The 144179-nt window shown below is 41.0% G+C and overlaps 1 protein-coding gene across 1 annotated transcript; it reads right to left on the bottom strand.

The window, feature by feature from the left end:
• Positions 1-26891: 26891 nt before the first annotated feature.
• Positions 26892-115888, bottom strand: LOC126481606 (uncharacterized). Its single transcript, XM_050105478.1, has 4 exons — positions 115656-115888; positions 78741-78890; positions 64131-64277; positions 26892-27378 (listed from the first exon to the last, which is right to left on the bottom strand). The coding sequence occupies exons 1-4, from the start codon at positions 115828-115830 to the stop codon at positions 27299-27301; spliced, it is 552 nt and encodes a 183-aa protein (XP_049961435.1). The 5' UTR covers positions 115831-115888; the 3' UTR covers positions 26892-27298.
• Positions 115889-144179: the final 28291 nt, after the last annotated feature.

Genomic DNA, 144179 nt, shown 5'->3' on the forward strand with positions numbered 1-144179 from the left:
TAAAGAAACAACGAAAAAAAGTCCCCTTCTCCGGTAACGAGCCTCAGCCATTAAGGGGAGTAATTAACACGATGGAATCTCTTACGGAGGATCAGGCGGTAACTACCTCCTCGGGCGGCAACTGTAGCGCTTACGGACGAGAGAGGAAACAGCATCAACGATCCGAAGCCTCAGGCACCACACATCCTAGGAGCAGACACAATACAGAACTCCAGACGGGGGCCACTACCACGAGAGATTGCTGTGGCGTTCACGGACAGAGTATGCAATTCCCACAGCAGCCTGATTCGGCAGGCAGCGCGCCTTATAGGGGCGCACCGAACCCACGAGGTCAGGAGAGCGACAATGGTAGGATACAACGCAAGAGCGATCGCCAACAGCATGAGAAACGTCTTGTGTGTTGATAGTGCTGGGAACGCGCCTGGCGGGCGTGTACCTAGTACCGGACGCCTTGGCACGGCCGCACCCGGGGAAACAGCGGAAACGGATGCGGTCGGAACACGGAACGCCAAGAGACGAATGGCACCAGCGCCAGAAACGGTCGCAGCGGGCGCGGACGGCGCAGGGAACAGCAGACACCGCCCAGGCATAAATATGGGGAACGGTCAGCTTGCGACCAGTCGTAGGAAACACCTGACGAAGACGCCCAGTTACGACATCTAAATGTTGTGTTGGGAAGACGCAGAACATCGGAGTACACCCGATTCCACGAAATGACACCGAATCTCTGGGAAAGGCTAAGAAATTACCATACTGTATCTGTCCCATGAATTCCATAAAACCTTAGTTTATTTAGGGGGATATTGTGTCTCAGACAATCAAACGTCATAGATAGGTCACAGAAAATTCCAAACGGTGCTGTGTTGTCATTTAACGCTCGTAAAATTTAGTGAGTAAATGTGCAAACAGCAATTTCAGTTAAGTAACTCTTCTGAAATCGAAACTGTGGTTTGCTGAGGATACTGTTATTGCTCAGATGGGATATTATTCTAGAATCCATTACCTGCTCAATAAATTTGGAATATGATGTCAGTAACGAAACATGTCGATAGTTATTGTCTTCTCTTCTATCACCTTTCTTATAGAAACTAAGGTTTTATGAAATTAATGGGACAGATACAGTCTGGTCATTTCTTAGACTTTCCTGGCGATTCGGTGTTATTTCGTGGAATCGGGTGTACTCCGGTGTTCTGCGTCTTCCCATTCCCCCTTTCAATGATCGAACAGACGAAAGGATGACTGACATAGTGTTTTGTATATTTGGGATTGTAAAACAGTTAAGGTCCTTAGACACCAGGAAGGCGTCTGGCCCAGACGGTATCCCCGTAAGATTTTATGTTGTCTATGCTACTAATGTAGCACCATTCTTATCCGTCATCTATCAGAGATCATTGGAAAGGCGGAACGTTCCACGGGACTGGAAGAAGGCCCAGCTCATAGCAATCTATAAAAAAGGTAGAAAATCGGCTGCACATCATTACAGGCCAATTTCACTGACATAGATTTGTTGTAGAATCATGGAACATATTTTGTGTTCAGACATAATGACCTTCCTAGACTCTGAGAAGCTCATCTGCAGAAACCAGCACGATTTTAGGAAACAGCGGTCATGCGAGACACAGCTGGCCCTCTTTGGGCATGATATACAACATATACAACAGGCTCTAGATACCGGCTCCCAGGTTGATGCCGTATTTCTCGACTTTCGAAAGACATTCGACTCAGTTCCGCACTGTCGCTTGCTACAAAAAGTGCGCGCTTACGGTCTACCCGATGACATATGCGGTTAGATAGAAAGTTTTTTAACAGACAGGGAGCAGTATGTCATCCTGAACGGGGTGACTTCAACAGAAACAAGTATAACTTCAGGTGTGCCCCAGGGCAGCGTAATAGGACCTCTGCTTTTTACGATTTACATAAACCATCTGGTTGATGGTATTGACAGCGGCCTTAGACTGTTTGCCCATGATGCTGTAGTCTACAGGAAAGTAGTATCACACGAAAGTTGTGAACAAATAAATGAGGATTTGCAGAAAATAAATGCGTGGTGTAGTGACTTACAGTTATCTCTCAATATTAGTAAGTGTAACCTACTGCGTATAACAACGCGAAAATGCCGATTAATGTACGAGTACAAAATAAATGCCCGGTCTTTGGAAGCGGTATCGTCCGTCAAGTATCCGGGTGTGACTATTCGAAATGATCTCAAATGGAATGATCAGATTACACTAGTAACGGGTAAGGCGAACTCCAGATTGCGGTTTATTGGTAGAATCCTCAAGCAATGCAGTCCTTCAACAAAGGAAATGGCTTACAATACGTTAGTTCGTCCAGTCTTGGAGTATTGTTCGTCTGTGTGGGACCCTTACCAGTTTGGTCTGATTCAAGAGATTGAGAAGGTCCAGAGAAGAGCGGCAAGATTCGAGACTGGTACATTTAGCCATCGCGAGAGCGTTACAAATCTAAACAGAAGGGGCTGCTCACTAAATTCCGAAATCCGATCTGCACCGAGGATGTAGAGCATATATTATTACCACCAACTTCCAAATCGCGCAATGATCACGATTCAAAGATAATGGAAATAAGATGTGCTGAGGCGTTCAGGTAGTCGTTTTTCCTCGCTCGATCCGCGAGTGGAACAGAGGGGAGGGAAATACGACTTTGGCGCGAGTTGTGCCCTCCACCACACACCGCTTGGTGGCTAGCGGAGTATATATGTAGATGTAGATGTAGATAGAGAGGTTTAACAATGGCATATTTGGATCTTTCTGGAAGAATGCCATGAGTTAGTGAGGCATTACGTATTTTAGATGAATTTGTGCTGAAAAGATGTATTGCATAGGCGAAGGACAGTGAATGTGGCCTACTGTCGAAAACTGTTGGATGAGCCAAGTCTGCTTATCACAACAAACAACGCTAGTAACTAATTTACGATATATTGAAGCACGACAATGCACTCTCGCATACGGCACTCTGACTCGTGAAAGTATCACAAACCTACGCTGACAACTTCTTGAACATCAACTTTACAGACCAGAGTTGTGTGAATAGCACACGTTTGGTTCGCAGTAAACGGCAGGAGAATGTTTTGAAGATAATGCAACAGTCGAACAGTGCATGCGAAATTGGCTACTGGGGCATCCAATGTCTTTCTCCATAAAGTGACCAAGAGGTTCCCTATACGATGGGGACAATGTCTTTGTTTTTGTGGAAACTATAGAGAAAAATAAGGCACTCCATTATGTTGTTATGTATCACTAATAAAGCCCTGTTACGGTCGTCCTATTCACATTTGAGTGACCGTCGTAAGATTTTTTGTCCTACTGGATTTATGATCTTCTCTTTGAATTTAACCAACGTGTAACATGCAGTATCTCAAAATGACGCTCATGTGGGCTAGCATTTTCTGTCGCCGACTCTTTCAATTGATATACGTATTAGTCTTATCGTATTTGTCTAGGTGCTAATCTGGCGTGTTTCTGCGTATGGTAGTTCATAATTAACGATCTATTTATTGCATCCTGAACCAACTCTCGATGGTGAGCCTGCCAGGCCGACTTAGATAGTTTGTTCACACCAGCGAAGGGGGCGTTGTCAGCAGCCAACACCCGGGAGAGGGTCGTGCCAAGAAATACCGCGGGCCTCGCTGTCACACTCCGAGAGAAAACGACTGAATCGTGTACATGCTGCTGGTTCGTAATAAATGCAATATACAGTGCTCTGACCTGTTGTTATGTTTCCCGTCAATCTCCTGGCGTTGTTTATACTACCTCTGCTATTGTTATTGTCAGTACTTGGACCTGTTGCCTCTGGTACAGTATTCCGCTTAATTTACAACCACAATCTGTGTTATTGATTCTGTGTATCCGAATTTTTATCTCTTTCTAACGTGAAAAAGCTTCGTCGATCTCCTTCTGAACACCCATGGTAAATTTTATCCTGTTCACGTATTTTGGTATAGATAAAATCAGTTCTCTACCAGCGTTTCTTTTAAGTTACTGCCAGACTAATTTTTTACCTTCTGAAAGTTAAATAAGTAGTTACCTTCCTGAAAATTTCGCTATCACTTGTCATATTTCAGCGCCAAGTTAATTCTTTAACAAAAAAGAGCCCAGAATCACTGTTCACAGTCATCGCTGTTGGCATAGTTTACAGTTGAAATTTCTGCTACCACGAGAACTTACTTGAATATGTTTAGTGGAGACTAACGACATGGTTGATCGTGAACCTTGTTCAGGCAATGAAGATACCGTAATACAAGTTCTTATTGACCAATAATAGCAACTCACCCTTCCCTCTATAGGACTGAGAAACTTCTCCGTGTCAAAGAAAATGTTGCTCTTATACAGCACTAGAGATCACCTTCCTTCGTAATAAACAGTAAACTGGGGTTCCGCATAACTTAATTTACGAACTTGCGCCTTTATGGAGGGCCTCCACACCAGTTACTTATACAGAGGTGTACTCTCGTGTCAATACATTTCCACTACCTGTTATATAGTAGGCGCTGGGCTGAGAAGTAACTGGTCCAAATCTGATGGCAAAATAAATATTCATCTTCATGATTTGGTCACCAAGTTGTAAGCGTATTGTCATATCGTGGCTTAGTTGTGGAGTATTTTTGCGGGCAGCCGCGTCTGCAGAGTCGAGCGCGGGACACGGAACTGTTTTGTTGTGTTGTGGGTAGTTCTGCATGTGAGAGGCATTGTTAGTATGAAAGTTGAAGTTTGCTACAAGTGCTATTACACAAAGTGATAAAATATGCAAATGATTCAGAGGAAAGTGCATCAAGAAGTAATTTAAAAATAAGCAGTGCCGCTGATAAAGTATTTGTGTATCCTCTCGTTGCGTGTCGTACCGTATAATATCAATCATCCGCGCCGTGTTCGGTCTCCCAGAAGGAACTAATGTGAATTAGCAATAATTAGTTACCACAAAAGAGTGCAAACAAGTGCCAGTGTCTTGTTGCGAGCGTGAGGACGTGCGTTCGATCATCACGTTACCGCATTATCAACAATCAGCCACCCCCCCCCCCCCCCCCCCCCCCCTGTTCGGTTACGCGTACGCTCGTCCAAGTGATTTGGTGGACAGACAGTCACTTAGAAGTTCGCATCAAAACCTGTAACTTAGAATGTAAGCAGTGCAACCTCTGATTTCTTATCGTCTCAGAATACAGATGTTCATACCAGACGTAGGACAGTGTTGTGATTGAGGTTGAGTGGCTCCCCTAAACCCGCTTGCATATTTAGATAGATAATTTAAGGCAAGCCAGCAGGAGTGTGGAGCAGAACAGTACGACCGCCGCGGGATTATCAAGTACGTGGTGTGGGATAAGGCGCACGGTAGAAACGACAAACAGTTCAAAGGTACCACACCAACCAATTGTACACCCAGGCGTGTTACAAAGTAAAGGGAATAGTGTTTGCCTGAATTAAATTACAAATTTAACGGGACATGGGATGCTGTTGGTGGAGATTCGTACTTCAGATGGAGTAAAAAGGGTCAGCGATATCAAAGGATAGGGATTAAGATTCTCGTCCGGTCGTCCTGATATAGGTTTGTTGTGGTTTTACAATATCACTCAATGTAAATTCTTCTATGGTTCCTTCGAAAAGGCCACAGTCGATGTTCTTCCTCAGCCTTGTTCCGATTCGAGCGTTTGATCACTCTGTAACGACATCAGCAGGTAGTTAATCTTCCTTTGCTGTTTCTCTTCGTCGACTGCGGATGGCTACGACGTGGAGTCACGTTTCCCTTTATTTTTCTCTCTTTTCGGGAACGAAAGGTCCCAAACTGCGTGCAGAAACAATAGTTTTCCCAGTAGGCAGCTAAGCTTACTGGTAGTGCTCTCCCATCCAGTAACATTAGACGACTTCTCTTACTTACCTATTTAAATAACAAAGTGGCAATAACAGCAGTTCCATTTGACACTGGACGGGGATTCCGCCATATGTGAGACACTGTTTCGTCGCTTTGTTTTCACCAATACATGTTTCAGTACTTTTTATGCTGTCTTCGAAGGATTTATTATTTTATTTTCTTTCTCTAAAATGGCTGTTACCCATTTACCTCCAAGGAAACTTTTGGTACAAGATATTTACTTGTGTGTATATTAAGTAATATTTTTTGAAGTTTGATGGTGTGTTCTGGAATTGGTTGAAGAGCTGCAAAGAAAATTCCTGGCTTGGCGTGGAAATAATCATCTTATGAATATTGCAGTTCATCTAATTTTCGTGCTTGCTAAGAAAAATTGAAGAGGAATTCCAATATTATGACAAAGAAAGTTGCTACTCACCATATAGCAGAGATGCTGAGTCACAGATAGGCACAACAAAAAGGCACTCACAATTAGAGCTTTTGGCCATTAAGGCCTGCGTCAACAATACACACACACACACACACACACACACACACACACACTCACGCAAACGCAGCTCACACACATGACTGCAATCTCGGGCAACTGAAACCACAATGCGAGCAGCAGCACCAGTGCATGATGGGAGTGGCGACGGTGGGGGTAAGGAGAGGGTTGGGGCAGGGAGGGGGGAGGGATAGAATGGTGGGGATGGTGGAGAGCAGGGGTGAGGTGTGGATGGGGGGGGGGAGAAGTAGCAGGAAAGGACAGAAATAAAAAGACTGGGTGTGGTAGTGGAATGACGGCTGTGTATTTCTCCCCTTTTCTGCTACTTCCCCCCCGCCCCTCCTCACCTCTCCTCTGCCCTCTGTCTAACCTGCAGCACTTCACTGGGCGCCATCCCCATCACACTATTCCTCCCACACCCCAACCCAGCCTCCTCCTTACTCCCACCCAGTCACCACTCCCAACATGGACTGGTGCTGCTGCTCGCACTGTGGTTTCAGTTGCCTGAGACTGCAGTTGTGTGTGTGAGTTGCGTTTGCGTGAGTGTGTGTGTGTGTGTGTGTGTGTGTGTCTGTGTGTCTGTGTGTGTGTGTGTGTGTGTGTGTGTGTGTGTGTGTCTATTGTTGATGAAGGCCTTAATGGAAGAAAGGTTTAATTGTAATAGTCTTTTTGTTGCGCCTATCTGCGACTCAGCATCTCTGTTATATTGTGAGTAGCAACTTTCCTTCTCATATATTGTTACATTCCATCCTGGATTTTCCATTGAAGAGGAATTCCACCTGATGCAAGACACGCTTAAGATGGTACTCCTCTATGGTTTTACAGAGAAAGCATGGAAATAAGGGCTGTATTATTCACACTTGACGTTGTTTGCCAAACTTGTAAATGCACTTGGTGATAACTTGGAATGGTCTTGCTTGAGATCGAAACTGGTTGTGTTTTCAGTAAAAAGTGTTATCTGTTGCAGTCTTCAGTCCGAAGAATGATTTGATGCAGCTCTCAATGGTAGTTTATCCTGTGCAAGTCCTCCCACATGGAAGAGTTCTCTTTATATGTGCTGTATAACTACTGCTATTGACATGCAGTGAAATGAGGTTACCGTTTTCAAGCCCTGATCTACCTCTACAGCTTGTACCCCCCAAAATTCGCTGCATTTTCACATTAAAAATTGCTTGATGCCTCAGGATGTGTCCTAACAATATTCTTTCTTTTAGTGAATTCATTCCACAAAAGTCTTTTCTCCCCCATTCGATTCAGTATCTGCTTATTGGTTACACTATCCATCCTCATATCCTCAGTATTCTTCTTTAAATACTACGTTTAGAAAGCTTAAGTGCCTTTCTTTTCTGTACTGTTTATCAACAGCGTTTCACTCCCATATGAAGCTAAATTTCAGACAAACACTTTCAGGGAATACTTCCTACTTTCAGCATCTCATTTCCTACTCTTAATACCCCCACCACTGCTGCACTCCAGTACTGTGGTTTTAGCAATGACCTCATTTTTAGGACACTACCCATTCCAATGTTATGTCATCAGCAAACTGTACCGTTTTTTTGAATGACGATAATCTCAGAAAATCTGTGGCAGCTGTAGATCCTATTGCAATATTGCAATCTTTTCATCTTCATGAACTTTAATCCCTTTTCCAAACTTCTGCTAGGTTTCCTTTAATGCTTGCTCAAAGTGCAGATTGCGTAACATCAGTGATAGGCTACAACCCTGTCTCACACGCTTCTCAACTACTGCTTTAAGTCTTTTGACTCTTTTTATTGAAGCCTAGTTTCTGCACTGGCTGTATGTAACTTTTCTCTTGTTGTATCTTATCCCTGACAAATTCAGAGTTTCAAAGAACGTATTTCATCAACATTGTCAAACGCATTATTCTAAATTTACATGTGATAGAAATGTGGGTTTGTCTTTCTTTAACTTTGAGATAAATCGTAGGGCTACTGGCCACATTTCTCCAAATGCCAAACCAGTCTTTCCTCACGTCACTTTCTGCCGGTCATTCAGTCATTCTGTACATGATTCATGTTAGCTTTTTACACCCATGATGTACATAATTTTTATTTGTCTCAATCGCAAAGTTTTTTGAACAGAATTACCAGTGTGACCGATACACTACCCGTTTACAGAATCTACAATACAAGCAAAAGAAAAAACCATTATTACCTACTAGAATACGAGATTAAAAACAAAGGACAGATAATATGATATAAACATGATATACCTCTCATTCTGATGCACTGTAACAAGTCATAACCATATAAAAATATTATGAATAATAACTGCCACACATGCTTCAACCGGGTATACTGAAGAGGCAAAGCAATTTTGAAGGTCTTTGATGCATACATAACATACAGACACAAAGCAATAAAAAGATACTTCATTTAAGAGCCAGTTCTTTAAATTATTGTCAGTTTAAAGAATTGTAATTTTAAATGAACGCTATTTCAATCTCTTTGTGTGCAAGTGTCGTAATTATCTGTATGTTATGCATGTGTTAACGGCCTTTAGGATCGTTTTCATCCTACATATCACCAGTTGAAACATGCATGGTTGTTTTTATTCATATTATTGTTACATGGTTAATCTACCTGAAATTTTCAATCTCATCTGTCCTGTTCCATGTATAGAACCGCCTTGCATGATTCTTAAACTAAGTGTTAGCTGCTGTTCAACTGTGTTCTGAGCAAAACTCTATCAGGCGGCTTCCCCTTACAGTCCTTTTTCATAGTCCATTTTCTATTATTTTGCCTTATGTTTTCCTGCATAAAAAGTTGTTTTCCCCAACACATTGAAATTTTACTTTCCTTGAATGTAATGAATAATTTCTTGTCACTCACACCACATTTTTTTCAATCTATTCTTCATCTGCAAGGCAAGCAGGCGTAGTTGTATTACTCTGGTATTTCCAGGCTTTGTGTCTATGCTGGGTATAATAATGCGTTTACTATGCTGTAGAAGTAGTTCTGATGGATTCCTATTTTCTTGTTCATTATTAGGCTTCCCTTTCCATTAACCCATATCTGATTTTGTGTTGATAACACTGCTCTCACTTGATTAGAAATCTTGTTCTTACAATTATCTGGAACTCGCCGCCCTTCCCTACGTACAATTTCATGAGCGGTACAAGTGTTACACGGAAGCTATGAAATCGTTGTGCCTTACCCATGTGGTGTTTTAGATGAAGAAAAATATCAGGACGCCTCATTGTTATGGGGACGATATAAAATTCATTGTTAAGTGCTGTTTCATCCTTTCTTTTCTTCCCTCTTGCACAATAATTTGCGTATAGTACCATCTGAATCAAGGGTAGACGTAGTTCTGCGGAGTTCTCTATATGCATAGTTATGTACCAGGGAACGTCATACACTTTTTAGCATTCTAGAAGCTTGGCTTGAGGTGGTACTGTCAAATCTTTCCAACTGTTAATAAGTTCATAGCTGTTCTTTACGGAATATGATTTTTCAAATGTGTATTTTTCTACAAGTATGTCATTTAGTTCTCTCTTGATGCATCCGGCATTTACAAAATTACCTGCAGCCAATGTAATAAATATTATATTGGCCAAACAGGCAGAAATTTCAGGACCCGATTCAAAGAACATTTAGACTGCTACAGGCATGATAAATGTAACAAATTAGCAGTAGCAACTCACATTAAAGACACAGAACACCCTTTGAAAATCGAAGACAACCTCGAAATTTTACACAAAATAGGAAAAAGTAAAAGAATGGATATCATGGAAGAAATGGAAATTTTCGTACATAACACAAAGCATGGAGATAACATTCTTAATGAAATAACCGAATTCAAAAACTCAGAATTCTTCAACAGTCTTAAGCTAGTTCTAACTCAAGAGATTCAAGATATGTCAATGTAAATAAGTGACTACAAATCTGTGAGTACCAAGAATATCGATGCAAAACCTCCATAATCGATGCAGACTCACATGCTACAGTCCGCCATCTTGTGTTGTTTGCATAACATCGAAGCAATTTGTGCAGTGAATTACGTTGGCAATCAGTGACAAAATATAATGTGTAATGTCAATCAACAGCTCCGCCATTACACCAGTGATGCAAGTGAAGCAGCAAGATGATGAAATCGTAAGTGATCAACTGTTATATAAAAGCGTTTCACATTATTTTCGTAACACATAACTGATTCAAATCTATCTGCATCCTATACAGGCTGTAGTATCATACTGTCCCCCCCCCCCCCCCCTCCACAAATGCCGTACCAGCCGCTACAGTAACAAACAATGGACAAAGAGTTCTGTTTATTTTTAAGTAACATTTCTCTGTACGTATGTATGTATGTATAAACGCCTGAAGATGAACAGAACATGTTCGAAACGCGTTGCATTATGTTAGATTAAACATAAAATAAAAATGTGACTGGTAGCAGAAACTAGAAATAAATAATTATCTCACACAGTCACGGTTCACAAACATAGCCATTATGGCTGGAAATAATTATTAGCATTTGCCTTAAATGATTTACAGAAACCACCAGGTAAACCAAAATTGAGAGCTGTGCTTCCCTCATCGAGGATGAGAGTTCACATCAACTGAGGCATCACCGAGCTCAGTAACACAGTAAGTAATCATTGGATTTATTTGTAATGTTTTTCTGTGCGATGTGACCAAATTACAGCCCCATCGTTATCGAACAAATAATATAGCGTATTCAAACACGTCATCAACAATTTCTCGCTGGTAAGCTATTCGCAGATATAGGTTTTGCTTTATTAAAACACCCAGCTCTTTTTTCTGAAATTTTTAGTGTCGAACGGGTTCGAATCTATTGCACGTAATGACTAAAGCTCATTATTTGTCACGTGCAGATGTTAAAGTATGACAAATTACTTAACAAGTTTGCTACCAAAAAACATAAAACAAAATAAAAATAATCTGCAACACCCTACGATGTTCTTCTCTCGCCTTGGTTTCATCTGCCCGAGCGCTGAAGTTTGGCGAGGAGCGCTGGGATGGTTGGCTGCGGCTTAAAGAGAGGGCGTAACGGGGCGCAGGTAGTGAGTTGGCATAGCGGAAGAGCAGTGGCGGCGCGAGGTTTTCCTTGTAACGAAAATGGAGTTCGGCGTAGGTCACGAAGCAGACACAGTCGCTGTTCGCGGGCTGTTTGTGCCCACCTGCGCCCGCCGTAACCTGTACTGGAGATAGTGCGGTGCTTGCTGCCTTCCTGTGTCTCTGCTGTTGCCGACTGGAGACTGAGTTAAATGGTGAGCTGCCTTGCTACTGCATCTGGCCCCCAAGCAGGTTCGTGCTTGGCAGTGTTCATGGCGCTGAAATCATTTTGCCCGGTAGTAGTTGAGTTGCTGGTCTAGTGCGTCGCCTGGGCTCGTTAAATGGCTCTGGCTCGCCGCGGTTGATACACTACTGTCCAAAAGCAACAAACAGCTTCTTCCCCGTTCTGTGTCTAATTCACGATATAATCGTAAAGACTGTCAGAATATGTCTGCACGATCGTGTTCTGCACGGAAGGTGGCATTCCGGTCAACGGACAACCGTGCCAACGATGACGTCAGGGCGCCTATCAAATGTGGTAGCCGCGCGGGATTAGCCGAGCGGTCTAGGGCGCTGCAGTCATGGACTGTGCGGCTGGTCCCGGCGGAGGTTCGAGTCCTCCCTTGGGCTTGGGTGTGTGTGTGTGTGTGTGTGTTTGTCCTTAGGATAATTTAGGTTAAGTAGTGTGTAAGCTTAGGGACTGATGACCTTAGCAGTTAAGTCCCATAAGATTTCACACACATTTGATCAAATGTGGTAGTGTTTGCCGGGTAGTCCCTCATCCGCAGTGCTGTGTACACAGTCACAGATGGTGCAGTATGGCACAGAGAAGACGCCTATCGGACTCTCTGCGGTGTGAAGAATCGAAGTAGGACAGTCGCAGACTCATGTGCCCCGATGACTTAATGTGAATCGGCCTATTGTTTCTCGGATGTGACGACAGTTTACAGAGACCGAAACTGTATCCCGAAGACCAGGGCAGAGCCGACCATTTATGACACCAGAAACAGAGGAACGTTATATTGCCGTAAGGGTACGACTGTACCGCTTTAGTACTGCACGGCAGCTGGCAACTGACCCAGTAGCATCAGCTGGACGTGTTGTATCGAGACAAACGGTGTACAGAAGGCTTCGGTAGAGTGGTCTTTATTGTCGGAGACCTGCTGTATGTATACCTCTGACGGGTCTTCACAAAAGGGAACATCTAGTGTGAAGTCGTCAGCATGCCACCTGGGCGCTCGAACAGTGGGCCAAAGTTATTTTCACAGATGAGCCCAAATATCGTCTGGAGAATGATTATCGACGGATTCACATCTGGAGGGAACATGGTACTCGGTTTCTGGACCCAAACACCGTGGAAAGAGACCGATGTAGAGGAGGATTCCTAATAGTATAGTCAGGGATTATGTTAACCACACGAACACCCCTTCACGAAATTATACAGGTGAACAGACGAGGTTTAACTGCTGTCAGGTATCGTGACGAGATCTTGGGACCTCATGTGCGATTTTTGCGAGGTGCTGTGGGTCAAGAGTTTGTATTGATGGACGATAAGGCTCGATCGACTTCATAGAGCGCGGGTGGGTGATGCTTTCTTGGAAACGGAAGATATTGCACCCATGCCGGGGCCTCTTCGCTGTCCCGATTTGAATCGTACAGATCATGTCTGGCGGCACGCATGGGGGGGGGGGGGGAGGGGGGAGGGGGGGCGGGTTGCATCACGTTAGCATCCGCCAACTACTCTACAAACTTGCGAGCAGCTGTGCAGGAGGAACGGGCGTTATCGCCTCAGCATGAGATTCATGCCATCATTCACAGCATGTCACGTCGTTGTCATGCCTGTATTGCTGCCAAAGATGGTCATACCTCATACTGAGCACATTAACCCGTAGTCAGAATGTGTGTGCAAATCCGTTAAGTTAGTAGTTATATATGTTCCAGTTGTTTACGTTCTGTTTTTTTTTTTACATCGTATTTTACTATCACCTGTGTGTACTGCTTTGTGGCAATATAAACACAACCTTGCAAAATTTCCGTTTGTTGCTTTAACTTTGGATACCAGTGTATTTGAATGCTGTGCTTCTATGGTTCAAATATTTTGATTGTGTTACGATTTGTGGAGACATCAAAGATTTGGTGGAGATCTTATGAACACAGACCGAAGCGACGAATGAAAATTTGTACCAAGTCCAGGAATCGAACCCAGCTCTCCTGCTTGTCAGGCAGGTGTGTTAGCCACTAAGCCACCTTGGTTCACACAACTGCACGAATTAATCTGGCACAACTCCCTCCTCAGTCCAAATTCTAACTGCCGCCCCAGTCTACTTTAAATTCTCCCTTACCCACGAACAAAATTGTACAACTACTTGCATCTGGATTTCAGATTGGATCCCCAATTTACATCTGACGCTGAGGTGCAATTCCAGAACATGGAGATCCTTGGTAATTCTATTTGTGTGTAAGGGGGAATTTAAAGTAGACTGGCGTGGTAGTGACAATTTTGGAGAGAGATATACCAGGGTAATCCGTTCAGTTGCGTGAAGCGCTGTGCCAAAGTGGCTTAATCGCTAATGCATCTGTCTAGTAAGCAGGAGCCCTGGATTCGAATCCTGGCCTTCGTACAGATATTCATTCGCCGCTTAAGTCTATATACATAAAATCATATCTGTGTGAGACCAGTAAAATCTCGGAAACTGTCATTTCATTGAATAGAAATGTCATTCATGTTAAGATCTTTTGATAACGTATAAAGGTACATAGTCCTTTGGCTGTGAGATCTCCATGAAGTTAGTTGAGTCCTTTCCTTACAAGAAGGAAAAAAGGTTGTGATATTAAATAAAGATTCCAGTTTTTTTAACATTACTATTACTAGTGGTTGTTTGAAGTGAGCTCTATCGTGAGAATACAGTACTATACATAAAATACACTGTGTAAGTTTGTGCAGAGTGAACATTAATAAAACTGACAAACTGCAGAGGTTGGTTTCCTGACTGGAAGTGGAGGATAAAAGATACTACAAACATATGTCCGGAAATGGATTGAGTGCGTGCAACGTCATCAAATCGTCCCGGAACACACCACAGAGCTCCATCGCATCCACGTCACAACAGATGTTCAAAGTGGCCTCAATAGGGATAATAGCCGTTGTCATGCAGGACACACATAATCGTACCTTGGCTGATACTATGTTGGCGGGCCACTTGTCTGGAGCTTGTACTAGAGTGCTGCAACGCTCAATGTTTGACCGGTCACGGCTCGCCCGTTGACGGGGGGACCGAGCCGCTCGTGTCCGGCCCCACACGACTCGGCCCGGTCACGTACTCACCCCATGTCTGTTGTCCGGATTCCGGACATGCGCATAACCGAGCATGACCGGTCACCGCTGACGTCTCACCTCGCTGCGCCTCGGCTCGCTGCACTGTACTCTACAAATCCAACGCCTCTCTCTCTCTCTCTCTCTCTCTCACACACACACAGACACACACACGCACACACACATATACAATGTATTTATCTCTGTCTCTCTCTCTTTTAATACAAAAGTAATGTTTCCAAGAACGAGTACGTGACACAGCTAAATTCATAAAGCACTTTGAAAGTAAAATGATATTTCAATACAATCGCGGATAGGAGACGTAGCAATTTTATGTCTGGAAGTGGTCACAGTCTTCTCACAAACGAAAGTCAAGGCTCGATTTTTAGTCCTTTGTACCTCCTCTTAAAAAATACATTTCTGTTAGTATGCATCAATTACGCTAGTTAATTATAAATCTATCGCGTATCATAATGAAACAGTGCTTTTAACTGCAATAATTACTCATCTCACAATCAGTGTGATTGACACTGCAAATTTGTTGCAGTTTGTGAAACCAAAGAAGAACTAACTGGATTGTCGGTTCTTTTTCGCCTTCTAATTCATCTGAGGCCTCTTTAAGTAGTCTCAGAAAATGCGCAATTTTTCCTGCATGCTCATTATCGTATCCTTGCAATCTGTAAGCTGAGTCCTTTTCCGTCAGCAAAGCGGCAACTTCATTATACTGAGTGTGTAAGGATTCCAGCATAGCGTACAAGCTGTTCCAGCGTCAGCACACCTCTTGTTTCAACGATGATTTCAAAGACGAGCAGAGGCCACTTTCTTAATGAACCTTACAATGCATTTTGCAGTATTTATTGTTGATGCGATGTTCGGGGCATGTTTTAACAAGAAGTTATCTTAATCGAAACTATGGCTAAGTGCTGTATTTATACAATGAGCAGCACAAGGAATCCTTTCGTGATATTCCAAAGGCTTTATTACATTAGCAACCTGGTCGGAGACAAAAACAAAACTGTGCAACGTGTGCGGGGAAAGGTCCCAATCAGCCATCCTCTCTTCAATTTCTTTCATAATATTTACTCCCGTCTTCTTAACGTCAGGGAATTTTGTTGTAAATAAAACATTGTCCACAGGAGACCAATCTGTGTTAATGTAATGTGTTGTAAGTGTCAAACAGTGCACGTGATTATGCGAATCAGTCCACATACTAACTGTCGCAGCACTTGTTTTATTAATAACTTCTGCAATAACAGAAGGCATTATGCTGCTTCGCTTTGCATCAGCTTGTTCTGTGACATGTCTGCTTATAGTAGAGGGATGTGACATGACTTCTGCCACGTTAACTTCTCCATAATACGCACCTAGATGTATTAATTGTTATAGTTCTCTGAAACCTTTACCAGAAACAGCATTAAAAGGTCTCATATCTTTAGCACACATTGCAACACATTTTGCTGTAATACTATTTTTATTACTGGCGGTATCCCTGAAGGAGCTGTATCTTCGTGAGGTTTCCTGCAATTGCGTTCCTTTAATTGAGGGGTTCCCGACTGGAAACACAATAATGTGGAGCAATTTATGCACGATACGTACCCAGTAGACGCACTGTTTTCGTCTACAACCAACAGAAATGTACTACACACGTGGCTTTTTAGACCTTCCCGTTCCTTCAATGTGTAAGCATTGGGTTCAATCTTAGGTCTTACTGCACTGGCGTGGTCGCGCTGCATGATTACAGAGAGAGACACACCACAAATGAGTAGCCCGTACTGGCTGCAGTCTCACACGGATAATGACACGTGTAATGTGTTTGAAGTTCCGTGATACGTATTCGGTCACGGCTTCTATGTTCGGTCACAAGGACTAGTGCGGGCAGCCTAACCAGTTAGGGTGTGCTCGCCCCATCTCGTATTTTGTGCTCGCGTACTCGGTCATGCAGGACTCTAGCTTGTACTGGGGTTAGTCTCAATATCCTGTAGAACCATGTTCTCTAAATCTGATGTACGCACAATCCGCCGCTGCACGTTCGTCTGTCTGAGTGAAGACATGACCAACAAATGCCCAAAAAGAGCAAATGTTGGTTGGTGTCTGTGAGGGTACTCGTTTTGGTATAGTGGTGCTGCAGCTTGACCGTTTCCATCTGCTTGGCCGTACACAGACCCCATCTCGGCTTGTTTCCGACATGACTACTGGACATTACTGCTGTTTATAGTGCGCTGTGTCAATCAGAGAGACTGCAACACACGAGGAACATCGCACATGGTCAAGGGAACCGTCATTCGTTAGCGCCATCTACCGTGGCAACGATGCATTTCCGGACACATGTTCGTAGGATTTCCCTTGATCCATTTCCAGTTAGGAATCCGTCTCTACTGTCTGTCAGTTTTATTGATGTTCATCTTGTATATTTTTGGTAATCAGAATTTTCAAATCATGTCTAAAGTTAGGGGTTCTCTGTTCAAGTAAGGAGGAGTCTGAAAGACTTATTGGTGATTATATTTGTGTGGATAAGTTAACCAGTGGAATTTCTTTAGAGACACTCTGTTCATAACAGTTTGTAAAGCTTGTGTTCAAACGTCAGTTACTTGTCTTATGCGGTAAAGCAAGGCTGCCTTGTGCTAATATCATTTCCCTGTGCTTTAGATCAAGCTGTTATTTAACTAGCTGTATTGCCCATGGCGTGGCGTCGGGTCGGGTGAAAATGGTTCAAATGGCTCTGAGCACTATGCGACTTAACTTCTGAGGTCATCAGTCGCCTAGAACTTAGAACTAATTAAACCTAACTAACCTAAGGACATCACACACATCCATGCCCAAGGCAGGAGTCGAACCTGCGACCGAAGCGGTCACGCGGCTCCAGACTGAAGCGCCTAGAACCGCACGGCCACACTGGCCGGCCGGGTCGGGTGACCGAGTTAACTAAACGGCCTATGCTGTTTGCGGCTTACCAAACTCACCATCCCTGTAACTCATTTTGATTGTTTGTAAATTCTTTAACTACTATGTTACCGGTAAATCTGGGTGATAGCAGTAAATTTGAAGGAAGGTTTAAGTGTTTTTATCTAACATGTTAAATAAATTAAAACTAAATATTTGAAGTTAAATTTTCATTATACTGAAATTTCATTTCTGTCAATTTTTTCAACGGTTTTAGTAACAAAATTTAAATTAAACTTGCTGCTTTTGTTGTGAGGTTATTTGTTTGGCTGCATTTGGCTGTTGGCTGTATCTTAAATTTACTTTCAATAGCAGTGAGGTCGGAACATTTTAAGCCTATAATACTGCAGTTGAAAATCAGAGAGTGTCTATGCTGTTACCAGTGGTGGAATGTTTCATTTTTTATAAGTAAATAAAAATTAATTCTGTGTATCCTCAAACTGGATTCAGGGCTTCCACACTAGCAGCCCTGTTTCCTGACATCCTTCTTTCAAAAAAGGAAAACAGGAATGCTTCAAGTGATGGAATAATCAATTGGTGCACCAGCCTTTTGATATTTTCAAAATAAAGTTGTCTTTTGGGCGCCTGTCATTCATGAAACAAATTATTTTCATCCTTTTCGTCAATCAAATTAATCGTGACAGCTCTGTGTCATGTTCTTTGCGTATCTGTTTACTTCTTTCCGGAGGTATATTAATCATTGAGTATAATTTCGATCATTATTCTTCTTTGGCCGAAACTAGTAGAACTACTCATATTGACAAAAAGTTTCGTAATGTTCCACAGTATGAACTATATGTTTTCGAAAGCAAAAGTTGGTACCAACAGAGGAAGGCACATATGTTTCGATCTAGCCATAGGTCGTTCTCTGATGCAGTCAAAACTTCATAGGGTGAATTTTCACATAGACGCCAACATTAATGACGATCGAAGTTTCGGCACCATTACATCAGCCTGCTTGCGGAGTGTGTAATCAAGTGCTTTGGCAGCGTATTGGCAAAGAGCATACGAGGTGCATTCAAGTTCTAAGGCCTCCGATATTTTTTTCTAATTAACTACTCACCCGAAATCGGTGAAACTGGCGTTACTTCTCGACGTAATCACCCTGCAGACGTACACATTTTTCACAACGCTGACGCCATGATTCCATGGCTGCGGCGAAGGCTTCTTTAGGAGTCTGTTTTGACCACTGGAAAATCGCTGAGGCAATAGCAGCACGGCTGGTGAATGTGCGGCCACAGAGAGTGTCTTTCATTGTTGGAAAAAGCCAAAAGTCACTAGGAGCCAGGTCAGGTGAGTAGGGAGCATGAGGAATCACTTCAAAGTTGTAATCACGAAGAAAGTGTTGCATAACGTTAGCCCGAAGTGCGGGTGCGTTGTCTTGGTGAAATAGCACACGCGCAGCCCTTCCCGGACGTTTTTAACGCAGTGCAGGAAGGAATTTGTTCTTCAAAACATTTTCATAGGATACACCTGTTACCGTAGTGCCCTTTGGAGCGCAATTGGTAAGGATTACGCCCTCGCTGTCCCAGAACATGGACACCATCATTTTTTCAGCACTGGCGGTTACCCGAAATTTTTTTGGTGGTGGTGAATCTGTGTGCTTCCATTGAGCTGACTGGCGCTTTGTTTCTGGATTGAAAAATGGCATCCACGTCTCACCCATTGTCACAACCGACGAAAAGAAAGTCCCATTCATGCTGTCGTTGAGCGTCAACATTGCTTGGCAACATGCCACACAGGCAGCAATGTGGTCGTCTGTCAGCATTCGTGGCACCCACCTGGATGACACTTTTCGCATTTTCAGGTCGTCATGCAGGATTGTGTGCACAGAACCCACAGAAATGCCAACTCTGGAGGCGATCTGTTCAACAGTCATTTGGCGATCCCCCAAAACAATTCTCTCCACTTTCTCGATCATGTCGTCAGACCGGCTTGTGCGAGCCCGAGGTTGTTTTGGTTTGTTGTCACATGATGTTCTGCCTTCATTAAACTGTCGCACCCACGAACGCACTTTCGACACATCCATAACTCCATCACCACATGTCTCCTTCAACTGTCGATGAATTTCAATTGGTTTCACACCACGCAAATTCAGAAAACGAATGATTGCACGCTGTTCAAGTAAGGAAAACGTCGCCATTTTAAGTATTTAAAACAGTTCTCATTCTCACCGCTGGTGGTAAAATTCCATCTGCCATACGGTGCTGCCATCTCTGGGACATATTGACAATGAATGCGGCCTCATTTTAAAACAATGCGCATGTTTCTATCTCTTTCCAGTGCGGAGAAAAAAAATCGGAGGCTTTAGAACTTAAATGCACCTCGTAGATTTGAATTTTTGTGCCCCGTGTTCAAATGCAATATTATGTTTTTTTTTCCTTTTGTTGCCGCGTAATTATGTGGAATCAACACTTTTTGTGACATCGTAAAATACAATAGAATTATTTACAAAAGAAATGAGCATTCAGGTCTTATTAGAACAGTTTTTATCATCTTAAATCTTATGTAATGCACAGTAATTGAAAAATAAAAACGTAAATTGTAGTATTCCATTTTTTCTTTGATTTTAACTTTAAATCTTCGTGAGAACTAGTGCTTTCCCTACGGTGATATCTATCACAAAAACTTCCAAAGCGTAAGAATTCACTGTATCACTAGCAACGTGCGAAGGCAAGTATGCCACAGTCGCATTTTCTAGAGCGAATAGATTTAGGAAAATATCCACATTAACGTTCAAAACACCCCGCGATCTGTCAATAATTTCGCTCCAAACTACGCATATCGAAGCATTTTCTCAGTAGCTCGATATTGATTGCGGATCAAGACGTGTATTGTAATTGCATCGCTTTTTGCTATACGATGAGAATAGGACACTTCTGTAATCAGAAGATGTCTTCTTCACCCGTCAACAAAAGTATACCTTACAGGGTTAACATAAAGGCACACTGGTGTGGAATTACTTTTAACGAACACATCACTATTCCGATTTCATCAACAAACAGCCCACTGTATCAGGAAGGATCATTACGTTCAACCTAATGAGTCAGTAACGTAGAGAAACGTCATTTTTACGGAAGGTCGCAAAACGTGGTCCAAAATCTGATGATAGGTTGCATTTGTGAGCTTTACAAAATTTTGTGACTGTTGCGTATACATTCTGTAGCCTTTCTATTAATTGGTTGACGTCTTGTTGGACTCGAGCACTTAGATTGCCACTGTCCTCTTAGAGACAAAGGAAACTGTTTGTAGGCTTTGCTGGAAAGTGTTATTGGGTGTTAACTGTGATAATAGCTAGTTCTAATCATATTTGACGTGCTTACTTCTTTTGTCAATAATTCCATCGTATTTCATGATTCCTCAAGAAAATATTGAAGCCAATACATCCGCGACGAGGAAAGAGGGGAAAAAAAATGCAAGACTGAATTTAATGAAGTGGTGTCGCAACATTTACCGTAATTTTCTCGGAGACTATTGAGGGTTGGCACGTAAGCCAAATAGGTATCCATTTATTTTCACCCTTCATTCACCCTGCCAATTTTAGATTGTATCAGAGTGCGACCAATGGCGGATTCTCGTTGTGAGTAATAATAAAAAGGAAAATATGAAGTGATAACGTAGTTTTCCGTGGCGATATTCTCGTGAATAAAATCTCGGAAATGGAAAAATAAAACCTAAGTCGTGCATCCATCACAACACCATTTACAGAGAGAAGCCATCGAGAGTAACGAAACATTAATAATGCCGTAAGATGTTTCTTGATCTCGTAAAATATATGTGCCTTTGAGGTTTGTGTGTATGTATGCGTATGTGTATGTATGTGTGTGTGTGTGTGTGTGTGTGTGTGTGTGTGTGTATGTGTATGTGTGTGTCGTAGTTCACAGCTGTAATCTGTAATCCACTCATTGGCTATCCCATCACCACCAGGATATATTTTTTCACGAATTCAGCAGAAGGATACACGTTAAAAATATCTGTTGCATACAGATAAGGAAACTGCAGTCGATGACACACTATTCGAATAGTGGATTAGAGAAAATAATTGTGAGTCGTACACTGGGCAATATTTCACAACTGATACATTTGATTAATATGTAATCTACGGTGAATAGATTTTCTTTTCGTATTTGTCGCCACTTGGTGTAACCTAAGAATTGTAGGACAAGAAACTGATTCGACTCTGTGGAAGGGTGCATCATTTCGGCAGTATGACGATGTTTTATCATCAGAATCTTACCTGAAATGTTACTAAAAGAAGAAATTTTCAGTAAATAAACACTGTTGTTATCAGGCTATTCTCGTCGTGCCTCAGCGCAGCTGTTTCATTCTTATATCGTGGAGAGCAGAAAATGGACGGGACGGACAAAACAAGTTATTATTCAAGAATAAAGCGAATTTCGTGACATATGGTCTTTATTTATTACAAACTCTTTGAGATGCCCATTTACAAAGTACATTTACTTTCAGACATAGCCTCTAGAAAGATTTTAGGTAAAAGTACGAACGGTAAATATAACATTTACATTATGTAGCTCTGATATGTAATAATAAAGAAGCATTTCACGAAAAGTGCGTGTTGCTAAACGCTTGCAAAAATAGTCCAACGGTAGCAGAGGCCAGTTAAGGCAAACGCAACTTTGTATTCTAATTAGCTCGTTATACATTGCAGATTGCTTCCAATTTACATACCATAATTTAGTACACACAGTGACTCACTCTCCAACTCGTCGAGAAACGCATATACAGTCTTCCAGCGTACCCTTATAAGGCTATTTAGCGAACTACCTATTTTTGAACATACTATCTCAAATAGCACTTGCCACTACTTAAAGTAAGGATTGTGTTACATATTGTCACCGCAAAGATCATGCTGGATTTAACTTTGTGAAGAACTATTCCTTTTACCAAGAGCAGGGGGAGCGACAGTTAAAACTAAGTGTTTGAAAGCAGCCACAAGTCGCACTTTCTATTTCTTTGACTGGTTTCGCTCTTCCAATGAACGAGAGCATCATCAGAATACACACTGTAAAAGATACAAATTGAGATAATACGGAAAACTTACATTGACATTACTTGAAATAAACATTTTACTTACAGTAGGGTGACTTACGTTTAAAGTTGGCTGACAGAATTAAAGAATTTCTATAGTTGTAAATTGTCTTTGGACAGACTATACCATGGACATTACAAGCACAGTTGTACAATCAATTTCGTCTTTGGTGCTGTCAGTGTCAGCATTTACTACTGCACTTTAAACGTACTTTAAACATAATACAGCCACATTGATCTTTAAAGCTGTCAGCCAACTTTAAAGGCAATCTTTAATGCTGCCAGCCAATTTTAAACGTAAGTCACGGTACTGGAAACAGAATATGTCAATGTAAATTTTTCATTTGATCTCAATTTGTACTTTTGCAGTGCATATTCTGATGCTGCTGCTGTTCGTTTGAAGAGTGAAACCGACCAACAAAAAATACAAAGCGCGACGTGTGGCTGTTTTCAAAAACTTAACTCTCCCTTTCTTGACTATGCTGTTTGATTCTGCGTCCACGAAAAGCTGTCGTGAAAACGGCAGTCTCAGACCTTAGGGAATTTAGAGAAATAAAACGTTATCTGAAGATTTATCTACTTCACGATAACTACAATTTGATAACAGCTCAATTCTGAAATGTGGTAAGAGACATCGATAAGCCGTCATATGATACGACGACATTAAGTGTGCAAAAATTCGTTTAATATAAAAAATATAGTGTTTCAAAGCTATATCGCTACAAGATTTATTGTAGTCTCAATAAAATATTTCTCAATGATATGAAGTGTTTCGTAACTATTATAAAATTTTCAATAGGAACAAAGAGTTTGCCTTTCTTTATATTTACGTTATTTTCCTTGTAAACACCTGTTACATAGTTTCATCATTTATAGTTTGCCAATGTCACACTACTCTAGACCACCAGCAAATAGCTCTGGCCTCGTAAATAAGGAAACTCGATTTATGTCCTCCAGTGTATTCTCTTTCACAGCCACCTGTTAAAAGTACTGCAAAAATACGGTAAAGAGATGATATGTATTTTTAAATCTTGTTAAAGACGTTCAGGATGCATGAATAATTATCTTATCAGCAAGAATGGTGCTCAGAATAATCTTCGATATTTACTGAATTCTTCTTTGGTGATTACCAAACATGTAAATAACAACAAATGATGAACATTCTCTTGATGTTCTGCAACATTTTTATTTATTGTCTAATCAGTCTTCGGCTAAGTTATAGACTTGCAGCTTTCCATGCACTGTTGTAGTGTGCCATATCTGATCCATTAACCGATCACCCTTTCAAATAGAACTGTAGGAGACCAAAGACAATACCTCACCGAAGTCGCTCTGTCCTGATTGATAACAATTACACATAATTTACAGAAAACGTGTATAGTTGTTATCATTTTGTTTGCAAATACACATTAGCATTTTATAATAGCGATAAAATAAGTAGAAAGTTACTCACCCATGAAGATGCTGTCATAAAGTGTGAGGTCAACCAGATCATCTGCAAGCACTGTAGAACATCATTTGTGGGTCAGTCAAACAAAATTGTGGCAATTGAGTTGTCTAGAGCAATTGAGTTGTCTGGACATGAGGGAAACTAGAGACGCAGTAAACACCTGGCAAGTATCATCCAGCGGCAAACTACCCACATGATGTATATTTTGGCATTCTTCACACCGTTAAGAAAAGTAGGTTGTATCGTCTCTAGAAATATTGAAAATCAATAAGCAGTTGACGAAGGGTGTAAGCTTAGATTTAAATGAACAGTCGTATCTCCTCCTAACCATCTGCTAAATTATGTTTCAGTTATGAAAATACGTATGGAACTAGATAAGTACAACACTAAAATAATTTTTGTATTGTAAGACCCTCTTTTGAACGACATATATGCTGAAGATCAAGCTGAAGATCAATTTTACAGTATTTAAAGTCGATATGTCTGTATCACCTACTATCTCTGTGTAATTCATGTTACTTTTTCTGCTGACAATTAGGTGATATCTGATGATTGCCTAAAAGTCCAGAATAGATTAGTGAATGAATAAAAAAATGTTGCATAACATCAAGGAAGTGTTCTGTATTTGATATCTTTGACGTGTTGATAGAAATGAGTAACAATCTTCGGGATAGCATAACAATAAATTTCATATCACATAAGGACTGAACGTACATGCAATTCATTATTGTAGTTATAAGGGATTGCGAGAATAATTTAGCACCCATACAAAAAATGTTAATTATGTGCTTGTAAATTTACTTACACAGCAGCAGCGAACTGGCATTCTTTTAAACTCTTTTGTTTTGAAATACACATGCAACTAAAAAAACTAGTTCGCAATTTTTGGGAAGTTTCTGTTACAGCAAAATATTTCAGAGGTGCAAAAAGGATATTACGTCTCATTTATCCTCTTCAGATAGATAAGTACAGTACTTCAGACTTTTTTTACAATTTCATTTGTTACAGGAATTTCTATGGTCATGATGTTGTGGGAAGATTGCTATTTTCCATGCAGACGTGAAGTGTTATGACAAGAATATGAAACGTAGTACACAAAAGATCATTTCGTTTCTGTGTTCGACGATATTAACATGAAAAAATTTGGCTATAGTGTTTTGAATGTTGCGCAGATATGCAATGTAGGAACTGTGAGCATTTTGTGAACTCTTTTGTCACAGTTTTTATTTTCAAAAATAGAATATTTTATGTTCATTAATGTATTTACTCTCATTATGTTCATTAGACAAATCTTTGCATTGTTATATAAAGGTGACCCATTTTCAGCCAACAAAGGGCAAAGTATGGAGATCTGTCAGCATTGTAGAAAGAACACTTGATTCCTGAATTTCAACTTTAAACAAGGACATATGCAAAGTTTTGTTCCATTATCATTCCCAGACAGTCTTAAATAAGCGACTCCTAAATGGCTGTAATACTTACATGTTCTTGTTTCTTAGTTATTCAGATCTTTTGCGCTATGCTTCCCCTTGTCAAATGATCGCTTTAATACTTTTCCATGGTTTTCAGTTTCCATCAATTTGATGTCTCCATAGCGAAGTGCCAACCATGTATGCCTGCTGTGGCTTATAGCAGAAAATGTTGGTGTTGGAAGATTGAACAGCTTACACTTCTGCCTGAGTAACCTGCTATTTCAGACGATGTAGCTATGCTTACTTTCATTTCATTGGCGTCCAATGAATAATGAAAGAAACTCCGAACCACTGCTAAATATTTCTCTGTATGTCTCTTTTTGCAGTCAGGGAGAACAAAAAATTACAGAACTACTCATTTCTATCTATTCTTCGAGTTGTTAACATGTTATGTAAATTAGCATAAATATTTAAGATAGATCGGCTAATCTAACTGAACTGGCATCCACTAACAACAAAAACTGAATTAGCAAAGACACATTATTTTCTTTTATGAATATAAAAGAGGTAATGCTCTTTGGGTCTTATTGTGTGCAGTATGGCACATTGCGTCTATAACATTTAAAAGAAACTAGGTTTAAGACATATGTATGTCACGAAACGCAATTCTTTTAGGTCCTGAATGATGATCACTTCGTATCTGTTTTAGGTGAGTGATAGTTTTGTGCATGTCAGAAGATATTCGCCTAGTGCTCTAAAGTTTGAAATAAGGTAAATCTGAGAACAGACAAACAGAGAAATAATCCACGCACAATGCATGCGAATTTAATTCCGAAACAGAGATCATATTTTCTTTGGCAATGGACAGTGCACATTGAATTTTTTTAAAAATAAGTGTAGTGGAATCGATGTTTCGAATGTGCCCCTCTTTTCCAAGTACAAACATACTTAACCCAGAATTATCCATAAGAGAGACGATTAAAACCTAGAACGGAAGTTGTAATACAGTAGGCAATGCTATTAATACTAAAATTAGCAATGAGAATCTCTGTAATAACGTCTAATAGGGTTGCAATGAATAAATTAGTGGCGTTTCATGTAGACGCCTTGAGCTGATTTAAATTTTATAAATAAATTTATTAATCAAAACTACTACTAAGACAATGAATAAATATGTTTAGGACAGCTGTTTCCAAACCTTAAGCCTTCATACACCGCATGAACCATTTCTGGAATATGAGTAAATATGTGAAATCAAACTGAAAAGAATTCGGAGAATCAGTTCAAGGCAATTAAACATAATAAAACCGATAAAGGACCCAGAGAAATTTTACCTTTTTTATAAGATTTTAACGATAATACAATAAAAGTGAGCTAGCGAGTCATGAGTTCACAACATTATCACAATATTGTTTAGCCACAAACGTATGATTTCTTAAAAGCTTCATGCCATAAAGTTTACAAACGATTATTCTAAAATACTGTACCTTATAAATATTGAATATTTTGAGGCAATAAATAATATTGAACTGGTGGTAACCGTGAAGACGCTCTCTAGCATTAGACACCTTGTAATTTTTTATACATAATCATTGATACGGTGTATGAAGATTGATGTTGCTTCAGTGTGTACTTCAGTCACGTAGGAGGCAGGAGCGAGTACGCTGTCCCATGCAGTACTGAGGATGCGACGAAAATGTTGGCGGCTCTGGGCGGCGTCGGAGCTACCATTTAGAAGGCGGCAGCTAGGGTGAATGCAGCAATGCCCGCCAGTGCTACCAACTGCAGCGACCCGCCTGTCAGATCAGAGCCTGTGTAACAGGAAACCCATGTCATAACCAACTGAAATTAAGTTAAATACATTGGTCATTGACTGATGGTTCCCCTGCAGGGAGCCGACTTGTAAAAAATAATTTTGTGTGTGGGGGGGGGGGGGGGATACTGGGAGTTCTGCCACGGAAAATTTTCTAAATTTTAAATGAAAAATAGTGAGTTTTAAAGCTTTTTAGCATTTTAAGGTCATATGATCAACATTAGAACCCTGAAAACTGGACTCTCGATAACTCGACACTCTGGGATACTCGACAAGCCTGACACATTTTTTGACTTTGAAAAAAGAAACAAAACATAAACACTCCTGGTATTACCGTGAAAAGGTAATTTAATTAACAGTAATAATCATACTTATAGACTATTACACAGCAGTGACTATATAGCTCTGAAAAGTCTGAAATTATATTTAAATAAATCCTAAACTATCATTAAAAGAATAAAACGTAAAATATTGCTGTCGCAAAGTAATAGCGCTTTGATTAATAAGTGAAATAGCTTACTTTGAATAAGGTTCAGGGTTCATTAAATAAAAACAATATCTCGAAGTTAATGCTTCAATACAATTGTTGTTGTTGTTGTTGTTGTGGTCTTCAGTCCTGAAACTGGTTTGATGCAGCTCTCCATGCTACTCTATCCTGTGCAACCTTCTCCATCTCCCAGTACCTACTACAACCTACATCCTTCTGAATGTGCTTAGTGTATTCATCTCTTGGTCTCCCTCTACGATTTTTACCCTCCACGCTGCCCTCCAATACTCACCTGGTGATCCCTTGATGCCTCAGAACAGGTCCTACCAACCGATCCCTTCTTCTGGTCAAGTTGTGCCACAAACTTCTCTTCTCCTCAATCCTATTCAATACATCCTCATTAGTTATGTGATCTACCCATCTAATCTTCAGCATTCTTCTGTAGCACCACATTTCGAAAGCTTCTATTCTCTTCTTGTCCAAACTATTTATCGTCCATCTTTCACTTCCATATATGGCTACACTCCATACAAATACTTTCAGAAATGACTTCCTGACACTTAAATCTATACTCGATGTTAACAAATTTCTCTTCTTCAGAAACGCTTTCCTTGCCATTGCCAGTCTACATTTTATATCCTATCTACTTCGACCATCGTCAGTTACTTTGTTCCCTAAATAGCAAAACTCCTTTCTACTTTAAGAGTCTCATTTCCTAATCTAATTCCCTCAGCATCACCCGACTTAATTCGACTACATTCCATTATCCTCGTTTTGCTTTTGTTGATGTTCATCTTATATCCTCCTTTCAAACCGCTATCCATTCCATTCAACTGCTCTTCCAAGTGCTTTGCTGTCTCTGACAGAATTACAATGTCATCGGTGAACCTCAAAGTTTTTATTTCTTCTCCATGGATTTTAATACCTACTCCGAATCATTCTTTTGTTTCCGTTACTGCTTGCTCAATATACAGATTGAATAACATCGGGGAGAGGCTACAACCCTGACTTACTCCCATCCCAACAACTGCTTCCCTTTCGTGTCCCTCGACTCTTATAACTGCCATCTGGTTTCTATACAAGAAACTGCAAAAAGGTGGAAATTTAAGGGGATGGGACCTGGATAAACTGACTAAACCAGAGGTTGTACAGAGTTTCAGGGAGAGTATAAGGGAACAATTGACAGGAATGGGGGAAAGAAATACAGTAGAAGAAGAATGGGTAGCTCTGAGGGATGAAGTAGTGAGGGCAGCAGAGGATCAAGTAGGTAAAAAGACAAGGGCTATAGAAATCCTTGGGTAACAGAAGAAATATTGAATTTAATTGATGAAAGGAGAAAATATAAACATGCAGTAAATGAAGCAGGCAAAAAGGAATACAAACGTCTCAAAAATGGGATCGACAGGAAGTGCAAAATGGCTAAGCAGGGGTGGCTAGAGGACAAATGTAAGGATGTAGATGCTTATCTCACTAGGGGTAAGATAGATACTGCCAACAGGAAAATTAGAGAGACCTTTGGAGAAAAGAGAGCCACTTGTGTGAATAGCAAGAGCTCAGATGGAAACCCCGTTCTAAGCAAAGAAGGGCAAGTAGAAAGGTGGAAGGAGTAGGACAATATTATGGAAATGGAAGAGGATGCAGATGAAGATGAAATGGGAGATACGATACTGCGTGAAGAGTTTGACAGAGCAGTGAAAGACCTGAGTCGAAACAAGGCCCCGGGAGTAGACAACATTCCATTGGAACTACTGACGGCCTTGGGAGAGCCAGTCCTGACAAAAGTCTACCATCTGGTTAGCAAGATGTATGAGACAGGTGAAATACCCTCAGACTTCAAGAAGAATGTAATAATTCCAATCCCAAAGAAAGCAGGTGTTGACATGTGAAAATTATCGAACTATCAGTTTAATAAGCCACGGCTGCAAAATACTAACGCGTATTCTTTACACACGAATGGAATAACTGGTAGAAGCCGACCTCGGCGAAGATCAGTTTGGATTCCGCAGAAATGTTGGAACACGTGAGGCAATACTGACCCAACGACGTGTCTTAGAAAATAGATTAAGGAAAGGCAAACCTACATTTCTAGCATTTGCAGACTTAGAGAAAGCTTTTGACAATGTTGACTGGAATACTCTCTCTCAAATTCTGAAGGTGACAGAGGTAAAATACAGGGAGCGAAAGGCTATTTACAATTTGTACAGAAACCAGGTGGCAGTTATAAGAGTCGAGGGACATGAAAGGGAAGCAGCGGTTGGGATGTGAGTGAGACAGGGTTGTAGCCTATCCCCGATGTTATTCAACCTGTATATTGAGCAAGCAGTGAAGGAATCAAAAGAAAAATTCGGAGTATGTATTTAAGTCCATGGAGAAGAAATGAAAACATTGAGGTTCGCCGATGACGTTGTAATTCTGTCAGAGACAGCAAAGGACTTGGAAGAGCAGTTGTGCGGAATGGACAGTGTCTTGAAAGGAGGATATATAATGAACATCAACAAAAGCAAAACGAGGATAATGGAATGTAGTCGAATTAAGTCGGGAGATGCTGAGGGAATTAGATTAAGAAATGAAACACTTAAAGTAGTTAAGGAGTTTTGATATTTGGGGAGCAAAATAACTGATGATGGTCGACGTTGAGAGGATATAAAATGTAGACTGGCTACGGCAAGGAAAGCATTTCTGAAGAAGAGAAATTTGTTAATATCGAGTATAGATTTAAGTGTCAGGAAGTCGTTTCTGAATGTATTTGTATGGAGTGTAGCCATGTATGGAAGTGAAACATGGACGATAAATAGTTTAGTCAAGAAAAGAATAGAAGCTCTCGAAATGTGGTGCTACAGAAGAATGCTGAAGATTAGATGGGTAGATCACGTAACTAATGAGGAGGTATTGAATAGGACTGGGGAGAAGAAAAATTTGTGGCACAACTTGACTAGAAGAAGGGATCGGTTGGTAGGACATGTTCTGAGGCATCAAGGGATCACCAATTTAGTATTGGAGGGCTGCGTGGAGGGCAAAAATCGTAGAGGGAGACCAAGAGATGAATAAACCAAGCAGATTCAGAAGGATGTAGGTTGCCGTAAGTACTGGGAGATGAAGAAGCTTGCACAGGATAGAGTAGCATGGAGAGCTGCATCAAACCAGTCTCAGGACTGAAGACAACAACAACAACAACATCACACATGTTTTCATAAGGCCAGTTTTTGTTTATTAGCGATATCGGCTAACATATTCAAGTGTAAGCGTAGTCTGTCAATGTCTAGGTCATTTTTGAAAAACTCAACTGATTTTTCCAAATTTGTTTCACCGCTGTTTTCTAAAAGCATCACTCCTGTTCAACTGCAATGACCTGTGTGAGTCCAGTTGAAGCAAACCGCTCAGTAATGCAGGACTGAACTGTTTCACAGACTTCAATGTAAATAGCTTTGTGGTTTTCCTTTGGGGTTTTGAAACTGTGTGGTGAACTGGCTTCATTGTTTTCATACTTCTTTGATATACTTCGATTCCAAGGAAGCGAAGGATCATCAACTTGTGAAGGTTTTTCTTTTAAACAGAATTCGCAAAAGTGTTAAAAACTATCACGCCTTCGATTCAGTATACAAATCAAGCCCTCATATATGTTTTCCAGATCGGCAAAACTTAGATGAGGGCAATGAATTTTTTCATTGACATCTTCTACTGGGTTCATCGCATGGCAATAAAGACGGAAAATGAAATGTGTTGAATTGTAATGTTGACTCATTGATAGCCTGCACATTTGTAACTTGTCTCTGTTTTGTCCACTGCAGAAAATGTTTCAAAAAACTCTAGAAGTGTTTCAAAGTTTTTGAATATTCTCAAGATACTAGAAGCTCGCATAGTCCATCGAGTTGGGCAAAGGGGTCGTAAACCAGCTTGGTCGTTGGCGCTCTCACAGCGTATGCTTCTGAAAAGTCCCATCCTTTTGTTGTATTCCCTTACGGTGTTTATTAAGTCCTTGGCTAAAGCCATAATATCGCTCATAGACGTAAGACGGCGGAGACTGTCTACAACTGCCAAGTCTAAACTTTTGGGTAGTGCAGAGAACATAACGTCCTTTTGGTTGTATATCCAAAAATAACATTTTTAGTCCTTTGAACTTACCTCTCATATTCGAGGCACCATCATAGCACTGTCCTCATAAGTTGTCCATTGCCAAATGAAGATGAGAAAAAAGGTCATTTTAAATATTAAACAGTGTTTGTGATTCAGTGTTGGGTGTCAGGTATAAGCCAATAAAGTCTTCGTTGATGATTAAGGAACCATCGACAGTACGAATACAAAATGCCACTTGTTCGTGAATCGATGAATCACTTGTTTCGTCAACCATAATAGAAAAATGTTCAGTCTTCTTGATTGATGCCAATACCTTCCTCAACACAGACATTCCTAGTAGATCAATCATCTCGTTTTGGGACGCCCACTTACACCCCGAACGCCATAACCATTCTTTAAACTAAGGTACGTCATTCTTTCGGAGTTGCAACGACTGAAAGAAATTGAGTTTACGTCTTCGTGCCCTCTAATTGCTAGTCTTTGTCGGCACAGAAATTTCAAGGTAGTATAAATTGTCTCAAGAGCTAAACGGCCTTTCTGCATATCACCATCTAACTGTTCATTCAGCTGGGAGGCCACACTTCGGTTAGTGATAGAATTTAGTTTCAGAACACCTTCTTTATGCGTAAACATATTTTCATTAAGACAGAATTTTTCCAAAGCCTTTTTCCAGTTAGAAAACACTATGGAAGTAAATGCATCTTCTTTTTTTGAAGAAAATTATAATAGATTTTTAACATCTGCCTCTTTGCAGGTTTCGAAGAAACCTTTTTCGGTAGATGCTTCATATTCTGGCCATATATATTTGATCAACCATGGCTTCTGAAATGATCTTCCCTTACCGGATTGACCAGGTCACGGCTGTGAACCGTTCTCGCCTGAAGACAAAGAAGCAGTGGACGACACAATAATTGCCGGAGACTGACTTGCATTATCATCAACTTCCAAGCGCGCCTTTTTGGTAACAGATTTATCCATTGCAAACTTAACTTACAATACACTAAGAGACTAAAGTAAACGAATAAATCATAGTCATATAAAATAGTCCACTAGACACTAAAATCGGAACACTAAACACGGCTGCATCATGCACTGAACGAAACTACCCACACTGAATGACTGCGACAGCAGGGTTGACTTTGTACAGCCGCGGCGTCATAGTGTCTCGAAGCGTCAAGGCGACGTGAGGGAGAGGATTCCAGGCGCTTCTGTTCCAGTCCTTGATGTCGCTGCGGCCGCAGCGCTAGCTCGCCGGCGCCAGACTTTACCTGAAGGTTCGCTCACCGGGACAAATTCTAAGTGTTCCCACAGCACCATAACACTACCATGATTCACACCACTCGTTTTCAGTTAACCTCCTTACTAGCGCAATAATTATTTGCTTTAACTGTTTACTGAATGTATTTTAAAAGGTAACTATCGTCAAAGAAGAAAAATAAAAAAAAATCCAATATAATTTTGTGATTTTACGAAGCATAATATAACTAATAATTTTCTTAAATTTTGAATTTTTGAGGGGGCTCCGGCCCCCTCAGGCCCCATGAAGTCGGCGCCTGTGTTGCCCTGTGCTACATATTTATTGCTGAGTATTCCACGAAACTTGAAGTACAAATTAGTTCCTCTTAATACATTTCGTTTCTCATGTGTTTTCTTTCCTGCATCCAAACATCACCTAGAAAGGAAGGCTGTACAACTGCGAGAAGCAATGATAGTTGTGCTGTATCAATGACACATATAAATAGCTCTTTGTGACGGTGTTAGTAGTTGTATGCTTCGTGCATATGTCTTTTCACAGACGCGCGAATCTCTATTAACCTTTGATCGATATGATAATTCTGATTTAGACTGTGATTGGAAAACAAATTTGAAATATCCAACTGAGACGCCATTGGATTTAGTGACATAATCTGAGACCGTTTTAAAGAAAATTTTGAAACTTGAAAATGAGAATTTTCTGAATTTAAATAACAGTCAACAATATGTCACTTAGTTTGCTCTTAAAGTTGTAGTGATAACAGAAAATCATGTGCAGACCACCGACTGCAATGTACATGCCTCGAGGTCTATGTCTAACAATATTAACTGGAAATGAGTGACTGCTTTACTATACAACTACTGTACATTTAAAAATATTCCAGATATTCTTAATTGTTCACGTCCATGAAAATTACGCAGTTCTCAAAGATATAAGCAGCTTTATTTACAAATATGGTTTTCGCATTGTGTATGATGCGTACAAAATAAATCGCGCAGCAGTTCGCATTCTTAATTTTTTTATCTCATTTCCTCTTGTTTTGGTGTTTGCTGCTTTATATTACAGTCGCCACTTGGTTATAACATTGGGTTACGGTTGTCTGTCTGCTCCTCTAGGCTGGTGTTAATTCAGTTCGTGACTGAAAATGCTTCAGTTGTTAGTTTTTGTATGCTATACACGGTCTGCCTAATTAGTTATAGTCAGAATGCATAGCTTTCGAGAACAAATATGAATAGAATAGACATTGAAAAACAAGATATTTAGCAATCTGAGGCGGAAGAATGGATGCGTTCCTAGATAATGGTATTTCTAATAGTAGCCTGATACGTTATTACAGTCGTCCTCTGTAAATAAATCTGGAAGTTTGCTGCTTAATCTTTAAAAAATATGAGAGAAGTGTGACAAAAACAATGAATTAACCCAGACTGTTGTACTGAAATTTGAGTATTATTCTGAAATTTCGAGAAATTCATGAGAATGCCTTTGCAATGTTTTGGGATAGCATTTCCATGTAACAATCAAGAGCCATAAACAGTAGCTGAACAAAACATGTGCAGAGTACAGACAAAAGCACTTAGTGACAAAAATTTTTAACTCTAGGCCTTCACTGTTCAGACAGTGTGGGTTGTCATTCTTTTGTGATAGTTGATTCATAGATATAAGGGTATGAATGTGATCAATTATAGCTGAAGCAGCCATTGTTAGCTATTTTTTAGTTAAGCCCAGTACACACTAGCTGCTGTGTATTGTGAAACCACATGCTTACTGAGATGAAATTGTATCGCAACAAATAACTTATTTTTGTGAACCAAAGATGATATCGTATGTACAGAGAGCATGTGGTACGTCTTTTGGCTGCCCTAAGTATTTCTAGGTTAGTTTTAGAATTAGAAACAGAGCCAAAATTTGTATCTAATACGCAGGAGAACCAAACGAAATATATTTTTTGGGAAGATTTTTGAAGTAAGATTTTTAATTGCGCCCCTACTCTTCTCCTCACATGTTTGACTACCCTACCTTCCCCCTCCCTCCCACTCTCACCGCTATCTGTGTGCAGTTGAGTTTATTACGTTTATTGCAGTCTGGTATGTTTTTAATGGAGGCAAATAATGTAGCCAGCCGCGCCAATTGTCAAGGGTCGAACATTGGGGAAATTAAGTGGCTTGCTATATAGCATTTGATATTCGTGTCCCCAGTACAATGTGTACTGTATTTTTTTCCTTCAGATAAGAAAAAAACGTGATGTCTCTAAGAAAACCTGCTCTAGTGCTGCAAAATCAGAGCAGAAATCTTTTGTGGAGAATAGAAACAGACATTTTGTTAAAATTAGTTGATGAGACGAACAGTAAAAGTTCTATAAATGCGTAGTGTTCCGCGGCCGATGTCAGTCTCATTACAATCCTACTGGGTGCACTGCCGCGTCGTCCTATAAATTACTTAAAGTACAAAATTTCTAAAATAAACCGATATTTCGGCCGTGTGCGTGGCCGCTACAACACAGCTGAAATGCAGGTTTATTTTGATATCTTATCATTTTATAAAATAACGTGGTAATACACCCAGAATGACTGTAATAAGACTAATATTATCTTGATTAAAAAAATTAATTTTTGTATCAGAAGGCATAGTCAGGGGAGAACTATAAGCACTACATTCTCAACAATCTTAATCTCATTGTACCTAAGTCTGATATGCGATGGTGGCTGCTTAATGGTCACACTATCTTCGAATATGGGTTGTCTAAATTTACCCACGAGCGTTTCGCGAGAACTACATTCTCTTTCTTCCAACGATTCTCATTCAAAAGGAAGGAGCAAAGGATGGTTGGGCTTAAAGTCCCGTCGACATCTAGGTCATTAGAGACGGAGCACAAACTCGTATCGTGTCAGGAGCGATTTAGGGAAATCACGGAAAACCTATATCTGTGTACCCTTGATGACTGCACGAGACAAAGCTTTACTGCCATTGGACCGTTGATGACTGGAAACATGTTGCCTGGTCGAATGAGTCTCGTTTCAAATTGTATCGAGCGGATGGACGTGTGCAATTATGGAGACAACCTCATGAATCCATGGACCCTGCATGTCAACCGGAGGCTGTTCAAGCTGGTGGAGACTCTTGTAATGGTGTGGGGTGTGTGCCGTTGGAGTGATACGGGACCCCTGAGACGTCTAGATACTACTCCGTCTGATCATCTGCATCATTTCATGTGCACTGTGTATTCCGACAGACTTGGGCAATTCCATCAGGACGATATGACGCCTCAGACGTCCAGAATTGCTACAGATTGGCTCCAGGAACTCTCTTCCGAGTTTAAAGACTTCCGCTGGCCACCAAATTCCCCAAAGATTTACTTTATTGAGTATTTCTGGGATACATTGCAACATGCTAGTAGTCTTACGGATTTATGGACAGCCCTGCAGGATTCTTGGTGTCAATTCCCTCCAGCACTACAGACATTAGTGGAGTCCGTGCTACGCCGTGCTGTGACACTTGTGCGTGCTCGCGGCGGCCATATACGATATTAGGCAAGGTGCTGCAACACTTCTGCGTGCTCGCTAGGGCCCTATACGACATTAGGCAAATGTACCAGTTTCTTTGGCTCTTCAGTGTGTGTTGTGTGTTATGTACGTATATTGGTCAGTAAATCTAGGAAGATGGAATCTTGATAAAAGTTTGATAAGAACTGTTGTCGACTTGCTTTAAATATAGAAAAAGTCACAAAATGAAAAAAAAAAAAAAAACGAGTCATGATTGGAATCAGTTAACTCGCACAAATATTGAGTGTAACACTTCGTAGAGATATAAAAGGTAATGATCACATTGCATTAGTCATAGGTAAAGCAGGTGACAGACTTCGGTTTATTGGTGTAATACTACGTAAATCCAATTAGTCTCAAGTGTGTGGGACGCGTACCAATTAGTACTAACACGGCTAATTGAACGTACATAGAAAAGGGCAGCAAGAATGGTCACAGATTTGTTTGATCCGTGGCAGAGCGTCACAAAGATGCTGAAGAAACTTATCTGGCATATACCGGAGCATACGCGAACTATCGCGGGAAAGCCTACTTACAATGTTCCAAGAGCAGGCGGTGAATGAGGACTCTATGAATTTACTGCAACCCCCCAGGGGTCGTGAGGACAAGACCAGATTTATTACAGCGCTCCACAAAGGCATTTACACTGTCATTCTTCCATACGTGAATGGAAAGGAGCCCTAATATCTGGGACAATGGGATGTACCCTCTGCCAGACCACTTCACAGTGGTTTGCAGACTATGGATGTAGATGTTGATCTACTTGTTCATCTGCATCTAGTGTCTGAAACACTTCCTCCGTGAATAAAGGAAGAAGCGTTTGGAAAAGTTTGTTTCCCTGCAAGATTGTCATAACGTTTGAGCTCATAGTATGCCCTATGACCCTGCAAGAAACGGATGTCGGCGAGACTGGTCTGTAGTTCTGTGCATTTAAAGTTTTATCTTGTATTTGTAAACAGGTATGACCTGCCCTCTTTCCTAGTCATGTGAGATACTCTTGAAGAATACGATCTAGGAAAGGAACTAATTCCGCAACCTGTACAGTGTTAAAGAAAACTTGAATATCTTCTGGGTCTGGTGCCTTATTTGCTTTGTCAAATTATACGTTTAAATGTATGTACACCTTTATATATGTATAATATTTTGTTTATGTTTTCTGTAAAACCGTTACATGTCCGATATCCTTGCAAATGTGGTCTATACTACATCTACATGGATACCGCGCAAATCACCCTTAATGCCTGGCAGAGAGTTCATCGAACCACCTTCACACAAATTCTCTATTATTCCACTCTCGAAGAGTGAGTGGAGAAAACGAACATGTATATCTTTCCGTGTGAGCTCTGATTTCCCTTATTTCTTTATGATGATCGTTTGTCCCTCTGTAGCTTGGAGTCAACAAAATATTTTCGCATTTGGAGGAGAAAGTAGGTGATTGAAATTTTGCGAGGATGTCCACCCCAAACCCTGTATCATGTTCGTGCCACTCTCTTGCCTGTTTCTCGACTGTACAAAGCGAGCTGCCCTTCTTTGAAGTTTCTCGATGTTCTCCGTCAATTCTATCTCATGCGGATCCCACACAGTGCAGCAGTACTCCGAAAGAGGACGGACAACTGTAGTGTTGGCGGTCTCTTTAGTAGATCTGTTGCACCTTCTAAATGGTCTGCCAATAAAACGCAGTCTTTGGTTCGCCTCCCCCACAACATTTTCTATGTGTTCTTTCCAATTCAAGTTGTTTGTAATTGTAATTCTTGAGATTTAGTTGAATTTGAAGCCACTGGATTTGATTGATATATCGTGTAACCGAAATTTAACGGATTCCTTTTAGCACTCATGTGGATGACCTCATACTTTTCATTATTTGGGGTCAATTGCCGATTTTCGAACCATATAGATATCTTTTCTAAATTGTTTTTCAATTTCTTTTGATCTTCTAGTGACTTTACTACACGATAAACGACATTATCGTCTCAAACAGCGCAAGACGGCTGCTCAGATTGTTTCCCAAATCGTTTGTATAGTTAAGGAACAGCAGAGAGCCTGTAACACTACCTTTGGGAACCCAGAAATCACTTCTGTTTTGCTCTGTTTACTAGTACTTCTTTTGCTAAGTGTTTTCCTACACGTTGGATACCTAATATCGATATGCCTCAATTATGAATCTGTGCGGCGGTCAAATATTAGTATGGTGATACCTCAATGCACAAATTTCTGCTTTTCTGCCTGTTGTCTTGTTTCCAACTCAAAGCAGATGCGTGCACCCATTCATTGACTAAATATGATCTGAACTTCCTAGGACCTATTTGATAACGCTTTCACCAGGATCCACCTGTGAAAATTATTGTAGGCTTCACGCATGTTCCTGGTAGCGTTATCCTCAGCCGTTTTGCAGCGAGTGTATAGTAGACTCTTTTGGAACATTCACCGAGTGGCACCATTAAACCAAGATTTAATGATTTGTTTGGTACACATTTATGTAGACCGCAGTTTACCATGACTTTCAGCTTTAACCACAACTGTTCTTCATTTGCTGGATAAATTAAATATATTCTCTGTTCGTCCTTTAAGTAAGTTGACAGTGACTACAAGTTCGACCAAACACAATTACTTTCCTAGTTTTCATCATAACATTTGCTTTCTTTTGGTCATTACAGTAACAGCATTATTGTCGTTTATCCCTCTCACATTGGTGACACTCTAGAAAACATCGGGTATGTTTATAATTAGGAGGTGCGAGTTGTTCGAAACAGTTGTTAATGTATTCAGTGGTATTTCGCAAGCTTATTTGTCCTTGTCACCGACGTCCGTAGCTCTACCAGTCGATGCTGGTCAGATTAGAGTCACCACCTACTATTACCGTATATTCAAGGAAATTTAAGCTATATTTGAGTCATCTGCGACCGATGTGTCTGAATCTGGCAGTCGCTAGAAACAACCAATTATTAATCTAAATCCACTGACCATGGATGCTATATTTTATTAGTGCCCATTTGGATCCAATTTAAACCTTTTCTGGACTAACGTTTCTGTTTCTCGCTACAAACACTCCTCCTCATGGGGAGTCTAAGTTGGCATTCCGATATACATTCCATGAACAGTCGAAAATCTCCCTACTGTCTGCTTTGGGTTTCAACCAACATTCTGTTCCTAGTATTATTTGAGGGTGATGGTTTCTTAAGAGAAACATGGCTTCAGACACTTCGCTGTTAATATTCTGGCAGTCAACGACTAATATCTTACATTTCGCACTCTGCAAATTTGCTATCCAGTCTGTTAAAATAATTGCTTTGTGTGATGCTGGCTTTTCTACTAGGGGTTAAGAGTTTTTCTCTTACCCTAAAATCTCCCAGGTCGATTCCACGCGTACTCTGCCACCCGAGTGGCCGTTTCCCGTGAGTAGCGCACACCTGACCTATCTAAGGCTTTGCAGCCTCAAACGTCTACAGTAAGGCAAGGGATATACAGCTGACCTCGTCATAGATCCGACTAAGGCTCTGGTTTTTGACCCTCGGCTCCAGAGCAGAGGGCCCCAAACAGTCTTCGGAACGATGCCGAAAAAAAAATGTATGTTCACCAAGAGAGCCGCGCACTTTAATACCTCGTTTGTGGGATTCGAAGAGACGCGTCGGTCCCGGATCAAATCCGCCCGGCGGATAAACGACGAGGGCTCGTGTGCCGACCAGCCTGGATGTGGTTTTTAGGCGTTTTCCCACATCCGACTAGGTGAATACTGGGGTTTTATCCACGTCCCGCCTCATTTATACAATTTGCAACGTTCACACACTTTCACACGGAATAACTCTAGATTTAGTAGACAAGGTGTAGAAAGCCTTCCCCTGGGGGAGGAGGGGTGGTGATGGAAAGAAAGACGGGGAGGGGGGTGGACATCCTCGATCACAACACTGACAGATCCAACGAACCTGTGAAGGCATGGCATAACGCCAGGAGATTATATATATTTGGGGGTTGGAACTTCAATAGTGGCAACTATATATTTAGAACTCGTACAAAATAGATATGTGTCTCATAGTATTACTAACTTTCAATGTAGTCACCAGCATTGTGTATAACCCGTTGCCAGCGATGTGGAAGTCCTAGAAAAGTCTTAGCAGTGCCAGTTGTGTTGACAGTTCGAGCGGCGCGGTCTATTGCCCGACGCATTCGTAGCAGTTCTGAAGCGAATGCCGTGAAGTGTTTCCTTCAATTTAGAAATAGAGTTGAACTCACGAGGGCTTAAGTCAGGGGAGTGCAGTAGGTGGTATAGCACTTCGCAGCCCCATTAGTCAAACAAATCAGAAACAGCTTGCACTGTACGTGCTTGAGCATTGTCCTGAAAAATCATGGTCAAATCCTGCAGAAAGTGTCATTACATCTGTCTCTAAGCTGGTCGTAGGTTGTGTTTCGAACATGAACACCATAGAGACATAAGTGATGACACTTTCTGCAGGACCTGACCATGATTTTGCAGGACAACGCTCAAGTACGTACAGTGCAAGCTGTAACTCATTTGTTTGACTGATGGGGCTGCAATGTGCTATACCACGTACGGCACTGCCCTGACTTAAGCCCTCATAATGAACTTATGATTTGAAAACTGAAGGAAACACTTCACGGCATTCGCTTCAGAACTGCTACAGATTCGTCGAGCAACAGATCGCGCAGCTTGAACTGGCAACACAACTGGCACTGCTAGGAGTATCCTACGACTTCCACATCGCTGCAAAGGGTTATATACAATGCTGGTGACTACTTTGAAGGTCAGTAAAACTTTGAAACACGTATCTATAAATAAATAGTTGCCACTATTAAAGTTTCAACTCTCGTATATACAGGGTGGTTCACTGATCGTGAGCGGGCCAAATATCTCACGAAATAAGCGTCAAACGAAAAAACTACCAAGAACGAAACTTGTCTAACTTGAAGGGGGAAACCAGATGGCGCTACTGTTGGCTCAAAAATGGTTCGAATGGCTCTGAGCACTATGGGACTTAACTTCTAAGGTCATCAGTTCCCTAGAACTTAGAACTACTTAAACCTAACTAACCTAAGGACATCACACACATCCATGCCCGAGGCAGGATTCGAACCTGCGACCGTAGCGGTCATACGGTTCCAGACCGTAACGCCTAGAACCGCACGGCCACCACAGCCGGCGCTACGGTTGGCCCGCTAGATGGTGCTGCCATAGGTCAAACGGATATCAACTGCGTTTTTTAAAAATAGGAACCTCCCAATTTTTATTACATATTCGTGTAGTACGTAAAGAAATATGAATGTTTTAAACGGACCAGTTTTTTCGCTTTGTGATAGATGGCGCTGTAATAGTCACAAACATATGGCTCACAATTTTAGTCGAACAGATGGTAACACGCAGGTTTTTTAAATTAAAATACATAACGTAGGTACGTTTGAACATTTTATTTCGGTTGTTCCAATGTGATACATGTACCTTTGTGAACTTATCATTTCTGAGAACGCATGTTGTTACAGCGTGATTGCCTGTAAATGCCACATTAATGCAATAAATGCTCAAAATAATGTCCGTCAACTTCAATGCATTTGCCAATGGGGGCCAATTATCCTTCCTCCCATAATGCCGCACCATACATTAACCCACCAAGGTTGCTGATGTTCCACTTGTCGCAGTCATCGAGGATTTTCCGTTGCCCAGTAAGGCATACTATGACGGTTTACGTTACTGATGTTGGTGGATGACGCTTCGTCGCTAAATAGAACGCGTGCAAAAAATCTGTCCCGTAATTTCTCTTGTGCCCAGTGGCAGAACTGTATACGACGTTCAAAGTCGTCGCCATGCAATTCTTAGTGCATAGAAATATGGTACGGGTGCAATCGATGTTGATGTAGGATTCTCAACACCGACGTTTTTGAGATTCCCGATTCTCGCGCAGTTTGTCTGCTACTGATGTGCGGATTAGCCGCGACAGCAGCTAAAACACCTACTTGGGCATCATCATTTGTTGCAGGTCGAGGTTGACGTTTCACATGTGGCTGAACACTTCCTGTTTCCTTAAATAACGTAACTATCTGGCGAACGGTCCGCACACTTGGATGATGTCGTCCAGGATACCGAGCAGCATACATAGCACACGCCCGTTTGGCATTTTGATCACAATAGTCATACATCAACACGATATCGACCTTTTCCGCAATTGGTAAACGGTCCATTTTAACACGAGTAATGTATCACGAAGCAAATACCGTCCGCACTGGCGGAATGTTACGTGCTACCACGTACTTGCACGTTTGTGACTATTACAGCGCCATCTATGACAAAGCGAAAAAAGTGGTCCATTTAAAACATTCACATTTCTTTACGAACTACACGAATATATAATAAAAATGGGGGTTCCTATTTAAAAAGTGCAGTTGATATCCGTTTGACCTATGGCAACGCCATCTAATGAGCCAACCATAGCGCCATCTGGTTTCTCCCTTCAAGCTAGACGAGTTTCGTTGTTTGTAGTTTTTTCGTTTGATGCTTATTTCGTGATATATTTGGCCCGGTCACTTTCAATGGACCACTGTATAAAAGGTGTGATTCAGAAGTTTCAAGACTGATTCATTTCTGAGTAAAGGAGTGATTCACAAGGAGTGTGTGGACAGACTGTCACGTGTGACTTTTACACTGGAGTACTCCGCTGCTTGAGAAATCGAGTTCGCCGCGTCCGCCAGGCGATATAGGGCGATTGAATTCTCCACCCAACCAATTTGGGAAGCAAAATAACTGATGATGGTCGAAGTAGAGAGAATATAAAATCTAGACTGGCAATGGCAAGAAAAGCTTTTCTGAAGAAGAGAAATTTGTTAACTACGAGTACAGATTTAGGCGCCAGGAAGTCTTTTCTGAAAGTGTCTGTATGGAGTGTAGCCATGTGTGGAAGTGAAACATGAACGATAAATAGTTTTGACAAGAAGAGAATAGAAGCTTTCGAAATGTGGTACTACAGAAGAATGCTGAAGATTAGATGGGTAGATCACGTAACTAATGAGAAGGTACGGAACAGAACTGGAGAGAAGAGGAATTTGTAGCACAGCTTGACTAGAAGAAGGGATCGGTTGGTAGGACATGTTCTGAGGCATCAAGGGATCACCAATTTAGTATTGGAGGGCAGTGTGGAGGGTAAAAATCGTAGAAGGAACCAAAGGGATGAATACACTACGCAGATTCAGAAGGATGTGGGTTGCAGTAGTTATTTGGAGGCCGGCCGCGGTGGTCTCGCGGTTCTAGGCGCGCAGTCCGGAACCGCGCGACTGCTACGGTCGCAGGTTCGAATCCTGCCTCGGGCATGGATGTGTGTGATGTCCTTAGGTTAGTTAGGTTTAACTAGTTCTAAGTTCTAGGGGACTGATGACCTAAGATGTTAAGTCCCATAGTGCTCAGAGCCATTTTTTGAGTTATTTGGAGATGAAGAAGCTTGCACAGGATAGAGTAGCATGGAGAGCTGCAACAAATCAGCTTCTGGACTGAAGACTGAAGACCACACACACACACACACACACACACACACACATATATATATATATATATATATATATATATATATATACGTGATGGAAAAGTAAAAGACTTTTTTGTTGATTTTTATTTGCAGTGAATTAATTATATGGAAATGCAGAAAAGTAAAACGGATTTCTGAGAACTTAATTTTGAATTATACTCAAATCACAAGTTCAATATTTTCGTTAGAATCTATTTTAGAAATATCCTCTTCTTATAATGAGTTTTTTAAGTTACTTCAATTTGTGCCAAAAGTTGTTGCTAGTTCATGCTAATATTGAGTATTCATGAATTAACTGCTTCTTAAATTACTCTTTTGTGTGGAACGATGTGTTTTGTAAAACAAGTGAAAGCTGATATAATTGCATAGGCTTCTGCGGCCAGAGTCAGTCGACATAAAAGTTTTCTGGGTATAGTACTGCGTCATAATTTAAAAAAAACTACTGTTGCTGGAGAAAAACCAACGTTTCGGCCACGATTGCAGCGGCCTTCTTCTGGGTCTGGGTCTAGACCCAGAAGAAGGCCGCTGAAATCGTGGCCGAAACGTTGGTTTTTCTCTAGGAATTCTCATATTGATTTTGTGCTGCCGACACGAGGTGATCCACAGTGGAGAATGGAAGGTTTTGATCTTGTCAGTGGTACTCGAACGTTTGACATCGGTTCTCGAGAATACGCTGGAATCGAGAACTTATCTATTTCACCATTGTCCATCACTATGGCAAATACTTTTCATTACTCCCTTGAATTATTTCTTTCTACGTGATGACTAGTTACTGAAAAATTAAAGACCGTATCTGATATTTAATTATAAGGGTTATTGACAAGTAATGAATTGGTAATAATGAGCTGCATCCCCGTTTTCCCGTAATACGGCTGCGATTCTTCTTGGAATACTGCCATATAATGATTCCAGTGAAATGTTGTGCCACTCTTTGTTCAGAACCTCTTCTAATTCCTGTAGTGACGAGGGAGGCGGAAATCTGCTACAGAGTCTGAGCTGCAATAACGCCCACAAGGATTCGATAATGTTCAAGTTCAGGGACTGTGCAGGCCAGGGAAACGCTGCAGTTCAGTTGTACGCTCCTCATAACAGGATTGTACTGTCCTGGTTGTGTGAATGGGTGCATTATCGTCCTGAAATGTGGCGTCATTGTTGGGGAACAACATTTGAATCATAGGGTGCAGCTGATCACCTAAAATGTTCAAATAAACGTTGGCTGTAACACTGCCTTTGAGAGTAATGACGGGACCAGCGGAATTCCAGATATGGCTGCCCACACCATCGCACTTCCACCTCTTATGCTTAACCATTGGAATCAAGCAGTCAGGATTTTAGGCTTCTTTTGGCTTTCTCCAGACGTAATCACGGGTCGATGTTGGAAATAACGTAAACGTTGACTCGTCAGAGTGTATGACGTATTTCTACTCATCAACCGTTCAGCATTTGTGCACCTGACATCATGTATTACCCTTCTTTGCATTGTTTGTCGTCATTAATGGTTTCGGTATAGCAGCTCGTCTTTGAATATTCACTTTATGGAGTTCTCGGTGGACGATGTCGATAGATACAGGGTCTCGAAGATGGCTATTGAGCTCAGCAGTCACTTTAGCAGCTGTAATGTTAGCGTACGACGACCTCTGGTACTTAGTTTTGATTTGCGCCCACTATTACGTTTACACGATTATGTCTTTCCATGTTTTGTGTAGGCTGGCACGACTGTTGAAACAGCTGCTCTTGAAAATTCAGTAAGTTGGCTGTGTTGGTTACTGATGCTCCAGCTAATCGGGTCCATACAATGTGCCCTCTTTGGAATTCTGTTAGGTCTCTCATTGCACTTCAACCTCGGCCTCTGAATGCAGATACGAAGGATGCACTACTAGTAAACAACCTGCACTGACGTCTAGTCCGTACTGAACACGTAGAGTCCAGCGCGACACGTGCCTTACCTGCGTTGCTGACCGTCAAACACAACCATCCCATGGAAAATAGAAGTGTCGTGTGGCTAGGGCCTCCCGTCGGGTAGACCGTTCGCCTGGTGCAGGTCTTTCGATTTGACGCCACTTCGGCGACCTGCGCGTCGATGGGGATGAAATGATGATGATTAGGACAACACAACACCCAGTCCCTGAGCGGAGAAAATCTCCGACCCAGCCGGGAATCGAACCCGGGCCCTTAGGATTGACAGTCTGTCACGCTGACCACTGTTCACATTATTGTGCCTATCCCCTTTATATACTGATAGTTCAGACAGTGACAACATTTTGAAGCGGTTATCCGGCTGACATCACCTATCGCACAAAATATTTGCAAACAAATGCATCTTTGTTATGAAACACCTACTACAGCGGTAACGGCAAGGCAAGTGCGTTGTTTACTTTTACGATCTGAAACAAAAGTAATTAGGAGCGTATACTACGCAAAATCTTAGATGATTCGAAAGTAAAGAACACAGTCTGTTGAAAATTTAGCCGTTTCTTTTACAACTATAATATGAGTAGCCCTATGAATTCGTCTAACGCGCGCTTTCAGTGACATAAATTGAATGGGAGCACTTTTTTTCCATCTAGGTAGGATACTACATAAAATTATTTTGTCAATGTACGACATACGGAGGGTTTTGGGGCAGAATGGCAAGGACAGGTGTGAAAGAGCTGTCATACACTAAAGTGGGCAATTGTAACAGCACTTTATTGTTGGTTCCCATTTTTGGTTTCGAATGGAATAATAATCAGTAAATTCGTCAAGCGAATTACAGGTAAACTACTGCATATTTTTGAGTGCGATAGTGTTAGTGGAAGTGATAGCACAAAATAAGGCGTTGAGTCGCTTTTCATCGAACGATATGCTTTTAGCATTTAATCCTGAGATGTTTGAATCTAATGCGACAATGGATGTATCTGTTCGTTCTATCAAATGTTCGGTATAAATTCACTTGTCGAGTTTTGCCATTGTTTCTCATTCGATTTTAATCGGTTTCTATGTAACCTGATTGATAAGTTGATAGTGCTATCGTTACTGTTTTATGCATTCAGGCCTGAAGATGACGCATTGAAGCGTTGAAACTGGTTGCAACAAAATAAAATCGTAAGGACGGCTGTAGGTGTTTTATTTTGTTTCAAATGTATGATATGGTTGCGCGTAAATGGCAATATTTTTTGAAATGCACACACAACGATAGTTAAACACACTACCGATTTAATTATCATTTGAACTTTCAATTTCTACGTTGCACAGTGAAAATACTGAAATGAAAGCGCTTTTTCGAAGACGTCGGTCCCGTGGATGGACTGTGCAATAGCCGACTATCTGCAATGAGACGGCGACCTTCAAAAAAATTATCTTTGATGTTAACAGTGAAGCGACACTACTGCAAACGACGTTCACAGCAAATGAGGAATATGAAAGGGATGTTCCAATCGAGCTGCTATAGGCAGTGATGGAACGTGGCAGTCGAAGCCAGAAGAATATTCTGTGCACTAATACCACACTACGGGGTCCATAGATAAGGTGACCACATGAATGTCGTTGCCCGTTGGACACTGTAGACCGGCAGTACATCCGTGGATATTTTTGATTGTCGTTTTTCTTGACTTCTGGAAGGCATTCGACACCGTTCCACACTGACATTTAGTGCACAAAGTATGAGCATACCGAGCATGGGATTAGATTTGTGGTTGGATTCAGGACTTCCTAGTGGACCGGTTTCAACACGGTCGTGACAGACGAAATTGTAAGACGTGAGAGAAGCTTTGGAAGTATGGTAAGGAAGTGTCGTTGGCTCGTTACCACTCACAATGTATCTGATAGAATTGATCACCTCAGAAGGTACCTGAGGTATGTTTTGGACTATGCTGATATCTATAGGTAAGCTGAAACAACAGAAATTGTAGAGAAATGCAAAAACACGTGCAGAGAAAGAATTGTAGGTGTAGGGACTGACGTTTGAACAAGGTAAATAAATATGACATACTGAGTATAAATAGAGGGTAAAGCTAATTACTATTCGATTACACTATTGGCAGTAAATTATCAGAAACAGTAACAAATGTATAATATCTAAAAGTATGAGTCCGGAGTTATCTAAAGTCGAACGATCACGCAAACGTAATTATAGGAAATGCAGATGTCACGGTGACTCATCGAAAAAATCCTAAGGATATTCAGATCATCCGACTTTCTCCCACACCATCTTTTTTTGTCCGATTGGTGAGGATTATTCGTCAGTTTGTAGGGTTAATACGTGAGATGAAGAATATCGGAAGAACATGGAAAGCTTCGTCACGGTTTGTTTGGTAAACGCGACGGCGTTACAAGGACGCTTATCACATTCCATTGGCAAACGCTACCAGAGGGGCCTCGTGCATCAAGCGTAGCCTTAATGTTAGAAGTTCCGACAGCGTACGTTCCAAGAAGACACATGCAACATATTACTTTCCCCCACACACATCTTGCGAAATGACTGTGACGGAAAAAAACTAATGTACGTAAGGAGGCTTACCAACAATCGTTGTGTCCGCGCACTGTTATGATTATTGTAGTGGAAATAGTTCTCTATGCTGTGAACACCACCAGAACATAATCAAACCGTATTCGTCTAATTGAAGATTTCCTAGAGGATAAGGTTTGATAACTTGCTCATCTGATATGTTGTAATGAAACTTAGCAGAGGTGCTCTTACAAGTAGAGTTCACAAGACTCAACGAAGCGCGCTGGTGTAGCTCACAGACGTTATACTGGGCTCATGCATCGCAGTGCACGCTTAAAATTGACCAAGATTGTACAACAAAGAATGCTGAGCAGTGCACACGTGATCTGATTTTCTCTTCAGAATTCTTTGTGCTTGGGTGTAATAGGTTCCTTGTCAACTGGGTACCCGGTGGAGTCTAGCCCGCAGGCGCTGTGTAAATAATGCCGGGGGAGTTTAGGTATGGGCTAAACTGTTGATTATTAACATAGGGAACAGCTTTCCACTTTAACCAGATAGTAGATTCCAGAAACCTGCTAATTATTTAATGGGTTCTGGCCATGAAATACTCCGATAACAATGAAAATTTTTGTGTTACATTTGCAACTTTACTTAAGTTTTTATGTGGTTAAATTCGTTCTGAAGTCTCGAACGGTGGAATAAGCTACTAATATTTTTAAACAATATATGTATGTTTCTTTCAACAGATAAGAGTGAAATTAAAAAGGAAGCAAAACAGAATCGTTTCTATGTGTTCTAAAGTTTTCTGTAGTTTGTTGCTTAGGCACAAAACACAGGAGCATGGCTGCTCAAAAGAATACACAACTCAATACACCATAAGCTGTAAACTTGTCAAGGTTTAGGCGCCGGAACTCTGCCAGAGCTCGTGCATGTCTGTCTATCTTACGTGAATGGTCTTTTTAGGGATACCCATTACTCATCAACGAAACTACCTAATGTAGCATTTATTATAGCAGTGTATACGACCTCTGAAAATACATTATTATTCCTCAAAACTTCATATTCCACTTCTTTATACACTGATTATTCTGAACGATTCTCTTAAGCTTCATCCTTCTCTTCATCATTAATAAATTGTAATATGAGACTATATTTGTTCCTGAGTTCACCTTACGATCCAATATCTATGTTCGAAATTTCTGTATAATTATAACGTAGTGCAGCTGGAATATTCGCATGTATCGCAGACTTTTCGAAGTGTACTTCCTCCTCCTTTGACTTTTAACGATGTATTCGTTATTACTATCTGAAATTTAGTACAGAACTCAATTATCTTTCCTCCTCTCTCATTCCTACTGCCAAGCCTTAACCAGTAACTCTGCTACTGCTTCCCCTACAACATTTTCCAGTCACCAGTGATAACATATCGAGTAGACAGAGCAAGGATACGAGGATACCACTAGCAGAGTGAAGGTGAATACTCATGCTCGACGTTTATCGTCCACCATTGTTGATCATTTTTTCTCAGAAACTAGGAAGTGATTGGATTCAAATCCGAGACCCAGGAAGTTTTGATAAGTTGTAAAATACGCTACATCGTGACCACGGTGACTGGTGAAAATGTAGAATTGTGCCTGCCTGAATACATTCGAATGACAGCAGTCTTTAAAACTACGTGTCTTTACGCCATTGAAGGTACCAAACTAGGCTCGCTTCAGTTTTTCTGCACACACAGAACGAATGTGACGATTGGGTTTGAAGTTCATGACCTAATGATAGACACAAGTAGGTGGAACTTAGTTACTTCTATGAACACTGTTAAGCTGCTGCCTGAGGAAGTCCTTCAGATTTAAATATTGGATGGTAAAGAAGATGTTGGCGTGGGGGGATAAGCTTCTGCATGCGTATTACATTACATCATAATGAAAAAATACGCAATATTATTTCTTCAATGGCTTGTGACTCTTAGTCTTTACAGTAGTTAAATTTCAAATTTCTACTCAGCGCAAATACAGAATTTTAAAAGTAGGTGATCTTTATGGGTAGTGTAACAAACACATCTCCGCATTTTAAACTCATTTTTGCTCGACTTTAGCAGTTCTAGCCGTGATACTTCAATTGTTAGTTTTAATTTCTTGTTCCTCTTTCTGTATCTAACGTATTTATTCCCCGGTTTTTAACTTTAGATTATGTTAATAATAAATCTGTAAAACCGCCATATCTGTGTTTGAAAACAATAAACTCCAAAACTACTAGACGAATTTTCATGGGGTTTTCACAGATAAATTGAGTTTAGCTTGGGGGACATGTAGGCATTATTTTTTCAAAATCGGGTCACAGAAAAAGATGTAATTTAATGTTTTATCCATACTTATATTATAAATGCAAAAGTAAGTCTAAGGAGCTGAATCGATCGATTTGGATGAAGTTTGGTGTGGAGACTGGCCCCTGAGGAAAAACATAGGCTACTTTAGTAAAAAAAAAAAAAGTACATCGACCCCTAAGAGGGTGAAGTAGGGAAATGAACATCTTTCTTTACATAAGAGTACGTAAATCGTGTTAATAATTATTAAGTTTGTTGCAAAATATACACATTTTATAATTTACAGCTAATTCAGTAGCACGTTGCATATATGGGTGCTTCTATCTATGCCTCTCTATATACACTGCTCAGCAGTGAGGTTGCGCATGTTGCCACATCCTGTGTTGGGACAGCTTGGAAGGGCTGAGGGCGGGCCGCACATCTTGAGCTATGTTTACAGTCAGGCACGTGAGGGCAGCTGACATTATTGCATGTGCAAAAGCTTACTTACCACCTCTCACCACAATAAAATTACTGTTAAAAACATTCAGAAGTCAAGATCACGTAAATATATATTTGCTGTCATCTTTGGGTCTTAAGAAGTCTTTTTGTTATGAAACGTTTTCATTTTAAGTTGGACATCATTCCAAGTTGTCATGTACACAAAAACAGCGCGATATAAAAGGTTTGCCACAGCTAAAATATTTAAAACCATAATTCACTTCATGCAAATGGCCGTGTCAATGAGCAGTATATATCTTTACCTACAGGACAACTTGGTGTGAGGTCCGACTTAAAACCAACATGTTTCATAACAAACAGATTTAATGCGATCTTGGCTTTTGAATTTTTTTTAACAAGTAAACCAGATCGCACCTTCTGTGTTCTCAAAATGAGAAAATTGAATCAAAACTACTAAATGAAAGTGCAGCTGCAGATAACAGCTTGTAGATATTCCAAACACGTGAGTCAAGTTATCCAAGAAAAGTATGGAAAGACAAAAGTTATTTTAGATGGGGTGTAAGTTGAAGGAATAAATTCTAATTAATCAAATTGTATGCTAAGATTGCAGCCTCTCTCCATCGCTCTTTAGTATACATATGGACAAAATTATTAGGTACTGAAACGAATATCTGCGCCTTGAAATGAAACTGAAGAACAATATGTACATAAATACTATACTTTTTGCAGATTACCAGTTCATCCTACCGGACGATGATGATAATTTTCTGAAATATTGTATATGGTGAATATCATCTGTAAAAGTTATAATTTTCGGATATCTAGCACAAAAACAATAGTTACTGCAATGCAAGGAAAAAAAAACCGATTAGAGCTAAAGAGATAATAGGCGATCAAATAATACAAGAAGTTTCAAGTTTCACTTATCTTGGTTGTGATTTATCCTTTAACTATGACGACGAAGGGAAGAAAAAGCTTCATCGATTTCGATATGTGTGTGGAACAATTCGAACAACACTGAAGGTGAGAGAAGTTCAAATGGTTCAAATGGCTGTGAGCACTATGGGACTCAACATCTTAGGTCATAAGTCCCCTAGAACTTAGAACTACTTAAACCTAACTAACCTAAGGAGATCACACACACCCATGCCCGAAGCAGGATTCGAACCTGCGACCGTAGCAGCCCCGCGGTTCCGGACTGCAGCGCCAGAACCGCTAGACCACCGCGGCCGGCGTGAGAGAAGTGATTTAACTGAAATTTTATGACCATGTCTGTGCCAAAGTTGTCGTATGGAAGCGAGTCGTGGGTGAATAAAACAAATTAGAGACAAAAATTCAGGCGGTTCAGTGAAAGGAAATAATTCACTCATTTTATTTAATTATTTATTGCTTATGTAGCCCGATCAAATTAGTACCCTAAGGCCCTCTCTTACATGTTAACTGGAACAACACGTATAAAATAATTAACATAAATGTCCCAATAATAATTTGCATGATTAATAAAAATAATAATTAGCTATAATAATAATAATAATAATAATAATAATAATAATAATAATAGTAACAGTAAGAATAATGGAGGCAATAATAATGATATTCATTAGTTATTGGTAACAACCTAAATTCTCTTTAGAAGAGAAAAAATGCAATGAAGAGGTAAGGCAGCAATTAAATCCATTTTAATTGAGTGACAGAATTTCCCGAAACAGATGAATTGGCAAAACTACATTTTTAGAATGGTAAACAGCAGAATTCCGAGGCTTACCCTTGGGGATTATCCCATCGGAAGAAGAGATCCTGGTCGCCCTGTGAAGAGATGTCAGAAAAACCGAGATGGGAGCACGCTAAAAGCCCAGTTCTGAAAGTGGAAATAACTAAGTAGCAGAAAATGTGCTCTAATTTATTGACTCGATTCGTATATTGAAGAACAATTGTGATCTGACATCAAACCCAAGTATTCCAAATCCAGGGATAAATTTTCTAGCAGATTAAGGCTGTGTCCCAGACTGGGATCCGAAACCGGGACCTTGTCTTTTGCTGGCAAAACTTCAACCGTCTTTGCTATTCAGGAACTACATACAATAAGTACAGGTAGTGTGAGACGTGTCTGAATAGTGTCAGTGCCTGCGAAAGGCGATATCTCGTGTTCATGTCCAGCTCCTATACACACTTTCGATCTGCTAGATTCATTGTAGAATTAATATGTAAACAAGTATTATTTATTTCGGTTTTTGTGACATATTCCACAGCCAGAAGAATCTGCTATCAGTGGCTTCATGGAACAAAAAACGTATCTAACGTAATCTAATTAATCGATTTTCTTGCACTTAGGAAGTGGGTGAATATTCTGAAATACGTCTCAGCTCTCGGCCCTTAAATGGAATATAGTCGACAATGTACATACTGGGACTTGTGCAAAAAAAAGAAGAATTGAGTTAGAACAATGGAGTATTTAAAATATTTCTAGCAGGGAAGATGAAATAACGACACAGAACGGTAGCTGTCTTAATTAACAGATCGGTCGTTGTGGTACATCATATGCCCACCGAGATCAAAGATAAGGAAGTTAGACGCCCATATACAGGTACGCACAGTGACAGAAGTGTACTGAACAAATGTGGATCTGTGAGATGAAACTCAACGTTGGATCATACATCCCTCCGCTCACACACGTGAACGCGCCATCGCCAAACAAGCATTAGATCAAAAATGTATTGACAAAAATGCTGAAACTCCTGAAAAATTACTGTGTACTAAACAAATTAATCGAAACGTCTCTCAAAGACTGATGCAGGCACTGAAGTTATCTGGATGGAAAATATTCATGCAAACAATTACGAAAACTTCTAGCAGGAGTCTGCTTCCTTTACCACTATTCTGTGGTATTCACAATCAACGTGAATGTTGATTAACATTTACGACTGAGAAAAATGCAAATTACAAAAATATTCCTTTAAAGACGACGAGAAGAATAAATAAAATAGAAAAGGAAATATTGATATTTGTAGAGCACTTCAGCGCTAGTGCTGGATTTTTTTATTCTTTGACCTTTAGCTTCAGTAAAATACGAGCACGCCACCGTAAGACCTGTTATTTGGGTAGCATAGTCATGTTAAAGAAAAACCTGAGCCGGATCTTCGTGTGAGTAAGTGCAGCCTTACATCACGAGACAGCCATGTTGGAAAGGTAGACGCCACTAACCTTTCTCTTTATGCGTGAAAAAAGAAAAAAAACAAGCACGTAATCCACAGTCACGTGCATTCGGATTAAAAATATAGTGTAAGGCTGCAACAGCACCCGAATCGTAGAAATGCAATTCTACGTTTATATCTTAAACTGACATAAAGAAAGAAAACAATACAAAAGAAGTTCATCTCTGATTAAAGACTTCGTAATTTACCTTGGGGTGAAAAGATCACTGTTTTGTCACATCATACAGCAAAACATAGTTACACAACAGATACGAGTCGAGTAATTTAGTCAGGCACTTGAACTTATATTTTGAATGTAGACGCTATTGTAAACAGATATAGTGGAAAGCTTTCATCTTTCCCTTTGGAAACGCATACAGAGTAGACATCGCAAAATTATAACGTTTTTCTGTGTTTTATTCTGCAACAAAATCCAGGAAAGTTCTTTTCTTTATTGAGCTAAACGTTAAAGAAACCTCGGCGAAACTACAGTATACTCTTGCCGAAACAACTAGTATCGATTTACAGCTTAACATTAACTCGCTCCAGTAGAATAGATAAAAACTACCAGAAACTATTCTAAAAAATAACAGATGATGCGACAAACCGCAGTGCTTGGATGTGCTACCGTATCGCCTTTGAGAATCGTGTTTTCTACTGCAAAATTCGTCGCTAAAGCTATTATATATACTCATGTCTCGGTCAGTAGATGCCAAATACAGGGTGAAATTGGCGTTATAGAAATAATTCGAGAATAACCTCCGGAATAAACTTGAAACCACAGAAGGCCATATCGAATTATTCCCTGACTGCGTATATCTGAAATGATTGCCGTGCAAGTTGACGTTGAAATGAACGAAATCATATTCAGCTAAAATAGTTCGACTTTCATTTGAGGAAGGTGGTGAGACGGCGTTCACGTACACCTAGCAAGTGCCTAAGGGCGATAGGCAGCACGCTATTATGGTAAGCGTTCAGTCTACACCTGGTTGGCTTCGTATCATGTTGTCGTACCATTCAGGTGTTACAATTCGCCATAACATGTCACTCTATGTAAATAGAAGGCTTGTGTTAAGTCAGGAGCTGGATGAAAGTACAGCGAATGCAGTTTGTGTTGTACTAAATATGAAGGGACGTCAAAAATTAAGTTTCATAGTCAACAGATCTCTGTTAATAACGATCGAAACATTCTACCAATAGTTTAGTTCTTCGGTGATAGAAATCCGCTCCTTGGTCACGGAACCATTTGAGAACCGCTATGTGAACGTCCTCATCGTTGGAAAATCTCTTACACCTGAATGTTCTTTCAGCTTACAGCGAAGACGGTGGCTGTGGTGGTGGAGATAAGGACCTATGGGACCAAAGTGCTGAGGTAATCAGTCCCTAGGATTACACACTAGTTAAGCTAACTTAAACTAACTTACCCTAAGGACAACACACACACCCATGCCAGAGGGAAGCTCGAACCTCCGACGGGGGAAGCCGCGTGAACTGTGGCATGACGCCTCGGAGCACGCGGTTACCCCGCGCGGCGAGAAGACGGAAATAGCATATTGTGAGATCTGGAATTCCCGGTCAACAACATCCATCTCTGTGCTATCTTGGTCAAGTCTGGCAGCATTTCACCAGGACCTGTCACCATGTTGCATTTGGTCCATATATTGCCAGAATTTCACAAGTAATCTGTGCGCAATTTAGACGTTTTGCCCTCAAGAGTCGTACTGTCCCGCCTTCTTCAGCTTTGCAGAACGTTTCCAATTGCCACGCCATTTCAGCCACACATTGCGATGCATTGTTGTCCATACCGCAGCAGAACTGACTCTGCCGGAAATGCGGAATAGGTACAGTATTTTCTTCAGACAGTGTGCACTCTTGTTGCTTACTGGTTCAAATGGCTCTGAGCACTATGCGACTTAACTTCTGAGGTCATCAGTTGCCTAGAACTTAGAACTAATTAAACCTAATTAACCTAAGGACATCACACACAGCCATGCCCGAGGCAGGATTCGAACCTGCGACCCTAGCGGTCGCCCGGCTCCAGACTGTAGCGCCTAGAACCGCACGGCCACTCCGGCCGGCGTTGCTTACTGGTCTTAGCGTGTGAAGACATATGAAGTCTCCAAGTACTATTTGCGTAATGATTGACGAAATAAATAAAACTGAATTAGTTGCTCGAGGATATACAATTTCTTTTCATGATGGTGATTCATAATGCAACACGAAAGACAGATGGAAATACTCCAGCTTTAAGGAAAGAACTACGAACAAAAATTTTTACTTATTGGTGAAGCTTCAAACGGCAGTAGTTTGAGGTTTCGAATTTAGACTTTTTCGGCGAATCTCGATGATGAAGTCTTCTCGGGTTATCAGCCAGGTCAAGGCGTCGTTCTGCTGCAGCAGGATCGGCTGATAAGCCGTGAAGACTTCACATAATCTGAATTTTTCATTGTGTTATTTAGGGGCTATAATTGATTGGATTCTATTCATAACAATATCTGTTTTAAGTTGAAAATCCCTAGGGCTATAACGTCTACCGATCTATATACATGGTATCCCATATTATTTAGAAGGAAGAGAGTTCTTAATTATTTTGAACTAAAGAACCAACGGCCGGAGATGAATCACATGGTATGAGGTTTTGAATGAGCAGTAGATGTGAGGAACGGGTATGTTAACTACTTATGGTTCGTAACACACAAGTAGCCTCCACATCAACAGACGTTCAAATGTGTTCAAATGTGTGTGAAATCTTGTGGGACTTAAATGCTAAGTTCATCAGTCCTTAACCTTACACACCGCTTAACCTAAATTATCCTAAGGACAAACACACACACCCATGCCCGAGGGAGGGCTCGAACCTCCGCCGGGACCATCAACATTCGTGACACTATCAAACAGTACAGTCATCTGTAATATGTTCACGATGATCACGAATATTTGCAGTTAGTGATTGATTATCTGTTTCTGTAACAACAGCCTATGTGCTTTATTTTTCTTTTGTATAGCTTCTTCTATCGCTTCATTGCAAATCTTAAGTCCCTTTTTTCGATGTGTTTTGGGTTTTTCGCCCAGTACCTCTTTAATAACATGTAGTACAATTTCTAAGTAGAATGCTTTTTCCCGACGACCATGTAATCGTACAGGACAGTGAAGACAAATTACAGATAGCGGTTCATGGATTAAGCAGTATAAGACTAAATTACCATCTACAGATATCAATAACAAAACAATAGTATTTTTACGGAAGTGTCCTATAAGGACTGAGATAGTCATCAAGAACATAACAGAACAGGTGTTCCATTATCAGTATCTAGAATGTGACATAACTTTTGAAGAAGAAAAAGATAATAAGAACATCAACACTTATCGACATGATGAGAATATTTAAGGATAAAACTAGAAAAGACACCCAAACGAATTTCTAGAGTCATGGCACAGCCCACAGTACTAAATGGAGCAAAAAAGTAGACATTGTGCCCGTCACTTTGTGCTGTTACTGTAAGTTCTTTTTATCAATAAAGAGCTGAGTAAACTGACGCACAAAAGTTAAGGACGAAAGGGTCACTGCACAGTGAGAAGGCTCCATGGAACTCGTACAATACATAGAAAGAACTGTTACAGTATAGTACAGAAAGTAACAGAAGGGAATATGCGATGAGACAAACAGAACTCACATATTTATTCAAAGAAAATATTTGCATTGAAGCCATTGCGATTCATGAGGGTCTCCCGGACATTACAAAAGATGGGACATGGATTCTAATAGGGCGCTTGAGGACCACGGATGGGAACACACACAACGTTCTCCTATGCTGGCCACAAGGTTCCTGAGGTGTTCTCGTGATCGGGAGTCCGCTCCTGCACCCGTGAGGTTTACAAATACTGGATGGTCGCTGGCGCGTGTGGACGTACTACAACGTACTCCCCAACGCATCCAAGTCGCGAGAGCGGGTAGGCCATTCCATTCGCTGAATATACTATCGTTCCAAGAGCTCTTCCACCTGCACAGTTCGATGCGGTCGCACATAGTCAACCACAAAAATGAAGTAAGGGCCGAACGCACCCCTGAAAAGACGCAAATGTCGAAGGAGAACAGATGACCGGTGAGCGTACCGTGTTCAAAGACTTGGAGTTCAGTACGCCCATGCAACATGCTACCTCCCCACACCATAACACCTGGACCTCCAAAACGACTATGTTCGACAACATTCCCGTGTGCACTGTGTGTTCCCACCTATCGCCACATAAGGGTACCTAATTGCGTTGGGGAGACGTATTGCAAAACGTCCACGTGCACCAACAATAATCCAGCAGTTGTCTATGACGTTGATGGAGGAATGGACTACCCTCCCACAAGTACTCCTTATCAACTTTATGGCCAGCATCAGCACGTTGCAGAGTGTGACGTCCCCTCTCCCCTTTTTGTTGTCGCTGTTGATGTTGAGCCGCTACTGCTACAGCTCGGTCGGTGGAATGGAGACGCGACGCGCAGTGATGTTTGTCTCCGTCGAATCACGTGATCAGCACCTGAAAGTCTCTAAAGAAAATTGTTCCTCGCGTAATGTATGAAAGTCCGTTTGCGAGTCCGCACAGTCTTATCAGCGATGCGAACTGCTGGTTGTAATCGTCTGTTATGATTTTATGATGATTTGCTATGCCCGGATAGTTAGTTATTGCAGTATTCATCACCGGCGTCGTTTCACACCACTGAAGCGAGGAAAAATTAATTTGCGGTTCAGTATCAGTAGTTGTTACGTTGCTAGGCAGAATTGTTCACTACGGCACGACGCAAATCCAGAGAAAATCCATAATGCTATCTTGCTTTCGTGCGTCGTGATATGTTTTCGGCAAGACGCTCCTTTCAATGCTCAGTGTTCATCAGTCACTCTTTCAACTGAAATGTTCACAGTTAATTGATTTTGATCATCAACTATCACACAGTTCAATTAATGATCGAGCCAACACGTGAGATTTCCATTACTGACGAACAATTTTATTGTTCCTTCTTAGCAATTAGTTTATAATCATCACGCCACGCGCACACCGATGGATCAGATCAATTACGATTCTTTTCAGTTCGGTTATCGTGACAATTACGACAACTTTTACAATCGACGAATTTGTACTATCTTCGTGTGGTCGAATTAATGTTTCCTACTCCAGGTAACCAGGTATTGCAGTCTTCGATACTACGTCCATTTTCTGTTGTAAGTGTTCACTTTGATGAAGGTTGAGTCCAACAATAATATCTCCAATAATTAAAGTTCATTAACTCGTCGTACACTATCAGAATATCATTTCAGGTCAAGTTCTCAAGTCAGAATAACTGAGAAAAAGGTCCGCGCATCTCTGTCACACAATATAACTTTTATTTAAAAAAGAAACAATCTCGTAGCGTTCCGTTTGTAGTACTATAACAAACGGTGCTCTCTCTGGACTTGATGGTAAGCAAGCTAGCAAGAGACTGACTTTTCCATGATCGAGCATTGTAGACGCATTGAATTTCCTTTTCGCCGCGTTTACATCTCTCTTTCACAATAAATGTTATCTCTGACCGACATATTACTTTGGACTTAACTTTCGTCGTACTGATTTGCAGTTCTTACTGAGATGTTTGATAGCTAATTAAAAGTAACCTTTCTTTCTTTCTAGCTTTATATCATGACATACTCAGTAATTATTGAAATCGATGTTCATCAAAACTTTAAGGTGTTATATTATTGTGAAAGTTGTCTTACCTGTCAGGATAACACTATTCCCTACTTTAAATTATCATGACATTCTTATTTGGGTTTTCGGGTTTCTTGGGGTGTTACAAGAGATGGCAATGCCACCCGTGGTGATCACACACCTTACTAAGAGTCAGGTACCGCCTCTTGTTATGTTCAGGGGAATTAATCTCGGCGACTTCAGTGTAATTATTGTATTTGAAGAAACGTCTAAATATGAATGACACACACGTAACAATATTTACACACACATAACAATATTTACTTAATGATACATCGCCTAATAACTGTTCCCATGAGTGAAGACAACTTCCAAATGGAATTAAATGCAATCAAACAAACAGCGTCAAACGATGGCTATGCTGCTGCCTGAGTCGACTCCATAACGCACAAAAAGCACAAAAATGCCTGTACTCTCTTCTTTACCCTCTCCTTGATCCAGTACCTCAAGACTGCAATTAATGGCGCAGGGAAAATCTTACTGCAAGTAGGCAGAAAGCTTAAATGCAGGAACATAAAAACACCATTTTATGTTCCAGCCTAACGACAAGCGTCGGCACGAAGATGAAGAGCGCAAGAGCAGAGAGGGCTGTGCGACGGCGTCAGCCAGTAGCACGCAGACTAGGAACTCACCACGACAGGAGCGGCCTCTACAAGAGGAGACTAGAAGCGCCGCTCCATCCAGCCTCGGCGGCACATTACAATAATGACACTAGCCGAGGTACTAGCAGAGAGGCCTAAAGGAGCAGTGACATTAACGATAGCAGTGACTTTTGACCGAGTGTGAATGACTTGCATGGACATTGCATATACTATATAGTAAAGGACACTGACTGTTTTAATGGCGCCAATCGCTTGCGACACGTTCTTATAAACCAAAGTTAAGTATTGTCCATCTACTTTATTGTAATAAAAACCATTTAATGTGATTTGCTTGAATTGTTGTATAGCTGTCCGAGAAAGTAGCATCCTTAGGCACCCTATAAGAGACGAGTGGGCAGGATCCCACATTTTATGTGCGTAGTACTGTTGGTACTGTTTGCCTGATAATAAAGACAGGACTCCAGCTTCGGAAAAGCATGGATTATATAAATTACTTATAAATGTGGCAGATTTTATGTAGATCAATTACTCATTTTAGGTACATGCCCCATTTTCCTTTATTTCAGTTACTATGATTTCTCTCATTGCGGTAAAAAAAAGTATAATCACAGCTGCTTCACTCAAATGCTTAATATCACTATTATCTCTTATCTGTTTGTAATTTAGGAACTATTAAAGACAAGTTGTATTGTTTAGGCACATCTTTGGACTATGTCACCGAAATTTATTGTTAAATTATTTTCTTCTATGTACAACTGTTTTAATTTCTCTACAGTTCGCTGGTTGATGTGTCACATATTTTATCTTTGTCAAATAATCTTACATCATATTTAGATTGAAATAATCCCTCTTGTTTTATTCCTAATTCTAGCATTAACATTTTTCATCTCTGTAAATAGATTCTCTAATTTAAAGTCTTTGCTACAGCAAAATTTCACTGCACCACATCGTTATCATCGTACCCGAAAATGGCGTAACAACCGAAAACCTGTTTGTGCAACAAATAATAAATATTGTAGAATATTACACCAGTGATGTGTGTGTTCGCCGGCCGTGGTGACCGAGCTGATCTAGGCGCTACAGTGTGGAACCGCGCGACCGCTACGGTCGCAGGTTCGAATCCTGCCGCGGGCATGGATGTGTGTGATGTCCTTAGGTTAGTTAGGTTTAAGTAGTTCTAAGTTCTAGGGGACTGATGACCTCAGAAGTTAAGTCCCATAGTGCTCAGAGCCATTTGAACATTTTTTTGTGTGTGTTCCATTCATAATGTATTAAATTTTCAACCAGCAACGACAGAACAGTAAGTCAATGCAAATGTGTGATTCCTATTCGTCTCCTTGCTTATTTCTTCCTGTTACATTTTGTACCCCACTGCAGCAGTGTCTTCCAGGAGTATTGCAAGGCATACGCATTTTCCGGGTCTTACAAGAGCTTCATAATTACGATACAGAATAAAATCCCCCCCAAAAATAACTCTATATTGTTAACAGGAAGCAGCTTTAATAATCTCATGTACCGAATAAAAAAACAGCACCTACCCTTATAACGACAGGGGGATGCATAAATGAGATAAAGTGAACGCCGTTTGGAGGCGGACTTTGAATGTGGTTAATGGCATTGGGAAACCACAATTAACAATTACAAAAGAAGGTCCAGTTGCAGTGCAGAAAGAAATAAGGCGAGAACATTATAATACCTTTTTAAATAAACACAGCCGAGACTATGGGTAAGTGGCTAGACAGCATTAAGATGGCTAGCAACGACCCGGTAAGAAAAATAAAATTTCACCTATAACGTGGAAGCGGTTGGCTGGATCCATACTGTATGACATACAAGAGACATGGTGGGGAGAGTCACGTCATATAAAAGCATTTTTGAGAACTAAATGAACAGAGCTCTCTTGTCTCGCAGCGGGCCACACCTGTGTGTGGAAAAATAGCGAAGACGTTGAGACCTTTACCTCTGCGAAGTGAGGGCGGTAAGCTTCACGTATCGTGGCGACAGATGTAAAGTGGTAGTTCATATTCCTGCGCAAATATTCGTTGGCAGAGCATTGTGCACGTCGCTCCATCCCTTAGCGAGTGTGCAATAGCCATTATTTTGACTAGAGAAAATTTAACATTCTACTGAACACAGGAAAGTTGAGACTGAGTGATTCAGTCAAGGCCAGAGTAGGGAATTAGCGTTTCAGATCCAGTATGGAGACAACGCCGCCACAGTTCCCGATTGGTAATATACCAAAGTGCATTAGGCGACATTAAATGTTGAGTCGAGAGTCTGCTCACTCCAACCTGCATATGCTTTCAATATATAATTTCAAGAGTTGAATACCAACATACCCTCTATTGAGTACATGAGAGTTTGATTAGTTTTAAAGTAAAAATTTCATTCTCTCCCAACTTAGTCCATTGAACAGCTATGACAATGTAGATGCAAATTTTGCTGATGAAGATTTAATTGTTTTGCTAGTTATAAAATTCTCATATATACAGATAAAGATTTAATAATCACATATTCGATCTCTAAATGTTAATTATTTTGTTGAGAGTTGAAAGTAATTGAACTTGCTTGTTATGTATCACTTGAACACTGGAAGCAGTGATAAATTAAATGTAGAATGAAAAAGGGAGAGGTTGTGTTGTCATTTTACAAAAAAATCACAAACTCTCATTAATATCAATTTGCGCGTTCTTGTTATGTCACAGCAGAATTTCTAATTAATTTGAGACGATCCGCACCTAACATTAGCGGTATTACAGGGCCAAAATTAATAGCTATGTAAAATGTCTGTTTACCAACCTGGGCTTGTGAAGGCATTAAGATACGTTATCCACTCGTGCGCGATCACGAAATAGCTTTACCCTCCAGCACTTTACACAAAAATGAATACACATTACAGTATGGTCCAAGTTTCATCGAGTGTTACTTGGCAGTGACACACCATGCAGAAGTTACTTTCCTTCGTAAGTTGTGTTCATCACTGAATTTAGTTTCGAGCATTAGGATCCCGACTCAAAGCGCTAAGTATATGAACTTTAGCCAAATGTATAATTTTGACCGTAAAGGTTCGAGACACCCTGTACGCTGAAGTTCAGACAGGTGAGAATAATTCTTTTTCGTCGTCTGCTAAGCGCACAGTAAGCAGCCTGTAGGAATACTCACCGCTGCATTCTTCATCGTCCGTCTCGGGGTGTCCCGGCTTACAGAGACACACGCGGCCCGTCGAGCTGTTGCTCTCTGTGTTGTTGGGTGTCGTGCACTCCCCGAAAGGGAGGCACTCCCTGTCCTCAGAACACGCCCAGCGCAGGCCTGCAAAAGGAGGCAGCGGTCTCAAGTGTAGGTCAGCGCTACAGCGAAGACGTCCTCGTGTTAATGTTCTTTTTGGTTGATTGCTGCTGCTTTACTTTTGATTACTCCGTTTATACAAACCACATAGGCAAACACATAGGTGATTCAAATGTTTATCATTCTAATTTGTATCAGTTCGTCGCTCCTAAACCATCTCTACGATCATGAACGAAAAGATACCCAGGTTAACTAAATCGAGCAAGTGGTATCTTGAATAGGGAAATCAATACGTCTCTGGATGCGCTCTTAGAACAATGCTTTTCCACCCGCCGATAAGCAACGATAGCGTCCAGAGAACAGGCAAGATGGACCCAACAACCTATGCTTATATATCATTCCTAGGACAAGAAGAGAATAGAAGCTTTCGAAATGTGGTGCTACAGAAGAATGCTGAAGATTAGATGGGTAGATCACATAACTAATGAGGAAGTACTGACTAGAATTGGGGAGAAGAGGAGTTTGTGGCACAACTTGACTAGAAGAAGGGATCGGTTGGTAGGACATGTTCTGAGGCATCAAGGGATCACCAGCTTAGTATTGGAGGGCAGCGTGGAGGGTAAAAATCGTAGAGGGAGACCAAGAGATGAATACACTAAGCGGAGTCAGAAGGATGTAGGTTGGAGTAGGTATTGGGAGATGAAGAAGCTTGCACAGGATAGAGTAGCATGGAGAGCTGCATCAAACCAGTCTCAGGACTGAAGACCACACAACACAACAACAAGAATAAAATCAAATAACATAGCTGAATATTAAAATCAAGGAATAGCAAACAGGAAACAGAGAATCATCAACGTCACAAAGACAGAAATCCCACACAAATAAAAGTACAAGACGAGAGAAAGACGGAAAAGTAAACAAAAGCTGGTACACATAGATATACAATCATAAATAATAAACGATTCAATTCAAAAATATTTCCTAAAGGAAGTGGAAAAACCATATTCTATTATCAGGCATATGTGAATTAAAATGCAACACACGTGATGAAGGATATACAGGGAGAGGTTTCAATGCGTCCAGAACATCAAATGACTTGCTGATAATGCTGAAAGAAATCGAAAATTTACGTACTATTTTTCACGCAAACAAATTTTATCGAGGCATTCTACTTACATGTAGCTCACAAATCGTAAGTCAGAAGAACATAAAACAACTAATTCGTCCGAAAAGTGATCACATTTAGAAATATTTCATGCTACTGTCTCGTGCCAAAGGAACATGTAGGAAAATGCACGAAAAGTTTCTAGCGAACGAGGGTCGTAATTTCGAAACACCGTAGCTCTTATGGTTTGGAATGGAACAGTTATTGCTAGACTACAACATTAAGGCACCTGGGAGTGAATGCGCTTCTGTGGGCTTGTCGTGAGCCAGTGTGTAATCGGGGCAGATAGCACTTGCACGACTAGAGTTGCGCTCTAGGTGGTTTCGGTACACTACATAAATAACGTAGTAAATGGTAAGATTACTGATAGCATTGCTAGAATTGGTAGTGACAGAAACAGGAATGACGTAAGAGAGTAAAGGGGAGCTGATGACTTCCCTTTGTTTTTTGTTTGTTGAGCTGTTTGTTTTGCACAAAAATAAAATCACATATCATTCAGTGTTAGTCTATTGTTTATAGGTTACAGACTATAAACTGTATTTTATAAGTAATAAAAATTAGTTGATCGAGTTATGTTTGCGCTTTTATGAAAGCAAAGCAATTACTTTTGATGCAAGTATGGTCTACACGCACAAACATAAGAAAATATATAATTATTCTCGTTACCTTGTATTCAATAGAACGTTCTTCATCACGATCAAAGTTGTTATGATAAATACAGAAGTTTTTTCTGAATAACAGGAAAAAAGTTTTCCATAAATTCCACGAAGTATTATAGCGATGTTTGATATATTTTTGTTTTGCGTTTTTTTATTTCACATTTTTGTTGAAGAAATTGCGCTTTCTGGCGCTACGTGATAAAACTGTATTGTTTTCTTTATTTTTACAAAAGCATCGCTCTGTTTCACGTTACAGATCAACAGTTTTCGAATAAAACATAAATTAAACACTGACGATTTCAGTTTTTCTATAAATATTGTTTATTCTTAAGTAAGAGACAGAGGGATAACTACGCAGAACAAAAATGTTCCGTAGCTTACCCGGCCCTTTAAATATTCACACTCGGTTTGTAGGCGGTTCATCGCTTCCAGTATTTAGGTCTAGTTGGCTCCAGAGAGACAGTCTACAGACGACTGAACAGTCATGGTTTATTCGCCCGGAGACCTGAAAGGTACATTCCACTGACCCCAGTGTGACACTGATCGCATGCGTAACGAAAGCGAACGTTATGAAGTATGCAACACATCTAACGTTTAGGTATCACGGATACGAAATTAACTGACCGAAGCTACTAGGAAAAGTTCCGTAGTCTACGTTTGCTTATGGTAGTCTACGTAACCTACGGTAGCTTTACAACTCTCTGCACAACTAATCTGAAAGCACTGACGGTGCAATGTGTTCTTTTTTAGTCACTGCTGTACGCCTTTACTGCAAACGTCACCACGTGTTTCCAATAACGGCCAAGTGCAGTAGTATCATGGAGTAAAACTTGGCGCGTGTCGTGTACTGAATACTGCGTACTTATCCCTGCACATATCCCACACTTGCCGACGTGATCCAAAAAGTTTCTCCAATGGCAAGGTGTTCCAGCCCACGCAGTTGACTGTTTTCCGAAGTCCGTTCCTCTAAAAAAACAACTTATACATTAGTTATTGACTAAATCGTAATGCAAACAAAAAAAAAAGAAGCGTACATTTTGTCCTCAAATTATTTGTACCACATGTCTGCGGGTGTCTTTTCCTATACATCGAAAAGTCACCTGCACAGTACAAACTACACTCATGCTCATAAATTAAGGATTGTGCTGATACATGGTGAAACAACGCTCTGGTGGGCGGTTTGCGGGTTTAAATCACCTCGGTGTATGACCATGCGTTGCATTTGACCTGCGGTCGTCGCACGGTGGCGCTCGCAGCAGTCCTCATACGCAGAGGTGTGTTGGTGCATGTCAAAGTACGGTGCAGCGAGTAAGTGTGCAGACGTTTCCAGAAATGCTAATGGTGACTATGTGTTGAAAATGGCTCAAAGAACACATATTGATGACGTAATGAGAGGGCGACTGGAGGCTAGTCAAACACAGCAGGTCGTAGCACGGGCCCTCCGTGTGCCACAAAGTGTGATCTTACAGTTATGACAACGATTCCAGCAGACAGGAAAAGTGTACAGGAGCTACAGTATGGGAAGTCCACAGTGTACAACACCACAAGAAGACGGCCACGGAGTACTGCAGGTAGCCTTGCTCGGAACTTTACCGCAGCCCCTGGAATTGTTGGCTCCAGAGAGACAGTCTACAGACGACTGAACAGTCATGGTTTATTCGCCCGGAGACCTGAAAGGTGCATTCCACTGACCCCTCGTCACAGGAGAGCCCGCAAAGCCTGGTGTCAAGAACACAGTACATGGTTCTAGGCACTATAGTCTGGAACCGCGCGACCGCTACGGTCGCAGGTTCGAATCCTGCCTCGGGCATGGATGTGTGTGATGTCTTTAGGTTAGTTAGGTTTAAATAGTTCTAAGTTCTAGGGGACTGCTGACCTCAGAAGTTAAGTCCCATAGTGCTCAGAGCCATTTGAACCACAGTACATGGTCATTGGAACAGTGGTCCCAGGTTATGTTTACGGACGAGTCCAGGTATAGTCTGAACAGTGATTCTCGCCGGGGTTTTATCTGGCTAGATACCAGCCGCTTAATGTCCTTGAAAGGGACCTGTATGGAGGTCATGGTTTGATGGTGTGGGATGGGATTATGATTGGTGCGCGGACACCCTTGCATGTCTTTGACAGAGGTCAGGTGTATCGGGATGTCATTTTGCACCAATATGTCCGCTTTTTCAGGGGTGCACTGGGTCCCACCTTCCTCCTGATGGATGATAACGCACGGCCCCACCGACCTGCCATCCTGGAGGAGTACCTTGAAACAGAAGATAAAGCGAATGGAGTGGCCTGCCTGTTCCCCAGACCTGAACCCCATCGAGCACGTCTGGGATGCTCTCGGTCGACGTATCGCTGCACATCTTCAAACACCCACGACACTTCAGGATCTCCGACAGGCACTGGTGCAAGAATGGGAGGATATACCCCAGCATCTGCTCGACCACCTGATCCAGAGTATGCGAACCCGTTGTGCGGCCTTTGTAATTGTGCATGCTGATCATATACCATACTGATGTCGGGGTACATGCGCAGGAAACAGTAGCGTTTTGCAGAACATGTGTTTCGGGACGGTTTTCTCAACTCATCACCAACACTGTGGACTTGCAGATCTGTGCCTATGCTATTAGCGCCAGTTTTCTGTAGTGCCACGTTGTGTGGCACCACATTCTGCAATTATCCTTAATTTATGAGCATGTGAATAAAAGAACATTTCACGCCAGATAGAAATACCATGTAAGTGTATAGAAGTAAAGAACAAATCACTCTTATTTCGTAAGATATTTAGACCAACAGAATCATAAAATTACTGCAAGGCACCCAGACGTGGAAATCGCAAGGGTACGAAATAGGAAACATTTCCATTGTCCTACAATAAAACTACCATAATCATAAAATAGTTATATAAAACAAATAGTTCCTAGCGATCACACTAGCCTGGCAAACCAGATAATTTTTAAATTAACAGAAGATATTTTCAGTATAATATTACAGCCAAATGAGCCTATATTTCCTCACCGACATTCTTCCATCCTCTTCCCCTTTCCCGTGACAGGTCAAATGCATCCACTCACCTATCCTACAACCCCAACCATCCACATTCTGGTATCTTAGTTTCACCTCACAATACACACACACACACACACACACACACACACACACACACACAATAATACAACAGCGAACAGTACTAACTGTAAAACGAGTATAGCTACAGAAGAAATCGCATTTAAAGGATACGTAGGCTTCTAAAAAGCCTATAAAACTGAATGTGAAAGCGACATCAAAGTTTTGGCGACAGCTGACCTCTGCTTCTAACGAGAGTAAAAACCAGATGCTTCCCAAACTTGCACAAAGGTGCAATAAACACCGTAAGCAACGCATACAGAACATAACATTATTAACCAAGACTATTTTGATTCTATGAAATTCAAAACGCAGAAAACATATTTAGTCTACAAAATGATAGAATAAACATAACTGATGTTTTACAAATAAAATAAACTTGACTGGTTAAAAACTTTGCAAAACTGGGACATAATGCTTCGAATCATTATAACTTCTGCGGGGTGTTTCAGATTAGATATTTTTCTCTGTAACTTAAAAGTAGTAAGGGAGATGAATACTAATTAGATAGGTAACACTAAGAAACGTTTTTCTGTCTCTGGAATAATTAACATAGATTATTTAGTTATTTTCCAGGAATTTATAGCAAACACACAACGTTATTTTTTCTGTCATGTACTTGATGTATTTAAACCAACTGTGTACAAATGAGTTTAAATCAAATTTCCATTCATTTTAGTTCTGGAGCTAAAAACGATCTAACATTAAGGGCAAGATACAACATAATGGACATACCTGTTTGTGTTCGGATGTATATTATAATGGTAGAATGTTCATTTAAGTGAGGTTTCCAGATTAATTCTCTTTTTGCTGCATGCACAACTCAATGCACCAACTACCTCACTTGTGAACGAGAGGTAATGTCGCTGGTGTTACAGAGCGACAGGCTTCATCGATGCAGTGTTTGAAGTTATGTACGCTTAGATTGTAGAATGTACCGGTAACCTTACGATGGGGTACAGATCTACATCGAAGTCTACCTATAGTACGTGACTACTCTGCAATTCAGCCCTAAGTGCAGGCAGAGGGTTATCAAACTACTTTCTCACAAGACCGTTCCACTCTTGAAAAGCGCGCGGAAAAAACGAACGCTTCAAACTTTTTCTCATTTTATAACGATTATCATTTCTCCCTATGTAGGAGGGCATCAACAGAAGAATTTCGCATTCGGGAGAGAAAGCCAGAGATAGAAATTTCGCGAAAAGATCTCGCCGCAACGAGAAATGCCTTTGTTGCAATGATTGCCACCCCAGCTCGCGCATCATATCCGTGGTACTCTCTTCCCTGATCCACTATAATACAAAATGAGCTGCCCTTCTTTGAACTTCTTCGATGACCTTCGTCACTTCTCTCTGGTAAGGATCCCATATCGCACAGCTACACTCTAGCAGAGGACGGACAAGAGTAATGCAGGCAGTCTCTTTAGTCGATTTGTTTCACCTTCTAAGTGCTCTGCCAATAATGTAGATCCTTTGGTTCGCCTTTCCCATAAAATTAGCTACGTGGTTGTTATAATTTCAGTTGTTAGGAATTATTATATCCACGCGTTTAGTTGAATTGTCAGCCTTTAGATTTGTGTGATTTATCGTGTAACCGAAATTGAACAGATTCGTTTTAGTAATCATGTGGATAATCTCGCATTTTCCCCTTATTTAGGTTCAATTGCCATTTTTTGCATCATTCAGATATTTTGTCAAAATTATTTAGCAGTTGGTTTTGATCTTCTGATAACTTTACTAGACGGTAAACGACAGTATCAACTGCAAACAATCGAGAACGGTTGCTTAGATCGTCTCCTAAACCGTTAATACAGATTAAAAACAGCAGATGGCCTGTAAAACTTCATTGGGGAACACCTTTTGTTTTAGTCGAAAACTTTCCGTCAATTATTATGAACTGTGATCTTTCTGAATCCAGTCGCTCAATTGAGGATATGCTCCACAGGCACGCAATTTGATTAGAAGCCACTTGTGAGGAATAGTATCAAAAGCCTTCTGGAAATCTAGAAATATGGAATCAATATGAGATCTCCTCTCGTACCGAGCGAGGTGGCGCAGTGGTTAGACACTGGACTCGCATTCGGGAGGACGACGGTTCAATCCCGCGTCCGGCCATCCTGATTTAGGTTTTCCGTGATTTCTCTAAATCGCTCCAGGCAAGTGCCGGGATGGTTCCTTTCAAAGGGCACGGCCGACTTCCTTCCCCGTCCTTCCCTAATCCGATGAGACCGATGACCTCGCTGTCTGGTCTCCTTCCCCGAAACAACCAACCAACCAACCAATCTCCTCTCGTAGCAGTCGTTACTTGAGGAGAATAAAGATCTAGTTCTGATGCACAAGACCGATATTTTCTGAATCCCTGTGAACTATATGCCAATAGATCATTTTCCTGGAAGTAATTCATAGTGTTCGAATACAGTATGTGTTCCAAATTCGACTGCAAGTCAACATTAGTGTTATGGGTCTGTAATTCAGCGGACTACTCGTATATTATTTCTCGAGTATTGTTGTGCCCAGTGCAACTTTCCAGTCTTTCGACGAACGAGCAGTGGTTTATGATCGCTAAGTATGGAGCTGTTATCTGAACATATTCTGAAACGTATCTGGTTGATATACAGTCTGGATCGGAAAACCTGCCTTTATTAAGTGATTTAAGGTCCTTCGCCGCATGGTGAATATCTATTTCTAAGTTATTCACGTTTGCAGCAGTTATTAATTCCATTTCTGGAAAATATATTTGCCTCCTTTGGTGAAGGAATTTCGGGAAGCCGTATTTAGTAACTCCGCTTTGGTGACTCAGTCATCACTAACATTACCATCGCTATCGTGCAGTGAAGGTATAGATTGTGTCTTGTCACTGGTATACTTCATATACGAGCAGAATCTATTTGGATTTTATGTCAGATTTCGAGACAGTCTCGTTGTGGATACTGTTATAGGCATCTCGCACTGATGTCTGCTCTAAATATCGGGCTTCTGAAAGCTCTGCCAATCTCGGGGACTTTTTTCATCTTTTAAATCTTGCACCCTTTTTTGATGCTGCTGAAATTGTGTTCTGGCCTATTTGGTGTGCCGTGGGCGACCAGCTCCGTCTCTTATTAATTTAATTGGTATACATCTCTCAGTTACTGTCGATACTATTTCTCTGAAGTTAAGCCACATCTGGTCTTCGCTTACATAGTCCGGAAGCAAGGCGTCAAGCGAATTTTTATCTGCTCTTTTAAACACATGCATTTGAAATTTAGTTGCAGTGGGTTTGGAAGTTGTGGTATTCAGCCTTGCTACAACGACCTTTTGATCACTAATCCCTGTATTCGTCTTGATGCTCCCACTCTCATCAGTGTTACTTATAGCTAAGAGGTGAAGAGTGTTTTCACAACTATTTACACTTCTAGTGGGCCCCTGAACTAAGGCAGTGCGGAAAACACAAACAAACGAGGTTAGATCTGCCATGGATATGGCATAAGCAACCAACTAATAGGTTGACGTGTTGCTAATGCTCGACAGACGCGATGCCAACGAAACAGCCATGCCTTATACTGTGAGATATTATAGTTGAAAGCTCAATAAATGCTAAACAAAGACTTCGAGGAACAAGTAGTCTGGGAAGTCACGGCGGTAGTAGACGAAGACTTGTAGAAAGTAAGGACACGGAAGTGTTTGTTTTGCCTGCGATGTACCAAGGTGCTGACGTCAACTTAAGAGAAGTTGCTGGAGTCACTAGTCTAAGCCTTACATATGTGTGAGGAACTGTACACGGTAACAAGTTTACCCATACCACTTGTATCTGACACAGAAGCTGAATGGGGACGACTTCAGTTGGGTAGCTACTTTCTGCAAATGTACACTGAATAATTTCATTCTGGACACTTTACAGAATATTATGTTCTATGGTGAATCCATGTTCACAAATTGTGTTGCAATGAACCGTCATGATGCCCACTACTGGGACACAGAAAATGCTAGGAGAAAACATAATGTCGATCGTCAAATCAGGTGGTCCGTTAATGTGTGATGTGCAATGCTTGGAGATTAAATCATAGCTTCCCACTACTTCGTGGGTACTCTGACAGGCGAGGCATATCGAGCTTTTACTGTCGGAAATCTAGTTGCTCTCCGTCAAAATCAGTTTAGACGTTAGCGGCCGTATGTCGATGTAGCATGACGGCCACGCAGCTCAATCTGTTCGTGACGTTGTGCAAGAAGTGAGCTGTATCATTCCGGGAAGATGGTCAGGACGCGTGGTCCTCAATTCGTCCGATTTAACCTCAACAGATTTATTTTTGTGGGGATATCTGAAAAAGCTGTTTATGTCTTCTAACCCAAAACCCAGACTACTTACAAAAAGCGTATCGAGCAAGCTTGACGCTCCATAACACCAGCAACTTTACGTCTACTCCGCAGGTAATTTAGAAGGTGCACTGAATGGCTCATTTACGAAAATGTGAATGAATTTGAATATTTCCTTTAAACTAACGCTCCACCATCAGTGAACTGAAAAAAAAACCAGCAATTATGTTGCATACAACCAAAAGTATTGGAAAGTTTCTAAGTTCCTAACTAAAACTGTTGCAAATTTGATTTAAACTGATTTATACACACTTTTTTAAATCATCACGTACATGATAGGAAAGCGTAATGTTAAATTTAAAAAAATGGCAACTCTTTTTCTAACTCTTTGGAATACTGCGAAATAATCTATGTTAATAATTTTGCAAAAAGATCAGTATTACAAGACTGGTCCAGGTCATGTTACAGGATGCTACAGCAGACTGGAATAAATTTCTGCAAAAACAGTAACCTTTCTTACATTTACCAAGGTAAATAGAAATTGCTTTCACTTATTCTGTAAGTTATGGAGAACACATTGTCTGAAATACCGTATACGTCAAAACAATAACGGGTAGAAACAAAGCTAAATACTAGTATTGGTATTTCATTAGAGGTGTAAGAGGTTTTGCAAACAATGGTATTGCTTGTCGCTATTCATTTCCTTTCTAGATTTGTTTATGTTTGGTATGACTGTGTTTAGTCCATGTATCGTGTATCTGGGTTCAGCTTGTTTGAGTCTGGGTGATTTGATGTTCAGTATATTACTGTATGAGTTGTAGGATTCCTGTATATGTCAAATAAGATTTGGTTGTCTTGAGTATAATATTGTCAAGGAAATTTAATTCTCTCTCTTGCCTTTTTTACTTTGTAAATTTAATCTTATAAGGTATCTTTCTGATTTATGATCAAGCAACGAATATCATGTACTAGTATATATATGCAGCCAAATGGAGGATAGTGTACCTATATGTGAGTAATTTGTGAGATGTAACACATATGTGATTCATAAATGTATTTCGTAAGGGGTCAGATAATGGTGATTACATTGGTAATCTTTCAGATTGTAAACAGAATCTATTTTTTAACTGGAAATCGTTGTATTCTGTTATTAGTTCTAGTAATTTGACTGCTTCTTCGATATGTTCAAGTGAGAGTGTACTGTACGTTTTCACATTTTCTTTTTTAGTGTTTATTGTTTGTGTGACAGGATTATTAGAGTATATGTTCTTGTATAAAACTGGACAAGGGTCGATGTACTTGGAATCTGTCTGTCTTTTATATATTCAGTTTTGTATTGTTTGTTATATTTCTATCCTCTTGTAGTTTGTAATTATGTACCAACATTTTCAACATGTGTATTTCAAGTGGATAGCTGGGAGCAATCCTGTAAGTTATAATAGCTCTGACTGGACGGTCAACGTTGGCTGGCATACGAGGGAGGGTACACTGGGGATTTTTCACCTTTTTCGTTGTGTCTTCTAGTTTGTGTTCTATATTTTCAGTGTGTGGGAACAGCAAAATGAACAAACCAAACTTAAAGATGGTTGAGAAGAAATTAAGAATTGAGTATTATATATCAGTCACGAAACAGAGCCTAAGTCCAGCAGGGGCAAAGTTTTTGTGTGTTTATGAGGGAGCTTCAAATAAACCAGTAGGTGTTTCGAAATGCGAATTCTGTAAAAAGTTACTAAACACTTATTCGAGAACCTCGAGTATGTTACGACATAAATATTCTGAAAGACGACACAGACTTAGTGACTGACAACTGTGTGGAAATGTATGCTACAATCCACCTAACAATTTATAGGCTTTCTAAATTTAGGATAAAAAAGGGTTGAAACAGAAAGATTAGTATGAAAGAAAAGCTTCTTCTTTCAGATATGTACTTTTAGATTAATATAAAATGAAAAACGAACTTCGCGTTTGCTAAAATTCATTTGGGAAATTTAGAATGAACTATTTGGGCCACTTAGTATGAGTACAGCGACCCGCAACACATATCCTTGAAAAAGTAACTGAAGTTGGTACAACTGGGGTCATATTTGCCTGAAACACACTAAGATTACAGAAACTAGACTTCCAAAACTTCATTTCAGTTGACTGTACAGTGTAATAGGGATTTTCACGTTCTTAGGTGCAAAGGACCTCGACTTTCAGAGATGGTTCTGCTGACTACAGAAAACATGTAGTAGAGGTGGCGTAAGGATGCTAAGAACTGAGGATAGTATGTAGTACTTGAAAGAGGGCGAAGCTGCTGAGGAAACCATTCATTTCGAAATAAATAAATAAGCCCGAAATACGCCGAAAAGGAAAAAGAGCACAAATTAAATCCACGATTTTCTGGCTTACAATGACCCGAGATGAATATATATTTCATTGAGCTTTATCTTGTAGTTCCCGGTTAAAGAAAGACTTTTCATCATATTCCGAACCCTACTCAAGATACTACAATGAAAGCGTACAGAATAAACTGTTACGTAGCGTAGTACAGTGGGAAGACGTGCAGGAAAGCAAAATTCCTTTAGCCTGCTTGGGTTGGGCGTAGCTTGACTTGAGAGTTCGGTTGGTAACGCGCGCAGTTGCCTACCCGGGTAAAAATCAACCATGGGTAGGTTAAAAGGGAAATATGTATACCTTTGGCAAACTGTTATCTGTGGTATGATGTTAGTGATAAGCGAAGCATAGCAACTCCAGATCTCAACCTAACTTCCACACTGTTGTGCTGATTCGATTGAAAAGTTTCTGTAACGTTATACGTGCCCGGTAGTCGTCTTTAACTCATATCGTTCTTCATATGTAGGGACGGCTATTTTCTGTTGTGAAAATAAGTTTCTGTAACGTTATACGTGCCCAGTAGTCGTCTTTAACTCACATCATTCTTCATACGTAGGGACGGCTATTTTCTGTTGTGAAAATAAGATTTGACAAGGTTGAAATTTTAATCACCAATTCGACAGGCATGGAAATACTAGAGCATCATTTTGGTAGCTTCCATTCAAAGTTATCATCATGTAATCATTCCATTTCTGTTAGTGTATATGTCCGCCTGCTTAGCTGGGTGGTAACGTGCTCGTCTCCCATGCAAGCGGGCCTGGGTTCGATTCCCGGACGGGTTGGAGATTTTCTCCGCTCGGGGACTGGGTGTTGTGTCGTCCCCATCACCACTTCATCCTCATCACCGGCGCGCAAGTCGCGCAGTGTGCCGTTGAATGAAATAAGACTTGCACTTGGCGGTCGAACTTCTCCGAATAGGGGCCTCCCGGCCATCGATGCCATGTGCTCATTTTTCAAGAGAATGAGCCAGAAGTTATCCATACTGTGATTACATTTAAAATTCCACGCGTCACGCGTTACTATAGCGCTTTTCAGCAAAAGAAGCTTTCCCTTGTATCACTGCTGTGCATGTTGGAACATCCAGTGCACAAAGTTATTGACCGCTGGACCAAATGCAAATAAAGAAACTGAGCAGGAAAATGACGTACTTACCCAAGAGTTTTGTTAAATTAGTTAGTTGGATATTTTATAGGTCATTTGAACGATTCTTTTATCGAAATGAGTCACTTTACAGGATACTAATACATGATTAGTATTAACATTAATGAAGAATTGTTATTTTTAGTTCTACTCGCGTAACTACACTTTTTATTTTGGTTTTATTTATTTATTAATTTTTACTGGCTACCAGTTTTTAAGAAGAAATTCGTCAACGGAATAATTTTGCTTCCATATCTTTCCGTTATTTTCTGTTATTGAGCCTATGATCAAAAATTTTTGTTGCTGCTTGTTAAACTCCTCTCTGAGCTACTGACAACTTTAACAGAAGGTCATTTTTCTCTCTGGTGCTGAAGGTATGTACATCACTTTTCTTCTCAAACTGTGGTGGATTATTAGTGTCGAATGTCACTAACGAATGTACATATTCTGGAGGCGCAGTTAAAATACCTAGCTTCTTGTATAGATATCTAGATGTTGTCTGTGATTTAAAACCACATATTATTGTAAACTGCTCACTTTTTTGCAGTCATTCTAAGCTATGAGGTACCTAAGAAAATTATTTCGGACGACATTATTGAGTGGAAGTATGGAAAATATGTCAGGAGGCTGATAAGTTTGTTTTCAAGATTAACAATTGTACTAAGAGGAAAAGTACCAGAACTTAATCGTTGGAGAAGCTCAGTAATTTACTCCTTCCAGTTCAAGTTTCGTCAATATATACACCTAAAAATTTGGAGAATTATACTCGACTTACTGACTGCTGAGTCCCACTCATGTGCTACATCATTTGTTGGTGTGACTATTTGTTGTAGAGAACTGATGTTAGGTGTTTCTCCAAAATTTAAGGAGAGTCCGTGTTTAGAGAACCACTTAATAATTATTTGCAAAAATACGATTTACCAACTCATCTATTACTTTCTCTCTATGATAACACTAGTAGTGTCTGCAAAAAGAACCACTTTTTCTTGTTAAATGCTAAATGGAAGGTCATTCACCCACATAAAAAATAGAACTGGACCCAAAATTGAACCCTGTGGGACTCCTTTTCTGATTTTTTTTTTTTCTGAGCTACTAAAATTTTCTATCTTTCCGACATTGTCTGAATCATTCATCGCTACTTTTGAACTCTCTTTGTCAAGCCATGATTCAAATCAGCTGTGCGTACAGCCATCAGTGCCACACAACTCAATTTTTCTAAGAGATTGTCGTGATCTAAGCAGTCAAACGGCTTGCAAAAATCATAAAAAATACCTACTGCCGATATATTATTATCCTCGAGGGAATATATTATTATTTAAGTTTTGTACTATTTGCTGAGTATAAATATCGTTGTCATTCGAGCGTCCTTTCTAGAGTCCAAACGTTGATAAGTTAATTAAATTGTTTCTATGTGAGAGTGTGACTACTCTTGAGTACATTATCTTTTTGGATATTTTGGTAGAAAAAACATGTCAGTAAGGAAATCGGACGATAACTATTTATATCGCTCTTGTCATCTTTATTATGAAGTGGTTTAGTGGTTGCATATTTTAATAAGTCTGTAAGAATTCCCTGCACCACTAATTGAAATTTCATCAACTCCGCAAGATATTCAGAGTTGTACTAATTTCACAACAACAAAAATTTTAGAATGGAATGTGAACTGTTTTTGGCTCATTGTCGTATCTAGGAGCGCAGTTCCAGAGACTAGCTGAGCAGCAGGTTAGCGGCGTGGCGTTACCAAAGTATCGCGGCTTGGGGCAGCGGCCGTTGTCTGGCGGGGCCTTGTCGACGCACAGGCAGCGGCGGTGGCCGTCGCTGTCGACGCGGCACGTCGTGTTGCGGATCGTCTCGCAGTCGCTGTCCTTGGAGCACGGCTTGCTCTTCGGCTCTGGAACACAAAATGACCACCTCAGGCTCTGCTATCTCTGCTTTCCTTACTAGGCACTAAAATAATTATCTTACTTAACAGAATCAGAGCGTGGAGCAAGCCGTCCTTCTACAACTTGTGATACAACCAATCCTATTACACATTAGGAACATTTCGATACTGGTGGATATTGATCACTCCATTTATAAAAGTGTTATTGGTATGTAAACGGTATACTTTGTGAACTGCTGTTTTCACTGACTGTGAGTAGATACGAATGGCGTTCAATAAGTAATGCAACACATTCATTTTCTCGGTCAATTTCGATTGAAAAATATGCGTAATTCGCTGAAGGACATCGTGAAATATTTCCGTTTCAGCACTTATAGTTTCATGAAATTCCGCCAGATGGCGCCGCTGTACGTAACCCTCAAAATGGCATCTGTAACGGACGTGAATCCAAAGTAGAGAGCTGTCATTGAATTCCATCTCGAGAAAAACAAGACCGTCATATATATTCATAGACGCTTGCAGAATGTCTAACTGAGTAAAGAAAGCACGGTAAGTCGTTGGTGAGGCAACAAGGTCATTCAAACCCGCGTACCGGCCGGTCGCACACAGCTGTGACTCCCTCAATGTTGGAACGTATGGACACTCTCATTCGAGTTGATCGACGAATCGCAATCAAACATCTCGCTGGAGAACTGGACGTCTCTGTTGGTAGTGCAGGCACCCAAGAGAGGCTCAGAAAACTTTACTTGAGCAATCTTCCTCATCCACCGTCCAACCCGAATCTTGCATCTTCCGACTTCCACCTTTTTGGCCCAATGAAGAATGCACTCCGCAGGAAGTAGTACGTGGATGACGGGGTGGTTTTTTGATAGATCAAGACGTTGGCTCCGATGTCGACTAGTAGAGTGGTAACATGCGGAGATACAGGCCCTCACAGTAAGGTGGCTTAAGGCCGTTGCATTAAACGGAAATTATGTTGAAAAATCGGGTTTTGTGCGGAATAGTATGGCGAATAAAACCAACCAGTTTTCAAAAAAAGAAAGTGCTGCATTACTTACTGAAGGCCCCTCGTATTCTTGAAGTAACAAGAAACATAACTATATAAATTTGATAACGTTATTTACGACAATATTTTACTAATATTGGTTATGAACAATATTATGATTAGATTCTTTGCCTACAATTATGATCTATTTAATCTCCCTCGCTTGGAGGGAAGAGACTATGAGAAGACAGGTATGTTTTTGCAGTCATAGGAATTTTTTGTAGCTAGTTTGAACAGATGGAAATTATATTATGTGAAAACTGAATGATTGCAGTGAACCAGTCTCTGAGAGTTTAAAGAAAATACAGAACCTAAAATAGTTGAAATTTTACTACCCAGTACCTAGTCATTTATCGAATTATTGATATTTTGGAAAGTTCCAAATTTCCTTGCATATGAAATACTCTAAAAGACAAGAAAGCCAACTTACAAAAAGCTAAGTGCCAGATTTATAATTAATCAATGTGGAAATTACGTTTTTCAAGTTTAACCAAAATGACAAACACCGATAACAACTGACGTGTCACTGGCCGTGTGATTATTTAGGGAAGAATCATGTCACACCCTGCACTTATCGGCCGGAACTTGTCAGACTGATTGCAAGAGGATCAGTAGCACCTGTCCACTTCTGGTATTTGGGTTGCAGACTTCTAATTCGTTATAGAAATCTTACGAATTTCTAGAAATTATTTTCCGTCATGCTGCTAAATCGCAGGCTTGACATTGCCAAGTGCAAGCTCTACATTGCTGACGCCTGTGTGTTTGTGGATGCTAGAATATATTGTAAGTGCAAATATTTTGATGTCGTTGGAGGAAAACAAAACTTCCCTCGAAGTTTCAGCACTGATTCAGGAAATACCGCTCGTGTGAATTTCTGTTTACTTTGTTTATACACGATAGATGTAGGTGAGCAGGCAAATACCTTCTTTGGGGATTTCTTTGCTGATTTATTATACAAATGTTGCGCCTTGAAATGTTTTGTTGTGACGTGACATCCAAATAATATATTTTGGGTATACACATAGATATTCAGTAATGTAATGGCCTGGCATTTCAGTAATCAGAAATGAATCGGCGAATCCCATTCTTTCTTTCATCGCTGCTTCCGTACACATAGTATACTGTGACTTTCTCTGTGAGATTCTTTATCTAATGCAGTTAATAAATCGTCAAAAATACGACTTGAATGGTTTCGTTTAATGTGCATAAGAGGAAGAGTTTCACTTTCGATGGAAGATAAGTTCTTTACGTTAATGAGTTAATGCCACGTTCCATGGGCCATTCGCACGATAGGTCGTAATGATGTGAATCGAACTTCATGTTTAAATATGGCTACACGCTGAACGTTTATAGTTTTTTTTAATATCTACAAATGTAAGATATGAGTTAGTAATTTCTACCGATCATCTTTTACGCATTACACAACAAAAATAAATATTCTTATGCAGAATAGAAGAAGTTGTTAAGGAGAAACTTTTTCAGTTTGTTTTCAAATTTTACTTTATTATCTGTCAGGTATTTTATATCATTGAGTAATTTATCAAAATCTTTTGTTGCAGCATTATGCAACCCTTACTGTGTTAAAGACAATGAAAAATTGTACAGTATTTAGTTTTCTCTAATGCGATGACAGAAAATTCAGTTAATGATAGAATTAAAACTTTATACTCGTGTTTTTAATATTTGTGGTCAGTCTTACTTAGTTGCTAGCTCAATGATGTTTATCTGATAGACAGGAATATCTGCCGTTTAACTACAAATCTAAGCCCAAATGAAACCAAAGAAAATATTTATCTGATTTCGTTATCCTACTCGGCCAGTTGAAGTGATATAAAGCACTTGGGTATCCAGCCGCGTCAGTTTGGGGAAAAGGCATCAATCTTTGACGATTATCACTCCCATCATCTTCATATATTTATATTTGAACAGATATCAGTTATAATGATCGTTTAGTTTGCAGAAAACTGAAGATGCCTACAAGAATTTGCGGAAAACATAAAAACCTAATACATTTACAAAAGTAATACTTTCTACTATCTACGAGATTAAAGATGTGAAACTTGAATTATGTGCTGACAGCTCAGTAGAGGGTCTTTCGGCATTTGATGACAGTCTTTTTAGTCAGTCTTTTTAGTCTATTACAACCATGTCCCCGGAGCAAACCTTCATTTCCGTCGTAGCTCTCCTTTTTCTCCTCGACCCGAAAGTTGGTGGGCTCACTCATACTTCCTCCCATCCTGATGCTAATGTCTCGCTACTCTTATCAGCCAGTTTGTTTCATTCATGAACGCCTATCTCGATCGTCTCCTTTGCCTTCCTTGCTTCATCAATCTCTCGAGCAGAAAAGTCAACTCGAATTAATGCCAGAATAGATCTCTAACCATGCTGTTCCTCCCAGCAGAGACAATTTAAGATAGGGTCCTCGTTTGTCCTGCTTTTGTCAACACTTCTTCGTTTGAGACTGTCAGTCCATGGTACCTTTAATATTTTCCTCCAGCACATCTCGAAATCTTGCAGTCTTTTCTTTCCCTCCTTCCTCAGTGTATAAGTTTATGGCCCACTCAAGGATATGCTCCAAATGTAACTCGTTAAGAATCGTTTCCTCATAGTCAAGGGGACACTATTAGATGTTACTGCTGTTCTTTCTGGAAAAGGTATTCTTTCCCCTGGTGTATTCTAGCTTTAACATCCATTGTACTGCTACCATCCTCTGTGATCCAACTTTCGAGGTACCTAAAGGTGACAAGTTGGGCCAGCTTTTTACCGTGAAGATTTCCCACCTCTGCACTTCACTATTTTTGTTTTGCTTCTGCTGAATTTCAACTCGCATTGCTGTATTAAGATTTGATTCGTCTGAAGAAGAGCCTTCTACAGTAGAATAAAATAAAAATGAATTGTAAGAAATAACTAAAATGACGCCCGTTGAAAATTACTCCCGAAACTGTTGTGTTGAAGACGTACTGTGTAGGGGCCGTTGATGTCTCCATCGCCACCGGCACTACAGCCAGCGAGATACGTTATCGACGGCAGCAGCTCTCTGGCGAAGCGTCGTTACTGGGTCACGCACTCGCCTTACGTCAGCACGCGACTGCCAAAGCTTTCGCGAAAACGGGTCGCCACGCAATTGCGTGCCACATTGATTACACCGCATCCAATACACGGAGGACCTGATCCATGTCTTGAGAAGGGCAGTAGCTGGATAAAAGGCGTGACAATTATTCTATAAATGTGACTAGCGCTTCTCATTCACGGCTCGTAACTCTCCACCCGCCAAACGCTCGGCTATAGTGCTGTGGAACACGTAGAGGGCTGTTACTGGCCACATCGGCGATTTGGATGCAAATTGCGTGCTAAACATAGAGCTTCGATCAGCGGCACGTGAGGGAAAGCGGACCTACCTCTTTTCACTTCTCGCGCATTTTTGTCGTTGCGCTCGTACAGCACCGCAATCGCTACAAAGTGCACATTTAGAACTTCAATAGGAGATTACCCAGCCAGTCAAGTGTTTAGGTTCCCTCTGACAAAATAATTTGTACGGCGTTCAGAAGGGAAGCTTGCTATGTGACGGGTGTTAGATTTTAACTGCCACAAACACGGTTCATCTAGTGCACCCATTCACTTTCGGAAGGATAGCCTCGTGAACTTTATTTCCCCTTTTTCTAACATTTCAGGAGTGTATCTTCCGGCTATTTTGAGAGCAAAGCTACAGCGTTGTTCTGTCGTTTTAAAACACAAGAGTCAGAGACGCTCATCGGCGGCAAAGAGTATGCATAATTTGAATCTGTGAATGCGCGTCCGATCAGTGATAGGATATCGATGTGTCATCATTAACTGCACTGTAGCTATGTCTGTGAGTTTATTAATTAAAGCGCCCGATTGCATGACATGTCTATGTTGAAACCGTTGTCTTCGTTTGTTAAATTCTTCGCCAAACTAATTTCAGCTCTTTCTTTCTCCACCGAGCCCAAAAAAGTTGAAGTCGGCGGTGGAATTTCGATATTTTAGTACAGGTTTTTCGTTGATATAATTACTAATTAACAATTTTCGGACTCTTTTCCTCAATTGTGCTCTAAAACCTTGCTTCTGGCCAAATTGCATCAGTCTATGTCAACGGGAGGCACCCTATAGGTTTTGATGAGGAAGTTTTTAGGTATGGAAATATGTGGTATAAGTGGCCATATCTTTAGATTTCATTGACGTTGAAGCTTAATTTTTTATAGCTCAACGGGACTGTAGGCCTTACTATGTGACATAAATTTCAACTTGATATGTCCACCCGTTCCTGAGAAAAAGAGTCCCTAACAGATAGACAGGCAGACAGACGAACAACAAAGTCATGCTATAAGGGTTCCGTTTTTACCGATTGAGGTAACGAACCGTAAAATTTGGTTGAATACAGAGCAAAAAAGTAAAATTTATCTGCGTAGCAAAGCGGACTTCTTAACTTAAAATTAGGTCATTAACTGGTAGGTGGCGGGTCTGTAGGAGGATAAGGGAGACAACGTGTGGAGACGGGCTACAGCCTAATACGCGGCGCATGTCAAGGGAAAAGACAACTCTGTTCACGTTTTCATTCGCATCCATGTTATCATTAATATTCCAATTTTGCTTCAAATAATACGTTTGTGATCCTAATATTGATCAATATGATATATTTACTGTAAATGCACATATGTTTCAAAGAATGGTTTTTCAAAAGCACGTTTTGTGATTGCTGTACTACAAACTGGTTAAAAAAACATTCTCAGCAACGTACAAATAGTTGCCAACATTATAGGGGATTCATAGACGCAAAGACGTCAGTCGAAATTTTGTTGTCACATGAAACGAGATTCAAATGTGTGTGAATTCCCAAGAGACTGAACTGCTGAGGTCTTCGGTCTGTAGACTTGCATACTACTTAAACTAACATACGCTAAGGACGACACACACACACACACACACACACACACACACACACACATTCATGCCTGAAAGAGGACTCGAACCTCCGGCGGGAGGGGCCGTTCAGTTCGTGACATGGCGCCTCTAATCGCGCGGCCACTTAACGAGGCGAAACGAGATTACGGCGACATCTATTATGGCATCATTGGTTATGTAATGCGAGAAAAACTATGTCTGACAGCGATGGTGAGTAATGGGTGGTGTTCTAATGTCTCTTCAATTAAGATAATCACAATTTTCTTATGTCTACGACATCGCTACACCTTTGGCGGAGGACTGACGTGACACTGGATTAGTATTCCGTAAATACCGCTATTTGCTATTGAGCCCTCAATGCCTTAAAACGTGGTTTATCGGTCCATATAAATTTCAAGACGATAAATCACAACTGGCTACTGTAACTGCTATATCCTCCTCAATCTACTAGTACATCACGGTTTCAGTCTTTGACATCCAAAATGGGCAAATACTTATATACTAGTTCGAATCCTGCCTCGGGCATGGGTGTGTGTGATGTCCTTAGATTAGTTAGGTTTAAGTAGTTCTAAGTTCTAGGGGACTGGTGACCACAGCAGTTGAGTCCCATAGTGCTCAGAGCCATTTGAACTTATATACTAACAACATACTTTTAATCTTTTATTTTGTGCGGTGAATACTTTGTTTGAAGTCAAGAGTGACGCAAAAATATTAACCTGTGTGCCATCAAAGAACGGAAACCAGGGAGCAAACGTTTTCAGTAATGCAGTCGATCATGCTGGGATATCGATGTTATCTAGCCTTAATAGGATCCTGCCCTAAGTCAATTAAAGTGATTTTTCGCTCTCCACCGAAGACAGCAGAACTTTTAAGTTCTTTCAAAGATGATGCATCGCAAGGCTGGGGTTTACAAGATCCCCTGTGAGTGTGGCCATTCGTAAGTCAGGCAGGCATTTCGTAAAAATGAGGAAAGATGCATGGAGCACTGTAGGTCATTTGTTACGCAACTGTCATTCTGTCCGTTTGTTAACACCCCCTTTTGTCAGGTATACAATAGAAAATGCGAAATTACACAAAAATTTAAACTTAAAATTGAAACATTTTTGAAAGCCATGGAATTCTCGGGTCCAATTTCTTGCCAGTATGTACACTTAGGTGACAACTCATGACATAGCGATGTGGATATGTGTAGATGGCGATAGTATTGTGTACACATAGGATAAAAGGGCAGTGCATTGGTGGAGTTGTCATGCGTTCTCAGGTTAGACGTGTGAAATGGTTTCCGATATGATTATGGTTGCTTGATGGGAATTAACAGGCTTTGAACGCGGACTGGTAGTTGGAGCTAGATGCATGGGACATTCTGTTTCGAAAATCGCTGCGGAATTCAGTATTCCGAGTTCCACAGCGTCAAGAGTGTACCGAGGATGCCGTACTTCAGGCATTACCTCTCTCCACGTAACAACGCAGTGGCCGACAGCCAGCGCTTAACGGCTTAACGACCGAGAGCAGCGGCGTTTGCGTAGAATTGCCAGTGCTAACAGACAGGCAATGCTGTGTGAAATAACCGCAGAAATCAATGTGGGACGTACGACGACCGTATCCGCTAGGACGATGAGGCGAAATCTGCGTTAACGGAACATGGCAGAAGGCGACCGAAGCGAGTATCTTCGCCAACAACACAACATCGCCTGCAGCGCCTCTTCTGGGCTCGTGACCATATCGGTTGGATCCTAGACGACTAGAAAACCGTGGCCTGGTAAGATGAGTTCCAATTTCAGTTGGTAAGAGCTGATGTTATGGTTAGAGTGTGGTATAGGCCCCACGAAACCATGGACGGAAGTTATCAGAAAGGCATTGTGTAAGCTGGTGGTGGCTCCATAATGGTGTGGGTTGTGTTTACATGGAATGGATTTGGTCCTCTGTTCCAACTGAACCGACCGTTGACTGGAAATAGTTATGTTAGGTTACCTGGAGGCCATTTGCAGTCATTCGTGGACTTGATGTTCACAAACAATGATGTCAAGTCACCGGGCCACAAGTTGATTTTTTTGAAGAGCACCCTGAACAATCCGAGCGAATGACTTGGCCACCTACATCGCCTGACATAATCCATCGAACATTTATGGGGCATAACTGAGAGGTTAGTTTGTGTACAACATCCTGCACCGACTACAATTTCGTAATTATGGACGGCTATAGAGGGAGCTTTGCTGAATATTTCTTCAGGGGACTTTCAACGACTTGTTGAGTTCATTCCATGTCAAGTGCTGCACTACGCAGGAAAAAAAAGATTCACCACGTTATTACGAGGTATCCTGTGATTTTGACCCCTCAGTAGTCAGTGTATATGGGTAACAGGCAAAGATCGTCGAGATTCTCAATTACCGGGACGGATGAGGTATCTGTATAAATAATTAAGTTTATGTGGAACCCTTAGAGCCCGTATCCTACTGGGCAGTTCATTTGTTGCAGTTACCTGGAAAATAATTTCTGGAAGTGACAGCATTATAAAATTTTGCTTTATTTCTTATCTCATCGTAGTTTTTATTTGGCGTACTGCCACGTACATTTCAAAATCTACATTTCACATGTACCTCCCAATAAGACAATAAGACGATATCTGTTTTCCACAGTGATTTTGATTTGGACGGATCTTGCACCAGAAAGCCTTAACTTTAGTCTTTCGCTTCGAGATCTGTAGTATTGTTTACATAGATGATGTAAGTGGTGAAGTGTAGTCATTCTTTTTGTTCTTACAGTATTAAGGCATAATCCGTATAAAGCCAAATACACTTGTGTCCAAAATTAAAGCAACAAACAACTATTTCTTCGTCTTCTGTCTAATTCACGACGTAACCATATAAACTATCAACAGATATCCGTACCATCGCGTCCTGCACGGAAGATGGCATTTTGGGCAACAGATAACCACACCAAAGATGATGTCAGGGCACCTGTTAAACGGAATACTTTGTCCCACGTCCACAATCGCTGTGTACAGAGTCACGGACGGTGCAGTATGTCAGAGAGAAGACGCCTAACAGGCTCCCTGCGGTGGAGGGCCATGGGAAGAATGGAAGCAGGACAGTCGCAAACTGACCCGACCCGATGACTTAATGTGAATCGTTCTGTTGTTTTTAGGATGTGGCGACAGTTTACCCTCTGAGCAACTACAGGAGGCTGTGGGTGTGAACCACACAGAATATGTAACAGATTTGTACTCATTGTGTTCCTAATGACAATATGAATTAACACGCTGAGAGAAATAAAAACAAAATAAAACATGAGAGAGTGAGAAGCAAATTTCACTAACGTGTCGAATAATCACCGTAAAATTTTTGATAATGTGGCCCAATGCGGTCCTAAACGTACAGTAAGCCCTACCACCATTGTATGAATGTATTGCAGTGTTAGCCTAGTGTTATTTGATTAAAGATGAATACTGAACGCTAAACGAGAAGACGTCAGACTGATCATTTTTGCAACACAGCCTACGACCAGCTTAGAAGTGATGACACTTTCTGCAGGAACTGACCATCATTTTGCATAACAATTCTCAAACACATAGAGTGCAAGCTGTTACTGATTTGTTTGACTGATGGGGCTGCTAAGTGCTATACCACCTACTGCACTCCCCTGACTCAAGCACTCGTGAGTTCAACTCGATTTATAAACTGAAGGAAACACTTCACGGCATTCGCTTCAGAACTGCTACAGATTGTCGGGCAATAGACGGCGCCGCTCCATCTGTCAACACAACTGGCACTGCTAAGAGTATCCTACGACTTCCACATCTCTGGCAACGACTTATACACAATGCTGGTGATTACTTTGAAGATCTGTAAAACTTTGAAACACGTATCTATTTTTTACGAGCTATAAATAAACAGTTGCCCGTATTAAAGTTCCAACCCTTTTATACTGTTAAGCAAGAAAAGTGAAGGACCACGACTTGATCGGATATCAACGTAACTTTGTATATGTACGTACGACTGGCGGGTATGTAATTGACTAAAGGTTCAATGCTTTGTGAGAAGTGTTGTTCGTGTGCAGCGTTGGTACGAAGCTTGGTTCAGTATATGAACGGCGTGAAAGTCAGATTGTGAGGAACATGCAGATGTTGCTTACTCGTGTGAGATAGCTTTATCATCACCTGACAGAGACTGAGAGGGATCTTATTATGGGCCTCCATTAGGTGGACTGGTCGAATTGCGGGGCATTCGGAAGTGACAGTGGCCCTATGTTGGACTATATGGGACAGCTAGAGGAAGCATAATCGTCGTCAAGGTTTTGGACAACCACATCTGACCACCAAAACGGAATATTGCCATATTCTGCAACAAGCGCATTGTAATCGCTTCCAACTGCGCCGGTCATCCAAGGACAATTAATGGACTCCCTTTGACATTCTGTAATCTCGCACCATTGGCCGGCGACTAGCAGAAGCCGGATTAGGGAATTACAGCTCCGTATGCAGACTGCCATTAACAACAACACAAATTCTACATGTGGAATGGTGCCGTGATCAGTAGGCATAAATTGCCGATGAGTGGCGTCGCACTGTGGTCATCAATGAATGGTGGTTCTGCACTATCGCTGATGATCATCGTCGGTGAGCTGGAGAGAGGTGCTATCCTTCCAATGTTTTGATGGGCCAGAAGTGTGTTACTGACGACGTCATGGTGTGAGGGGCCATCTAGTATTTCAGTTCACGGGTGGTAGTGACTGAGGTTATTCTGACGAGACACGGACGCTATACGTTGTCATGTGTCACCACTCACGCAACAGTATAGTGGTGACATTTTTGAGTGCCCGCCTATGCATGGCTCTTGTCTCTATGAATTGCCTGCGCGATGTCGAGGTTTCCCGAAACCTGCAAGATCCCCGATTTGTTCCCGGTAGAAATGTGTGACCAGCTTGGACGTCAACTCCACCTCAGTTCCAGTATCCATGATATCAAGGACCAGTTACGACAGTTGTGGGACACCTTGCCTCAGAAGAGGATACAACGGATTTATGACACTCTTCCAAACCGAGCCAATCCATGCATCAAGTCCTGAGGGAGTGCGTAGTGATACATGGGCTTATATTGCCAAATTTTTTGTAAATTTGACTCGATTTTGTAAACACAGAAATAACACCTCACAACCTCTCAACCAGTGAAATTTCGTTTCGTTTCATTCCGCCTCTCGGAGAGTTTAACTTTTTTGTCAGGCAGTATATTTACCATGACTCATTTTCCTCTCCTAATGCATCATGTCAGACTAGCTAGATCAGTTATAACGTAAGCGTGATCTGAGGATGGTTGCTAGTCAGGCAGTATATTTACCATGACTCATTTTCCTCTCCTAATGCATCATGTCAGACTAGCTAGATCAGTTATAACGTAAGCGTGATCTGAGGATGGTTGCTAGTCAACCGAAACCGATTACCATCTACACTGAAGTGCCAAAGAAATTGGTAGAGTCATACGTATTGAAATTCAGAGATATGTAAACAGGCAGAATACGGCGCTGCGGTCGGCGACTACTACATAAGGCAACAAATATCTGGCGCAGTTGTTAGATCGGTTACTGCTGCCACAATGGCAGGTTATCAATATTTAAGTGAGTTTCAACATGGGGTTATAGCCGACGCACGAACAATGGGACACAGCATCTCTTTGGGAGCGATGAAGTGGGGATTTTCTCTTACGACCATTTCACGAGTGTCAGGCGACTGTTCAAAATGTTGGAGACTCTTTAACGGTGTGGGGCGTCTGCAGTTGGAGTGATACGGGACACCCTCATACGTCTAGAAACGACTCTGACAGATGACACGTACGTAAGGATCCTGTCTGACCACTTGCATCCATTCCCGTCCATTGCGCATTCCGACGGACTTCGGCAATTCCAGCAGGACAATGCGACACCCCAGACGTCCAGAATTGTTACAGAATGCCTTCAGGAACACTCTTCTGAGTTTAAGCACTTTCGCTGGCCACCAAACTCTCCCTACACCTGGGATGCGCATCTAGGATGCCTTGCAACGTACTGTTCAGAAGAGATCTCCACCCCCTCGTACTCTTACTGATTTATGGACTGCCTTGCAGGATTTATAGTGTCAGTTCCGTCCAGCACTACTTGAGACATTAGTCGAGTCCATGCCACTTCTGCGTGGTCGCGGGGGTCCTATGCGATAGTAGGCAGGTGTACCAGTTTGTTTGGCTCATCAGTATAGTTTTAATTACATAATTTGCGCTCAAGACTATTAAAAATTATAATTCTCTATATAGTCTAGCACCTAACTAAATTTTAAATAATGGTATATTATAAATGAGGAACAGCATATCTAGTTGGCGATAAATAATAAAACTCATGTTATTGTGTTTTATTGAATGTGGAAGCAAAACGTCAATGAAAAATTGTAGTACTGCTTATTTCTAGCTACATTTTTTAAACATTCCGCTTGACGCCTGCCAATGAACATGGTAAGATGTGTTTCCATTTTATCCGTTTTCTCACTTTTGTTTTGATTGTTAGCACACTTAGAAACATTCTTTCACACCTACAAATCGTGACGAATGGACTCTACACTCTGAAAGCTGTTTTCGGTAGTATCCACCAACCTCCTGCAACGATTTTTCATGTTGTATTTCATGAGAATCCACTTACAGTGTTTTGTCTCCGCGGACGCCTGGGAATGAAACTTTGCCTTTATTTTCACCATTTCAAAATAATACTTCACTGATTCAAAATGGTCTCTCAACCCAAACACTTACTTGACGATTTTCCAAATCAGGAGATTTTTGCGACTGGGTAGTTAGAAGAGTAGATAAAGTAAAAGTAAGGCGTAGACAGGAAGGGCACTGCAACACGGTCGAAATGATGAATATTTTCGTGTTTTAACATTATAAGTATTTTAGAGAATAACGCGGCGGTATACCAAACAGAGTCTAATGAGTTTGAGACCGGCGGCGAAAGCCCACCTATTCGTATGACACTTCATAGTATATCACTCTGAATGCTTACAGTTAGTGTCGATTCCTACTTTTGACTTTAAACAGTGAGGCACGCATTTTTAATACGAAAACTATTTAAAAACTGAAGGTTACTCGCAAGGGGAAGGTACCACACGATCAATCGATTAGGCTAATATTTGGCAGGTCGCTTGTGCACAACCTAAAACGAGAGGCTCTAAGATACTTTGGCCCGACAGCCTCCCGTCTTTGAGAAAACCACCTTTGAAATTGATGACACACAATCGACTCAAAATTGACGAGATCGATAAATAAGCGAAAACTGGACATTTTTCGTTGTCATATATGGTGTCCGCGACCGCATGTTTTCCCAGAAACAGAGAGAAGAAGCTGGTACGACTGCCGCTTATATACACTAAGGTAAAGTCTTTTTCTTTCAAAGCGTCGCTGGCGTAACGACCAAGGTATCAAGGTATTGCGCTGGAGAGCAAAGAACCTGTGTTTCATTTCCAAATGCATTCTGCTACTTTTTTTTCGTTTGCAATTTTTCGCGCATTGAAATTGGAAGGAATAGGGGAGTTTGTAAGGGATGTAAGTCAGTAAGAAATAACAGCGAAGTAGGCGAAGAAATTCTTCAAACACTCTCATCAGCAAAGAATCAAAATTGTCTCTTTATATGCAAACAATTCCGAGTAAGACTACTATGAATTCGCTACGAGGTGCGGGACGAAGGTGCATTTCCATTACCGTAATGAAAACAGAATGAAGACGGGTGTTACTTGTAACCAGGAGAATGGATGGTAAATGAATAAAGAAATTTCTTTACCGGATTTAAAGACCGAAGTGAGAACCTGTCGATCACGTGAGAAAACTTGTAGGAGCAGCAACGCTGTAAGTAAGTGAATACCTCAGTACAGGGAAAACTCTAAAGGAGCCAGACGTCAAATTGTTTACAACGATCTAACATATGTTAGAATCAGATGATGCATTGAAAATACAGATTAAAAAAAAATAGTTTCGCGACTGAAACTTAATCAAACCCTTCTTTTTGTACTGCTGAGAAAACATTTTACACGACTAGCCAGTCTCGCCAAGTCCAGCAGTGAATTCCTATCACGCGTAACGGACAGGAGGCACCTACGTCGACCCAGCAGCGAGCATACAATGGCGACATACTGTATCTCCACTGTACACGGTGGCCGCTGTGCGGGTTCTTATTGGCTACGGGTGAGATGAGCTTCACTATGTCCTGACCATGACCAGAGGTTATTTACGTAACTGCCTGAGAAGTTTCACAGCAAAGAAATAAGATTAATTAAGTCTCGGTATTACCTATCTGTTATGTTTTACAACGTTTTTATGAGGTCGCTTTCTTGTCTGTCTGTCTGCTAAACGTTTTGCAATTGATTTTTAACTAACTTCCCACTGAGCTAGAGACTTTCCAACACAGCTCAGGACTGGATGATAACGCAATTTTAACTCGCTTTCGTGTCTGCTGTGTGGTGGAAGGTACTTTGTTTTTCTGTTTTCCCGATGAGGTAGAGACTTGTAACTTTCAGTGCAGCTGAGAACTGTATTAGAATTCAATATTAACTCCCTTTCTTGTCTGGTGTGTGGCGGAGGGTACTTTGTGTATCACTGCTATTTCCAAATTTTCCTGTTTCCCTCACGAATGCTTCGCGGTAAGAACAACTGCTCGTAGGCCTGTGGGTGAGCTCGAATCTATCTAGTTTTTATTTCCACGGTCTTTCCGTAGGATATAGGTACGGTGTAGCAACATATTAATTCAGTTGAGGAGAAATTTAAATAACCAGAAATTTATCACATGTCTCTCTTGTAAAAATATCAAAATATTTGAAATAGATTGAAAAGTTTGACCCACACACGGTAAAAAAATCAGAAAATTTTAATTTGAATAATAAAATTTTTTTAATATAACACGTTTTAACTCGGACTGAAAAGTATAATTTCTCCTTGCCCCATACCAATTCCTAGCCCCATAGAGACAGCCCGGAAAAATTGTGCTTGTGAATTTTTAGTAGCTATGGCAATACTTATACAATTTAAAACCAAAAACGTGGGCGGATGCAGTAGATAATAGTAAGGAGTATAGCGAATAGCTGTCATTGAGAAATATCGCAGAACAGTTCATATGATTCTCAGTGCAATAAAATTGTTAGCTGCTGAAGTGAAATGTTAATGCGTCAATTATCAATTGCATGCGCACCACGTTTTTCGTTTTAAATTTTAAAAGTATTGACTTACCTATTAAAACAACAAGCACAAATTTTCAGGACTATCTGTATGGAATTATGAACCTCTCTCGGATAGGAGACATTATTTTATACTTTGCAGTCCGTTTTAAAAACTTGTTGTATTAAAAAACTTTTATTTAAATAATTATTTTATTCATTTAAAATTCAAATATGTGTTCGGATTTGCACTCAGGAAACAATAAAGCTAAATAAATTAATCGCCCTATTCTTATCGCAATAAGCACCCTCCAGGAGTACAGTGAAATTTTTAAATTTATTGACAGGGACCCTCGCTGTCACCTAAGCTGTTCAGTCTATACGTGGAGAACAACTGATAGGTAATACTGTAAAGGACACAAGAGGCATTGCAATTGGAGGTGAAAGAATGACGACTGCAAAAAACTTGGATGATCAAGCAAAGCTAATCAGAAGATCTGCAGCGGATGTTGAGAAGTATTGCAAGAAGGGGTCAGGAGACTGTGATAAAGATAAATATGGGAGAGACAAAGCCGATGGGAATAAGTAAGAAGGAAGCCCCAAATATTCTTAGACGGGGAAAAAAGGTAAAACAAGAAAATCCTTTCGTTATCTGGGAAGTCTGCCACGGAACAGAAGCTGTACAATAGAAATAAGGAGGATTTATGAGACAGAGTATTTGAAACGGTGAAGCAGTTACTAACATGTAGAAGAATTCCAATGGGGCTGAAGAAAGTATCTGATAAATGGTATGTTTAGAGTGCTGTATTATACAGCAGTGAGTCATGGTCAGTTAAAAAGAAAGAAGAAAGATATTGAGAAAGTTTTGATAAGTGTCAACGGAGAAGAATGCTTCAAGTGAAGTGGACTGACAGACTTAAGAATGAAGAAGAAATGAAAGAAGAAAAAAAAGTTTATTAGGAGTGTTCAGAAAAAGGCAAAAATCTTGACTGGGACGCAAACTGCGTCGAAATTGTCTGCAGCAAAGAATTATAGAGGGAACAGTAGAAGGAATGAGAGGAAAAGGTAGGAAGAGAAATGAAAAGATAACATTAGACGACGACGAACGTATAAACAGATGAAGTAAGATGCTCCGAATAGGGCACGGTGGTGGGCCTCCAGGTGAAACCTGTCATAAGGCAGATACACCAAAGAAGAAAAGAAGAAAGTTCGTTCGCAAAAAATTCAGTTCAAAGTACTGCGTACATAGATCTGCATTGTGTTTTCGATTGCATTGGTGTTTATTGCAAAATGTTGAGCTTCGTGGACAAAGCAATTAAAGGAAATAGACCTGATGTCTTTGCCAACAATGAAACAGAAAACTTTATCTACTTTTTTTTTTTTTTTTTTTTTTTTTTACAAACTCACCGAAAATAAAATGATTCGACAGGTCACAATAATACCATATAGGGTATCGTGAATATGTTAGATGAGCAGGTCTCAATGTACAATAAACATAAAGTTTGTAACATGACTGTCACACAAGAATGAGATTTTCACTCTGCAACGGAGTGTGCGCTGATATGAAACTTCCTGGCAGATTAAAACCGTATGCAGGACCAAGACTCGAACTCGAGACCTTTGCCTTTTGCGGGCAAGTGCTCTACCAACTTTTTTTTCTCATTTTGTTCGTTATAGTTCGTTACGTTTGGTCTGGGCGGACGTCACGAGACTTCCCTTCAAGTTGATCGTTGATGCCTTGACTCAGTTTTTTTTTAACGCTGAGCTACCGTGCCGGCGTTCAACTGAGCTACCCAAGCACGACTCACCACCCGTTCTCACAGCTTCAATTCCTCAAGTACCTCGTCTATTACCTTTCAAATTTCACATAAGTTTTAATCTGCCAGAAAGTTTCATATTAGCGCACACTTCGCTGCAGAGTGAAAATGTCATTCTGGAAACATCCCCCAGGCCGTGGCTAAGCCATGTCCCCGCAATATGTTCAGTTGGCGCCGGCATGGTAGCTCAGCGTGTTTGGTCAGAGGGTTAGCTACCCTCTGTAATAAAAAAAAAGCTGAGTGAACGGATCAAGGAGCAAACTAAACGGCTGTCATCGGACGTCCGCAACGGACAAATCAACGAACAATGTAGAAAAATAATGAAATAAAAAAAAGAAAAAAATGTTGGTAGAGCACTTGCAAGCGAAAGGCAAAGTCCCGAGTTCGAGTCTTGGTCCTGCACACAGTTTTAATCTGCCAGGAAGTTTCATGACTGTCACACGTCGCTTCGCAATTTTGTAATAACATATTGTGTGAGCTTGGTACATTTTGCTGGGAGTGGGAAGTATTCGATTTCACGCCAGAAGGGACTGGATCCTTAGGGCTTGGCAGTCAAGTACTGTCGGGAGAAGACTTTACACGGTATCTCAGAAGCAGAGAATGAAATCTCCTGAGTGGGAGCCAGTTTTCAAAGAAACAGTCCAGTTTTCCGAAATGCATACTGTGGACAGTCCCTGACCCTAATCTGCTTGCTACAGGCATGATGCTTTCGGTCCCCCACAGTTTTGCCCTGAGGGTGCTTGAGGGTGAAACCTGGCGTTTTTAATCGTCATATCCACACATCAAAGAAGACCCTCCTTATGGCGTTTCCATAGTGTGAGAGAGTTCGCTGCTTCACAGCAAAATTACGGACTGTCCAACAAAAGTAACGCCTTCGCCACCAGGGGTAGTGCGAACGGTACTGAGCAATGGAGAGAGAATGTTCGAAAACACTAACAACCGGATGCTTTTTGCAAGGTTTGAAGGGGAAGTTTCTACCTCTTTCCCATGTTTTTATCTAGAAAACAGAACAAATTCGTTCGTTAGATTCGTAGCAGCATTACCCTCCTTGAAAGTTACACATGTTTAGGAGAGAACTTAGGTTGTGAGAATTTCGCTTCCTGGCTCTCGTATGATGCTGATGCGCATCCTCCCGCTGTACTCGAATAATATACGTTTCACTCAGGCGGTGACGCAATCCATCTTCTGAGCTGCTCACGTTTAACTCATTTGGTTATACATCATGAATGCTCTATTATCTATATGAAATATCTGTCTCATTTATCTTGATCATGATAGTTACCCTGATTATTCATTTTTGCTTCCTGCCGTCTTCCAATTAAATGCGAATCCCGCGGATTTTAAATTCATTTTATTTTAGTTTGCTACAATTTTTCAGAACCTTGCTCTGTATTACTCAAGGTCAATTATTCACTTGATAAAGTTCAATAAAAGTTATGTATTCTCGATCTAACATACATTTTGAGGTCTCTAATATCTTACAACTTCCATTGGGTTAGCCGACTCTTAAATAGTAAACATGCCCAGCTGCATTCCTAGGATACTTACTTCATCGCGACGAGTTTCCGCTACGTGCAGTAGCCATGCACTGTTTTTAAAGATCCAATAGAACCTCCCTAAACCGTTCCCTTTGGAACCACGGTCATGACAGGAACGCATAAATGCAGGATTATCAGAGGAATACTTTTATTGATCTGTAAAATCGCAAATACAGTACAGTAAAACAATAATTTTCACATGGAAAAAAGTGAAACCCAAAATAAAACGTCGACACACTAAAAAAACTTGCACTAAAATCTAATGTACAGTAGTGAATGTACTATAAAATACGCCTGTATCGTACGGTCGGATTTTGCTACAGTGAGTGAAAGTTTAACAACTGTACATACCTTGTTACATTACTGCAATGACACACAACTGACTCATTTTGAGAAGCAAGAATTCTTGTAGAGAGTATTTTGTAATTCAAGAGAGGCTTTTGAATGTTATATGTTTGTTCAGATCAGCTTAAGTTCTTTAGCTGACTTTTCAAATTTCGGAACAAATTCATTGGCACCTGCTTCGTCATCAGACAGTTTCACGCTGAAAATAATTGCATTTCGAATCCCATATAGTTATTTTCTACTGATGTAGCGAGCGTACACTCGTTGTAAACTTTTCATCTTCATTCTCTCCATCTAACTTGCATAGAAAAAACTGTCTTTTCGTTATTGTTGGACGACAAAACGGGATTCCTTTTCTTCACTGCTGCTCAGACCACATCAACAAAGTGTTATCTAGAATTTCACTTTTAGGCCTCTTCAAAGTCTTACGCATTTTCCCATGTAGGAAAATTTGGCATATTTTGCACTTAATTTTCCCAGGCATTAAATCAGCTAATTACACTCCAATACATATCCTCTTTATGACACGAGGTATGTAATATTCAGACTTTCAATAAGAGGCCAGTGCACTACATAGATAAAATTACAAAGTGGCTGTTATATAGTTCCGTGATTCGAAACGGGACCTTGAATGCATTCGGCAATAAAATTCTTCGTCCTCCTTGTCGATGGTCCAGACTGTTCAACTGAGCACTATGCGGCTCAGTTTAAGTACCTAACGTAGCAAACATAGGTCATATGGTGCACATTATGCCTAAAAAACTGAAATAATACTTCTAGCTGTGTCTCTTTACTCGATACAAGTGATCTAGAAAGTGGCGAACGCAGAGAAAAGTCTGCAGTGCCGTTATCAAACTGTAATGCTGCGTAAATACGTAAATCTGTGTTATTAAAATGATAGAATAAAGAAGTTGAATCAGTAATTAATTTCTCATGAGTGTTCCATTGCTAGCGTCCAAACTAGGAATATAAACTGAATAATGTCAAATATTTACTATAAGAAACAGTCTTGATCACAAATTATTTACTCCGGTGACCGGTTTCGACTAAACTGTGGTCATCTTCCGACCAATGAGTAAGAACCTCCTTCTGGTGGTAAATCAGAGGAGGTTCTTACTCATTGGTCTGAAGATGGCCACAGTTTAGTCGAAACCGGTCACCGGAATAAATAATTTGTGATCAAGACTGTTTTTGATATTAAATATTTTTAATAACACTGATCACTGCATACTCCCACAGTGTATTCAAAAATAATGAATAGTATCAGCCTGATACTTAGTTTCGTCACAGTACAGCTCGGGAAACGTAGATTCTGAGGTACCAAAATAAGATTGTAAAAGATATACCAAATGTCAGCGTTATCGCAGTCAGATATCGATGCCATGTCTGTCAGAAAACGACTGCTTCATTGAAGTTCCTGGTGAAGTGAAAGTCCTATTCATATGTACGAATGTATGGAAACTGCCTGGTTGATGCAATAAGCTTCCGGTTGATTTTCTCCTGAGTGAAGCGGCAGACGATAACGGGACGGCAAATTAAGAATGCGTTGCACGAATGTGTGGTAAGTCGCGTGTTAAGTCAGTGCAAAAATAAAAAAAGGAGCGAGACCTTTCGTATTATCTGGCGGAAGCTATCTGTTGAGCAGTAAAGTGGATGGTCAAGATCAGGTAAGACAGCAACATCTGATTTACGGTTTCAGATTGGCGTTATACTAGCGTAATTAGAGCTGTGAAGGTAAAATGTCCGTTGCGAAACCAGGAGTAAATCTGTAATATAAAGTTTACTACCTGCGAACGTTGTTTTAGAAGCAGTACTGAAGCTGGAGAAAGCACAGAGTAGAAACGAATATAAGATAGTACGCCCTGAGAAGGTTATGTAAAATATAGCAACCAGATAAGCGAAGTTATTTACTGAAATTTGGAGAGGGGTAGTCGGTAACATCGATGTCCGTTAATTTGTTCTGAATTGATTCAAGAAAGTATAACAGATGGATTTAATGGATTAACTTTTGCCCTCGCATATATGCAAAATGAATTATGTGCCTGTTGGCTGGAAACTCTGTAGAAAAGGGCGCGAATTGGTTCAAATGGTTCAAATGGCTCTGAGCACTATGGGACTTAACTACTGAGGTCATCAGTCCCCTAGAACTTAGAACTACTCAAACCTAACTAACCTAAGGACATCACACACATCCATGCCCGAGGCAGGATTCGAACTTGCGACCGTAGCGGTCTCGCGGTTGCAGACTGTAGCGCCTAGAACCGCACGGCCACTCCGGCCGGCGGGCGCGAATTCCACGAGTTACAAAGAGTCATTTAGTGACTCATTTAAGTATGTCTTTTTCAACATCAGCACTCTTAAAACGTGAAACTGCTGTGAAAAAAAATATTTCGCAAGCGTATGCTCTTCGAAAGCAACGAAAAACGTTCGTGAATGTAATAAATCATTCAACATGCGAATGACTGCCATCAGTTACAAAATTTACCGTATACTTTCTGTCCGGAGTATTATGCTTCCATCATCAGGTGGTCGTTTCTCAGTTAATAAGTCTTGGATGTATTGTTCAAAAATGGCTCTGAGCACTATGGGACTTAACTTCTATGGTCATCAGTCCCCTAGAACTTAGAACTACTTAAACCTAACTAACCTAAGGACATCACACAACACCCAGCCATCACGAGGCAGAGAAAATCCCTGACCCCGCCGGGAATCGAACCCGGGAACCCGGGCGTGGGAAGCGAGAACGCTACCACGCGACCACGGACGCGGGCGGATGTATTGTATGTACGATTGTTAGGTAGCCTGTGCCTCTATCGTTCAGTGGTCTCAGGCTCGTTTTCGAGTCTTTTTTTTTTTAATTAGGTATTCTGTGTGTGTATTTGTGGTTGTATCTAGGCATAAAAATAGCCCACTAAACCAACAACTCAATTCAGAAATGATTCCCAAAACCAGTAGGAAAAACTGATCAGCATCAGAAATCAGGAATATACAAGGGTCGACTGATAAGAAATGCCTCCAGCTTCGTAACTCTTCAACAGTTGGCAGCATTGATATGCGGCAGGTACTGGCTTGTTCCGTAGCTCTACTCTACAGCTCCAGTTGGCGGAAAACCTTAGCATTGAACGGTTGTGGTGTTACAGTGTAATGTATGAAACCCTGCTCAGACGGTCGGTCACTACGATTTAAGCAACGTGCAGTCATTGAATTCTTGGTAGCAGAAGGTGTCACCACAAAGGAGATTCATCAGAGAATGAAAGCAGTTTATGGTGATTGTGTTGATGTGAGTACTGTGTCGTTGGGCGAGTAAGTTTAAAGCTGTTGAGGCGGGAACATCTCACCTGCGTGACAAACATTTGGACGTCCAGTGACAGCAACCACAGACTTTCACAAGCAAAATGTTGACAGAATGATTCAGGACGATCGTGGTATCACTCAGAGAGAAATTGCAAGCACAATCGGCATTGCACAAGAACGTGTGGGTCACTTTATTGCTTTGCAAACGACACGCTTCACTTGCCACCACAGCAGAACTTCAGACTGAATCTCACCACCGTACGGAATCCTCCATACAGTCCAGCTTTAGCACCGTCTGACTTCCATCTGTTACCAGTAATGAAAGACGATCTGCGAGGACATCATTATGCTTCTGATGAAGACGTTGAGACAACTGCGAGACTGTGGTTGCGGAAACAGAGTGTCGACTTCTTCCGTGACGGCTTCAGAAAACTTGTTCATCGTTGGCAGAAATGTATCCAACTGGCTGGCGATTATGTGAAAAGTGAATATTGGTAATTAAAGATCACATTCTAAGAGTTATTTCTACTTTTGATTTATTAAAATATTCCTATCCAAACCAAATTAACGAAGGTGAAGGCATTACTTTTCATTCAACCCTTGTACCAACTGAAATGCAATACAGGTGGTGGAAGATACATAAGTCAAACTAGGAGGACATTTGACACCAGATACAAAGAACGTGTAAGAGCATGGAAGTGTAGGACAAATCATTCAATTTTTGCAGAGCACTTATACCAACACCAACATAAAATTATAGCCAGAGACATGGGCATGGAAATCATGAGGGTAAACAACAACAAAAACATCTCCTCACCTTACAAGGAAACTATCTCATTCAAAAAAATGTAACAGAAAAGAAACAACTCCTATGATCAGAAAAACCACACACTCTTTAAACTGATTGACCACTTAATATAACATTAAATGTACATATATAACCACAGGCTCCATTTACCACTATCATCTCGTCCCAGGTTATAGCCTGTAATCATCGTCCAGGACCAACTCCGCTCTTCGCCCCACCCACCAACAAAAAAAGTCAACCCACCCCCACTCCTCTCACGGCTCTGCCTATATACAAGACAATTTCAAAAATTTCATTAACACATATAAAATATCACACACACACACACACACACACACACACACACAAAACACACAGTAGTTTCACAGGTCGGCAACACAACGTGAACGAAACCAAGCGAACATACACAAACACTGTAGCAGAGCGGAATGAGAAACATTTAAGAAAGTGGAGTGTAAATAATGCAGGGAAGGAAATACTGCAGAAGGGTAAAAGCTGCCAAGAGCAAATGTGAAACGAAGCCTTTCAACACCAACTGCTGCTAGCAAGGAGGGAAGGAACAGAACATGTAAATAAACACCATAAGCAATTTGCAGTCCAACTTCATAAACAAAACGCTGTTTTTAACCTAAAACAACCAAAAAAGTAAAAAAACGTATGCATCAAATTTGCAGTATAACCACGGAAGATGCTTTATAAATAAAACCGAAACGTGTCTGGTGTAAATCTTTTTAATTAAATTGCAGTCAGGTCAAGACGGATAACCTAGAGTAACAGACAGAAACGATTGCATCACTCGTGCGGAGGTATTAATAGTAACCATAATAATAATAATAATAATAGTAAAAATATACATAATGAAACTAATAATAGTAATAATAAACAAAATAATGTTATTCAGGGACAATGGTGAGCCACGTGCGGCTCGTGTTGGTGCCGTTGGTAGGTTGGCATCGTGTAATAGGAATAGTGGCGTCTCGTTTTCTTCTTCTGTTTACTGGCGCCACTATGTTTGCTAGCATTGTCTGTCCGCAAGTGGCAGCAGCAGCGTTTATCGACATCTAGTACCGTGGTACTATCTTTGGAAGGAGGCTAAGTGTTTTCTGGGGCGGGTGTGTCAGTAGTTTGGTTGGGACGGAGCTGGTGGGAGGTCCGGCAGTGCGAAGGCATGCCGGGAGCGCTAGCAGCACGCAGCAATTGCCGGATCGAGGGGCTGTAGTTGCGAGGGCCACAAATTTGTCGTACACCGGACCCAGGACGTTGAGTTGAGTGAACATTAACCCAGTAGTGAAACCTCAACTATTCTGAGATCACGCCGTTTGTTCATGCATTGCTGCTCGCGGGGTTGCTGAGACGAAGAGCAACAAGTGGAATGTTTAGAGTTGGCGAAAAAAAATAATTAGACATCTTCTACTTCTTATTATTAATCATTGAATTCCTTGAGTTTATTCATGAAGTTCAACCAGCGGTATTTTTCTGCCCAGTGGCCGCTAACGCCCCAGTTACCTGCCCTGAAGGTTAACAGATTTTCGCGGCAGTGTACTTTTCTTCCCCTTGCGGCTGCTGTCAGGTAAAGCATGTAGCTCGACAGCCTCCTTGGTTGTGGTTCGGATATTTTGTTATTTTGGACTACATTGGCAGTAGTGGTTCCTTCTGCTTCTGTATGTTCTAAACACTGGATTCTGAAGACGCAGTGCTGTCCGCCGGTTCTGCCTTGTCTGGATTATTCCATCATTGTGTTGGTTACCAGACGTTATGTAGATTTTGCAAGAGTGTTGGTCCTGCATTTAAACAGTCACTAGTTTGAGTTGCCATCCGGTTAAGGAATACAACTCTTGGCTGCCTGTCTCATCGGTTACGAAGTTGAGTGACTTTCTCAGGCCGATCCTTGGAGCACTGTCTGAGGCCCACTTCTCTCTTGGTTCGATTAGAGTGTGATAATTGTTTTTTTTAAATATTTTAATTTTCAGTTATTACTATTGGATTCCTTCAGCCGACAAAGAGTTTGAATTTCTGGTCATAAGGCCTTCAGCAATGAATGCAATTTGTCTCAAGAATTTTTAATTAGATATTGTCTCTCAACAGTAAAATTTTCTTTAAAAATATTTTAGTATCTCTTGGAGAAGTTTAACTGTTTTCAAGAATTTTCTATCCAGGCCTCCAGCTGTTAAATTGTTTTTGAGTTATTACTATTGAGGCCTTTAGCCAACAAATAATTTGAAAATCTGGTCAATAAGGCCTTCAGCTGTGAATACAATTTGTTTTAAGAAATTTTTGCCGGCCGAAGTGGCCGTGCGGTTAAAGGCGCTGCAGTCTGGAACCGCAAGACCGCTACGGTCGCAGGTTCGAATCCTGCCTCGGGCATGGATGTTTGTGTTGTCCTTAGGTTAGTTAGGTTTAACTGGTTCTAAGTTATAGGGGACTAATAACCTCAGCAGTTGAGTCCCATAGTGCTCAGAGCCATTTGAACCATTTTTTTTAAGAAATTTTTGTTAGACATTGTGTCTTAACAGTAAAATTTGATAATTATTCCTTATTGTCAACCTCATTTGCAATTGGTTCCAAATAAAGTGTACGTGATTTCCTTTTTAAAAAACTGAGTAACCAACGGTAACTGAGTAAGGCCCAGTCCACACCAAATACTGTCCTTCCTAAGTCCCATGTCTCAAATGGCTTCACAATAATGGTTGCATACGTAGATGTGTGTGAAGCAAATTACTTTCGTATACGAAGTACGTTAGATGAATCCCACAGTTGCGCATCCACCCTGTACATTGCAGAGTGAAAGCTCGAGTCTGAAACAGAACTTTGTCGAAGTTCCGAATTGTCGGGGCTCATCAACGAGTTTAGCCATTAGCCATCCGTGAAGGTGAGAATTATAGAAATGTGGAGAACACAACTGTTTGTACGTGAGGGACTGCAGATTAAGAAGATAACTCCGTTGTTGCAGACTAATCTCTTCCAACGAATCTCGAACAGCATAGGATATTTTATGAATAATATGCTTTTACATTCTGAAGAAATGAAGATCGAGGGGTTGACCAATGGAGGTTGTGTTTGCTTGAATTATGTGAATTGTGATTTTGTCTTCTGGTAGGGTATTTTGCACGTGCAGGTCACGAGGAACTCTAGCGTCTGTGTGGGGCCCGTAAGAATCCAGTATTAGCAAAAGTTTCTCTCGGCTGATGTGTTCCACTATCGCTTCTTGCAGAAAATTGGTGAACAGTTCTTTGGTCATTTTTCTGGAGGAGTGAGAGTGGACAGTTAAGTTTAAAGTTGTGAACACGGAATGACGTGCATGAGTTCTCAAAGAACGAGACTCTCGAAGGACAACAAGCATCTTTGGTGGAAGTTTGCCCGTCTGAGGAAGCAATTGAATAACCGTGTACGTAGGGGTATTCGCGTGAACGGACTGTACAACCCCTACAATATCTTTAGAACCTCTAGTTGCAAGAGTGTGGCCCACAGACATCTCCTTGCTGAAACCAGTTTCGTAGGCGTTGTAGATATCTGCGTCTGTGTAGGGTGTCATAGTGCACGAGCTGCATGTTGCCAGTCCTGTATCATTTTCTGGATGTCGTTTCTGGTGTGGTACATATTCACTACAGTAAAAGATTTGAATTTACGGCTACCAGTGTCGTTTTTAGGCTTGCAGTGCAAGACCCAACTGTCAATAGCGTTAAATCTTGGGGAAATTTAACGGTCTCGCTTTTGTTTTCGCCCACAGTTTGATGTCTACCTCGTGAAGACATAGCTCTTCCTGGTGGCGGTGTTTGTAGGTCTCCATCACATGCATTGTAATATGCTTGTACTTCTCCTTCACAGACATTAACTCTTCACTTTCCCACTTCATACAACATACACCGTGCAGGACGTCTAGTGCGAAATCTATTTTTCATTGCAGACATCGTGCGATGTGCAAATATTTGGTTTGGCTTCGGCTGCTTTTTGACATTAATCCAATATTTGGGCAGTTTGATTTTCTCGTTTCTTTAGTAAAATACAACCGTTTTCTCCTTCTGTGGTATTTCATCATTTCTGTCGCCTGAGGACTCTTCTGGTGATGATAACGTAGAAATCCACTCTAGTTCATTCACTTTGTCATAAATTAACGATTCCGCTCCACCTTGTGCGCGCTTATCCATATCTAATATTTCCTCTTCTGTGACGTTCGACGCATTCCACTGATCAATGATGTCCGGCAGGAATGCTGCACGATTTCTCTCATCTTCAGTTATTTCTATTGTTGCACGTACACAACAGTCTCAATGCAAGAGTTCGACGAGAATGTCAACAACGTTTCGGACTCATGTCTCACAACAGCAGTACCTGTGTCTTGCAGACTGGATAGCAACTGCAGATCCATTTTTCTGTATGTGCACAAACAAGAGACTCTAGCCGCAGCACCCACATCTAATGTACGCGGCGTTGCCATCTGCAGTCAGTAATTATTATTATTATTATTATTGTCGTTACTATTAATACTTCCGCACGTGTGATGAATTTTTTTTATTCTATTGTCCCATTGTTTATGTTTATTCGGGGAAACTAAAAATTCGCTAGCTGCTTCATCTCGAGTGGTGTCTGTTCTATCGCACAAGTCCGACAGAACACCACACCTCTCTGTACAAATGTACTCTCTAGGTTTGCTACTTTCAAATAACGAATCGAAAGCAGACTGCCAAAAGAACAATTCTTCTACAAACCCCAAAAGTCTTTTTACATGTCAAAAAAATGTTCTTCCACGTAATAGTTTCACTCGTAAACAGTTAAAAAAATTGTTATCAGAGAGGAATTAGCCCGGGATCCTTGGTACGACAACCTAATGCTCTGTCAACTCATCCACGGAATTCATACTCATTAGTTGCTCACAGATATGATTTTTCTGTGCTTTGTAGTTCTGGTGTTACTTTTAATTAACGTTTACGGTTCTGCTGGACGATAGCACATATTTCGAACTAAATCGAAGTTTTGGTTGAAGCTCTATCGACATACAACGTTTGGTACCGATCTGAGTGTCTGACGTCTGGACGTTTGGGTGTTAGCCATCGGAAATGAGCTGCTAAAATCGATCTCTTGCTAGAGGCTCGATAATAATATGTATTTACTACGTTTTTCAGTAAATTTCTCCAATCTCTTTATGAATTTTGATGCCTCTTCTTTCAAAATGACTTCATCACTTCTACTGATTGCCCTTTCAAGTATTGTAAACTTTATCTTGTAGTAGGTTTCCAAAAGTTTATTCTTCGATAGTTTTCGCAAACTGGTCGATCAATTATCTTGATTTTTATCGTGTGTCTCTGCTGCAGCGGAAGGTATTTCATCTCCAACATATATTTACGTATAACGCTAATCTCTTGATGGCTTTTATCTGAGAAGTATTTCAGTAATCCACCAATAATATTATAGATACTTGACGGGCTTTTTTAATCTATTGTTAACCGTTTTACTCAAAAAACTGGTAATAAGTGTCTACGTTCGAAAGCCTTACGTAGCAGGAAGGAAACCTTACTCGGCTACATCTGTCATTTGCTAACTGAACTAACGTTAATATCTTAAACTACCCTTTCTTCGGTGTCATGATAATGTTTACTATCCTTGCCGTTCTTTCTCCTCATTATGACAAGAACAAAATTTAAATAAAACACACACACACACACACACACACACACACACACACACACACACACGCACACGTACACATGTAACGAGAGGTGAACATGCTACAAGGGTAACTGATCACTGACAGATTCATTTATATGAGCCATACGATGGAAGAGCGTCGTCGTTTGTCAGCTATTATAAAACAACTCTATTTACGATTATAATGGCTAAAAATATTAACAGTTTACTATCGGCGTCGAACGTTGCGTCCAATACAGTATTCACTTCTTCAAGGTCATTATCTTTATTGGCACGTAGACTACTGTAATTTTGTGTTAGTCACGCAGCTGCTGGTCAGCGAAGGTGACCTTTGAGACAGCATCGCTTAATGAAATGTGATACTCATGAGAACGACATAGATATGCTGTCTAAGATGCGTCCTGTCCACTTGTTGAATAAGGAAACTAGTAACTAAGTTTGTTACTAGCAGACAGCTTCGTGCAAATATTTCTCTACGGCACTGAAAAAGAATAAAGTCACATTATCATAGTCACATTATCATATTATTAAAGGTGATGTATTTCTTCGACCCATTCACGAGCGTTTTACTTCCAAATTAGAGGAGTCTCAAATGTACATACCACAAAATCTTAACATAACCGAACGGTAATCTCAGATCTCTCACGTATGTATTTGGGTTTTCGGAGACACAAAACATAAAGTGGCTACTCTGCTTTACAGATACAAATAAGGTTCGTGGAGACAAAATTCTCTCGCCGTATCACATCAGTTCGGTTCTCATTGTCCCCTGAGAAGAGGATTCGGGTTCAGATCACTGTCCGAGTGTACTGCCTCTGGTATCGTGTGAATCCCCTGAATGACACTATATGAAATAATGGGTAAAAAAGCAAGGAAAATATTTTTTTTGATGCGCCACAACATTCACTTTGTCACCCAATGACTTTCTTGTCGATATAATGATAAACGCATAATCATGTTTAGTTATTAATTAGTACTTTCTCCTCGCACGTAAACGAACTTAATTGGGAAACTGTATTCTGTTCCCATATTAAGACGAGTAAATGTTCAACATTGTTAATTTTATGAGCAGTTGCGCTAGACGAATTCTACACATATAAAAAAAAGTTTTTCAACACCTCGGTTCCGAGAGTTCCGGAACTTGTACCGAAAATTGGAATAGAGATCAATACAAACATCATTTACGCCCTTTTTATTGCTCATGAAAACCACACATTGCATGTTGTACCACCATACAGTGAGACCTTCAGAGGTGGTTGTCCAGACTGCTGCACACACCGGTATCTCTAATACCCAGTAGCACGTCCTCTTGCATTGATGCATGCCTGTATTCGTCGTTGCATAATATCCACAAGTTCATCAAGGCACTGTTGGTCCAGACTGTCGCACTCCTCAACGACGATTCGGCGTAGATCCCTCAGGGGTTCATGTCTGGAGAACATGCTGGCCACTCTAGTCGATCGATGTCGTTATCCTAAAGGAAGTCATTCACAAGATGTGCACGATGGGGACGTTAATTGTCGTCCATGAAGATGATTACCTCGCCAATATGCTGCCGATATGTTTGTACTATCGGTCGGATGATGAGATTCACGCACCGTAAAGCCGTTACGGCGCCTTCGGTGACCACCAGCGGCGTACGTCAGCCCCACTTAATGCCACCCCAAAATATCAGGGAACCTCCACCTAGCTGCAATCTCTGGACAATGTGTTTAAGGCGTTCAGCCTGACCGGGTTGCTTGCTGTCTGGTTGAAGGCATATGCAACACTCATCGGTGAAGAGAACGTGATTCCAATCCTGAGCTGTCCATGCGGAATGTTGTTGGGCCCATCTGTACCGCGCTGCATGGTGTCGTGGTTGCAAAGATGGACCTCACCATGGACGTCGGGAGTGAAGTTGTGTCTCATGCAGGCTACTGAGTTTGAGTCGTAACACGACGTCCTGTGGCTGCACGAAAAGCATTAGTCAATATGGTGGCGTTGCTGTCAGGGTTCCTCCGAGCCATTCCTTAGGTGGCGGTCATCCACTGCCGTAGCAGCCCTTGGGCGGCTTCAGCGAAACATGTCATCAACAGTTCCTGTCTCGCTGTATCTCATTCAAGTCCGAACAACATCTCTTTGGTTCACTCCGAGTAGACTGGACGCTTCCCTTGTTGAGATCTCTTCCTGGCACAAAGTAACAATGCGGACGCGATCGAACTGCGGTATTGACCGTCTAGGCACGGTTGAACTAAAGACAACACGAGCCGTGTACCTCCCTCCTGCTGGAATGACTGGATATGATGGGCTGTCGGACCCCCTCCGTTTAGTAGGCGCTGCTAATGCATGGTTGTTTACATCTTTGGGCGGGTTTAGTGGTATCTCCGAACAGTCAAAGGGACTGTGTCCGTGATGCAATATCCACAGTCAACCTCTATCTTCAGGAGTTCTGGGAACAGAGGTGACGCGAAACTTTTTTTGATGTATGTAAAGTTTACTACCCGCTGAGGAAGGGACTTGATAGAGGTCGAGATTAGAGTAAAGAAGGATACAGGTTAGACTAATCTAGATCGACAGAATTTTGAATGTTTTACATAAGTATGGAACGTGCAGAATAGGTGTCGCACTATTATTGATAAACGAAGAAGCATCTGATGCAGTAGGGGAGGAGGGTTAGTGCGGACGGCATTGTACATGGAGAGATTAATAGATACAATGAAAAACAAATGACATGATAAAGGATTTACAAGGACATTCACAGTATTTCACTTATTAAATAAGATTTTTCGATAGGAGGTGGTAAACAATGCGATTAGTAATTTTCTGTATTGGTAGTGTACGTAGGTTCTCTTATTTATCAAAATAATGTAGTTGTCTTGAAAAGGAATTAAGTTTTAATGCTCTTGGTTACAGGGTTGTTCAGAACAAAAATGTGGTAAACAAGTTTATGGCAAAAAGTAAATTCCACCTCAGTTTTGAGAGTTACACCGCAACAAAATATTCCGTGCTCGGGTATCACGACCTTTTTCGGAGGCCAAAGAATACCTCTATTCTAAGTAAAATGGATTAGGCAAGCATCGATCGTGTGATAACTTTTTTTTCTGTACAGTAAACGTTTGTTTTTTCAGAATATTCATCAACGGCAAACCACCTGCTTCGTTTCTCCTTTCGCACACGTTAAAGACCGAACATTGTTTCACTTTTGTCTTCATGTGAATTAAAGAGTAAGTCAGTAAAATCAAAGAACCACATTCGACTTCGTTTCTGACATCTTCACTGCACATAAATGCGGAGCTCCCGCGACCACAGTGCTCGAAACGATTGTTTTACGCCGCCGTGCCGCCCGGCGACGTAATGTAATTTTCGCCGCGGTTGCATTACGCGCAAATGTGTAGGTCAATCACCACCTTAAGAGAAAGCCGGCCGCTGTGCCCGAGCAGTAGTAGGCGTTTCAGTCCAGAACCGCGCTGCTGCTACGGTCGCAGGTTCGAATCCTGCCTCGGGCATGGATGTGTGTGATGTCCTTAGGTTACTTAGGTTTAAGTAGTTCTAAGTCTAGGGGACTGATGATCTCGGATGTTAAGTCCCACAGTGCTCAGAGCCACTTGAAGCATTTGAACCTTAAGAGAAAAAGAAGGCTTCAGATAGCGGAGCTCACGTTGGTACTGTCCTGTTCTGAAATCCTTTGATAGAATTCCGGAGTCTAGCATGGAAGACAAGCTACATACTTATGGAAACAGGTATGAGATTGGAATGTAGGCTTACTACTAAATAGAACTCGCTCTTAATGGCGAGACAGCGGCAGAAAGGAATGTAGCTTTTGGCGTAGAAAATACAGCAAGAGTTTGCAGATGACCAGATTTTCATGCAAAGGTAGTTGACTTCCACTTGAGGTAATACAGTGAAAGGCGAGTAAATATACTAAAAGACGATAATGTTGAGCTAAATAATCGCCGTACAGCAACTAGAATGAGTCATAATCACCGTGTATCCTGGAGTATCTGTCCGGATATATTTAAGATTGAATGAGCACAAAAATGTAGAAAGGTAAGAGCAGGGACATGCCAGAATGAGACTTATCGGGAAAACGCAAAGCAAGTGTGGTTCTCCCACGATAGACGCCACTTACAAAAAGTTCCTTCGAAAACTTTTTGAGTATTGTTAGTCGGTCTAGGATCTTGAACTACTTGAATCAGTGAAAGCGAGACTGAAAATAAAAATGAGAGCTCCTCGACACGTTACGGTTTTATTCTATCAACGCGATTACGTCGTATAAATTCTAGAGAGCACTGAGATACGTTACAGAGCAGGTGCTGAGCAACTCGTAAAGACTTACTCAAAAAAAAAACAACCTTAAAATCTACCCCAATGACCTCGAGATTAGCCTCAGAGATAAACTGGAGTATACAGGGGGTACCTGTAATACTGCTTATTGCGTACAGTCGGAAAGGGGGAAGGTTTCAGGTATACCAGGTATACCCTGCGTGGCGGCTCGTGGAGCTGGGATGTCAATACTGTATTTCTATTTTCATGTGCCGTTAAAAAGATACACAGGCCCAAAAAAAAAAAAACATTTGTTCCAATAACAATCATACCAAAAAATCTCGACCTTCTACTTAGATTGACTTTTAGAGAAACATATTTCCACGTCTTCAGAAGATTATGATGCATTACGGACATCAGTGCTGGGTAGGACACCTTGACTTAAGTTACCTGTCGGCATTAAATTTCATTATCTTATGATAAGGCATATAATTTTACGATCATGTTAATTTCGCGAGATATGTGTGGGAGGAAAATTTGCAAAGCAAATTTAAGTTCGAGGGGATGAAACAAGCTTGAGGTTTACCGATGACACTGAAATCCTCTCAAAGCCAGCAAAGGACTTGGAACAGCTATTGAACGGAATTGATACTGGCTTGAAAAGAGGTTACGACATGAATATCAGCAAAAGTAATAACAAGGGTAATGGAATGTACTCGAATTACTCGTAAATCAGGTGATCCTGAGAGAATTAGATAAGGTAATAATAGACTAAAAGTATGAGACAGACATAAAAATAATTGCCAAAACGGAAAGGATATAAAATACCGAGTGGCAATAGCAAAAAACTTTTCTGAGAAAAAGAAATCTAGAATATTGATTGAAATGTTAGAAAGTTTTTCTGAATCCATTTGTCTGGAATGTAGGCTTTCACATAAGTGAACAAATATAAAATCGTACACACAGGAAGACAATTGAAGCTTCTGTAATGCGATACCACAGAAGAATGCTAAAGATTAGATGAGTCGATCGGATAACAAATGTGGAAATTCTGAAGCGAATTGCGGAGGAAAGAAATTTATGGCGCAGCTTGACTAATAGAAGGAATAGGTTAGTAAGAAACGTCCTAAAGCATCAAGAAATCACCAATTTTTTCGTGAACGGAAGTGTAATGTGATATAAATTGTAGAGGAAGACCAAGGCTTGAGTGCATTCAGATGGTCCAAAAGCATGTAGATTGCAATAGTAAAGCAGAAATGAAGAGGCTAGTGCAGGCTTGACTGAAAGAAGGAATAGGTTAGTAAGAAACGTCCTAAAGCATCAAGAAATCACCAATTTTTTCGTGAACGGAAGTGTAATGGGATATAAATTGTAGAGGAAGACCAAGGCTTGAGTACATTCAGCTGGTCCAAAAGCATGTAGATTGCAATAGTAAAGCAGAAATGAAGAGGCTAGTGCAGTATGGAGTGGAGGTCGGCATCAAAGCAATATTCGAACTGAAGACAAAAACAAAAAATGTCAATAAAATTATTCAGGGTTTGAGACCGCATTGCTGTTATGTAAAATTCTTCGACGTTCCGACCACTGTTGAAATGGTCTTCCTCAGGAAGTCCATTTGCTCAGTAGCTGAAGAGTCGGAGAATTTCAGATACTGACAATACGTTCACCATAGTTTGGCAACGTTAATATGAAAGTTAACGTACCTAGTCGTCAATTCGTTACTAACAAAGTTAACTTCGTTAAACGTTGAAGCTTTACTTTACAGGAGATTTACTGGACGCTAAAGTTGCTTGTCAATCGTTAGCTCGTAATAGTAAACTTTATGTTGTTGGTGAAGTAAAATGAGCAACTGAATCACACATATTACCGTTGCTTAAATAAAATGCTTTCGTTGGGGATGTTTAGGTAGGATATCGAAGATAAATTAACCAAGTATATCATTTAGTTTTGTAATTATTTAACTATCAATGTTACATCACAGGATAATCAAAATATAAGAGAATCGGACTGTATATGGCGTAAGGTGCATATTTCCCTTCATGAACATCAACATGTTAAAGTTTTCATCGGAGAGCGAGGCTCGCTTAAGTGACAAAATGTTTTTCACCATAGAAAAGAAGTAGTTCGGCCGCAGCACTCGGGGGTACACAGGTTTTAAGGTTTTTATCATCTTCTCAAACGACTTCAGTTCGACGACATGGATAGGACAGAAAAGTATACTATGCAGAGGTCCACATTACCTTTCGACAAACCGCTGCGAATTGCTGCAATATCAAAAGACTCTCCAACGATCGTCTGGCGTATGCTTTTAACCAAATTACTGCTCCTCTCCTCCCGCTGTCGGTATCTGAATGTCAAGATCGATTTTTCTTTTTGGCTTTCCTCGGCCGAACCCTGCGTTCACTGTTTCTTGAAACGATGCATATCGCGTTTCACGTGCTCTCATTATGTGTTGTTTCGAACTGTTAAGGCCCGATGTGTGATTTTTTAGGCAACCACAGTTTACAATATAAAAGTATTTGTTCTCACTATCTGGATACAAAAATTAACGTAATCACCTAAATGCGGCCACAGATTTTCATTAGGTGGAGCTTTAGGATAAGATATCATGATTTAGTTTCCCACAGTCAATTCACTAACAAAGAGTACTACTTAACGCGAACTCACTAAACAAAGATTAATTAACAACCAACACCTAGTTATTCTCACTCGTACTCAATTGTTTGCAGCAGTCGTGTGCACTCCGGCGTAGGCAGACAACTAAGTCATCTTAAAGGGGTAGAACTTGATTTTTGTGGGCGGTGTGGCATCATTTTTTGTCGCAAATAATAGACACCTAGCGGACGTTAAACGAACTCAGAGAGAGTTAACGGAAGTTAAAGAGTCCGTTAATTTTTTTCCTTTTTCTTTTTAAATTAACTTGAAAGTTAATCCGTTTCTCGGAATAGTAATATCACAAATTGAGTCCGCCTTGATGTAAACACCGTGTTATTTGTTTATTTCTTTATTATCCCAAACTAGTTTCGGCGACAAATATCACCATCATCAGTGGTTTTTTAAAATCTTATTTATTGTATGCTACAGCATGTTTTAAGCTATTATTGGCGCTGTTTGTGACATATGCGATATTATGGATCAGAAACAAAGTGCAAAAGTTTTGTTTTTCTGTGTAAAAAGCAGCCACACACCAACGAACATGACATGATGTTCGCTAAGTATAAAAAGACGGCAACAGAAAAAGAGCACAGAAAATATGTCACAAACAGCGCCAATAACAGCTTAAAACATGCTGTAGCATACAATACATAAGAATAAAAAGAAACCACTGATGATGGTGATATTTGTCGCCGAAACTAGTTTGGGGTAATAAAGAAATAAACAAATAACACGGTGTTTGCATCAAGGCGGACTCAATTTGAAATATTACTATTTTTCTATGCACACATGGACCAAATGGAAGAGTTCCAAGATAATATTATCGTTACTCGGAATGTTAAATGTATTCATTATCGTTGATGGATTATCGGTCTTGCGCCCAACTATGGCGCTCACATACCCTGAAGAATATTGACTGCGGCGACGGCGACGGAAGCTTACGCTTATAAACAACAACAGTGTGAGGGGAGAAGCAATTACCCTTCACAGTAAGTAAGCTCTTGGAATTTTAATGGCTGAGTTCTCCGTTCTGCACGCCTCTCTTGTAGCTTCTTCTACTGGAACTGAATAGGCATCTCCAAGATTCGTATCGGAATATACTGCTCTTTATCGAATATTCTGTACCTTCACAATTAACCATTGTATTACTCTGTACGTACCACTTATTAACGGTCTTCACCTTATTTCTGTTACAGTGCAGACACTTTGCTCTCCTTCTCGTGTAGAAGAGCTGTGAATATTGCGAGTGGCTGGACTCGTGGCCGCTGAGTTGTAATCGCGGACATAGCGGCACGCGTGTTTAGTATTGCGTACCTGGCCTGGGAGTGGTGTGCGTCTGGTTCTGGCGCAGCCGGGTGGCCCCGACTGCCGTGCCGAAGGCGGCTCGGGGCACCCTCTCGCCGGCGGCGGCTGCCACGGCGGCCAACACGACGAGGAGCACCAGCAGTGGCGACCACATCCCGGGAGCTCGGACTCGTCGCGCTGCCATCTCCAGAGCACTCTGACGCTCCACTGCGGAAGAAGTGGAGGAGGCGAAGCAGCGACGCCGGCAGCGGTAGGCGGGCAATCCGCAGAGGGGCCTCGGCGTCGGCGCCGCTCGCAACACGGCCTCCCGCCGCGCATGCGCAGTGCTACGGACCGGTTTCGGGCTCGCCACGCACGGCCGTCGACCTCGTGTTGGAACTATCCCCACGCATCAGATTAGATTAGATTAGATTAGATTAGATTAATACTAGTTCCATGGATCATGAATACGATATTTCATAACGATGTGGAACGAGTCGAATTTTCCAATACATGACATAATTAGGTTAATTTAACAACATACTTAAGTTAATATAACAACTTTATTTTTTGTGTTTTTTGTTTTTCTTTATTTTTTACTTTATTTTTTTTATTTATTTTTTTTATTTTATTTTTTTTTATTTTTTTTTCTTAATTTATATCTAAAAATTCCTCTATGGAGTAGAAGGAGTTGTCATTCAGAAATTCTTTTAATTTCTTCTTAAATACTTGTTGGTTATCTGTCAGACTTTTGATACTATTTGGTAAGTGACCAAAGACTTTAGTGCCAGTATAATTCACCCCTTTCTGTGCCAAAGTTAGATTTAATCTTGAATAGTGAAGATCGTCCTTTCTCCTAGTATTGTAGCTATGCACACTGCTATTACTTTTGAATTGGGTTTGGTTGTTAATAACAAATTTCATAAGAGAGTATATATACTGAGAAGCTACTGTGAATATCCCTAGATCCTTAAATAAATGTCTGCAGGATGATCTTGGGTGGACTCCAGCTATTATTCTGATTACACGCTGTTGTGCAATAAATACTTCATTCCTCAGTGATGAGTTACCCCAAAATATGATGCCATATGAAAGCATCACCTGTGAACGGCCTCTGGGGTTGCTCTCGATTTGCACCGTGGCATTTTCGAGACAAGTTTAGTGAGAATCTGAGACACTGAAGGACAAGAAAATCTTATGGTCGCGAGGTACGGCGTGTGTTCATCGGAGACAGAGGTACGCCTAGAGACCAGAATCGGAAAGAGCACGAGTCTATATTTGTTGGTTGCATATTTTACAAATCAGGGGGCCGATATTAAGACAGGCTCTACCGGCAGAGCCGGCCGGGGTGGCTGAGCGGTTCTAGGCGCTACAGTCTGGAACCGCGCGACCGCTACGGTCGCAGTTTCGAATCCTGCCTGGGGCAAGGATGTGTGTGATGTCCTTAGGTTAGTTGGGTTTAAGTAGTTCTAAGTTCTAAGGGACTGATGACCTCAGCAGTTAAGTCCCATGGTGCTCAGAGCCATTTGAACCATTTTCTACCGGCAGAGGCCCACGTGAAAGATACGACATGGTGCGTACATCACAGCAGGTGACACTGTCTTACGAGTACCAGCAGCCGTCTGCGGCTGGGAGCGAGTAACTATTTAAGAAGGGCTTTCAGATTCAATGAAGCTTTCGTCAGAGTTACGATCTTTAGATTAGATTAGATGTACTTTTTTTTCTAATTGATCCACACTGAGTAGATCCTCTGGGACGTGGAAAATGTCAGAGAACAGTAATACAGATATGCTAATGTACCTTCCTCAGATCCCAAATGAAACTGCCTTTGTGGATGTGGAATCAGACAAAGTAAAATAATGTTCATTACACTTAGGTGGATATGATTATTCTTAGGCTATTGTCGCCATACTTCATCGAATAAAGACCATTTTTCAGCACTTCTTTACAATTATCTCCTTACTGCACAAAATTTTCTACAGAAGTCAGATTGTACAAAATACACTCCTGGAAATGGAAAAAAGAACACATTGACACCGGTGTGTCAGACCCACCATACTTGCTCCGGACACTGCGAGAGGGCTGTACAAGCAATGATCACACGCACGGCACAGCGGACACACCAGGAACCGCGGTGTTGGCCGTCGAATGGTGCTAGCTGCGCAGCATTTGTGCACCGCCGTCGTCAGTGTCAGCCAGTTTGCCGTGGCATACGGAGCTCCGTCGCAGTCTTTAACACTGGTAGCATGCCGCGACAGCGTGGACGTGAACCGTATGTGCAGTTGACGGACTTTGAGCGAGGGCGTATAGTGGGCATGCGGGAGGCCGGGTGGACGTACCGCCGAATTGCTCAACACGTGGGGCGTGAGGTCTCCACAGTACATCGATGTTGTCGCCAGTGGTCGGCGGAAGGTGCACGTGCCCGTCGACCTGGGACCGGACCGCAGCGACGCACGGATGCACGCCAAGACCGTAGGATCCTACGCAGTGCCGTAGGGGACCGCACCGACACTTCCCAGCAAATTAGGGACACTGTTGCTCCTGGGGTATCGGCGAGGACCATTCGCAACCGTCTCCATGAAGCTGGGCTACGGTCCCGCACACCGTTAGGCCGTCTTCCGCTCACGCCCCAACATCGTGCAGCCCGCCTCCAGTGGTGTCGCGACAGGTGTGAATGGAGGGACGAATGGAGACGTGTCGTCTTCAGCGATGAGAGTCGCTTCTGCCTTGGTGCCAGTGATGGTCGTATGCGTGTTTGGCTCCGTGCAGGTCTCCCCACAATCAGGACTGCATACGACCGAGGCACACAGGGCCAACACCCGGCATCATGGTGTGGGGAGCGATCTCCTACACTGGCCGTACACCACTGGTGATCGTCGAGGGGACACTGAATAGTGCACGGTACATCCAAACCGTCATCGAACCCATCGTTCTACCATTCCTAGACCGGCAAGGGAACTTGCTGTTCCAACAGGACAATGCACGTCCGCATGTATCCCGTGCCACCCAACGTGCTCTAGAAGGTGTAAGTCAACTACCCTGGCCAGCAAGATCTCCGGATCTGTCCCCCATTGAGCATGTTTGGGACTGGATGAAGCGTCGTCTCACGCGGTCTGCACGTCCAGCACGAACGCTGGTCCAACTGAGGCGCCAGGTGGAAATGGCATGGCAAGCCGTTCCACAGGACTACATTCAGCATCTCTACGATCGTCTCCATGGGAGAATAGCAGCCTGCATTGCTGCGAAAGGTGGATATACACTGTACTAGTGCGGACATTGTGCATGCTCTGTTGCCTGTGCCTATGTGCCTGTGGTTCTGTCAGTGTGATAATGTGATGTATCTGACTCCAGGAATGTGTCAATAAAGTTTCCCCTTCCTGGGACAATGAATTCACGGTGTTCTTATTTCAATTTCCAGGAGTGTATTCACATTATGTGCTTTATTTATACAGTACACACATCAGTTGCTTCTCCTGAGAAATTCATCAGTGGAGTAGAAGGAGTTGGCCGCCAATAAATCCTTTAGACTCTTCTCCAATTGAACTTTATTATTAGTTACACATTTTATGGCTGCTGGCATGTTATTGAAAATGTGTATTGCTGAATAGTGGACATCTTTCTGAACCAAAGCAAGTGACTTTAAATATTTGTGAAAGTTATTCTTATTTCTGGCATTGATTTCATGAATTGAGTTGTTGGTCTGAAGAAGAAAAAAAAAGAACTTATTTTAATGATAAATTTCATTAATGAATGGAGGTATTGGGAAGCATTCAGAAATAAATATTTTGGGAAGTATTTGTTAATATTCCCAGCTCCTTAATAGTTACCATTTCAATTACATATCGATTTCCTGTGGGCCCTGCACGAAGCCCAACTTTTGCGAAGTGTGGCAAATCAGTCGATCAGTGTGATGTCACAAGTTCGTTGCAGGGCCAGCATGTCTCGTGGGCCCTGTCTACGGCCTTCCTTCCTTCCTTCCCGCTGCATTTCCGCGAGTATGACGAAGCTACCGCTGCGGTAGCTTCCTATCCGTCGACTCGTTTTCTCTTACTGAAGCATGCAAGAGCGTAAGGCTTGTCGTGACTTAGTACGAAAGTTGTGTGAGATCCTGCTGTTGTAAAATAGCATAAACAAGGTGAAATGGCCAACTGTCAGGGTCATATGGTCTTTAATGAAGCTATATTTACCGAGATTGTGGAGAATATAAGACAAAAATGCATCGTATGCAATTGCAACTGAGCTCCATAGGAGGAAGAATTATGTCTGAAAAAAGTTTCATGCTATAGTTCACGTGCAAATTTCATCCAATCAAAAAAAGTGGTTGCGCTCCTATTTATTCCGACTCCACCATTAGAAAATATATGTACTCCGCCAAACGAAAACTGGCCACAGGGCAACGTCACTGCTATATTCCTGCCACCGAAAAAGCATGCTATTTCTGTATTCTTATGGTCATTGCATTTTACGTTTATGCGCTAACAGCGATTTGTGCAGATTACCATTAATTTGTGTAACTTTTTCGAAGACTGTTGTAAATTTATTTCAATAATTAATCACCACCTAATGAATGGACTTCATCCTCCTGTCATATTTTCTTGTATTATCGTCACAGCCTTAGTAAAGCGTCGAAAGTTTTGTGTATGTCAACGTAACCGGCAGATTTTCTCTGAATAGAGATTAAATATTGAAATAAATTTTTAGTAGTTTTCGAGAAGTTTTAGCTGCCCCTAACGGTGGCGTTTTATGTAACCCGCAATGTAATATCTGGCCTCCAGAAACCAAGCACGAGCTTTTCATACGCCCTTTCTCTATAGAAAAAAATGATCTAGACCTTATTGTACGAAATTTAATGTAGTTATATTTTACACTGGCATACAATTTCGTAACGCCAATGACTTAGTCGAACGCTTGCAAGTTGTAAGACTGACGTTTGTATAAATCTGGACTAACAGTTTTGTGAATTTTAAGAGCATGAAGTAAACAGTTACATCGTTGTATTCGTCAGGCCTTCTGACTACAACACAATTCTGTTTGTATCCGTTGAGTTGGGGTGAATTGTCGACGAAATTATTTTGAGTGTAACGTTTAAAAATGTCCCTTTTCTTTCATGACCATCATGAGCGCGTTTAAATTAAGAATACTAACGAAGTGTGCTGATGGTGTAACAGTCCAATCAATAGAGACCGGAAAGCGTCGAATAACGAAAATAGTTCGTGGAGGTAGAAATTTTTGTACAGTGTTAGGAGAGAGTGCCACGAACGACATACTAGAAATTCTGACTGACGAGGGATAAGTGTGGGGTGGAGGAACTTTCGAAGGTCACTTTGTATGTTTTTCTTGAATAACTCGAAAACCGTGGGGCTCCAGCGAAAACATATTACATCAAATTTCCTACAAGAAAGTCCTCTTCGTTTCTTTCTGTAGAACTAATTGATCGCGCGTAGCGAGCTACAGAATATGAAAATTTCGTGCGTGGATTTTGTAGGCCATACATACATTGTGGGCTGCACAAAATGTCATGGCCAAAGGCAGCTGAATCACCCTATAAACATACAAGGCCGTAGTGAAAAGTAACTTTTTCAGGTTTTTTATGTGAAAACATTTACAGCTTTAAATAAAAAAAACGCCATTGACATTCTACATCTTTATCTTTCATGCCTACATATTTACTTCTCAACATAGATACCGTCACTAAAGAATGCTCGACTTCGTTGACTTGACCGCATCTCAGCTTATACCCTTCATCACTATCAAAGTGAAGATTTTCCAAGATGTTCTTTAAGTTTGGATGGGGCCAAGTCGGGGACTGTATGGAGGATGGTAGATGACAGTGAACCCAAGGCGTCGGATTGTTGCAGATGTCGCAACTCGTGTGTGGTCTGGGATTGTCTTGCCCTCTGATTTAAGATGTTCAAGCACCGTTACTTGGACATTAAATTACATTATCCAACTGTCTTACCAAGGGGCTTTTGTGTAACGTGTTCCTGTATTTTAGACTGTAAAAGGTTTTAATTTCTTGTTATATTTTAAGACATTTATTATAATTGTCTTTTATGTGTGTCTTACTGAAGGGGAGGGTCCTCCGTGTGTGGACGAACTCTTCGAAACTCGATTACAGCACTCTGTTTCACACACACCGCCATGTTAGACGCTACAATTCGGAGTCCTCTAATGACAGAGGGTTGCAAATATATAGACTTGAAAAATTAAGATGTAGTATGTTAACAACGTTTGTCTTATTTAAAGAGCTTTAAGAGTTTTCACATAAAATATTCTGAGGTGTTACTTTTCAGCACGCCCTCGAATATATGTGGGCTGTAACATGTATAAGTGGAGATATTTCTGATGGTGACTGAAGATGGTGTACCGATCAACATTACATCAGTATTTACGTCGTTTGTAGACTAATAATTTTAGCCATTAGATGTCGTGTGTTTTTAGATTGGTTAGTACCTGCGAGTACATGAGACAAGATCAAGCCGTTAATGCTTAAATGCGATCATTTTTAGGTTAGGCTTTACCGCGACTGTTACTGACATTAAATGAAACAACAAGTTTACTGTTACCAGTCACCGTTTTATTTATTTCCACGACGCGTTTCGAAGGTTGAAACCTCCATCATCGGCCATATTTGTTTAGAAATGTGGCAGTATACATGTGATGTGTTACGACAGCAAAAGGAACCTGTGACCACTGGAGGCAGTGCCACAAGTTCCTCCAAAAATCGTAACACAACACACACACAAATGTAATACTAACTAATGTAAATCCACCCGATGATGGAGGTTTCAATCTTCGAAACGCGTCGTGGAAATAAATAAAACGGTGACTGGTAACAGTAAACTTGTTGTTTCATTTAACGTTAATGCTTACTTTACTCTGGACAGCAGGTGACAGCAGGCATGTGAAAACATGGTTGCAAAACGGTTAGTCTACACCGACAGGCATAGTCCACTTAGCGGTGCAGTTCGACCGTGCAAAAAACATCAGGTCGTAAAGTTTGTGACGTGTTTGTGGAGGACTGCTCAACACAGAGAAAAACAACCAGCACACTGATGTGATTAAGGTACCACGGATAGAAATATGTACACTGATACCCGTTATACACTGAATATATATGGAAGTAAAATGAAAACGAGACAGTTGGGAAAATGGTAAGTAAACTGTTTATTATTTCAAAAGTAATCGTCATAACTATTAACACATTTATTCCATTGTGATACATGACACTCAGTGTATTCATGGAAAATATTTGCAGTCGCCTACGAAGCCACGACTGTAGTACGCATATATCTGCATCTTCGTCTGAAGCAAATCGACGGCCACGAAGGTGTTTCTTCAGGGATCCAAAAATATGGAAATAGCTTTAGGAGAGATCAGGACTGTAAGGAGCATTTGTAAGGACCTCCCAGCGAAACTTCTGCTGCGTATTCGACACAACTTTGGCAACGTCTGGACCTGCCACGTTGCAAAGCGATATGGAACGCTACGTGCATGTAGCGTCGGTTGTAGGGAAGGCGATGGTCGACTATGATAAATTGGGAGAATTCTACGAATGTGTAGCTCATCTATAAACGGACCGCGCACAGAACACAAATGCGAGCCGTTTTTGAGTACTGTTTGGGTGTTCGGATAGCTACTAGTTCGGATTAAAGGAAGACATCGAACGAGTTCAGATGCGTACTGCAAGATTTGTTACCATTAGTTTCTACCAACACAACGAGTGTTACGGAATAGATCCTTGAATTCAAACGAGAATCCCTGGAGACATGAGAAAGTTAAGAGTAACTTTATTTGCGCAGAATGATCCTTCTGCCCTCAAAGTACTTACCGAATAAGTACAGCGAAGATAAGAGAAATCACGACTCGTACGGAAGTGTATACACACATTTTTCGAGTGAAACATGAAAGGGAATCGTTAGTAATGGAGTAAGGAACCCTTCATCACGCACCGCATGGTGATTTGCGGAATATGTATGTGACTGTACCAACAATCGCTGTACAGACAGAAAGGTCACTTGGCAGGAAATGTGCTCTTTACAGGGCATAGCAGTGAACCATTACACTATCATATGGCGAAGGATACCGGAACCACATCCCTCGGCAGTTCTTACGTCGGTGTCTCATTCTGCGGCAGCGGAGTCAAGCTACGTACGAGGCTATTGACCCGCTTATGACCTTATCACGTCCGGCGAATGAAGGTGTTAGTGAATCTCATGGTTCAAATGGCTCTGAGCACTATGGGACTCAACTGCTGAGGTCATTAGTCCCCTAGAACTTAGAACTGGTTAAACCTAACTAACCTAAGGACATCACAAACATCCATGCCCGAGGCAGGATTCGAACTTGCGACCGTAGCGGTCTTGTTGTTCCAGACTGCAGCGCCTTTAACCGCACGGCCACTTCGGCCGGCCAATCTCATGGGACAGAGGGGAAGCTATTCGCATGTGGAGTTGATGCCGCGTGGTCGGCACAGTGGTATCTTGGATGGAAGCTCGGTGACAACATTTGAAGTACATCTCTGTTGATCCATCACGGACAAATGACGTCAGCTGGCCAGGTAATTTTCAATATCAATGAAATCCGCCAACAGCCCTTTAAATGAGATGTTATTTTATTTTATTTTATTTTATTTTGACTGCCAGTTTCGGCATTCCACTATGCCATCTTCAGGCATCCAGGAATATATCTGTACCATATCGTTTATTTTGAGAGATGCATATGGGGCCTGAAGATGACATAGCGGAATGCCGAAACTGGTAGTCAAAATAAAATAACATCTCAGTTACACGGCTGTTGGCAAATTTCATTGATATTGACAATTTGTAATATATGTTTGCAGTGTCATCCGAAGCTAGTCTTCCGTCGAGCTCACGAGGTAGGACTGTTGATATTTTTAAAATTATCGGGAATCGAATATATTGATACTTAAAAAATAATATTTTGCTCTTGATATATCGAGAAAGGTTACCGATACATAGCAGGAAGAAATGTCGACGTACCGGCCAAAAGATATTGGCTGCACATTGTAAATATACTGCCAGTTTTAGAACCATATGTTTAAGCATTGATTTATTATTAGATATTCTGTACATCAACAAACTAGCAGCCTGCTTATCCCTCTTGAGCAAGAACTGAAAGGAAAACGATGAACGTTTATGCTTAGGGATAACCACTTTGCTAACAATAGTAACTGCTTTGTAAGTGGTACAATAAAAGGTGTCAGTCGTTCGGTTTTGACACGCATAGGATTTTTCTGGAACGCTTCATGTCGACTTCCCTGTTTTTTCATTTCTGCAAACGCCAGTGAACTAGCGGTCGTTGTGTTAAAATTGTGCGGTGAATTCAAACGTTGCAGAATCTGTTGGTGGCGCCAGGCGCCGATTAATTCAGCATTTCCTTCACACGTTCCGCCTACAGCAAAGACCAATATTATCATTTAGATTTTTGTTCATCAGTTTCAGCAATTGTTTTTGAATGCCGATGTGAAGAAGTGTCACACGAATTGCGTTAAAAATAATTTTTTTAACGCGACTGGTGTGCTATTTCTTCACATCGTATATCTTGTTATTCCATTCACACGGCCTCCCCCCCTCTCTCCCTCAGTGCAATTAGACTTCTTATTTGTGCCATATATACTCGCTTCATACAGGTCAAAGAGAGAGGCTGGACATGATGAAAGCTCAAAAAGCAGTAAGACTCCTTCACACAGTGAAAGTAAAAATTATGTTCCACTATAATTTCAAAAGAACAAATATTTACCTAAAATTCCGAAAAAAACTATGTTATACAATAATAATATAGGGACTTGATATGGCATTTCGATATCGATGGAGAATTATTGCTAATATGTATCGGTAATTTTTCAGGCAATATCGCTATATCGCCCTATCACGAGGTTTTAATGTACCGTTGCCTTCCCAGATCGTACTGCAGCGGCTGGAACCATGCGACGCAGGTGTGATGGTGGCTAGGGTGGGGGGGGGGGGGGGGAGGGGGGCGTGGCAGCGGGGCAGGTCAGTGCCCTGTCTCAGCGACCATCCCCGGCCGCGGCTGTCTGGCGTCGGCGGGCCAGAGGTCCCCGGTTCCGGCCCCTGTCACGGGTTTTGTGGTGGCAGCGTTCCAGGACGATGGCGACTGTGCATTTCCACAAAGCACCCCAAGCTATAACTCCCATGACGGCCGGCTGCCTGATGACGGAGTCCGACGGTAGCTACGGCTGCAGCGTCATTCTGGCGCCTCCTAGGCGACCTGCGTTACGACGGTGACTGCTACAATGACTGCGATGACAGATACGACTCTGAACTGGGGGGGCAGAGCTAAGTGACACAGGCCCCGCATCACTCCAACGCCTCGCGACGGACAATGATCACGAGCTGGTTGTCTTTCCTTAAATATGACTTTCTTCTGCTGATGTCTGCGGTTCTTCTTCCACAGTAGGTCGATGGAATATTCTGGTATTGCTCGGCTGGCATAACTGGTCCGATTACCGCCCTCGATGTTGACATCCTGGTGAATGACGAGCTGGCCGGTGAGACAGCGTTCTCCTTCGTGTTGCTTCGCTCGGAGCTCCGCCGACCTCTTGCGTCACGGTATCATACCACTGAACTGCGCAACAGAATGTAAGACATATACGACTTCTGGCTTCCAATACTCCTTCACATTTTAACCAACTTAATCGCTCTTATCATTCGACCCTCTACAAAGCCTGAGAGTTAAATTTTTTCCGGGTAAGGGCCCTCTGATTTAAGATCTGTTCTAGCACCGTTACTTGGACATTAAATTACATTGTCCACCTGTCTTACCAAGGGACTTTTGTGCAAGGTGCTCCTGTATTTTAGACTTTAAAATGTTTTAACTGCTTTTTATATTTTAAGACATTTATTATGACTGCCTCTTATGTTTGTTTAAGACCACCGAAGAATGTGATCCCCTCTTTATAATAACTATTATCTGTTTGAGATGTGAACATGTCAGTAATGCCAGAAAAGACCGTTACTCTATAAAAGCTGTCGGAAAATGTTGCTACCACAAAGGAATTGTTATCTGATTTAATGTTTAAATCATATATGTTTTAAAGAAATATTGCTGTTAATTTTTAGTGATTTTTATTGTTGTTACTGAAATTGTAAGCTGGCCGTTTTCTTTGGAGATACTCGGTAAAATAAATTGTGACAAATTCTACTTGTTTATTTCTGTGTGTGTGTATTGGTACCTTCCACCACTGAACAGATCGTTTCATCTTGAGATATTTTCAAGATAGCTCAGTCACAATTATCAGTACACATTAATAGTACTGAAAACATACGATATCGTAAATTGGGGTTACTTCGGCCTTTTGCGGATAAATTATGTCCGGGAAAGTAATGAGTTCCATCAAGTAATACTGTGGTGGCAGCACTGGACTCCGTGTTGGGCATTTATATTTCTTAACAGCTGTTACACCCCAATAACTTGTGTCATGGTGGTTAAAATCAGTTAAGCTAAAATTACAGTGAGTGTAATTTTGCCCTCTGTAAGAAGTAGCTAATAATGTGAGAAACTGTCGCTCGTGTGAAATACAATTTATACAACAAATTTAACACTTTTGTTAAATGGTGCACATTTTTAAAAAATACGAGGTTACTTTAGACTGGGGCAAAGTAAACCCAAAAATGAAGATGAAGTGGTGCTTGAATATGATGGTGACTCTGAAAGTTTCCCTGATGTGTCTAGCATCACAAAATGAATGTTTAAAGATCAATTAGTAGATGGGCAGTACGCTACATTTTTATACATCGATGGGGAATATCCGGAATTGAGACTGAATCAAATAGTTCAAATGGCTCCAAGCACTATGGGACTTAACATCTGAGGGCATCAGTCCCCTAGAACTTAGAACTACTTAAACCTAACTAACCTAAGGACATCACACACATCGAAGCCCGAAGCAGGATTCGAACCTGCGATCGTAGTGGTAGCGCGGTTCCAGACTGAAGCGCCTAGAACCACTCTGCCACATCGGCCGGCCACTTGATACACCTCTGTTGTCAGTTGCCTTTCTGCAGGCGCCTGTCACTACTTTTAAGGTTTTCTCTGTAAAGGCAGCACATTTTTTAAATGCTCTATGAATGTGAGTTGTGTGGGAGGAGATGCCACCGAGCTTATCGTCGAGGTAAGGGGCTTTAGACGGACCCTTTGTCGTTTTATTCCCGCATGTGTCAATGCGGCACCATTTCGTCGAATGATTTTGAACGGTCTGTAGTGGTTCAGCCCTCTACAGCGAAGCGTGAGATCACGTTCAATGGGGTTACTAGACCACGATGTCCTTCGGGAAGGCTTGAAGCACCAGGGAGATGTCCGCAGTACCAAAGGTTGTCAAGAGCATCTTTCTGTTGTTCATCGCACTGCAAACCGTTGTTGCCGGCCTGAAATATGTGGGGACCAACGTCCCAGGGAAAGGGGTACTTTCACTGTCGCACTTTAGGCCATACCCTGAGGCCTTTTCGCGTCGATTCTGGATTATGAGCTGCGGCGTGGCTGGAATGACTCACTCAGCCATTCATAAGCAAACCGCGTGATTTCCACGCAGGACGTCGACGTTATGACGTCCATTGCAGAGGCGTCAAAAGAACGGCTGAAATGGTAAGATGGCGTGTGACGACCTTCCCACCAAGCGACTCGTCTGCGGCGGCATTGGGAAGAATTGCTGTGAAACCTGATGCCAGTGGGACATTATTAATCAACTTTACGCGTCACTTGAACTTTTGAGCTCTGACCTTTTTTCCGCATATGTCGATACGTTGCTGTCTGAAGCGTTGTCGAGTACGAGGGTGATGTTGCACGGCGCCACACTTCCGCACCATCACAGAGGAACGTTGTAGCCACCTTTTAGCTAAATTCTTAACTTATGCGTCGCAATGGGAGACAATTACGAGGTTTCGAATAATTGAGACTTTCATTCTGGTGCGCAGTGTAGTAAAACATAGGACCCCTGAAAAATCCGAATGCCCCACAAATCTGCATACTGCATGATTCGATCCGCTGGCCAGCAGACACACACGAGGACCCTTTCAAAAGCGTCAAGTGCTGATAACACTGTCTCACACGTGCACGTGGCATTTCTTTGAATTTCACAGTGATCACTCAACAAGTGAGCCAGTTCATACCTCTTATATAACCTACCAGGGCAAGTAACTATACTAAGCATGAACACCGTAACAGTATCTGTGGCCGTTCTACGTGCCACAGAGAATTGCACCTGTAGTGATCAACAAATCCGCTGATGACATGTACGTGTATGATGTGTGATAATTATGTCGATCAAGTAGGGCTCATGTGATTCGCTCGCGATGATCCTCTGATCTGATGCTCATATTTTTCGGGAATTCTTACAATAAATCTCCCGTCAAACAGTTAGGATGCCAAGTCAAATAACCCTGTAGTTTCTGTAGATCGCATGATTTTTGAATATCCAATTTCAGTATCCATTCCTGTTGACTTACGTGCTCTGAAACTATTCAGTGCTGTGTCAATCTGCCTGTGCACCAGCACATCACCCATTTCATAAAAATCAGTCTTGTCTTCTACGGCGGTATTAACCAAATTAGTTTTAAAATTTCATTTTATTTTTCATTTTTTTGGGAGGGGGTCACAGCCTCAACTTGTTTTGAGAACGAAAATGATGAATTAATTTGATTAGGTCGAGGATATTTCAAAGGTTGCAAAATTTCTGTTTAATTTGTGAAATTTTAAAAGGTCACAGAATTTTTCTTTAACTCGCGAATTTTTTGAAGGCTTACATAATTTTTATTCAACTTACGAATTTGTAAAAGGTTACAAATTTTTTTTATCATCACTTTATCTCATTGTATGTACTTTTGGTAAGAAAAGAAAAGAAGGGGCGCAAAGAAAGCTAGACATCTGTTTGGGTTTTAAAGTAGCTTCCTTAATTGATTAAAATTCGTACTGAGATTTGCTTAATAATCTTCTCAGTTAAACCAGCTGTGAAGTAACAAAATTTATACGGTGTTAACAAATGTTTATGATTGTTGCTAATGGTATTCAATCCATTAAGGTCCGTCCTTCCTTCGATATCAATCAAAATGCAAGTAGGACGAACAGGGTTCACAACACGCAGAATTATAGTGCTATTGTTTTATATGAACAACACGACAGATCATGTCCGTATTTTTAAAAGATACCAGTGAAGGGTAATTTACTAAGAGTTTTTATGATATTTGACTATTGAATACCATTAATGGACGTAGGAACAATCAGGTTCAACACTTGCCGACGTCGAAGTCGAAGTTACTTGGGTGCTATAGCTCAGCTGAAGAACTGGAGAAAAAAGTAACCGTTACTTTTTGAAACAGCAGTCCACGCATACACCTAAAGAGATATAATGAACCCATCCAGGGCTGCTAGAACACAGACACAGTAGTATCACGTCGAGCATGACAACAGACATACAAGGAATCTGTTACATACTGTTCTGGGTGGATAACAGATGCAAAAGTTACTTTGCTTCTGCTTCATGCAAGCCTGATAGAGCAGTTGTGAACTATCTTCGGACTTACGCTACATGATACGATCTTTCATCAAGTCCTGCCAGAATAACATTGCTCAAGCACAAAGCCAAGTATTGACGAGGTTCCAGTCAAGTGCAGTGAAGGACATTTGGCTCCAAATGCAGAGAAATTGAAATTTGTTGATATTATGAAGCGTAAAAATAGATTAGAATATTATTTCAATTTTTTATGCCGAGACTATAGCTGGACCTAACTGTAAATTGAACACTATGCGTGTAGAATACCTTTACGTCAGCTACCTCCCTACGAGTAACGTTAAATTTCACTAACGGCAGTACCTTTCCGTTTATGAGCTTCGGTGTCTTATGCCAAATAACGTTGCATCTGCTTTCATTGAAATGGTTGTTAAATTTCACATATTTTAATTTGTTTGACGTGGTGGTGTTTTCTTCTTTATCGGGTGCTGTTCTTTGTGTTCACATTTCTGTTTCTTTATTTGGAAGCATGTCGAACACGCGAATATTCAGTAAATCGTTACATCCTTCTCTGTATCTCTGAATGTTTCCTCTGCTACTTTCCCTTTCACCAGACTTGTCTTTGTTGATGTTATCACAGTGCTCCTTAATTCGCTTAGTCAAAGTCAAATTGAGGCCGCAGCACGGCAAAATGCGTGTCGGCGCCACACAGAAGTTGAAAGCACCCAGAGTCTACGACTGCGCGTGATGTCTATCTAATCGCCATAGTCACGCATTGTGCACAACGCGACCAAGACTTTCAGTGGAGACGAAATACCTGTTCATTTATTTGACTCCAGCTATCAGAGAAACAGCAGCATTCCTGAGAATTTCAGTCTCCAAGCTCTAATAACTACGCTCTTGAGGTCAGCAGGGCACAGACCAAGGAGTTTCCAGTTCTAATCGGTACGCATGCGACAGCATGCACTACCTAATAGGTTCCAGAACGCTCCACATAAAAGCGGAATGTGTAAGTGGCTAATAACTCGGTTTCTGTTAGCGATAGAAAGGTAGGGTCAAGCGATTTGGACAGGCCTTGGGTTAGGGTACCAACGGAGGATCGTCGTACTGCAACTATCCTACAGTACAGTGTCTAAGTTTGAATGTTAAACGCTTCCTCCACCTTAGGAAAAAGAAGCAAATCGGTTGGTTCTTTTTGCATTAGACGTGGTCCCTTACGGGGCTTTTGGAGGCACCATTTACTTCACGAGCAGTTCCTGAGAAAATCCGAAATCTTGTTTTTGGGTACGAAAATTGGGGCGCGGATCCCAAGACTATGCACAGTTAACTGATGAAATTCATATGATATGTTCCCAATACCCGACCTTGAACAACCTTGGAAATTTTCTTGATATCTGTATCCGTCTCCGAGATACAAGGGTTTAAAGTTACCCTACTTGCACTCGTAAAATACTCACTTGCAATCCAGGGTGAGGCGAAAACATATTTGTTAAAGTGACATAGTACGGGGAAATATCTGTAAAGCGTCTCCGCTATCATCAGAAGGGTTCTGGGAACCTCTTGTTGATGTAGTACTGAAGTACATGAAAATTTTTTGTGCACGCATGCGGACTGAGGTGTAAAATTATAAAGTTTTATGTTATTTCCATTTCACATAAGTAAAATTTTACTGACCGAAAAAGTTCTTTTCGTATGCTGTAACAGGAAAAAGAAGGAACCAACGGAATAGTGCTCCAATTGGAGCTTAAAAAAGGCCAGTATGCTTCTGTTTAAAAGACTTAGTGAAAAGTACGTAACCAGGTGCTTCGTTTGACCTTCCTCAGCATCTTTAAAAATTTTCCCAAAAATTTTGACATGTGAATAAAATCGAGCTATTTTCTGATGAGAGAAGGAGACGGAAAAGTAATAGATTCTCGAAGGCGGTAGACGGTGCTTGTGGTATAGAAAGAGTGAAAGTGACAATGACATTGCTAGAGTAAGAGAGGGAGACAGTAGCAGTGGAACATAGCTGACAGCGACAAAACATTGCTAGGAAAAGAGTGAAGGAAACAGTACCATTGGGAGAGGAATAAAGAGGAGAAGAAAGTGTAAGTGGGTGTTAGCCAGTGGTAATGAGAGACTGAGTATTTGACAATGACAACGAGAAATCTTCTTACAGGAATAGTAGCTGCCAATCAGTTGCAAAATGGAAGATTTTTTAAAATCCCTTTACTATAGTGTCAACGTTTATATAAACGTGTTCTTCAAAAGGAAATATTGACAACTGGATTACATGTTGTGGCAGAGGTAGGTTAAAATAAGAGACTCGAACTCGTACTCAGTTTTTTTTTCATTTTTTTGCGGCCAAATGCTCTATCGGTGGAGTTGCCCAAGCAACAGTTTTAATCTGTCAGGAAGTTTCATATCAGCGTACACTTCGCTGCAGAGTGAAAATTTCATCCTCAAATTGAAAAGATCTCATCCACAATCTTCATAACTGTGGAAACTCCGAACTCAACTACGAACCAGCCCGCACCAACATCAGACAGTAAAAGAAGTGAAATAAATCAGAACAGATTTCGTCCCAAATGGAACAACAGGAACAGACACAGAATCCAGGCACAGAATGGCGGAAAATCATTGGAAAGTATCTCGCTTCATAGTTCCATACTCGTGAACGTTTCCCACTGGCTGATGTCCCAAAAGACGCCCAAAAATACGAAATGCTTCAGTGGAGAAAGAAAGAGATTGCTCAAAGAACTTGTTCCGCTAATCGAAGCTTATCATAGCACAGACTTGCAAAGCATTGCATGGATCAACTACGATTTAAGAAAATCATAACATCATGGGGAAAAAAAAAGAATTTTCAACGATATTTCCGCCCGATATGTTAAGTTTATTCACACCTCACACCTTGTAGTGACTATTTAGCAGATGTGTCATATGTCTTACATCACCCGTTGTATGACTTGCTTGCAGACAATAGCCAAAATTTTGATGACATCGAACTCGTTTGCGGGCAATGGTATCACATCATAAGCAATAGGTTTGTTTATAAGTGACTCTTTTGCTACCAGTCACGAATTTCTTTATTTACTTTTCACAAGACGCGTTTCGGGAATTCCGGTAAATGATTCCCATTTTCAAGTGCTGTTTTTGTGTGTATTATGCCATTTCTGTGTGATGTTGTCGATGTGTGAGAGTCTGCTTCATTTCGTTGACTTAACTGCAATATGTAAGAAACACGCGATTTTTTTAGTTGATTTTCGATCTTTTTGTGAAGTTAGTGACAAAATTTAGACGAATTTATACTTAAAGTTTTCTAGTGGTCCATTTGTCCAGAGTCTCACACACACTAAACATCACACACAACTTGCTGTACACTTTAGGCATCGAAAATATCACATAAACGAAAGTTACAAAGATGTTCTTACAAGTACTACACAGAGATAACATTATAGGTCTTCCACAGAGTATGATATGCTTTTGTACAGAGGTTATTTATCTTAACAATTTGGATCATAATTCACTTATATCGATTTTACAATTGTGCTTATTTCTGTGTGTTACTATTTATATTTAAGTATACTATCGAAACATCTGAAGAAATTCACTAATTCACTTTCAAGTTTTTCGTTTAATATTTTATCTTTTTATTTTCTGAGATGTGAATATATCTCCAGTTCTTCTAGCAAATCCATTAGATGTCCTTTATTTAGTAAGTGTAGTACTTTGACATTTTGCTCTGTTTTTCCAAATGGGTGTCCTGTATTATGTATGTGTGTTGCTATGGCTGATGTAATGTGTCTGTTTTGTTTGTAGGCTTTAATGTGCTCTGTGTACTTGGTGTTGAAATCTTGGTCTGTTTGTCCTTGGTAGAACATGGAGCATTCTTGGCATGTTACCTTTTATATTCCAGAGTCTGAATATGGATCATGATTACACTTTATATTATGTATTAGGTTTTGCTGTAGTTTATTAGATGTAGAAAATCCAATTTTTACTTTGTGATTTTTGATAATATTTCCTATCCTCTGTAATACATTGCCAATGTATGGGATGCTAGATATACATTTGTTTTTCTCTTTTTCTTCTGTGGAGCAGTTTGCACTTGGGTCTTTCTTCACTTTGTCAATGATTGTTTCAATCATGGAAACATTGTAACCATTGGTAACTGCAATCTTTTTCATTGTGTTGATTTCTTGTCGCATGTTTTCTTTGTCCAATGGCATTTTAGTTGCGCTATATAGCATTGACTTGCATGCTGCCTGTTTATGGATATTTGGATGACATGACGTTGCCGGGATTGTTGTGTCGGTCATTGTGAGTTTGAAAGTGAATCAGTGAATTTCTTCAGATGTTTCGATAGTATACTTATATAGAAATAGTAACACATAGAAATAAGCACAATTGTAAAATCGATCTAAGTAAATTATGATCCTAATTATTAAGATAAATAACCTCTGTACGAAAGGATATTATGCTCTGTGGATTACATATAATGTTATCTCTGTGGACTACTTGTAAGAACATCTTTGTAACTGTTTTGTTTATGTAAGTGTACAGCAAGTTTGGTGTGATGTTCAGTGTGTGTGAGACTCTGCACAAATGGACCGTTAGAAAACTAAGTACAAATTCTTCTAAATTTCGCCACTAAGTTCACAAAAGGAACGATAAACAACTAAAACAACTCGTGTTTCTTATATGTTGCTGTCCAGTCAAGTCAACGAAATGAAGCAGCCCCTCAAACAACGTCAACATCTCACAGAAATGGCGTACACCCCCCCCCCCCCAAAAAAAGAAGCTTGAAAATGGCAATAATTTCCCGAAACGCCTCATGTGAAAAGTAAATAGAGAACATCGTGATTGGTAGCAGAAGATTTATTTATAAACAAACCTATAGTTTTAACAGACGCAGGCTTTCAAATACCATTTATAATGGATCAAGTCAAATTATCAGTCATAAGCGAATTTGTTGCCGATGCATTGCGTTAGAGCAAAGTGCGTATCGCTGACGGAGTTTCTGCTGTGCTGCCACTTGGAAGAGTACCTAATAGCAGCTAACTCAAAAACCATGGTGTATTTCCCTTGTCATTACCCATGATATACAAACTCTTTCAGAAGATTGGCCTTGACAGTAATTAAGTCAGCGTTCTATGTTTTTACTTGAGGTGTGTCCTAGGTGACGGGATGGTTGTTGAGTGGCACAGATATAATTTAATTTTTCACCGATATTGTGGTAATCAGAGGCTAATATTTACTTTGAACTGGATGCGGATAGGGGAGGAAATCGTCCAAGGGATTGCTTAAGGAATTTTCTTGGGTTTCACCTGGTCTAATGTGGAAAATTCATCCAAAAAGTAAATATTATGGCCTGAAGAAGATTTGGACGCCGTTTATATTGAATACGATGCAGAGTGTGTCCCTGCAACTCAAACAGGCAATGCTAACGACTGTGCATTAACGTGCCGAACAGATCGCAATTGCTATCCCTTTCGAAATACGTTATGAGAAAGTCTGCAGTTTTGGGAACTGATTACTTTCACTGCAGTAAGACAATATAGAAATCTTCATAAAGCAGTGCAATTGCACGTTCCTTCCTTATAAGCTTGTAATAAATGGCTCTGAGCACTATGGGACTCAACTGCAGTGGTTATCAGTCCCCTAGAACTTAGAACTACTTAAACCTATCTAACCTAATGACATCACACACATCCATGCCCGAGGCAGTATTCGAACCTGCGACCGTAGCAGTCGCACGGTTCCGGATTGCGCGCCTAGAACCGCGAGACCACCGCGGCCGGCTATAGGCTTGTAATAGAGCGATTAGAATAAACGACTGTTTGAGTTGATGTATCTACCATTAAATCCTTATTCGTTTCGAGAAACACCAGTGGTGCTGCAAAGCCTAGTGTCCTTACCGAATACCATGCAGGACCTTGCAGAGAGTATGAAAAAACAACGTAATACTTTTGACGCAAGATCTTGTAAAGAGGAACGGCACACTGACCTCTCCTCAAATATGCCCTCCAAATTACGAGCATGGACATGTGTCCCACCACCGTCACGCTACAGCGAATTATGGCATCTCGATCATGGTATTCAGCCAATCGTGAGTACTAGAAGATCTTGAAGAAGATGGTGTCAGAGTTGCCGAAGCGTCGATCGTGTAGAAGAAATTGAAGAGGAATATGGGGTGACATAAAGACCTAGAAGGTTCTACCTTCAATGACATCGACCACGAAAGCCTGAAGACTTTCCTAGAAGTTATTCCTGTTTCCTTAAGAGTCAAAAGTGGTCGGATACGGCAGCATAATCATTGAAACACGTAATCGAATCATCTCTGACGGCTTTGACGGAGCGAGGTAGTGCCGTGATTGAGACACTGGAATCGTATGCGAGAGGACAGTGGTTCAGATCCCGAGATTTAGGTTTTCCATTGTTTCCCCGAATCACTTGTGCCGGTTGGGTTTACATTTAGAATTTGATGCTGTTGCTACAGTTAGAGGGCAGTGCGTACCGCGCCATCTGTCGAGAGTTGGCTGTATGCGCAGGTGGCATACAGGGGCGATGCGCTCACAAAATCCTTGGGGGTATGTGAATTTAGGGGGGCTTGTCCGGTGTATTGTGGAGTGGAGACAGTAGTTATGGGTTTGTGAAAGAGGTAGTTACGCTGCAGGGTGCTATGCAACCTTGTTTTGAAGACGACAACTGAAACTCCGTACGGCAGTAACCAACGATACTACTGGACGTAATGAGTGTGGTCAGTAGTTGGGAAGAAGAACTTTTTGGTTGTTTTACATTGATTAGATGTTGTATTGGATTCAGAACCGTAGAAAGATACTGTGGAGGCCTATTGTGGTTGTTGTCTTATGGAATGTGGGGCGTTTAGAGTATTCTGCGGCTTCCGAGGTACAACGTATTGGACTGTTATTGTGCTCTTCCTTCCTTAAATGAGCTCAGGGTCTTGTACTGTATTCGGAATAACAAATGTTGACTGCAGTCGTTGGAAGTTTTTTGTACCCTTACTATCAATAATGGGACGTATTAGTACTTGGTGTGCTCTGCAACCTGTTATTCGGTGCTTTTTGGTTTACCTTCTCGGACATATTTTAAGCCACACTAGTAATTTGTGCATAGTTGTTATTTTGCATTTGCCGTTAACCACATTGTGGGCTGTATATGTGTGAGCGCACTGGTTATTTAATAAACTTAAAAAAAAATTGGCACGCTGGTTTTAAGTGGAGGTGCTTTCTTTTGTAGTCTTTAAGCTATCATGTTAACTGGTATTTAGCGGTTAAGCTGAATGATTTAAATCTAAATGCATACAGGAGACGTCAACTGCGTAGGCTGATAATAGCTCCTTGCAAGAATTTAACAGCAGTAACAAATACAAATTATCGCTGCATGGTTTTAACATCAGTTCATTTTCTGACTGCCACCTGAATGTTAACCTGCCTTACCCTTCTTAGAGATAGATTAGTCATCTAATGAGAGCAAGGAACATGAATGCTATTGAAGGTTTGATCAACGACTTTAGCAGTAAATCGCATGTGGCAGTGGTCAGAATTTGTTCATATTTGTTCATGAAGAGGCCATTGCAAACGTCGGAAAATGTCCCACATTTCTGGAGTTATTTTATGTCCTAACAGATTTTGAGCCTTTAAAGATTTTCAGTAATTGTATTTAACGAGATATTTTAAAGGACTTTTGATTTTCGTGCTAAATGTCCTTACTATTACATGTTAACTGATGTTATGTTTAATTGAGCATTTGTTTTCATAACATTTCGTCATTGGTAGTTGACTTTAATTGTGCAGGTGCTAATTCTTCTGAGTGTTGTTTACCAGTTGAGCGATTGAGTTGTGATATTAACAGAGCAAAAATTTATCAAGCAAGATGGTTTGCAGGTTAATACCACTTGGATAATTCAAAACAAATGTGTAATGAAAAATGTAATATGTATGTAAACTAGCCCAGCGCACCACGCCACTTCCCCCTAGTAAGTTTTTGGTGTATTTGATACTGTATCTTGTTGTCCACCCCAAGGTGAGAGAGAAGAGATTAGGCTCACGCTTCTGAAACGACACGACACGTTTCTTTCCCCACCTGTCCACAATGCGAACTTGCAGTCCGTCTCTAATGACCAAGTTGACGACGGGACGTTAAACCGTAACGCTCCCGTCTTTCGGAATGTTTACTTCACAAACGCGTATACAGTGCCAGTTTCGCACGAGTAAGCCCCTATGCCTTATTGATGTCCAAAAGGCCTTTTCCCACTGCGTCGTCTGCCATGTCAGATGGAAGCCCTAAATACTTGTCCGGCGCTACTGAAACATGCACAGCTGGACTCCTCTGGTCAGCCTGACCTATCATGCATCTCCCGGCGTTCACGGACCACAGAATACCGGGAACACGCCAGCACACTTTGCGACGAATTACCGATAGCACGACTGTTCTTTTCCTTTCGTGACACGCTCCTGCTTTGTTCTGTTCTGGGCTCGACTTTGTCAGGACAAATTTAGTGGACGTGTTTTTGTATAAATCATAGAATAACTTACTGAAATCAAACAGATTACTCAACGACTGGAAAATAAACGGAAATTGCGAGGCACAGTAAGGGTAAATGAATGTAGAATGTATGATGTATATTGATTTTTCACTCTCTTCTGCTTTAAGGTTTCCTCTGGATATCTCCTTACATTAAAATAATCGGTATGATCTATATTGATTTTTCACTCTGCTGCATAAAAGTTTTCTTTGCAAATCTCTCTATATCAAAATTACCAGTCTTACGCACCAGATATTTCCTTATTACTACCTAATACCATGAATCCATCTACCATTTGTGTATTGTCTAGTTTATTTTCGAGAGGATCCCAACAAGATATCCTCTAATAACATAGAAGTCATATGGTCCAATTAAAAACAAGCTACGTCCTCCATCATTTCTCTGTTCCCAACCACCAACAGCAGATTACAGTCTCTTACCAACCCCCTTCTTATTGCTACTTTGGATATTTTGCGTACTTAAGGTTCAAGGATATAAATGGCTAATGGTTGTACGCTTTAAGCTTAAGACATGCTGGAAATTTACTCTTGAATGCTGCGTTAAATTTGCAAATGAAGGGCTCGCTACTTCTTTTTTTTCTTCTTCATCTTTTGGATATGCCAACTTGTTATGTTGTTCACTTGTTGAGCTATCAGTTGTATCGTAGTTTCACATCGTGTTGATTCTGCCTTTTTTCCTGAACAGTGAACCTTGCTTCTGCGTTAATCGTTCCTGAAAACTGAACGTTTTCTGGATCTGTCTGACAGTTTTCTGCTATTTAAACCCGTCAGCTCGTTCTCCTATAGCTTTCTTTGTATCCATTCTATATATGTTAGTGAAACAACGTTTCATTCTTCTCTTGTACTTCCGTTACGGTGTCTGAAAGCAAAGAAAACGTGGTTTTCGTGACTATTTGTGCTGAAAACACAAACCTTAACAGTCTGTATTCGCAAGCCACGTTGTGGCCTCTCCCGCACTGGACACTGATCTGTGAATCACGGTACGTCCCACGGAGGTATCAGTGGCCGGTTTGCTTCACTACGTCGCCATGTTAAGGGGCATTGTATTATCTTCACAGGCTGTAATGTCACCCAGCGTACACACATGAACAAATCAAAGTTCTTAACCATTTAAACGCAACGATGCAGTCATCTTAGGTATGAAGTATCTGGTGTGTAATGCTATTTGAATCACCAGCAGATTTCTTGTAAGCAAATATCTCCCCAGACAACAGAAGAAACGACATTTTCATTTTTTAGCATCTTCCAGGGGAACATTATCTTTATTATTTTTTATTTGCTTTGCTGTAGTATTCATTCTCTGTCCAGCGAAATCTTAATGAACTGGGAGTAAGGAAAAGGAATTCTCAACTGAGATTATGCAGGATGAGTGTAAAGTCTTTTCCTGTTTATAAAATATTTATAAGGAATTATGCCACACACAGCTGATTTTGTGTAAACGCTAGCTTAACACAAATTCCTACGGATACACCCCTATATGTGCTCTGATTTCTGATTACTTTTTCCCCGCTGTTTTTAGCGATAGCTTTATTTAGGAGTGCTGTTCTTGCAATGGCGTCCCTGCAGCAGAAAACACAATGTGTTCTGTAGTTTCATGGAACACAGTCGCCTATTATACCGCGTGGTTGTAATTAAAGTGCAACTTCTCACAGAAAGACAGTGTGGACTGTAATTATCTAAAGGCAGTGAAACTTGGTAGATATTCTACACTGAAGAGCCAAAGAAACTGTTACACCTCCCTAATATCGTGTAGAGCCCCCGCGAGCACCCAGAAGTGCCGCAATATGACGTGGTATGGACTCGACTAATGTCTGAAGTAGTGCTCTCCATAAATCCGTAAGAGTACGAGGGGGTGGAGATCTATTCTAAACAGCAGGTTGCAAGCTATCCCAGATATGCTCAATAATATTCATGTCTGGGGAGTTTGGTGGCCAGCGGAAGTGTTTAAACTCAGAAGAGTGTCCCTGTTTGCCACTCTGCAGCAATTCTGGACGTGTGGGATGTCGAATTGTTCTGCCGGGATTGCCCAAGTCCTTCTGAACGCCCATCGGATTTTTAATGAAAATTGTTCATACTCACAATTTTTTCAAATGAACGAAATATCAAAAATAAATTACAATTTTTTCGATGTTACGTCGGCTTTCAGAGGCTTGGACTTGATAGCGAATAATAAAATTGATTTAGAAAATTTCCTTTTATCTTCAGAAATAATATTTTTCGTACAAAATTCCACATTTTAACGTCTTACAAAAAAAAGACAATACTTATAAAATCATTTACATTAGTAAATATTCAAGTTTTCCTCAAAATTAAATTTTACTTTAAACAATTACTTTACATATTTCTATATCGTTTTGAAATGAAATAAACCACTTAATGCTCTTTACAGTAGCTATGTTAGCGTTCATGAAACCTATTATATTATTATACAAAAGATTCGGCTTAATTATCGTTACTCCACAAAACTTTCTAGCAGGATAACACTGGCTTTAATCATCGCTGTGCATAAAATGTTTCTTTCGTTATATTATTCTCGCTTTGGGGAGCGTCGTTTTTACATACTTCAGCAAGAAAACACTTACTTTCTGTAGCAGTATGGGAGTAGCACATTTTTCTTTCTTACACTTACACTTTGGTTGCAGATGACAAGCTACCAGTACGAAATAATACGCAAGTGGTCCTGCAAAACCATACAAATCGAATGTAGAAGTATTAACTAACAGAAACAAATAGTTGTTTGAGCTACATATTTCCGTAATTTTTGTAAGCATTTACGAAAAATGTTCACATCACAGGTTATATAAAGCAGAAAGCAGCTGATGATGGCACAGAAGTGCTGAAACATGTTTGGGAACTTTGAAAAAACGGTGTTTAGCGTAACTGGCGGACCTTACATCCAACCATAACGTTTAAGTTTTAGTTTAAGTCTTACCTACCTTAATAAATATTTTTGAAACGCCTCAATACTTCTAAACTAGGAAGGACAAGGAATGCCTGGAAAAAGAAGGAGTGAACATCATTCGTTAATGCTCATTTGAATTACAATTAATTAAGATTACAAGAATCCACATAAATCAGCAAACTGAAAAAGACGGCATCCAAAACTAAAGGTATAGTTACCAACTTCTAAACAGTACTACAACACAAAGATTTAGGTATGATGAAATTTACCAAATATTCTTTACATCAATGAGCATTTTAGAGTAAAATTATATAATTTTAAAGGTAGAAGCTTTATATAAACTCGAACCACTCAAAAGCTTTTAGCGGTGTATGTACACAAACTCATCGTAACACCCTACTGAACCTTAACAGGACACATCCAGTGATATTCAAATAAGTTTAGAGAATGTTTTAAGGAAAGACGTACACAAGAAGTGTAACAAGAAATTTGATGGAGGAACTTCTACAAAATATGCTGAGCAGCCTTCTGGCACTGCAAGTGGTCCGCACTGGGCGGCAGAACCGGCGACACTCCACAAGAACACGCTCAAGTAGCCCAAACTAAATGATTCTAAAACACATACAAGCTTATTATTACGAACATAATAAAACTAATACGTGCAGTATAGTGTGGCGACAAATAGCTGAATCTCACCCTCTAGGGATTACATTTAGGAATAAGCTGCGTATCATCAATACCACTCAGTTCTACAATATAAGAAAGGACGAATAAAAAACTTCCTTGGACAAAGTAATACAACAGAGAGCCACAATAAGTTAATACAATTTTTTGGCCCGTCAGATTAGCCGAGCGGTCTCAGTTCTACAATATAATAAAGGACGAATAAAAAACTTCCTTGGACAAGGTAATACAACAGAGAGCCACAATAGGTTAATACAATTTTTTGGCCCGCCCTATTAGTGAAGCGTTCTAACGCACGGCTTTCCGGAGCGGGAAGGAGCCGGCCAGTCTGTGGTTGGTTTCTAGGAGGTTTTCCATGTGCCTCGGCGAATGAGGGCTGGTTCCCCTTATTCTGCCTCAGCTACACTATGTCGGCGATTGCTGCGCAAACAAGTTCTCCACGTACGCGTTCACCACCATTACTCTACCACCCAAACATAGGTGTGAGACGTAAGACGTTCTCTGGGGGTGTCCACCGGGGGCCGAACCGCCCAGTAACCCCGGTTTGGTGTGGGGTGGCGGAGGGGTGAAGTGGACTGCGGTAGTCGTCGTGGGGTGTGGACACTATGGCTGCGGCGGGGACGGAGCCTCTCCGTCGTTTCTAGGTCCCCGGTTAACATACAACGTACAACATAATACAATTTTGCTTCATTTACAGCAAGTAGAAAATATTTGTTGAAGTTCCGCCCAGCGGGCTTAAGTAAATCTCGTTACTACTTAAGAAACCCAGGCTGGGCCGACTCCAAAAGGATGGCCGCAAGTACATATGTGGTGCGTTAAGTCGCATCGGCTGACCGTTGTGACCGAGCGGTTCTAGGCGCTTCAGTCCAAAACCGCGCTGCTGCTACGGCCGCAGGTTCGAATCCTATATTGGGCATGAATGTGTGTGATGTCCTTGGATTAGTTAGGTTTAAGTAGTTCTAAGACTAGGGGACTGATGACCTCCGAGGTTAAGTTCCATAGTGCTTAGAGCTATTTGAACCATTTTAAAAGAAACATCATAACTTTACGCTGTTCAAACCGGCAAATTTACTGGATGTAAGATCGTATGAGCTTATCAATTTGCGTTACCAAAGGACCAACGCAGTAAACAGCAAGCATGTAATTGGAAGGATGTTTTACCACGGGAGGCTGAACCTTGTCAAACAAATCAAATGATGAAACTTCCTGGCAGATTAAAACTGTGTGCCGGACCGAGACTCGAACTCGGGACCTTTGCCTTTCGCGGGCAAAGGTCACACTTGCTCGCGAAAGGCAAACGTCCCGAGTTCGAGTCTCAGTCCGGCACACAGTTTTAATCTGCCAGGAAGTTTCATATCAGCGCACACTCCACTGTAGAGTGAAAATTTCATTCTAGAAACAACCCCCAGGCTGTGGCTAAGCCATGTCTCCGCAATATCCTTTCTTCCAGGAGTGCTAGTTCTGCAAGGTTCGCAGGAGAACTTCTGTGAAGTTTGGAAGGTAGGAGACGAGGTACTGTCGGAATTAAAGCTGTGAGGACGGGGCGTGAGTCTTGCTTGGGTAGCTCAGTTGGTAGAGCACTTGCGCGCGAGAGGCAAAGGTCCCGAGTTCGAGTCTCGGTCCGGCACACAGTTTTAATCTGCCAGGAAGTATCATATCAGCGCACACTCCGCTGTAGAGTGAAAATTTCATTCTAAAATCAAATGATGTAAATAGCAAGATGATAACTAGTGGGTACCGGCTTCTCTCAGGGGTGAGCTCAGCTAACGGGCATTTTCCAAATTAGCGCACATTGCAAGACACTCGGTCTGACTTGTTGTAATTGCAGTTACAACAGAGCTACCGCACTGCCAAATGTAAGCAACCGCTTCAAAGCTCCTCACCAGATATGCTAATGGAGAGACGTAAACATGCACGTTGCGGTCCCGTGGCG

This window comes from Schistocerca serialis, chromosome 5 (assembly GCF_023864345.2).
Source record: "Schistocerca serialis cubense isolate TAMUIC-IGC-003099 chromosome 5, iqSchSeri2.2, whole genome shotgun sequence".
In the NCBI taxonomy this organism is placed as follows: domain Eukaryota; kingdom Metazoa; phylum Arthropoda; class Insecta; order Orthoptera; family Acrididae; genus Schistocerca; species Schistocerca serialis.

What these genes read in the sequence shown, in the direction of transcription:
- LOC126481606 (XM_050105478.1), bottom strand. Translation starts at nt 115,830, where the DNA reads ATGGCAGCGCGACGAGTCCGAGCTCCCGGGATGTGGTCGCCACTGCTG. An exon ending in GCACACCACTCCCAGGCCAG is followed by an intron (nt 78,891 to 115,655) that starts GTACGCAATACT and finishes TTTGTGTTCCAG; the next exon opens with AGCCGAAGAGCAAGCCGTGC. An exon ending in GGACGATGAAGAATGCAGCG is followed by an intron (nt 27,379 to 64,130) that starts GTGAGTATTCCT and finishes CCTGTTACACAG; the next exon opens with GCTCTGATCTGACAGGCGGG.